Source organism: Tauraco erythrolophus, chromosome 6, assembly GCF_009769465.1.
Source record: "Tauraco erythrolophus isolate bTauEry1 chromosome 6, bTauEry1.pri, whole genome shotgun sequence".
Lineage (NCBI taxonomy): Eukaryota > Metazoa > Chordata > Aves > Musophagiformes > Musophagidae > Tauraco > Tauraco erythrolophus.
The window spans coordinates 39,804,321-39,948,499 of record NC_141470.1 but is presented as its reverse complement, the minus strand read 5'-3'; the positions used below and the strand labels follow the sequence as shown (position 1 = coordinate 39,948,499).

Sequence of the window (144,179 nt, the reverse complement as noted above, 5' to 3'; positions counted from 1 at the left end):
AGTGCTTAGTAAGCATGTTTCATCATCCCATAAAGTCTGTTCAGTGGAAGCCTAATTTTGGAAAAGAAGGAAAACTGGTGGCTGTTTCTGTCTGGAACTTGCTTGTTACAGGGCAGAAAGTTTGTAACTGAGGGAATGCACATAATTTGTATTTGAAGAAATTAATAACCATAATGAAAAATTGAATATTGGTTATAATCTTATGTTTTTAATTTGATTTCAACTGTCACTTGAGAGTGACCGGATTAATTTAATGCTTCACCTAACTTCTCTTTATGAATATGCTTTAATTATGTCTCTGGTCTCCCTCCTGTGGATGCTCGATGGTTCTCATTGTGGATTTTTTTAGTTAAGTGCAAATGAGAACTTCAGTATAAATGACAGTTTTCAAATCCACTTTCAAATAGACACCAAAGACTTTTGTTCGATTTCTTGTAGATTGTATTAATCCTCTTGTACTGGTTTTGACAGGTTTGTGGAATCTCTTTAGCAGCTGGAAAGGAGTCTGTCTGGTAACGCTTGTCAGCGTCACCGTTTGTAGTTGGTACGGCTTATCATCTACTGCTCGCTGCAAAAGCACTGAGCTGTTGTAGCGTGGATGCGTGTGACCTGTGAGTGTTGCATACCTTCATCCTGTGCATATGTGCTGCAATTACCTTACGTGTCACGAGTATGGGCAGGAACCTGGTGTCTAACACAGAATGCTGATGCAATACAGTGATGTTGGTAATTAAATGAAACGCAAACAGGACGTGTGTCTGTCAGACATGAGCTGCATGTTCTGTGATGAGTACAAGTAAATAGTCGTCTTTTGGAAGGAAGAACAGATGTCTAGCATTTTCATAGATTCATAGATTTCTAGGTTGGAAAAGACCTTAGAGATCATCGAGTCCAACCATCCCTAATCCCCATTAAACCATATCCTCAAGTAGATCATCCACCCTATTCTTAAACACATCCAGGGATGGGGACTCAACCACCTCCCTGGGCAGCCTAATCCAGTGGCTGACAACCCTTTCAGAGAAGAAATACTTCCTAACATCCAACCTGAATCTCCCCTGACTAAGCTTATGCCCATTTCCTCTTGTTCTATCACCTGTCACTAATGTAAGAGCCTTCCCCTACCTCCCCACCATCTTTTCTCAAGTATTTATAGGCCGTAATCAGGTCTCCCCCTCAGCCTCCTCTTTTCCAGGCTAAACAGCCCCAACTCCCTCAGCCGCTCCTCATAAGTTTTATTTTCCAGCCCCTTGACCAGTTTGGTCGCCCTTCTTTGGACTCGCTCCAGGAGCTCAATATCTCTCTTAAAGCGAGGGGCCCAAAACTGGACACAATATTCCAGGTGCGGCCTCACCAGTGCCGAGTACAGGGGCAGGATCACTTCCCTGCTCCTGCTGGTCACACTATTCTTGATACACGCCAGTATCCTATTGGCCTTTTTGGCCACCTGGGCACACTGCTGGCTCCTATCAAGCCGGTAGTCAACCAACACCCCCAGGTCCTTCTCCGCCAGGCAGCTCTCCAGCCACTCCTCCCCGAGCCTATAGCGATGCTTGGGGTTTTTATACCCCAAGTGAAGGACTCTGCACTTGGCCTTATTAAAGCTCATGCCATTGGCCTCAGCCCAACGATCCAGTCTGTTCAAATCCCTCTGAAGGGCCTCCCTACCCTCGAGCAGATCGACACAGCCTCCCAGCTTGGTGTCATCCGCAAATTTACTGAGGGTACATTCAATCCCCTCATCCAGGTCATTGATAAAGATGTTAAACAGAACTGGACCCAGCACTGAGCCCTGGGGAACCCCACTGGTGACCGGCCTCCAGCCGGATTTAGCCCCATTTACCACCACTCTTTGGGCCCGGCCATCCAGCCAGTTTTTAACCCAAAGGAGGGTGTGCCTATCCAGGCCAGCAGTTACCAGTTTCTCAACCAGAACACTACGAGAAACTGTATCAAAGGCTTTACTGAGGTCTAGGAAAACTACATCCACAGCCCTTCCCTCGTCAACCAGGCGGGTCACCCTGTCATAGAAGGTGATCAGGTTTGATTGGCAAGACCTGCCTTTCATAAACCCATGTGATCTGTCAGATGCTAGATGATGTGATTATCAAGTGCTAAATAGAAAGCTCGTAATTTTTTTTTAATGTTTTAAATGTGGGTTTAGAAGACTGAGATCTGTATTTCTTCTAATGCTGTGCAAACTAGTTTACATTAACACATGGACAATAGTTTCTGGTTTTAAAATGCCAGATTCTTAGTTTAATACTACATTTTAAGATAAGTATGTGCTTTGCATAGGCAGATGACTTTGTGGTTGTTGTGAGTTTAAACTATTATGTAGAAGCAACTGAGGCTTGAGTGTTACCAATGACATTAGTAGTAAGTAGGATAAAAGGATACTAAAACAAGCTAAGGAATAGTTTGTTCCCTTTTTTGGCTAATATGCACAAAGTGCTGGCTTCTCTTTGGTTTAGACAGGTTTAGGAATGACATTTCCTGGTTTCATCTGGGGAAAAAAAATACCTCTGGAAGGAGTTTACCTTAGGGTGGCATTAAAAACAACTTAGAGAAATACCAGTGTGCTGGAGCTATCCCCAGGAGGGACTTGGGCTCTTTTGAAATGCTTCCAGACCTATTTCCCGATTTTCAATTTGAATTGAACTTCTTTCAGAACACGAACATTTCCTCTCTGTAGTCCTGTCTCCAGAAATAAGTTGATCCATTGTTTTTGATGTTTTCCTACTATTGATAATTCTTACCTGGTAGTTTGCCTGGCAATAGTCCTAGTTTATTTATGTTTTGTTGCTGTTTTCTCTTTCAGATCTCAAATGCTACCTCTTTATGCGATAGAGAAGGCTGAGAAGAATCAGTTTGTTTTATCAGCAAGTGGATGTAACAGTGCTTGTTTACAAGTTATGCTTTTCGTTTCATGTATCCACTGACCAAAAGTGGAGAAAACCTGTGGGAAATAATGAATCCTTTGAAATTCACCAAGAGCTATTGTGAAATATAACCTCAAAATTTCTCGTAACTTTTCAGGGAGAAATTCCCGTCTCTTATATTATATGTAGCCAGAATTTTGAGAGATAGAATGAATTAAACTATTAAGGTCTGTAGCCGGTGTCTTATCAATAGTTACACTTACTAGTAATCTGTGGAACGGTTTTAACTCTTTCTGAACAGCTGCACAAATTGCTCAAAAATGTTATTTAAAAGATTAATTTCACTGTTTCACTTACAAAATAATAATGCTAGCTATTTGAATATTTTTTTCTTTCTGTTCAGACATGCTTATAGGTTCAAGGATTTATTCATTTTTTAACTTCAAGTTTATGAGCTAGAGTCTTCCTAATGCTCAGAAGACTGCTCATTGCTGAACATTATTGAAAGGGAACCATATTGAACTGCGGAGCAAGACTGTTTTGTGCATAATTCACCTTTCTGGCCAGCTCAGTTTATCTTCTCACTAGAATGGGATTATGCTCCCAGGATGTTGATAAATATTGATAAGGATCAGTTGCATTCTAAGCAGTTACTTCTATTATGCATGAACTATTGTGTTTGAATAAGAAGGAATTTTTATTGACACTGGTATGATCTGTTGGGCTCTGTAATTGTACAGTTGTTGGAACAGTTATCCGCCTCGTTGTCTTGACTTAAGAGTGGAAGAACTGACAAGGCTTGGCAAGTCCTTTGCCTCCTATCTAATTGGATTTCTTGCTAATGTCACTGAACCAATTCTTTAACGTTTTTATTAGACTAGAATTGTTCATGTCATTCTTCTTTCCCACTAAATCTCAGCTCAGAGTTTGTCAGCAGGACTAAGTATATTCTTGCGATGCTGGTGAGTGTTTCGAAGAACGTCATTAGTCACTTCAGCTCTGTGCAGTGAGGCTTGCCTACAGGAGGCATAGTGACTAAGGGAGATGGTGTAGCCTTTCTAGGTCAAAGTCAAAGCAGGCTGCTGCTGTCGTTCTGCAGAAGCTTCTCAGCCCTCCCTCTGAAGATCTCCATCTGCAGTTCTGAAGTCAAAGTTGCCCTTACTTAACCACAAATAAGCATGAAGCTTTTGATCCAGTGGTATAGCTTTCAGATGTGTGCTGTTTTCTTTCCTTCATGCTGCTGAGCTGCAGTTCTGGGCAGTCTCTTGCATAATTATCTTTTCTTTGAAAAATACCTCAGGCTGGCTACTGCTACGGGATCAGGGATATTAACTGTGTGCAAGCAGTGGTTCAGTGTTTCTGTTTCCTTCCTCGTGCTTCTCTGCTCTCGCGGGTTGGCTGTCTTTCACTGGTAGCTTCCACGGTAGTCTCTCTTCTGCGCTGCAGTCCATTACTTAAAGCCTTCTGAAAGCGAGTAAAAATCAATTTTGTTTGCTCGATTCCTTTGGTTTTGCCTTTCCCTGTCACAATGAGACTTGGAATAATTGTGGGATAACAAAAGGCTTGGATGAGTATAGGCTTTGGATCCGGCTTGCTGCTTAGTATGTTTCCCTAAGCTGCTGTTGATGTGCGTCGTCCTTGTGCAAATAGTTACTCCTTTGTTTCTCGTCTTGGTTAAACGTGGCTGGGTGCCCGTGGGCTGATGGCTTCCCGTGGCTGGGGCACCCGGAGTGGTGGGGCTCCCCGGGGCTTTTGGCCAGGGCCCGGGGACAGCCCCAGCCTGAGGCGTTGGGCACCTCCCTGGGATTGAGGAGAGCCCAGGCCAGGCCAGGACTGGTTGCCAGCCTGCCCACGTTGGGGGAAGGATCAGGCTGCTGAGGAGAACCACGGTTGGACCAGGCCTCTGGGATGGGCCCAGGCTGCACTGGGAGGTGGGCCGGGTGACTGGAGGGTGGAGGGCAGCCCAGGTGACTGGGCAGGGCCAGCACGGCCCGTCAGGGTCCTGAAAAAATCTGTACGAAATTTTAGCTGTAAAATAAAATAACTAATAGAACTGTCTAAAAGGGATGTCTAAATATGAGGGGGTTTACATGAGAAGAGTAAAAGACTACAGAAGCACTGGTGGCTGTCAGATGTGCAGAAGGCTGGACTGAGGATATTTTCTAGCGCAGAAAGATCAGGAGCATCTTGACAATCTTTTTCAACAACGCAAACAATAGCTTTTTAAAATTTTGACTAGCTATGTCTTTGACATGCTTATTGTAAATTTATTTTCTATAACAATAAGAGGTGCTGTACAATTTTGATATTTCTACTCATGTACCTCTGCTGATACTTTCGACATAGGATTTTCTTTTTTGATCAGATTGAATGTTATGGAAATAACAGCTTGTCATTGCTTGTTTGCACATGTCTTCATGCAGAATTATAGTCTATGTTTATACCTTGCCTGAGGAAAGAGGATTACTTCCAGTATTTCCTTCTCCCTCAATGTCTTTTCGTTCCCCTTTATGCTAAATAAAAATTAGTATGTGAAGAACTTTGTTCCTCTAATTGATTTGCCAAAGATCACGTGGTTTACAGCAACAACAAAAGGTCTGAGAGTTTTTCCACAGTGGTTTTTACTTTATGTAGCGTAAGGTGACTTGTTTTTTTGCTATTGGCTGTACGTAAATAATGAAGTTAGTAGTGCTATATGTTCACCTTATTACGAGTGCTATGTAAAGCAGATGGTTTTGTGAGAGTATTTTCTCTACTGTACCACAACTGCCTGTTCCATTTGGGAGAAATGGGCTTGCTCGTTTACTTTATTTAAGGTAGATGAAAAGTGGCATGATTCTAATACTGCTTTTCATAGCTCTGAGAATAGATTTAACTAGAAATTTATTGGGAAGAATGCAGTAGCAACACGCCAAAATCACTTCTCTAAATCCAGCAGTTCTCTGGCTATCAGGCAGTGACTAGGTGGATGGACGTGCTGCCATATTGAACTTGGTAGGATATAACTGATCTCTAGCTGTTACGTTCTGTACTTCTGTAGCTTTGTCAGATAGCTGACAATGCCGTTAATAGATTTGAATTTAACAGTTGTGTTTTGCTTGTTTTACGGCAAAAACAGAAAATCAAGGATGGTAGTGAGTCAGTGATTATAGTGGTTTTCCAGTTTTGTATGCTTCATGTCAAAATAAGCATACAATTTACTAAGGAACTGGTTACATGCATCATACAGTGGTACTAAACTCTTACATCTGTTTCTCAGAGTGATTAGTCTTAGTTTGGGCTACATCTGTAGCTCAGGCATACATTTGTTGGTTAATTGCCATAGGGTTTTTCCAGATTATTGACATTTCAGCTGCATAGATGCATGTCTCTTCTTGCGTTTGATATGAAAACTGAGATCTTTCATCTGCAGTATTGAGAAATATCTAGCTTGTTTAGTAAAGACCAGAGATTCCCTTAAATGCTGGTGAAATATAGCATATTTGAGCATAAATAAAATAATTTGAAGTGAGGAGTTTCTGATGGTGTATTTGGAGATAGTTTGCAGTCCCAAGGATTTTGCTAAGGTATGGGTACGTAGCTTCCATTAATGTTTTGAAGTGTCAAGTTTTCCTCACTGGAATGCAAATTAGATACACTTTAGCACAGTGTTACAAAAGAAACTGGATAGGAAGGAGGAAGTATTATGTTACAAAACAATGAGCCATGTGCAAAGGAGGATACCATGATATGACAGAGGTGGGGGAGGAGAACATAAGTGTGCATTATAAGTAAATTTATCTCTGACTGGTTGATACTGGGATTCTGTGCATTTTAGCAGTAGACAAAAATAAATATTTCATTTACAGGGGAAGAGGCAAACATCATATAGCAGTTACTTCTCTTAAGTTAACGTAACTCCATTGATGTAATTCAAGTGTGTAGTGAGAAGGACTTTAAATTAGTTAACTAGCAAAACTTTCTAAATAAAAACATTTTACTGTTTGGAGGTTTGACATCAAACTAACATCACTGAAAGTTGTTTCTTTCAATTTCATTATTTGTTAATAAACTGTACTTGGGTCTTAGTTTAATTTTATGTCACAAAACCCAAATAATACTGGTTTTTGCTGTGTAGGAACTATGGAAGTAAACTTTAAAGCCAAAAACCTGACTATTTAGAAGTTACACATTTTTACAGATCATAACTGGGAAATTAAACCTTTATTGGCAAGTGAGTGTTTTCTTTCCTGAGCAAGTTGTTCAAGCATCAGCAGCATCTACTGCCATTTCAGTTTTAACATAGTGGTATTTAGAAAAGAGTAAGGCAGGAGCATGACTGTCATGCTTTATCTTCCGCATACAAAGCGCAGCCTGATACTTTTATGAGCTAGACATACTGAAGGAATTAATTCATCATAAACAAAACATCTGTCTCCCCAGCAATTTTTTTTTGCCGGGATTGGAATGAGTCATGTGTTCTGGAACTGTGCTGGTCTCAGCACAGTGAGATCACCAGAAGACTTAATGATTTTCACTGCACTTTCCAAAAAGAAAAATTACATTGTGAAGTCATTAAAAGTTACCTTCTTCTTACGCTTGCACATGGCTGCTTTCTTTTGAGCCTTTACAATACTAGGAACTCTCTTCCAGGAGAGCAGTTTCCTTTTCTTCCCATTAAAAGCATCGAAGGGTCTGGGACAAAATTTTCTGTTCTAGTGAAAGTAAGAATCTGAATGCAATGAGAGGGAAAGAACAATATGGCAAGAGTGGTGAGGAACAGTGCATTGTTGCCAGTTAAGTTTTGACATAAATTTATATGTGGGTAAATACCATCATTGAGGGGGAAAAACTGGTAAAAAGTAGTACAGAAATGTTTCAGAGAAAATCAGATTTTAAACACAAGCCCACTTGAAAAGCAGCATTATGACACTGGTAGATGGAGAATGGTTGTTGAAAATAAAGCTGTTCTCTTATGCACTTGGTTTTCTGAGGTTTATTTGTGAAGTATTAGTTTATTTATCTAGTTGAGTTATGCTTTATTTACAAGAAGAAATTGACGTGACTTTCAGTCCATTTTTTCTAATTTTTGTAGACGATGTAGTAGGTTTCGGAATACTGGCTAGCAAGGATATTTTATAACTGTGTTCTCCAGATTTGGTGCTATAGCTCGTAAGGTGAGCACAGCAACTATTTTCTTGGCAGAAATGTACACAGTTGAGTTAGTATAATCACCTTGCACTTGAGCTTTCCTTTTAGATACTTTATTAAATCGCTAAATTTGATTTGTACGGAAACTGATCCAGTCCCAGTCCCTTAAAAGATTCTAATTTATTTTGTACCTCAGCTGCTGGATCTTGCATGCTTCCTGAGATCTTTTGTTACCACGATGGTCAGTGGCCCTGTCTCTAGGTCTCTTGCATATATTCCCACGTTCAGATTCTCTTATCTGGCAATCTCATTAAGCAGTGGGATCCTGTACTCCAGCTATTAGTCATAGGCCCACCCATGGTCTTACTTCCTCTTTAGGGTCTGATTTTTCTGTGGGAGTTTTTATTTTCAAATTTTCTTTTGTTTACATTAATATGTAATGGAGTGTCCTGGTTTTGGCTGGGATAGAGCTAATTTTCTTTTCAGAAGTTGTTACAGTGCTATGTTTTTGGATTTAGTAAGAGAACAATACTGATACAGCACTGATGTTTTTAGTTGTTGCTAAGGAGTCACAGACTGTGAGCTTCCCACGCACAAGAAGGTGGACAAGAAGGTGGATGAGGTGCACAAGAAGATGGGAGGAAACATAGCCAGGACAGCTGACCTAAGCTGGTCAATGAGATATTCCATACCATGTAACGTCATGCTCAGTATGTAAAATGGAAGAGTTGGTCAGGGGTGGCACAGTCACTGCTCAGGAACAGGCTGGGCCTTGGTCAGTGGGTAGGGAGAAACTGTTGTGCATCAATTATTTGTATATTCTTTATTATTGTTGTTTAGTTGTGTAGCTTTTTTTGGTCCTATTAAACTGTCTATCTCAACCTATGAGTTTTATTTTGATTCTCCTCCCATCCCATTGCTGGTGGGGAGTGAGCGAGCAGCTGCATGGTGCTTAGTTTCAGCTGGGGTTAAACCACAACATGGAGGAAGAAGGCTTATCATAAGACTCTTAAAACGTGAACGAATTACTTTTGTACTTGGCAAGACTATTAGGGCACAAAAGTCTATCACAGAACTGTTTCCCATGTCTTTCAGAGTCATCCCATTGTCTAGTCAGCCCCTGGCATAGCTGTAGTCCAGACTGGTAAAGCCCAAGCCTGGACTTTACTACACCCTAACTGTACTCATACAACCTTTGTGGAGCACCTTCAGTGCTTCTGTGTGGAGACTTGGCCTCCACTAGCACTCAGGCTTTCACAGTGAAAGAAACAAGTAATGCGTCTCCTGAAGCAATAGCTTGCTTTTGTTTAGATACTGCAGGGTTAAAAAATAAAATATTTTTTAGGCTCTGAAATTCAAAGTTTGGTATTTTTTCCAGATATCCTTTCAGATATCAAACCTAGTCAGGGATGGTGCCACCTTCTTCCACAACCCCATTTCATATCCATTGCCAGAGAAGAATGAAGTGTCTCTCCTTCCTGGTTGGGCTTGTGTCTTTTGCAACTGATGTGTTTTGCTCAAGTCCTTAGGAAAGCCTGAGCATGTATGACTGCACTTGCATGGGAGGACTACAGCTCTTCACATTGTCTCAGCATGGAGGTCAGCTAGAAGAAGACGAAAAAAATGACTTTCACATTCTTGTACTTGGATGGAAAGCAAACAAGTGGGCCCTGCCCAAAAGAAACATTTTTTGGGTAAAATCCATTTGAAGTCAGTAGCCTTGAAACAATGGGTTTACTTTTTCACTGGGAAGTCGTTGAGTGGGGATAACCCTCAGTGAATTTCTCCGCTTTGCAGCCACTGTTGCCTGGGAATGGCAAATTACTGTTCATGAAACAAAATATTGTCAGTAACTGTACACAGACATACTCCTTTAACTGTCACCAGCGTTAGCCATTTCACCTCTTGCTCACAGAGTAAACTCTGAGGATAAATACCAGTTCCAGGAATTGCAATATATTGTATCTATGTCTGACAGAAGTAGAGTTTCCTGAGTGTTTTGTAGAAAGTATTCTCATTGAGAAGCATAGGCCAAAGCGTATCATGCTTACCCCATGCATATCCTTGACCATATCTGCAGGGCTGCAGCAAGAAAATCTGTTTTTCCTCATCTCCATTGGATAAGTTTTAAAGATCCAGCTTTAACTGGTGTTTATACTGTCCTTTTTTCATTACTGGGGCTGAGTCTCTCTGCCAACGACATGTTCTTGGTACAACAGGCAAACGTTAGTGTCTAAAGAACCTGAGGGACCACCAAGGTGCTGATAACAGCTGAGAAATGGTGTGAAAGCAACAGAGTAAGTGATGTGAAAGACAGAATATGTACTCTATATTTCCCCCCACCCTCATTTTTGGTGTAAGAAGTCATAGCAGGCTCTTGCATTTTATCAGTGGAAGCTATTTCTAGGCGTGTGAAGGACAAGATGCTGAGTAGTAAGAGCCGAGATGGTAAATCATGCTTGACCGATCTGACTGCCTTCTGTGATGAAACAACTTCCTCAGTGTATGAGGGGGTTGTGGAGGCTGAACAAAATGGAGGATATGTACTCCCAGTGCAGTTTACTCCTGTTCTGATGTCATCATAGTGCTTCAAGAAGTGGGGGCTTCGAGCCCTCTTTTTTTCATAGTTAATACTCAGTTTGTTTCTTCTTCTGGCAGATTGTGGGTTCTCTTGCTCTCCTGTTAGGACGTGGCGATGTTATATGGATTGAAGAAATCAGTTTTACCTTTTCGTCTTGAACGTGGAGAACTTTTCTCTTAATCTCTTGTGGCAAAATATTTCATAACTGTGCCACCTGCCAAGAGCGTCTAAATCAAGAGCTTCTTACACTTGGTATTTCGATTAATGTTCTCTGTCTCCTTCTTCACTAGAAGATGGGATTGCTCTCTTCTGTAAGCTTCTTTGCTGTACCCATACTGTTTTGACAAACTGTTGTGGTTTAGCCCCAGGTGGCAACTAAGCACTGTGCAGTTGCTCACTCACTCCTCTGTGCCCTCAGTGGGATGGAGAGGAGAAAATATAACAAAATGCTCAAGGGTCAAGATAAGAACAGGGAGAGATCACCCACAACCATGGACCTGGGCAAAACAGAGTCGACGTGGGGACAAATGACAAATAAATTTAATTTGTTACCAGTCACATTCAGAGAGGATAATAAGGAACAAAGCCAGATCTTCAGAACACCTTTATTCCACACCTCCTTTCTTCCCAGCTCTACCTCCTCCCCACAGCAGTACAGAGGGATGGGGGTTGAGGTCAGTCTGTCATATGTTGTTTCTGCTACTCCTCTTCCTCTTCACTCATCAGTGTTCCAGCATGGGCTTTTCCCACGGAGCCACGGGTTCTTAAGTTGCAGCCACCTGCTGCAGTGTGGGGTCCTTCACAGGCTGCAGAAGCATCTCCGCTCCACCATCAACCTCCAGCAGCGTGGGCTGCTTTCTCATGAGAGATGGTCCCCTACAAACTCCTTCGGGTGCAGCTGCCTGCTTCAGTGGGGGGTCCTTTGTGGGCTGCGGATGGATCTCTGCTCCATGGAGGCCACTGCCGTCTCACCACAGGCTGCAGGCGAATCTCAGCTCTGGCACGTTTCCTCCCCCTCCTTCACTGGCCTTGCTGTCTGTGTTGCTGTTTCTCTCGGATCTCAGTCCTCTCTCTCTGCTGTAGCCATGCCGGGCCCAGCCGGCCCAATCAATCTTGATGGTCCTGGCAATGCAAACTCCTCCCAGCGAGCACCCTGGGAGCGAGGCACTTCAGAGCTCTTCCTGCCTTGGCTGCCACCAGTCAACCAGGCTCCCTGCTCTCTTCACTGCAGGTCCCACATGGCCCAGATTTCTTTATCCCTTCTTAAATATGGCATTTGCAGAGGCACTGATTGGCTCAGCCCTCAGCAGAGGTGAGTCTGACTTGGAGCTGGGGAAGCTTCCAGCAGCTTCTTAGAGGGACTATCTGTGCAGCTCCTCCCATGCTACCAAAACCCCACCACAGAAACCCAGCACACAAACATACATTTGTTTCACCTGTATCTTTCTTCCCTGTAACTGTGCAGAGGACGACTGCTGGTTACTCTCTAGATTACAGGTCTGTTAAGATGGAGGCAGTGGGCTTTTTCTTTATTATCCGCTTAATGTACCAGACTGCTGTTTTTCATGTAGATGAACCAGACACCGAAATAAGCTTTAATGTCATTTTCTCAAAGTTTTGAGTACATTGCTTGTCTTGGAAGAATTTATATAAAGGTTTGTTATATGTATTATAAGCTGTCTTAAACATGCAGGCACATAGAATCGTAGAACAGTTTGGGTTGGAAGTGACCTCAAAGATCATCTAGTTCCAACTCCCCTGCCATGGGCAGGGACACCCTCCACTACACCAGGTTGCTCAAAGCCTCATCCAACCTGGCCTTGAACACTTCCAGGGATCGGGCAGCCACAACTTCTCCGGGCAACCTGTTCCAGTGCCTCACCACCCTCAGAGTGAAGAATTTCTTCCTTATATCTAATCTAAATCTACTCTTTTTCATTTTAAAGCCATTTTCCCTTGTCCTGTCACTACACGCCCCTGTCAAAAGTCCCTCTCCGGCTTTTCTGTAGGCCCCCTTACCACTGCATCCTTAGGTGGTATAAGTTTTAAGTGTATGTTGTGTTTTTAAGCCACCTGTGTAAGTTCTCCAGCTTGTTTGCTGAATCTCCTTAGCCACTATGAAGTAAATGTGTTTGAAGTGAATTGTCATAGTGGTTTAGAGTAAGGAATGGACAAGTATCAGGGTCTGAAGCCCTGTTTATTTACATACTGACTATGTGAAATAGGAAGTAAAGTTAAAGGTAAAATGAAGTTTGATTTGAATCACTCATTAACTTTTTTCTTTTAATATAGTTGATTTTGTAGGTGGGTGGTTTTCAGGAGTTACAAGTGGAGACGACGCTAATGATAACCTTCATAAATTTTGTAGTTTGTATCGTTTTTCTCTGTCCACAGAATATATGAAAGGAAAAGCCTGTAGCAAAGAGATCTCTTGGTCTAATATAAGAGATACTTGTAAAGTTTTCTGGATGAGGGTGTGATAAGTGGTTAATTACTGACTGGATCTAATTGCTGTTAATTACTGTCGTGGGTTAGGCCGCTCCGGCAACCAAACCCTACACAGTTGCTCACTCACCCTCCTCCAGCCCCAGGGATGAGGGAGAGAATTAAAGGAGAAATGGGAAACCCGTGGGTTGAGATAAGAACAATTTAATACAGGTGATTTAATACACAGTGTAGATGCTCACCACCTCCTCTTATCCGCAGCCCATCTCGTCCTGAAGCTGGAATCCCAGACAAACGTGAGGCCCCGAAATAGAGAGGGGGAGAGAGGGAGATAGTACCCCGAGAGTGGGAGTACTGGAAGAGAGAGAAAAAAAAAAGGCAATAGAGCAAAAGCGCAGCAAGCGGCGAAAGAGCAAAGTGCAAAAAGCCCTTCTTTCTGGCTGCCTCTCACCTTTATGCTGGGCATGACACTGCATGATATGGAATACTAATTGGCCAGTTTGGCCCTCAATCTTGGGTTCCACCACAAATCACAAGAGGAATCGTGGCTCCCTTCTCCCAGCTATGCTCCCCGCTTATCCCGCCATGCTTCTGCACTCCGGCCAGAACACGGCACACTGAAAAGTCCTTGGAGTTTCACTTCCAACCACAAACATCAGCTTGCTATCAACATTCTTCTCAGAGCGAGCCTCTGAGTAAAACCAAACACGGAGCTCTTCTAGCTGCTAAAAAGAAGAGCTAACTCTGTCCCAGCTAAAACCAGGACAATTACTTATGATGAATGTTAGATTATTGAAAGGCAAAGTAGTTTAATAGTTTTGGATAAAGCATTGTAACACGCCACATCACATCGTTGTCTCCAAGACCTTGGTTTAGGATTCAAGAATAATCGTGTTCAAGAACGTCATTCTCAGGCTTGTTTCTACAGTCATCTGCAGCAGTGGGAGTAAGGATTCAAGGCTGAATTAACACAGTGAGCAGTAGATTGTTGCCAAAAGTAGTGCATGATCCCACCAGTTCCACTGTGTTGATACTAATGATGTGCAGCTGCAAATTTTAGTATAGGATTAGTGTTTTGATAAATCAGCAAAAAAGAAGGAAGATGAAGGATGTTAACCACTTTATTTGGCAGCATCTCACAGTTAAACTGACATAAACTGGTCCTGAAAAGCTTCATTTGACTGAGGACAGGACTAGATTGATTTCTTCGTGAAACAGTTTTCCTGCTTGTAACTGGATATTTCTGTCCTTGAGCAATTGTATGAGTCGCTGATATTGCGTAGTGATTGGTTTTGCACACATGGAGGGTTTTCATGAAGGCTGTTTATGCTGGAAGAAAAATCTTACATTTGAGATAAGCACATGTGTACCTACATGGATTCCTTTTCTAGGCTGCACACAAGGGGGGATGTGTGACTGGCAGTTGTTTTCTCTTACGTTGTATTGAGTTGTCCTAGTTAAAGATGGAATCTGTTTCTTCCTGTTGCTCTAACAGAAAGTATTTGTGGGATAAAAAGCATAAGATTATATGGGATATGTGGGTCTTCTTTCAGTTGGATGCAATTTATCTCAGGGTGTTGCCACACAAAATCCCTTTTTGTATTTTTTTAGATGATTTCTGACAGTAAACAGTTTGAAGGTTGGAGATGTCATTTGTTTGTAATATCAATGTTTACAGCTCAGCGCTAGATGTGGGATGTATTAAGTTGAATTTGACACAGAATCATTACAGAGGATTTGTTGCTGTGGACGTCAGTTATTATACTTCTGAATTAATAGGAGGGAGATTGAAATTCTTATTCCATTTGAAAATGTATATTTCTAAATTCGGTGTGCTTTTGGTGCTATGATTATCTTTGTGTAAACTTGTGAATATATATTGAGAGATGATGTTATTTTGGGGTCCATAGCTGTGCCCGCTGTTTAGAGACAATGTAAATTATTCATGGTAAAGTTGCAAGTGAGATTAAGATTGGAAGGATATCTGATACACTGATTTAGTTGGTATCTTCTGGGATCAGTCTAATGAAAAATGCGCATTGTATGTTTTGTTTGTTTTCTTTTTAAACAGCCCTCCTACTTTGACACATGAAATAGGTAAATGCCTAAGGGCTATAAAAGTAAACTGTGTCCAGAAAGCATAGAATCACTCTTAAAAACCCTGCAACATTCATTTAATGAATTTATGTTGGTCGTCCTGTCTTGTTCCCCACCCCACCCTTGGATAAGATGTTCTTATACAAGCTTAGACGCCACTGTTTTGTCCACCATCTCATGCCTCCAAGTTGTATTGCCTCAGTTCAGGCATGCAAAACATACATAATTACTTCAAGTGAAAACATGAAGAGAAAGGTATTCTATTCTCTCTCTCTCTCTTTTGGGAAAATGTAAAAACACATAACAAAGAACTAGAGAAGGATGTTTTTTGTTTGTTTTGGCTGTGTAGGTTCCACTCTTTCATCCCTCACTGTGCTGTTACACTGATGATCTCAGAATTTACTGTAGAACTGTGAATGTTACTATGTGTTTTACAGGTATCCCATTCATGGATTAATACCACACTGATCTGTAAGAGATTTAAATCTAAAATTTACTGGTTTGTCCAGATTCATAAACCTGATGAAAGCTTTCACATCCTCAAGAAGTCACTACTTGGTCCCTGAAAGGAGTACAGAGGGGGAGGCGGTGTCTTCTCTTCTTTAAGAGAAGAATATCTTGTTCCCAACAGGCTATCACTTGACAAGATGATTTCTCCTCACTGCCTCCATATTTAAGGGGAATTTCCTAGTTGTTAAATTACAATGCTTCTACCGCTGATCACTGATTGCAAATTACTATGAAAGTGTCAAAGGAGAGGAACAAGCCAGTAATTTCTCTTCTAGCTTTTCTCAGATTTCTGTGAGACTAAACAACAAGCCATTCATTTATTAAAAAAAAAAAAAGTCTTCCAACATGCAGTCTTTTTGCAGTGTTGTTTGGTGTGTTTTATTTGTTGTTTTGTTTTGTTTTTTTTCCCTTGAATTCTGGCATGAGTGCAGAGCTAAGCAATCGAACATAGTGAGGGGATAAAAGCCATGGATGGCATTTTTAATAATTCCTGAGATTATAACATCCTTTGAGCAAAACACTGGAGCAGACTAGTTTTTCATAATTTCTTCCATTTGAAGAACTTTTTGCAGTTTGCAAGCTTTATTGGGCTCACCTGTTTTGAAATGGGTGATGATGCTTAGTGTTGGAGAATTCCTGGGAAGAAGTATGCAGCACGTCAGAAATGTGTTCAGCTTGTGTTATTTGCCAGAAAGGAAACTGTATTTGGTTAACTGCTAGAAAATACCAGGACACTGTCAACAGATGGCTTATTACTTTTACACAGTTCTTGTTTTCTCCTCAAGTAAAATGTTGATGTAATACTTTGCAGAGGTCTCTGTGCTCTTTACAGAGATTCTGATATCCTCAGAACCTAATATATTCCATTTTTAAAAGCATTATGTGTTTTGCTAGGAAGTGGTTTTGCTCGGTGTTTGGAGTGATTGGGAAAAAAAAATGTTTATGCTTACCAGAGAAAGTTGATTCACCTTGGATGGATGAAGTAGAACGCTTTAATCCCTTGATGTTGTGTCTTATCTCATTGTATTACTCTGCTTTTGTACTCTTCCCCAGCATTAAAGTAATATAAAGGAGCATAAAGAGTTTACTTCCCTTTTTTTTTTTTCCCCAGATATGGGTGTTGCAGGTTGCATTTGAGAAAATTTGAAATCTTCAGCCAGAGACACTTGATTTTGTTCCTTGCTTCTCTTTTGGAATGTTCCATTTAATAGATGACTGAATTGTGCAGAGATTTGCAGTTTGCACCAATACCAATTATGTGAGGAGGAATGGAAATGGAACTGTGAGGAGTTGAAAAACGTGATTTAAGAATGTACTGAGGTACACTAGTTGGAGTGAGCCAGTGGCAAGAGTACTATGTGCTGTTAGCTTAAACAGGTTGTTTTTCTTTAAAACACCTTCAACTAATACTGTAGTAATATCCTATCTTTCAGCCAACCTATACACTGAGTTATGAATCCATTTAACATGGGATTTTTCAGTGTTCAGTACTTAGTACTTGCAGAGTTTGTCCTCCTTGAACAGCTGTGATTGTTCATGCTAGTAAGTCAAAATCAGTGTCCTGATGAGATGTCTTGCCAGACTTGTTGCTGTGATTTAGTGTGTTCTAGTTATGTAGGATGTACTGCAGTAATAGCATTGCATGATATTTTTGTATGTTCCTGTATGCAGCAGGATCTGATTTAGTGCAGAAATCATACTACATTCTTAAAAGAACTTAATTCCTGGCCTGCCTTTTTGCTATGCCTCTGTTTAACCCAACAAATAATGGAGTCAGTATACCAAGAAATTTGCTCCTCAGACATATTTGTCCTTATCAAGTAGAAGCCCCATTTGAACTCCTCTGTTTTACCACTACTTATTGTTTGTTTCTTTGTTGCAAGTTTTGATTTAGAAAAATTTTGTCTAGGTTGGCTCCGTGCCATGTCTTCAGTCAGACAATTTTACTATTTGATAAAAGCTCTTGACGTTTCAGGTTCTATCTTTAAACTGCAGTTTCAAACTAATACTGCTTGTGCATAAAGCAGCCCTAATCTTACCCCTGCTCGCTCTTCCCATTTGCTGACACACAGCGGTGTCGTGAACTAAGTCAGGGAGCTGATCTGAGTAAAACCAAAACTACTTTTCTTCTTTTTAAAAGGGTTAAACCTGGTTTAATTCTCTTGTCTGGTTCACTGCACTACCACATAAACACTTGTGCTGTCATAAGAAAGAAAACTGCACAGGGAACTCAGTCATTTCTGCCAGCACAAATGCACAAGGTGGGCATAAATGAAATGTGAAACAACACAATCTGCTGAAAGAAAATATGCATGCTCCAAACAGCAGTCCTTCAAACCAGTTCCCCTTTCCCTGTGGAATGTGGGCTGCTCCTGCTCACCAAGATTCTTTAATTTCATTTTTTTAATGATTTTTCTTTGCCAAAATATTAGACAAACAATGGAACAAACCCTATTTTTAAGGAACTAGAGGGTGACTGTAGAGAGAACTCAAAAAAAAAAAAAATTCAAACCATTTGACTTGTTTCTGTGATAAAGTATTAGGCCATGTGAATAAATTGGAACTGGCAAGTATATCTTAACTTCAGTGGTGCCTTTGCTACTGTCTCATGTGTTGTTAGTCATGAGTGAACTAAGGAAATTATGTGGAAGTAGCATAAGATGTAGGAAAACAAAAATGATTGCAGAAGTGTAGTATTCCAAGGAGTTGGTATCTTTCTAGTTCTAATTGAGGAGCGAAGGGAGACTGTGTTAGGTCACAAACAATTTTAACTGACTGTAGTGGTGGCACACAATGTACTTCATTACTTACGGTGGATTTCAATCTAGAGACCTGCAAGTGTTGAAAGACAGGATTGGAATTTAAAATGATCTTACAGTATTGGAGAAATAACTTGAAAGGAGCAAGTACAAAAATTTCCTGTTAAGTGGGAATAATTAGTTACTCAGATGTCAAATTTCTTTTTCTCAAAAAAAAACCAACCCTGAAGAACATGGTAGATGTTGAACTGAAACTCTTGTCTTTTGGTGACCAGTTGGAAAAAATCTGTGTATAGAAGTAGCTGTATGAACAGGAGTGTCTGCTGTAAGGTCTGTGAAGTGTCATAGAATATCTTGAGTTGGAAGGGACCTATGAGGATCACCAAGTCCAACTCCCTGCTCCTTGCAGGACTACCTAAAACTAAACCATATGACTAAGAGTGTTGTCCAGATGCTTCTTGAACTTTGACAGGCTTGGTGCTGTGACCCCTTCCCTGGGGAACCTCTTCCAGTGACCGACTAAGTAGTTCTTCCAGTTGGCTATGGTGTCATAAATGAAGCTATGAGTCCAGATTTGAGGACTGCATTTCAAGAAACATGCAGGCCGATGGGAAAGAGTTTAGAGAGGTCGGGTGTCTGGAACAAGAAATCTGTGAGGAAGGACAGAAGAAACTGTGATAGTTCAGCCTGCAAATAAGTCTAAGGGTGGATGTAATAACTAGTCTTAGCATCTAAAGGTCATAAGAATTAAGCTAACTTCTTAAGACTATGATTTCAATGTTGCTATGTAGAAGTAGTAGTTCTTATACTTCTGTTACTACGTCCCAGTGTCCTGAAATAGTAAATACAGCTTTCCGCAAATGCAGACTCTGAGGCTTTGTTATAGCATCTACTACTTCCTGAGTTTCTCTGTGAATCTCTGTGAGATTCAAAACATTGCTCTTTCAAAAAGATGACTCCAGTGGCAGTCTTCTCAAGCCGTTCTCCGTTGCTTTTCGGTAAACGGTTTTGTTGTTTGGATGGTGCCACTTAATGTGGCGTTGTCCGTCGTTATTTTCAAAGTCATACATTCTCAAACAATAGCAACTTTCAGATTTTGGGACTTTTCTAATGAGAACCTCTCTAAGTGGATCCTCAGCTGTTGCTCTTCACTCAGAGAGGCTCTGACAGGGCGATACCACCTTTTACTGAGGTGCCTTTCCCTCCCTGGAGCATCTCCCAGAAGCACCCCCAGCTGTCCATATGGGGTCTAGGGGAAAGTACGGTTAGGGTACACTGCTGCTCTTAACTGTTAAGAAAATGCTTGAAGAATGAACGTCCACAATGTCCACTGATTCTTGCATTATTATTTTATTAACTTCTTATGAGTATAGTCTTGATCCAAAATGCTATGGAAACATAAGCAACAATTAATTTTAAATTTTGCAGTTCTTGAATGTATGATTGTTTTCTTGCATGCCTCTTCAAAGCAACCTGCTCCTAGCTGTCTGCAGCCATTCACACACAGAATTCCAGTACAGAAGTGTTATGCGTCTTATATTTCAGTTGAATTTCTCTATTCACTTCAGAATTAACATCCTCTTGTGAGCAAAGTTTAGCTGAGACCCACCATATTGTTTACTAGGACATTAGCTGCTAGATCTGGAATTGCTGTGTTCTTGTCAGAACAGGAAAAAAATTTTAACCTGGAATATACAGTAACCCATTCATCAATACTCCTCTTTGGTGCCTTCTTGTACTGCCTCCTAGTTAATTTTCTGTACTGCTTGGGGGCACAGTGTCTCAGAAGAACCAACTGTTTTTGTGTCTTCTGCTTTGATTACCATCTGGCTTGGGGAAGCAAGGGTATTGGTTACCGTGATGCTGCATGGACGCCTCTCTGAGAGTCCAGGAATGAAAACAGCTGCTCTGTCTTCTACATGAAAGTTAGACTGGTTCCAGTTTACCCACTTCTGGGATTTCTGTGATGTCCCTGATAATCTCATTGTAAGTAGATGTTTGAGTGTTTTTTTGAGGTGATGGAGAGAGGTAAAAAAAGATTTCTAGATTGAATTTTATTAATTTTTCAAGAGGATTGTGTTATGGTCTGCCAGATTGAGGCACTGGATGATGTAAACTCCAAGGTATCCTTCTGTTCTGCATCTCTTTTTTTATCACTTCTTTATAAGTACATATTCCCTTCAGAGCTCTTGATGCATTTGATCTCTTTAGATCCATAGGTCCATACAACTTGCACAGAGCTCAAATCACCTTCCTTTGGATTGAAAGGTTGTAGGAATTGCTCAAAGCATCAGGCTGCCTCAGATGAAGAAACATGTTGAACATCAATATTTAGGCGCTTACTGCTTCTATTTAACTTGAATATATTACTACTGTGCACTTCACCCCTCTTTTTTTTTTTTTTCCTTGACTAAAACATCAGATGTTCTCAGGCTACAAATTATGATTTCTATTCCACTTATTCTGGGAGTCTTTTGAGAGATTCATAGATCATTCAAACCAGTTTACTTTAAGGGGTCAGTAAACAATGCTGGAACACTATTAAACCAAACCATAGCTTGGTTAAAAACAAAAGTAAGAGGGTTTGTATTTCCAACTTAGAGTACATTCTGCCAAACATTGGTCTTGGATCAGGTGTGCTAGAATATAAAGCCTCTGTAAGCTCCACTTAAAGAAAAAAGTCACTTCACTTCAAGAAAGACTCAAATTTTAGAATTTCAGATTTAGGAGCCACTGCTCTCTGAAGTTTGCTTATGTCCAGTTCAGCTTGATCAGGCAGGAAGTTTACTTTGTAGTTATATATGTAAGTAAAAACACATTTCTTGTTTCTGTTCTAAATTGCCACAAATGCAGTTTACAATTTTGTAACTTTCATATTTTAGATTAATATTTTGTTCAAATGAACTAGTCATCATTGAAAGCTTATTTGAACTGCAAGTGGGACTGCCTACAAATAACTCTGGAGAGTGTTGTTTTTTTTTTTTCCCAATAAATGCTTTTAAAAAGCCATTAATGCATGTTAGTAAGATGTAGAATTTTTCTGGCCTGTACAGTGGCTACCACTGCTGTCCTCATTTAAATAAAAATCTGTCAAGTAAAGTTAGATTTTGCAAATAGAAGGATGACAGAAGATATTCTGATTTTCTTGTTGTGTTCAACCTTTTAAAGACTTTTACCGTGACTGTTTTAGAGTAAGGTTGATCTACTGATTTAATCCTTGCTTGCAGAGCTAATTAATCTTCATGTTATTCTTTAGGATAGAATTAAGCTTAATAAATCTATTGCAAACCAACTTTAGAAATTGTATGTTCTAATATTTGCTTTTTAAGGATTTAGAAATTATTTGCCTTGGTTTAGGAATGATTTTGTACTTCTCCAGAGTTGTACTAGCTGTTTGTTTGAGATGACAACAAATACAGAATTTGATGAATTAATGGTGATTGATCAAATATGTAGTTTCAACACTTCCAACAAGAAAATGCCAGACAATTATCACAATAGTAGAAGCCAGACTTTTAATAATGGTGTCTTGCAATGATTTCCTAAAGTAGATGTCCTCTGCCAGGATTGTGGCTTTACTAAAAGTGGATTTGAGTGCTTGCTGGAACTACCAGTGCATCCCAGTGTAGTTGGTTGCTCAGATGATTTCCCGTTGCAGGCAGCATTTCAGTGGTTAGCCTGTCCTGTGAGCCCATCCCTGTTTGTGATTAAACTAAAGATCCTTGAAACAGCAAGACTTAACATACTGAACATTTTTTTCTTTTTTTTTGGAAAACATCACTTGCTCTTCCTTCTCTTGCTTCTTATTTCATTTCTCCTTGCCAATTTGCTACTATTTAAATTTACATGCTGAGAATTAGTTTCCCCAGTTCCTCTGTTCCTCTGTGTACCAATACCTCAACAAAGATACTGTAAATCTCCTTTTTTCCACTTACATTCATGGTCCTATAAAACATGTGGATTTAAAGATAAGTCAGCTGCTTGCTGGCTGGCTGCCTGAAAACAGTCTGAGACTCTGGCTGACCAGAAAACGGCCCCAAGTTGTTTTTTTTTTTTTTACTGAACGTGTGGGATCTGTGAAGGTATCAGCTTAAGTATCTTGGTTTTATTTAATGTCTTTTTTAGAAATTACCTTTAATCCTCGTCCCCTCACACATATAGAGAGGAACAGTCAGCTGTTCCTAGAAGGGGATTTTAGTGATAGAAATACCACGGAGAAGAATTGCAGCAGAGAAAGATCTAAGGAGATGCAAACAGGCAGTGTGTTACAGGCAGTAGTTCAAATCTGCACAGGAATCTTTCCTCTTGGGCGTTTCTGAGTGCTGGGGGCACAGTGTAAATGTTGGCATCCTCTCCCATAACATTGTGATGGCTGGAGTGAAAATCTGCAGGAGGAAAATGGAATTTTCTTTGTTCAGCCAAAAGCAGCATTATAGTAATTTGAGCAGAATTAAGTACATGGAGCAAAGAAAGCATGTGAGGCAGGAAATGCGCGCTCTTTTTAAAGAGTCTTACATTTACTGAAATGTTTAAATCCTCCTTGCCACAGACGGGCAAATGTTGTGAACAGTAATGCACTGTCTCAGAGTGCTCAGAGATCCTCCAGTAAAAGTTTCAACTTTTAAGGCATATTATATCTGAGCATGGGGGAAACTGCATTCCAAAGTGTATGAGTCCACATGGGCCATGAACGGAAACTATTGATGGTGTGGATTCATCCTGGAACGTGTGCCAAGAACAAACATTACTCTGTAAAGAAATCCGCATGTACTGCATGTATTTTGCCTGTACTGCCAGCATCTTTTTTTTTTTTTTTTTTCCATTGAAGAGAGATGTGTTTGTTGGAGAATGGGGAAAAATTCGGACTTATTCACGTTCCTTGAGCAAGTCTTGCATATTTTTAGTAAGACTAATAAAAAGATTCCATTAAGCCCACTTTTGAAAAAGAAGAGTGCTGGAATGTTTTACTTAAAACATGAATGTAATCTTTGCTTTTCACAGAATCATAGAATATCTCAGTTTGAAAGGGACCCATAAGGATCATCGAGTCCAACTCCCCTAGATCTACCAGTCAATATGGAGAAGGCAGCTTATTTAAACCCAGCTGCTGATTTTTTTGACCTATGAAAAACAACTTCATCCAAACTATAGTGACAGCTCAATCTCAGAAGTCTGTTTGCACACAGGCATAGTTAGTTGTTCTCCTTTTTAAATAAATAGGCTTTTGTGTTTTGTGCCAGTGTCGATTTCCACATTAGATTAAGCAACCATATCAAGTAACACTGCATTAGATTAGTTGGTTAATTCTGGCATCTGAGGCTATTGTAAACCAAATATTGAGAACAGAAGGATCAGAACCTCCTAGGCAGCGAGTACATGCTTTTTTTGGAGGTTCCAGTTGCCACATTTGTTGTCTGCAGCATCTGTTTGTGTACAACTTCTGGAGGATATCTATACAACCAACGTAATCACAAAGCAAATAACAGCATGCAGCAATAAATTGCAATATTTGATTGCTCTATCTCATGTCTTCTGTTTCTCTACTGAAACAGGAGACTTAATCTGTTTTGGGATAGTGTGTTGAGCTAGGCTTTATTTAAAGTTGGAATTGTGTGGTGTTTGTGCTAAAAGCACTTTCATTAAGAGACAAACGTGTATACAGAGAGAGATACGTTAATTAAATCTCCTAGGTTTTGCGTTTATTTTGAGTTGTTGTCTGTGTAGCAGGCATTCTAGTTTCGTGCTGTGAGCTGCAGTGCACGTATGAAACAAATTGATTTGGGAAATCTATGAAATAGGATTTGGATAATTTCTCTTGTCTGTTTGGCTTGCCTCCTGTTCAGCAGAGCCTTATCAAATGCAGTTATATACAGTGAGACCTATTGCTTGTGATAACCTTAAAGTAAATCTTTAAGTACTGTATGAAAGTTTTGAAGCTGTAAACCAATAACCATTTCTGCTATAACCAAATGCAGACAGGGAAAATTTATATCCTCTCTTAATCCAGGAAGCCTTTACATCACTGAGTATATCTTTGAAATCACACTTTATTTTGCAGTGTGTGAACCTTAAGAAAACATCTGAGAACATCTGTTCAACAACTCAGTTTCAGAATTAACAGCATCAGATCGTTGCAAGCTGGAGAAAACTTTTTCAGTTGGCTGTGACTCAAGTATATTTTTACTTGACAGCAGGTGTTTTCCTAATAAACTATTTATTGAAAGTTCTTTGAACATTTGAACGTCTGAGACTGAAGTTACTTTTGTAAAGATTGACAGTCTTTATCACAGTCAGAAGGAGGTCTGTGTGATTAAACCCATAGTCATTGACAGTAGCCTTGAATTTAAAAAAAAACCCAACCAACTACACAAAAAAAAAAAAAAAACAACCACAAAAAAACCCCAAAACACAAAAAACAGCTGAAACAAAACCTAGTAATAAGCTGCCAGCAGTTCACATGCTGGTATGGATATACTGCAAATACTTTCATAACACAGAAGAGGAGAAGATTGTGGTATGATGAACACGAATGTGAAAACAACCTTTTCTAAGTAACTAGCAGGTAAATTTATTCTTTTGGATTCTTTTTCCAAGTTGATACATTTATTGTTAAATGATAGGTAACTTACATGGCAGGACCTATGAAATAACATCTTTTCAGGAGCTGTGCATTCTTTCTTCCTTTGAAATTGATCTGGATTTTTCCTTTGATGGAGCCGTTTTTAAAATCCAATTGATTTTTGTGAAGGTGCAGGTGAAAACCTTAAGGCGAAAACTTTTCAGAATTTGCACACCTCTCGGTTGATTAACTGAGGTATGCTATTCCAGATTTGGCAAAGGATTCTATTTGCATCCCAAAATAAATAAATGGTGAATTTGATTTGGATTAATTTGTGTGGTGTGCTCTCATACCTCCATGAATACAGCTGCTTTTTTTTTTTTTTTTTAGATAAAGGAATATCATAAATAAGTGCCAGCAAAATGCTGAGACTGAAAGTGTTAAGACAATTACTTTGCTGATAGTGAGCACACTAAAATAATGGACTCATGACTCTTTTGGCTTCGTACTCTAATTTGACTGGAATTTATCTGTGTTTTCTAATAGTTAAATTGTGGCAAATATCAAATGATCCCACAGGCAGAATTTTTGGCTTCAGTAGTTGTGACCCGAAGATAATCTTACTCATACTATGAAAGCTAAGGATTTCAAAAAAGATCTGTGGGCTTGAAAGTCTTAATAACATGGAGATGTGGAGTTTAATGTGTATGTATTGGAGCGTCATTGTATTTGAACAATTAAACAGGCATTCAGCAGTCTCTGTCATTCGGACCTATATACTTACTAACAGATTTCAGTGCACAACTTATTGGAGTTATGATTGTGGTGCTGTCCAGATAAAGAGCCTGCTAATATCCCCTCTGTAACCGAATTCTCTCTCCTTTACTTGGGCTCCTCTGTAAGCTGTGGTCAGATCAACCTTTCTTTTGCTGGACACACCTGAACAAGCAGCTTCCTTCCTTCTCCCTCCCTGTTCTCTGTATTGGCGCTTTTTTTTTTTGGGTGGTTTGTTTTGTTTTTTTTTTGTTGTTGTTGTTTTGTTTTGTTTTGTTTTGTTTTTTTCCTCTCTCCAAATGTCTCTCCTGAGTTGCCTGTGCTGTTTTCTTATGAAACACGTTGAGGAACTGACCTGGGTCAAAGTTACTTAGCAGAAAAGAGGGGTCTCTGACACAATTTCTGTGCAGTTGCCCAGTTGGTAATTAAAGAGGAGTTGGGGGGGATGAGGTGCTAAAGCTGCCAGAGATGCAGGAGCTGCTTAATCAAGTACTGTCGCCAACAGCAGTGCTCATGAAGGAACAGTCTTAAGGAGCCTGAAGCTTACTCTATGTTCCGTGAATGTGACTTGTCTGCCAGCACAACGAAGCTCAGAGTGGATGCTGATGAACTCAACCGGAGCGTTCCTTCCCTGTGCCCATGCAAGTGCTGTCCTTGTGTATGTGGGACAGGGGAGCTTCCCTCAAGCTACCAGGGAGGGAATTAATGAAGCTTTTATGCAGCATGAAGTTACAGGGTGTCCCTCTGAAGGATTTTGCATCATACTGAAGTGCTAGTGAGGACAGCTTCTGCTCAAAATAAGCTAAGCTAGTTTAAAAGAATTTAAGAAGCGTGGAGAACAACTTAAGTGAAGACTCTTAAATACTTCAAAAATTTTGCCTCTAAGTGCTTGAAATTCTCTTCTGAATTCTTTGAATCATTACAAACTTTATTTGAAGGTCAGAGCTGCGAATACCTGTGTAAGTTAGCTGGACTTTCACATAACTTAGGAGTTTCTAATTTTTTTTATTTATTATTTCATTTTTAGAGAGCAGCAATCTGCTATATCTGTGATCTACAATGAATGCCAAATCTGCAATCAGCAAAGAAATTTTTGCCCCACATGATGAAAGGATGCTGGGAGCCGTCCAAGTGAAAAGAAGAACAAAAAAAAAGATTCCTTTCCTAGCTACTGGGGGTCAGGGTGAATATTTAACATACATCTGCCTGTCAGGTAAGATTAATGATTTTACATCCAGTTATCTGTTTTGATTTATCTTTGATTAGCTGATTAGATGTTTCCTGTAGCCATAAGGAGCTGGGTAACTCAAATTTTAATAATGTAACCAGAGAATTATGGAGCTTATATCATTAATCTTGAGAATCCATATGCTCAAGGCTATTAATATTTATACCATATAATAAATTGAACAGGCGGTTTCGTTGTTTAAAAAAAACTAGGTGTTCTCTCACAGTGTAGCTGCAGAGATGAACAAATAGAATATTTGGTAACAGTCTTTGCTTATTGAGGTTAAGATCTTTCTTGGAGGGATGAACTTTACAATGTATTTCCTTTTGGTGCCCTGAAATTTTTTGTTTAAAGCAAATATGCTTTCTTCTTCTTTTCATAGATTTAGATTTATAGATTCATAGATTTCTAGGTTGGAAAAGACCCTAGAGATCATCAAGTCCAACCATCCCTAATCCCCATTAAACCATATCCTCAAGTAGATCATCCACCCTATTCTTAAACACATCCAGGGATGGGGACTCAACCACCTCCCTGGGCAGCCTATTCCAGTGGCTGACAATCCTTTCAGAGAAGAAATACTTCCTAACATCCAACCTGAATCTCCCCTGACTAAGCTTATGCCCATTTCCTCTTGTTCTATCACCCATCACTAATGTAAAGAGTCCTTCCCCTACCTCCCCACCATCTTTTCTCAAGTATTTATAGGCCGTAATCAGGTCTCCCCTCAGCCTCCTCTTCTCCAGGCTAAACAGCCCCAACTCCCTCAGCCGCTCCTCATAAGTTTTATTTTCCAGCCCCTTGACCAGTTTAGTCGCCCTTCTTTGGACTCGCTCCAGGAGCTCAATATCTCTCTTAAAGCGAGGGGCCCAAAACTGGACACAATATTCCAGGTGCGGCCTCACCAGTGCCGAGTACAGGGGCAGGATCACTTCCCTGTTCCTGCTGGTTACACTATTCTTGATACACGCCAGTATCCCATTGGCCTTTTTGGCCACCTGGGCACACTGCTGGCTCCTATCAAGCCGGTAGTCAACCAACACCCCCAGGTCCTTCTCCGTCAGGCAGCTCTCCAGCCACTCTTCCCCGAGCCTATAGCGATGCTTGGGGTTTTATACCCCAAGTGAAGGACTCTGCACTTGGCCTTATTAAAGCTCATGCCATTGGCCTCAGCCCAACGATCCAGTCTGTTCAAATCCCTCTGAAGGGCCTCCCTACCCTCGAGCGGATCGACACAGCCTCCCAGCTTGTTGTGGTCCGCAAATTTACTGAGGGTACATTCAATCCCCTCATCCAGGTCATTGATAAAGATGTTAAACAGAACTGGACCCAGCACTGAGCCCTGGGGAACCCCACTGGTGACCGGCCTCCAGCCGGATTTAGCCCCATTTACCACCACTCTTGTTTGCCTCTGTGTGTTACCAGCTCATTGGGTACTTAGATATGCAACTTTCAGTCAGAATATTTTCAGTTCATTGAACAGAGCAGTGGTGCTGCATGTCACTTAACTTTGAAAGGGATGAAGATGGAAATACTTGGATTAAAGAAGAAAAGGATGTGTAAAGACATGCTTTGTGAGAGGTCCCAGGAAACATGGAGAAATGATCTATTTGTTACTAATGTGCTCAGATGAAATTAGTTTGAGTTTTTCCAAGGTCAAACCAGCCCTCATGAAAGTCTGGATTTCAATGACAATGTAGCAGTATGAAGTTTTGCTTTGTTTTTACCTTTTCTAATAAAAGTCAAGGCTATTTAATTAATTTTGTGTATAAGTATAAAAGAAACTCATTGATTGGGTACTTTGTGGTTAACTATGGTATCATAGTTTTTTCACTGGCTCTGTTTTAATGCTTTGAATACTTTCTGGTTATTGTATTGAAATGTATCTTAATTAAGATTACATCTCAAGGCAGCTGGAAAGCAGTTGTGAGACTGATTTGCTTGTAGTTTATACCTGTTTTCAAACTTGGAGTGAAATTCATTTGCCTGGAAGTAGGCATTCAGTGCACTTTTAGGTTTCTTGTTGTTCTTCTGGTAGCTCCCTAGAAAGGCAGAAATTGCTTGCAGTTTCCATGTCTGCCAACTGAATGTGTGTGAATGTCTTTGGTATCACCCTAGGGCTTAAGTTTTTAGGCATATCAGTTGCTCTCTTTGAGCGTGTGCATCTTACTGGACGTAAAAGTGGTCAGAGGAAGAATCATACGATAGTTTGGGTTGGAAGGAACCTTTAAACGAACCCCCCTGCAATGAGCAGAGACATCTGTCCCCCTACTCAGCTCTCATGAGACCCCACCTGGAATATTGCATTCAGCTCTGGAGTCCCCAACACAAGAAGGACATGGAGCTGCTGGAGCAAGTCCGGAGGAGGGCCACGAGGATGATCCAAGGGCTGGAGCGCCTCTCCTATGAAGACGGGCAGTTGGGGTTATTCAGTCTGGAGAAGAGAAGGCTCTTAAGCCTTCCAGTGCTTAAAGAGGGCCTACAGGAAAGGTGGAGAGGGATTTTTTACAAGGGTGTGTAGTGATAGGACAAGGGGCAATGGCTTTAAACTGAAAGAGGGCAGATTTAGATTGGATATAAGGAAGAAGTTCTTCACTCAGAAGGTGGTGAGGCACTGGAACAGGTTGCCCGGAGAAGTTGTGGCTGCCCCATCCCTGGAGGTGTTCAAGGCCGGGTTGGATAACGCTTTGAGCAACCTGGTGTAGTGGAGGGTTTCCCTGCCCATGGCAGGGGGGTTATATACTTGGTGACCTTGAATTTTTCTGTGATTTAGTACAATGAACGAAATGCAGTGGTGGCTACCTCTGGATTTTAGTTTCCATTTCAAGCGACGTGCTTTAACACTGAGTGTTGCAACATCTATCCTGGAAACACCTTGATCGGCCTTTGACTCTAGCCGTGTTTTTTCCCAGGTTTGCTATGTATTAGGTAAACATAGTGACTGAAATATCTTTGTGTTCTTAGTTTCCTTGGAGTAATTCAGTTTGGCCTTTGCTAAAAGGAATTTGATAATTTACTGTTTAGAACTGAATTTGTCAGTTTAAAGAATACACATAGAAACTTAGTTGTTAAGGGATTTATAAATATTTGGGAATATAAAGTATCCTGCCTAGTTGTAGATTCATTCAAGATAGGATACAGAAAATTAAACATTGGCCATTGTGGTAGCTACTTTTATTTACTGCTCAGTTTGTAACTGACAAATTGCATGAATTGTTATAATCGTAGTTAAATGTTTTCCTTTCTGTGTTAAATTGAAAATATATTATATCCTACTTGTTGTCTATCTGCGTTTTTGTAAGCATGGATAGAGATGCTGAGCAAGGAGAATGCCCTCAGACCTCAAAGAGATGGAATAGTGAAGCAGTAATAGAATCAAATATTGAACAGAGCAAGATGGGGAGACTAAGGAAGATTCTTCCTTAAAATTTGTATTTGAAGTATGTACTGATTTTTTTTTTCTTTTATTTGACAATGTACTGGACAATTTTATTTGACAACAAGGAGATACTCATTAATGCTCCAAAAAGGTGTACCTAAAGCCTGTCATCTGAAACTAGAAACAGGTTAAGATAAGAAAGCTGTAGCAAGACCGCTTGCTGGACCAGTGGAAACCAAGCAGCTGAGTTCCTTGCAACCTTCTAGCCTGCTCTAGTGATGGGGCTGGCCAACTAAGACTGGCAAGCACAGCCAAGAGAGATCTTTTGGAAGTTACTTAGTTGTAGAACAGCAAGAAAGGAGTAGACAGATGGGAAACACAGAGGTGGGGTGGCTGTAGGCAGAATAGAGAAGATGAAAACTGGGTGGTGGTTTGTTGGTGGTTGGGTTTTTTTTTTTTTAATGTTAGAAGAGGATTTGACACAGAGAAAAGAGAAGAAATTCAGAGCTAAAAGTGGGTACTTATCACCTCCTCCACACTAGCAGACCTAGTGACAGTTATTGGATAAGATCTAAGTTTTAATTTTGTCATCATTGTCTTACATAATTGAAATATAACTTTTAAAAATAGTTTTTAGCCTTATTTAGAATTCGGAATTAAGTATAAAATACTTAAAAGGTCACTTCAGACATGCAGGACACTGAGGATCTCTCCTACTTGCATGTGCGCAGTTCTGTGTGTGTTATTTCCTTTGACAACCTATCATTATGTTTTTAAAGGATCTTCTAATATTTAAAAAGGTTTTTATTTCTTATAGTGCATTGGAAGTGTTCCAGTTTGTACATATGGATGTGGCATTGACCTTTCAGGACTGAAAATCTATTGCAGTTGCAGTGAACTGAATGAACCAGATGGTTCCTTTTGAACCTGAATTCCTGTGTGTCATAACACTCTCGGCTTAGCTGCACTGCTTTTTCCAGTCCTTCTGCTGAGAAGCTTGGGATTTGACTGTAGAGCTAAAGTTGTTTATAATGGAGTGGAACTTTTTCCCCCTGTGGTTATGACTTTAATAGTGTTATTAACATAGCGTTAGTTCAGTTTGGTTTTTTTTTTGATGACTTTTGTGCAAAAGTACAATCTAGCAAGATAGGTGCTAGAAAAGCCAAAAGGAAATGCAAAGCAATTGTAAGAAATAATACACAAAAATAAGATGTAGATGCAAGGGGCGAGTGTGTTGAGTTTTTCTTCCTTCTTTAAGATTTAACCTTATTGACTATTTCACAGGCTTTTTCAAAAGACAGGCAATAAATTGCTTAGAAAGCTACTTGCAGTTACCCCAGAAGGTTTTGGGGTTTTCTTAGGGGAAGTGGGGTGGGTTTGCTTCTGTTTCTAAGTGTACAGAGAGACAGAGGCTGAGAGACACTCAGTTGCACTTACAACTTAAGCTTTCTATTCTGTTTTTTTGCTCCTAGAGCCAATGATTCTGTGAAGTTGTTTTTCCAAATATATATTTGTTGCTCCTCCCATACTGGCTGCTCCTGGAATAGAATATTATCTAGGAATGTCCTATATCTCTTGCTCCTTTGAAGGTCACTTGACATGGCTGCCAGAAATTGGCCATAATTTCATGGGGAGTTCAAGGGCAGGTTAGGTGCCATTGAGTTTTCAGCATAGCAGCTGAACTGACAATTGGAAAGTAGTGAGAAGGAGCTTCATATCAAAATAATTTGGTTTTCTCCTAATGTGTTCTCATTTTCCATTGATGTGATTCCATTTGAGTTTTACTACTGTACTGAAGTCACAATCTCCCAGTTTATTTTCTATATTTTCATGTTGAAGAAAACATTCAATTTTCAAGAGCTTTATAGTGCAGATGATTCTCATGGTTCCTTCTCAGGATACAAGAAGCCAAAGTAAACTTAATTTTACACTGACTTTCCAGGAGAATGCTGTAATCACCTCCCCATAGTGGTGTATTAAGGTATTACTGAGGGCATTTTCCCCCTGTTTAAATGTCGTATTAAGGAGTGAAAATGATACTTCAGTGTTCATGGTCAGACACAGGACATTCACTTTGAGTCTGACCCACTTAGATGTCAGACTCTCCATTCAATGTGTAGTTATTTATGCAAAATAGAATGTTTGACATCAGAGAGTCAGCCCAGAAGAACATGCATACCAAATGGTGGTCCAGTCTTCTACAAGCTCTGACCAGAACAGCTGTTCGATGACAACTGCAGACCAGTTGTGGTGCTTTCCTTAGCCCCATGGGCCCAGATTGACACAGCAGCTCGAACATCTGGGCATAGATTGGTAGGTTTAATCAGGGATCAGGGCAAATATTTCTGGTACCTGTACTTAACTCAAGGCCTACCTGTTGCAGATGGTGGCTTTAACATACTCATATTCTGTCCTTCAGAGAAGAGGGATGTTAAGTATTGCTATGTCTCAGGTAAGTCCCTTGAATGTACTAACTATTGATATAAAAACTGTGGCAGCCATCACCAGTTCTCTGCCTAACACTTTTGTGTTTTATCTGAAAATACCTGATAACTTTCTGATGGCAGAGAAACTCTTCCAGAATTTGATGGACAGGACTCTGCAATACAGAAAATAAATGTACTGTTCCTTCTTTGTCAGCTGTTTTAATGTCAAAGCATAGACACATTGAAGACTTTCTTCAGCTGGTTACTGATTCCTCTGAAACCTTCTCATTGTGCAGTCAGTGGCTGCTTTTGCTTCCAGTTACTCGGAGTTCTACCCTACACAGATTTTATGCAAATTTTGCATTCATGTTGACTAAGTTAAAGTGATACAAATTGCTGGTGTGGGTAGAGTTAAATTGATGTAACGTTCTGTGATTCCCATGCACGCATAGTTAGGTGTGAGTTTAATGGCAACTTCTTCGTGTTTGTTCCTGGACTTCTGTGGCCAGGTGCCTCTGTCTTTCTTGTGCCCACACTGATGTTCATGTGTCTATATAGTGATCTGACCATAGCAGCTCACTGGAGCTTTTTACCAGTGCTCATGCAGCTGAACTGGTACAGATGTGTAAGCAGGAATCTCTGACCGTGAGAAACATGAAAAACTTCAGTTGACTTTTGCTCATGTGAAACCATTAAGACTAATATTACAGTTGTAAAAAATAAAGTACATTGATGAAGATGCTATGAGGAAAACTCGTCTGTTGTTGTTTTGGGGTTATTTTTAACACTACGACTAGCAAGTCATTGGTATAGCTAGCTTTGAAAAGTTATGTGGTATGTCATTTGAGACCCTTGGGACGAAACTTTGAGAGTGTGTCAGGAGGGGCATAAAAGGTGACTAGTTTTGCCTTTAGGATAAGAAGATGCTCTGAGAGATCACTTTAGTTTACTTGTAGATCGATTTTTTTTTTTTAAATTATGATAATATTTCATTACATAGATTAATTTTTTCAGAGTAGCTTTGGCACAGAGAATAAAAATCAATAATATATACTATTTTCTGATGAATAAGCTACCAATTATTTTTTCCCCATTATACTGTTGGATACCTTTTGATATGCTTAGGTATAAGTGTGTTGGCATATACCTATGTAAAATGTAATCATACTAAATCCTTTTATTTTTATTTAGTCATCATACAGTGATTGTTTTACCACCAGAAAGTAAGTGAATACATAGAAGTGTTGTCAGCCTTTGTAAACCATTTCATATATGCTGTCTCTTGTTTCCTCATTTCCATTTTTTTGCTTGTATTTTCAGATTAGAAACTCTGGGAAACGATTTTCTCGGTGTGTACAGCATACCATCTGTATAATACTTAATTGATAATTGGAGCTTGTAGAAAACATTCAGATACTTAGTTTTAGTCCTTCTAGCCATGGTTCAATCTTGAAAAATCAGCCTTCCTCATCTGAGGAAATACTTCATTCACTGAAGAAGCTTTCCAGGAAACAAGCTGACATGTATGAGCTCTTGTGAAATTTAAGACCATGTGTGAGAATTCCTTAAAGTGAGTCAGGAGGCTGTGGCAAACATTAAAAAAGGTCAAGAAGTGTGTCCTTTTCAATATCTGTGTTTTTGCCTTGAAACTTTCAGTGTTTGGAGAGTGGAATTGGCTCATTCCACTTTCTTCTTTGCTTTGCTCCAGTAATTTAGAAAAAAAATATTTGATCATTCCAGTGCTTATCTGTTCTATTTCTAAACGAGGTAATGTCTTCTTGAGATTGTGTACATGGCAGATTACTCTGTTTTCTTTACCACTGAGTGTGTTTTAGTCTGGTGCTTATATTTGTTGCTTAGCAAAGTTATTTTCAGTGATGGCATCAAATTCAAAAATTTCATTAAATGCTATGCAAAAAAAATCCCCATACTTATAATGTAAAGATTACTACAAAGGCGGTTTCTGCATAATATAAATTCTCAATTGGAAAACGTTTACATCATCAAATACACAAGAATGATTATGGCCTTTCATGGATGGATGGATACATTTTTCCCCTTATTAATATTGCTTCAGAAGTCAGTCCGAGTGGAGTTAAACATCTTTCTAAAAGTGATAGGAATAAAGCAATTAGGTCTCTTCAACACCCCTGCATTGCCTTTACCAGGGTTTCTCTTAACTTTGATTAACCATCATAGTAGTTTGGAGTAATTCTCTAATGTTTACTCTGCCTTTACTTCAAAATAGCTACCTAAAAAAAAATCAAAAGCTTTTTGATTAAAACTTTTTAAGCTATTTAAATTTTATTAAATTGTTAAAAGAAAAAAAAATAGAAATTTACACATGCAGAGGCATGATATTGTCATTAGCCTTTTTGTGGAGTGAACTAAGGCCTGTTACAGCCTGGACGTTTTATGGTCTAAGAGAAATAAAAAATAAATAAAGTCGGAGAGATATTTCAGACTTCGTCTTCCCTACCATGAGCCTCTAAACCATGCATGTGTGTTGTTCTGGATTCAGGTGTTAGTTGGGTTTTTTTGTGTGTTTTATTTTAAACAGCAATAACAACTTACTGTGTTTCGTGGTGAAAATGCAAATCCTGTTTTTCCATAAGCCAGAACGGGAAAAAAAAAACAACAAACAAGCTTCTCTTCCTTCCACTTCTTCCATGGATAAAGTTCTTAACTGTCACTGTCTCATCTTGGTAACAGCTTCTTTAAGATGAAGGCTTAATCATTCAGGTACCTGTAGGGCAAATGAATGTCTAGCTCCTTGTTTTAGGTAGGTTTGGGCATTCGGCAAGAAGACATACGCACGCGGTAAAGTTCAACACCAACACTGTGTATTGATCATTGGAAAATCTCATTCACTTTCATTTTTCGATCGCTTCGTCTGTCTCTGGCTGTTTCCCTCGGGGGAGAGCAGAATCGCGCATCAGGACTCCACACTCGCTTCGTACTATAAGTGCGTTTCAGTCTCTCTCTCTTCCCCCCCCCTCCCCCTCTCTCCCGAGATTCCATAGGGCCCGTATGTGGCAGGAGGAGTGGCATTCTGCTCCACCTTGTTTAAGATTCCCGCTGTCGCGCCTGCGCGTGGCAGCTGGGGGGTCGCCCTGGTGGTCCACCTTCCTCGCTAGAGTCTTCCTCTTCTCATGTCTCACACATCCGCTTCTCGTTGTTTGCCAAAAGCCGGAGTCTCTGCTTACTCAGTTCGGAAAAGTCGTGAGTTTTCTTAATTGCTTCTGAAACATTGTGTCAAGCTGCCCACCAGGCGCCATTGTGTTCCCTCGCCAACAAGGTCTTCCTCTTCTCACATTCAGTGTTGCAACTGGTGAACCGCCAGTTGTGTACTTGCTGGAAGGTCCTGAGTTCCTCTCAGTCAGCTACCCGGGCTTCGCCCAACCAGCTAGACACACAGAACAACTGATTAAGCGAAACCCGAACAACCAATCAGTACAGCATTACTTAATCAATGAAAAATCCCATCATCAGTGGATCCAAATGACATTCATGCGTCAACTTCTCATGCTCCCCTACACTCCTCTTGCTGTGCTCTCAATGACCTATATTCTCTGCTCCTAATTGACCATTACGTTGGGTAAAGGAGAGCTCTGAGGTTTTTTTTAATTGTTGCTTAACATGGTTGCATTCATGTAGTGTACTGCGTGTGTGTAAATAAGCATATATTAAATGTGTACACATGTTTGAAGTTTCCATCTACTCTTAGCCACTAGCCTCAGACCTTGTAGAAACTGTGGAACCCAGTTGTTTCCAGTAGCACTGGTTGATTGTAACTGGCTATGCTCAGACATGTTGTGGCTTGGAAGACTGACAGCACAGACAAGGGTAGTGCTTGTTTTAAAAACAGCTTCCCTGTTGCATCACAGCTCAGTGAATTTGCCACAATGTTGGTATTTTGGGTGTAGTGTTCATATTAAACTGTCAAAATATCATTGCCTTCATCTACGTGTAATAAGTGATTGTGATACTGAATACAGTTCTTAACCAAGCCTCTTTTCGCTTGTTTATTAGAAAGTGTTTTGTCTTTCTTAGGTATTTCTGATATTTTAACTCTGTGGTTCTGAAAAAGAATTTCGGAAGTTCAAATAGCACTGGCTCTTAATGATAATAAATGCTAAATTACATTTTATAAAAGGAATTTAAAAATCTGAAGTCATGCAAGGGTCTTTGAAAAACTGCACTGGTGATCAAATAATATAAATGAAAAACTGGTGGCTTTTGGGTAGGTGCCAATTAGCCTTCTGTTCTTCATGATTGATCTTTTTGTATTTTTTTAAAATAGAAGAGGAGAAATGATGAACTACTTTAGCAGGGAGGCCACATTTATTGATTGTATTCAGACTAATACCCTTAATAAATGTTGATGCTCTGATCCCTCCTGACTCTGAGTTGTTGTACTCAATGTAATCAGTACTTTTTCACAAGAATTTTGTGTAGGAGGGAATCCTGTTATAGCAAAGCTACAGAATTACATATTCGAAAGCATCTAGTCTGAGATTAGCAGGTCTTTTTATTTTCTTCTTAAAGTGGAGAAAGGATGTGTGTGTGCTCCCATGCATCCCCCCAACACAATATTTGATCTAATTTGTGTGCAGGAAATATTTTCTAAATTGCAAGCCGAGGGTGTGCAGTTATGAGTCTGCTGTTTAGCTCTTCTTTTATTTTTTTTTTTTTTTCAGAATAGACTTGTACAAGATCGATAAACCTTAACAGTTAACTGTTGTGCATCACTTTTAGTTTTATAAAATGATGTGTCGATCCATGGAACTTGCATTACTAATACTGCCTTCAGTTTTATTCAGAATTGAGCTTTTGGAATTGCTTTTCCCTCCACCTCACGCATACACGGACTCCTTGGGAAGTTCTCCAAAGTCACAAATGAGATTTTCTTGGAAAAATAAGAAAGGAAAAAACATGAGCAAAACAAAACCATGAAAAACTTGATGGAAAAGTGAGGCATTAGATCTGTTTTAGTCATATATAGTTTCACAGTAATCAAAAGGGATAGGTTTAATATTCATAAATATGAAGTCTGGATTGATGCAGTAAGTACAAGCTGGTTGCAAAGCTGTATGTTGGAAGATGTACACTGGAAGCTCGATGTTGCCCCATTCATCATAAAGGAAGCTTGATGAGGTTATGCTTAGTTGGAATTTGTAGCTTTTTCCATGGATGCATCCAAAAATTACTGTGAAGACTTACAGAAAGTAGTTTGCAGACTTCCATTCCCCCTCCATGTTCAGAAGAGGATGGTGGCTCTGTACTGCTTTATCTATTTGAGAAATACAAACCTACCCAGCACAAGTAATTCCAACAAGAGCTAACAGTAGCTTCCTTAGTGGGTGCAGTGTATTTCACTGCAGCGTTTTGCCCAGCACATGGCAGATGCTTGCATCAAGTTTAATGCCAGGTTAAAATGTTTGAATGTCACACTGTCTTTGGAAGCACTTCGTTTGTTCTTTGTCCAAGCGAGGCTTTTGGCAGGGCTTGGTGCTATCTCGTATGTGATAAAAATGCAGAGCTAGAAGTAAGGATGTTCTAAACAATATTTCATGGTAACTATTCTGTCAAATCAAAGTATACCAACCATGCGCATAAGACCTGTGTGAGTATCCTCTAATAGCTAGCTTTGGTGGAAACCATTTTCATTGTACCAGGACAGTTAAAACTGGTGTGTTTTGCTTTGAGGTAGGATTCATTTTGAACAGTTTTCTTAGTTTTCGTGGTGCATGGTATTTATAATACCTTGACTCACTGGGTTACGGGTTGTTGAACTTGAATCATACTGGGCGGAAAACATCTGGATTGTTCCCTTGCAGTTGCACTTCAGAAAGCATTTCTGTCAATTGCTGTGTAGCTCTGCTCTTAGTAGTGGTATCAGCTTGTAGAGGAAACCACAAGTTCTCTTTCCATCTGACCAGTAGTTGGTGTATTATAGTAGATAAGCATCAGATGAAAATCTTATCCTTTTATAGTACTCCAAGCTATACGAGTAAATCCTGTAAGTTTTCATCATACTTTTGACCTTTGAAGACTGTACTATAAAATAATTTTCAGTGCAGAGCAGCACGTAAGAAGTACTTAACAGAGGAATTGCTAAGCCGATTAGAATATTACATCAAGCTTCTCTATCATTAGGTAGATTTTATTGTTGTCTTGACAAAGAAAAATATGATTAATGCAGTCCTGATCTCTAAATATTTTCTGCTTGTGATTTTAATCTATAAATTATCTTTTTAAAGTGAGTTAAATAGAAACAGAAAAGATCAGAAGTGATGCCTGATCTTCTTCTGTGATTTGCCTGTATCCCCCAGTTTATCTAAACTGCTGCCACAGGAGCTCAGATACTATTCAAGTAGCATGCCACCTATAAAATAGAGTAGGGAGGGAATTTTGAACTGATTCTGTCCAATTCTCCCTCACTGGTATAATATATGAAGGTTTCTAGCTGTAGCAATAAATCCAAGGTCATGATCTTGTGCATGCATGTATATACGCTACCACAAACAATTGTTCTGCATTTATGGCAGGCAGTGTTTTTCCTCCAGCCTGCTTACATTAAGATTTTTATGTAACTTGGGGTTTGTAGTCTGATTATGCATATCCTAACAAGAAGGAAAAAACAACATATGAAGGGTGGGGAGGCTGAGAGAATATAAACTATGCGAAGTTTTGTTGGCCTTGTATCAGGGAGGAGCCTACCCGTTTGTCCAAGTTAAAACAATCTCTAGTAACTGTTTAGCTGGAACAACTTCATAGAGAAAGTCTGGCACACCCTGTCAGCTGCCTTTTGTGCTGTGTGCCTTAGAGCTCGGCAGCATGCAGTAGCTTTTGGTAGCCTCAGGGAATCATGGAGTTAAAACCCTGCTGCAGCTCAGATTCTCTAATAGTGTTTTGAAAAAAACTTCATTTAGGTGAAACTTTTTAGGGGGTGGGTCTGAGATAGCTTTATAACTTAGTGGAACATATGCATTGGAAGGTGAAGTTTCTTAGGCAATTTTATTCCCTAGATCTGAATCGATATTGGAAAACTGCTTTAAGCATCTAGTTGCCCTTCTGTGTTGTCTCCTCAGACATGTCTTTGGAGGACAGGCTCAGCTGGAAGGGAAGCTGCATCATAAACTTCTTGCTGGATGAAATAACTAGTAAATGCTGTTCATGGATAATATGATATCGGCCCCTGCTGTTTTAGTTTTTTTTAATCTCTGCCTCTTGTCACTCTTTGTGGAACACAGTAGCACTGGCACAAGCAGTTTTCTGTGACTGGATCAATGACTTGGAAGAGAACAAAACTGTTAAAAGAACATTCTCTTGCTAGATACAAGAGAAACATTTATTTAAAGCATTTGCACAAACTATGCTTTTCCTAAGTGATGTAAAATTTGAAACCTTAAATAAACGAAAGCTTTCAACCTCCAGTCATTGTGTTTATTCACCTGCATTAATGACAGATTCCTAAAGCAATCTTGGCTATTCAAGTGTCTGGGAATATCTAAAGTTGTCTAAAACACTATGTGGTGAGATTTTTGGCAGCTGAAATTTATTAAATATGCTCACAAGGAAAACAAGAGCTAGATAGAAAACTTTTGTAAAAATTCTAGAATAGTTTGTATTGTTTTATTTTTGTATTCAGATAGCTATTCTTAAAAGAAACCATGATTTCTTAAGTTTAGCCCATATAAATTTAGCTTACAAATACACACAAACCATCCTTCAGCTGTACCATCTGCCTGAGGGAATGCTGGTTCTCTACCCAGTGTTTGTTCTTTAATGGAAGGTAGTTGGGAAGCAGAAGAACAAAAATTGGCCTCAACTATGGAGAATATAAATTTGGAAAAGACTTGGAGGGATACTTCGAAATTTGTCAGGAAAAAGAGATGGCCTATACTGTGGCATTTGACAGATTTTAAACTGATAGACCACTCTGTGTGTAGAGTGATAAAGCCATGAAGTATTCAAGTTTTATTCAGTTGGACTCCCACAACGATTCCAATTATTTTTTTTAAAATTTAAATTTTAAAAAAGTTTTCCTGTCGTGTCCTTTCTCCCCCTCCTCCCCCCTCAAAAAAGTAAGTAGGCTTGCCTTTGGATGTGTCAGCTTCTTGGAGTATTGATCTGTGTTTGTAGCCGATTGTATAAAGCAGTAAGTATGAGTTTTAACCAAAGGTAAGGTTTGTTTGTTTTCAAGCTAGAAAACAATGTAGCCTAATACAGCTTTTTTTGTGCTAATGTCAAATAGCTTTTTTTTCTTGGCCAGGGGAAGAGTCAGGAGGTGAAGAGCAGAATGGAAAGAATCAATGTGTGCAGCTACACAAGCTAGTAGAACTACAGACTTGTACTACAAACTTGAACAGAACTTGAACTACAGGCTTTACTCTACAGGTGTATTGCAGCATGATGTTGCTGTTCTGCAAGATGAGTCTTTCAGTCCATACTGAGGTACTGTGAGGACTAAAGCACTTTATCATTAACATCCAGTGGTAATGAGGTTTTTACAATCCAGGTGATGAGAAACAACATAGATTTTGTTAAAGCCTTTAATTGCCTTTTGAATATGACAAAAATGTCTTTTTGTTTGTTTAGTCTTATTTCAGTCCTTATGTTACAATAATCGTAGAATGGCAGAACAGCCCAGGTTGAAAGAGACCTTGAAAGATCATGTGGTTCAACTTTTACTCATTAAAGAGTGTATTCAAAAAAATTGTGTATAGTGAGACAGTGGTGTCATTCAGGCAAGCTGCTGGAAGTATTCAGAGCAGAAGTCTGAACAGTAGAATTATTGTCAAGAATTGTACTAACCATTCATTTAGATAGCACAGTCTCAAAGACTTGAGTAATCAGAGGTATACTATTGATTTGTATCACTGGACTCAAAATTTAATAAGTGGAGAAAATCTGTATTTGTGACTTTCTACAGCTCTGCTTTTGCTATTGTAAGCATTTACTTATAACCTGTGGTTTCAGACTGTTTCAGCTCAGTCTTGGTCCCTTTCTTAACGGATTTCATAAAGACTGTTCTCACCTCTCTGCTTACTGTGGACCCATTCAAACATTCCTTCTTCCTATGTGCTCTTTTCTTTTTTTTAAAAAGACCTACATGATTTAGGGGAATCAACTTGGTTTCATGATGTCCTTCCCCTCTTTTCATATATGAAATGCTTTGAAAGGCTGGAAAAATGTTTGAAATACCTTTATTCTGTAAGTAGCTCCTATTTTCAAACCAACGGCTTAGACAGCTTCTTTTAGTCTTATTTGTGGAAAACTTTATCAAGGTTTCTATTTATTACTTCTACTTTAAAAATACTCCTTTTTCTTTATGGTTGGTTAATGGGATTCTTTCTGTGGCCATTTATATTGTGTTTTTCTGTCTCTGCTGCTTTCTGTCAGCTGATTGTGAATCTCTTAGGCTGCAACACTTTCTTGGAGAAATTTCTGTCACTAAACATAGTTCCTTCACTTCGAGTTAATTCTGGTTTTAATTTTGCGTACTTCCTTCCTGAATGTGAATATTCACTAGTAACAAGCCATTGTCATCGTGCCGCTATTTCTGCTTAACTCAATTTCCAGCTGTCCAGCTCTGCACAATAATCCACCTTTTAAAAAACAAACAGAACAAAAAAAACCCCCATAACACTGTTCTTCTGTCTACTGTTACTTATGCCAACCTCTTTCATTCCTAACAGAGACTAGTAATGTTGCAGATTTGTCTTTTAACCTTGTGTGATCATCTCATCCCCTTTTACCTTCTTGCGCTTTTTAAGCAGTCTGCTCTTCCAAGTTTTCTGTCTTACAGTTAAGCTCTTTAATTTTCAGTACCTCTGCTCTGATGGACCATATTTTGGTTTGGTTTGCCTTGTTTTTCTCTTTCCTTTTGTTTCTAAAATCCTATTACATCTGTAAACCCAGGCTTTCACTGTACCATTTCCGTGAAGATTTGATATCCTATCTCTTGACTTTGTTCTGTGCTTGGGAGGAGTGCATAATTCCTATTGCTTGTTCTCCTTTCGCTCTTTGCCTTCAGATGAATGGGATGTTTTCTGTTTCTGTTGGGTTTTGTGAACTCTGTGCTCTATTAGTGAGTGTCTGTTGGGAGATCAAAAGGTATCATTCAGCTGATTTATGTAGTATTTGATTTAAGCAGTCCCTGTGCTTGCTTATCAGCTCTGTACAAGGGGTCACTTAGCAGAAGGGCAGAGAAATTTTCCTGAAGAATGGTTTGGGGTTTTTTCTGGCCACAGAGCCTGGTTTTAAAACCATTCAGAAAATTAAGAAGTGCACAGAATAGCAAAGAAACAATGAGTATTAGAGCAGCCTTGTAGATCTATATTCTTGGCTGTGAATGAGTGGTCATTAGGATGTGTTTTGGGGATGGATCATTGGATCAACAATGCAACAGCTGTGTTGCATTCTCTTAAGTGTTGGAGATTCAGCTGTAAACTTCTGCTCCTGCTTTAGATGCTCTGGCTTCCTTGTCACCTATTAAAGCATATTGTTCCTTCCCTCTAGGAGAGCTTTTTGGCTTCACCGTTGTTCATGCTTCATTCTCTTTTGGGTATTAATCTCAACAGAAGAAGCATTTACAGCTTCTTCCTCTCTTTTTGCCCAGTGTTCTCCATAAATACTGTCATACATGTATAAAAATAATAGTATGTTACGTTTTCCATGTGTTGAGGCTTCAGCAAGACAACACGGGAGAGAGGAATACAAATTGATCTCTGTTTCAACACATCTATCCTCATATGTTTTAAAATTAGTTTTGACCTAGTTCCTCTATTTATTATAAGTTGTCTCACAGCATTTCTTGCAAAAGAGTACAGATAAAAATTGAGTAGTATGCTGACTTGATTTTTTTTCTTTTTTCATAAAATGCTTTATCTCTGATAGTGTGACGTGTTAATAACACAGTTTGTCAAACATCTGTATGTATATAGAATATAGAATAAAAGAAATGCAAATTCTTTGGGCCTTGAAGTGCTGCCTAAGCAGACAACTTCTCTTAAATCGTAACAGGAATGCATCAGTTTGAGGGCTGATTTTAAAATTATTTTTCCTAACTGTAGAAATGGTTTAGAAAGGATGGATTTTGTTAAATTTTGAGCATAATGCAAGTATCTCAGGAATTGGATGGAACTGGTTCTCAATAAATTCTATAGACTTAATATATGCACATGCGACTTTGTCAAGCTATGTCTTGACTATGTGCTTTTATCTGTCAAAGCAGTCTGACTCAGAGTACACATAGAATTTCCTACAATAGGAATAACTTGACTGACATGTCCTTTATTTTAAGATATTATTTTTACTGAACCAGTAGTTTCATAATCTAATTATCAATATTCTTGAAACAAAGGCGGTTGCCACCAAGTCCCGAAGTGGCTATAAAGGGGTAGTACTGTAAGGAAAAGGAGTAGACTGATAACTTCTGACGTTTCCAGTATAAGACTAACAATTCTTGTCTAACTTCTCAGGTTTATTCTTTGACACTGATGTGGCTGCAGCTTGTATAGAAATTAGTTTTGTCTTACTGGACAGTGAGTACCAAAAGATGTGTTAGAAGAACCCTTGAGTCATAAGGTAGCTGTTTGCAGGATTACCTTTCCACAAGGAATGCTATTTCCTTGTTTCATTTTTGAAAGCAAACGGAAGCAGGATCTTTACGAGGTACAGAGGACAGGGAGTCTCGGGGACAGCTGATGCCGTGCTGTGGGCGCTGTGCGCTGCTCGATGTGCAGCCTCCATCCCGAGAAGGGCGCCACTTTGCAGCTGCTCTTTGCTCACATCCACTGTGTGGCCAGATCTTTAAGTGCAGTATCACCAGCCACAGGAGGGTGAGGCGCAGAACCCCGGGGGCACGTTTTCATCGATTTGGTATTTTAGTTTATGGTATTCATAGTTATTTTATTGAAGTTGAATCTGGATTAAAGGAGTAGCGGGAGTAAGTTAAAATGCACCACAAATAAGACCGTTCACTGGGAATGATGACGCCTGGGGATCTACCAAAATGCGGTTAAGCAAGGCATCAAGATACTATTTCCGGGTATTTGAAATACCATGAGGGTCTGCAGGATTTTCTTCACTGTTATAATATAATACAGTATGAAAAGAACAAACAATAGAAGTAATGAATTAGCTTGCCATCCTTTTGGTGTTGACCATAGTAAGTTGAACAAGCAGACTGAGGCAGGTAAAAGGAGATTGATTTACTGAACTGATGTATATCAATACATAACTCTGTGTTGGTAGGATCTAGAATCTGGAAGGGGTCATAACATTTGAGAAGTAAGAGGTGATTCTTATGGACATCTCTAAGTTGGGTGTGCTTTGAAAGCAAATGCAGTGTGACATAGTGTGTTATCTCTTTCTACCTGTGCACCTTTGGGATTGTTTTGTTGCACTGAAATGCAGAGAATGTTCTTAAATGACTTTTTGGTCTTCCCCCTATCTTTGGTGTTGTACCAGTGAGTGCTTGATATACATTTGATAACAGTATCAATAACTTCTAATATAATTTAATGTTGTTTCCTTCCAGGTTCAGTGTGTTACTTGTTTGAGATGCACTATCCAAGGAAGTTGGTGAGGTGTCAGGAAGCATAACCCAGGCAAGGGTGGGTGGAGATTGGGAAAAGAGCAATAGTTCTATCTGCAGCCAGTGCATCCTGCTCGTAGTACAGCTTATCTATAAACTTAGGTGTGTATTACCATATCCAGTTCAACCAAGCCTTATTTTATATCTGATATATGGTGTCTGCATTTGTTTAGAATGTCATTAAAGTTACTGCAGAGTTGGTTAGGTGTCTGTTGTGCCCAGCTTGCTGTTGAATTATGTTTGAACTTGGTTATTAGTGATCCACAGGAGAGCTATCAGGGATAATAAGACACTTGCTAGGTGGGGTCTCTTTTTTAGGTAAGACATTTGTATTTACTGTTCTAGGAAACTTTGCCCTCTTAATCATATAAATGTTTTGATGCACTCCAGGAGAACCGAATTTTACATTTTCCCAGCAGTAATTCCTATTCCCAAAAATACTGGACCACTACTGCACCCGAATACTTGGTTATTCAGTGTAATCTTGCATACTGTCTGGAAAATTTTCCTTTGAAGACTGAAAGGTGGTTATCTTGTAAGATCCTGCTATTCTGGTTCTTATTTGACTATAATTTCAGAACTGTTTACTTTCAGTCATAGATTATATATAAACACTAAAGAAAAACCTTAAGCCCTAAATCCTGTTATCTGAAACCTCTGTCTGTGATAATAAACAATACTATGTCTGTGGTCCCATAATGTTAAATCATTCGTCAGCAAGATCTCTTGTGTAATCGGTAATGCTAGTCTACAGATTAGCGTTTTTTGTCATAATGCAGTAATAAAATTTAAGAATTTCCTACGCATGCATTGCTGTATTTTGTAACTCTACAGGGTCATCCACATGATAATCACTCTTGGCTGTGTCTCATCTGTATTTTATATTCCACAGGATCTCTGCTGGTAGCATTTGTGTAAGCTTTCGAGATGCAGCTGCTTCTTATATTATTAAATCCCTTTCATTACATATTCTTTATAGAAGGATAAATACAAATAGATTAAATAACAATGGCAAGAGAACTTACTGCAGTATGGGGCTAAACAACTGCAATTTGTGTAGTATTGTGCAGTATGCTATGTTCAGTTTTGAAGTTCAACATCATTAGTATGCCACGATTCCACTGTGAATTTGCTGTATAATTTCTAAAATTAAACTTAAGGCTGAGCTTCATAGGGTGATAGAATGAATTAGTAGAAGACTGGGATTAGGGGAACAAGGAGGACCCGGGCAACTACAGGCCGGTCAGCCTCACCTCTGTGCCTGGCAAGGTCATGGAGCAGATTCTCCTGGGAACCATGCTAAGGCACATGGAGAGCAAGGAGGTGGTGGGTGACAGCCAACATGGCTTCACCAAAGGCAGATCGTGCCTGACCAACTTGGTGGCCTTTTATGATGGGGTGACAACATCGGTGGACAAGGGTCGACCAACGGATGTCATCTACCTGGACTTGTGCAAAGCTTTTGACACTGTCCCGCACGACATTCTTCTCTCTAAACTAGAGAGGCATGGGTTTGATGGATGGACCACTCGGTGGATAAGGAATTGGCTCAATGGCCGTACTCAGAGAGTAGTGGTCAACGGCTCAATGTCCATGTGGAGACCGGTCACGAGTGGCGTCCCTCAGGGGTCCGTGTTGGGCCCGGCCCTCTTCAACATCTTTGTCGGTGACGTGGACAGTGGCATGGAGTGCACCCTCAGCAAGTTCGCCGATGACACCAAGCTGTGTGGTGCCGTCGACACGCTGGAAGGGAGGGATGCCATCCAGAGGGACCTCGACAGGCTGGAGAGGTGGGCCCGTACCAACCTCATGAAGTTTAACCAGGCCAAGTGCAAGGTCCTACATCTGGGTCATGGCAATCCCAGGCACAAATACAGACTGGGCGGAGAATGGATCGTGAGCAGCCCTGAGGAGAAGGACTTGGGAGTACTGGTGGACGAGAAGCTCAATATGAGCCGGCAATGTGCTCTTGCGGCCCAGAAGGCCAACCGCGTCCTGGGCTGCATCAAGAGGAGTGTGGCCAGCAGGTCAAGGGAGGTGATTCTCCCCCTCTACTCTGCCCTCGTGAGACCTCACTTGGAGTATTGCGTCCAGTTCTGGAGTCCCCAACATAAGAAGGACATGGACCAGTTGGAGAGAGTCCACAGGAGGGCCACGAAGATGATAAGAGGGCTGGAGCACCTTTCCTATGAGGACAGGCTGAAAGAGTTGGGGCTGTTCAGCCTGGAGAAGAGGAGGCTCCGGGGTGACCTTATAGCGGTCTTCCAGTACCTCAAGGGGGCCTACAAGAAAGATGGGGAGAGGCTGTTCAGGAGGGCCAGTTGTGATAGGACAAGGGGTAATGGTTTTAAAATAGAGGGAGGTAGATTCAGGTTGGATATTAGGAAAAAATTTTTTACCATGAGAGTTGTAGAACACTGGAACAGGTTGCCCAGAGAGGTGGTGGATGCTCCATCCCTGGAGACGTTCAAGGCCCGGTTGGATGAGGCCCTGAGCAACCTGATCTAGTTGGAGATATCCCTCTTCCTTGCAGGGGGGTTGGACTAGATGACCTTTGAAGGTCCCTTCCAGCCCTAACGATTCTATGATTCTATGATTCTATGATTCCTATTAAAGCTAACTGATTAGTATACTATATTGGCAAAAGAAAGCCCTTAGAGTGGTATTAATCTGAGGACGATGGTGGTAGTTACAGTATGAAATTCTGATTTAAAAATCAACCATTAAAAAATCTAAATATCTTTAGTACTGGGCATTTATTATTTGTTCATGGAAAATCTTCTAAACAAAAGAGTCACTCCCCTGCAAAACCCCACCTATAATATTGTGTATTTTCTAATCTCTTGAGGTAAGACCCTTTCTGAGAGTTGTTCAGCAGAAAAATTGGTCTGCCTGGCATGTGTAGAAGACTACGGAATTACAAGAACTTTAAGTAGATAGTTGATTTTTCTCCAACAGCTATGAGCATGGGAGGATAAAGTAACTCTACCAAGAATCAGTTGGTTTCTACTCCAGATGCTTGAACTAGCTGATGTCATTCCAGGCCATGGGCTTTTGAATCCATGTTTATTTACAACTCCGATAGCTCTTTATCTTTCTCAGTGAAGAAGTACTTGAGTGAGATTTTTATGGTATTGAAGAGGACTCCAGGCAATCTTAAGCAGAATTCCTGTGTTTCTACGTGAGATTTCCAGAAAAATATTTATCAAAGCACACGCATTGCAAGTCCTGAAGTGTGTTAGATGACCTGCAAGTGCACAATCAGTGCACACACTGTACAGGTGTTTCTCAGGATATTGGTATGTTGTTTAGTCTTGTAGTCTCACCTGAGCAGCAAGTTTTATGGGTTAACCTCATGGAAGTACTCAAAGTTTTCAGTTTGTTTAAGGAACTTCTTCCAGACGGTGAGAGAGAGGAGGATGTATCTGAGGAAATCTGAACATAGGGCAGGTCTCTTTCTTAGGTTTGTTTTCTTTTCAACTTTCTGGAAATTGACTTGCTTTATAAACAAAATGTTGAATTAGTAACCTTGTTTGAGAATGTTAAAATAATTGTTGACAAACACTTATGTAGAATTTTTTAAAGCTTATTGTATTCATATATTATGTTTTAGGATTTGAGGACCAAGTGCGAATCAGGATTATTGTGTTTTAATTTGATTTTTTCCGTATTAGAACACTTCATCTTGTCTTACGACGATTTGTAATCAAACATGTCTAGTGGATCCTCTTTCCGCCTACACAGTATCTTAAGCAGCTTCATAAAACTGTGTTTTCCCATTCCTATCTGAACAGGAATAACAGTGGCCCAGAGAACTTGCTACAGCGTTGATATAGGTACCTATTGAACTGTTTATATTTTTTTTTAGCTGTAATGATTTGGGTGAATTTAGTAATATATCCAGTGGTGCTTATTGTTCTGATGGTTATAAGGCTTGAATTATCTATTTCATTGTGTAATTGTTTGTAAGAGTTATGGCAGTGCTGCCATGGGAAGGTGTACTTTAATGCTCTACTGTTGGTGCTTTTGTTAAGGAGAGTGGTTTGTGGCTAATCTAGCAGTAAAAGATAGATTAGATGTAACATCTGAATAAAAATCACATGCTGATTATTCTAATAATAGCACATTGTTGTTATATTGGTGTGTGAATTGGGAAGTAGATACGATTCTAAGGCAGTAAGGGTTAGTCAGCAATTGCATTTATAAAAATCAAGTAATAAAAGTTCTTCTAGGAAACGTGTTTGATTATAGCACCAAATTTGACTGTTTGCTGAATAGTCTCCTCTTTTAATCTCATATATTAAGATGTCATAATTTCAGATCAAGTCATTAGGTGAAATATTTAAATGAATTAAATGCTGTAAGATATAGTTCAAGTCATCTATACTAGCTTGAAAAGTATTATAGGAAACAAGAAATGGTTTTTAACTAGTCTGTTTTCTTCATGTAAGTGAATTACTGTGGTTTAATTGTTGACAACTTCATGACTTCTTTCTCAAGATGCAGAATTTTGGTTGTCTTTACTTTTCTTTCTTAAAATAATTTGACCCAAATATTAAATCAATAAGAATGCCAGAACTTAGAAAACAGGAGAAACCAAGTCTATCTAGTCTCATCTCTCCTGAAGCATAGGTCACAGAATAGCACTTGGCAAACTGAGGTTGAATTGGTATTTAGTCAGCTCTTATCCAGTGTAGTGGGAGACTGACACAGTCCAGATCATGGAAGACAAAGAATTAGCTCAATAAGACACTGAGGAATGTGTCAGAATGCTGGGGGAAAACAAACAAACAAACAAAAAAACCAAACCAAAACCTAAAACCAAAAAACCCAGCAAAACCTGACCATAAAACCAGAAAAACCCAAACAAAACTGCAACACAAACAAAACAAATAAAAATACTGTGTGTAAGTAATCAAAACAGAAACAAAGTGAAATTCACAAGGCTGAGGTATTATGGAAGGGTTTTCCTAAGCAGTAGCTGTTACTGTTACCTTAATACTTACTTGAAATATGATTTTTGTCCAAAAACTAGAACAGTAGTTTGCATAGCCTCCCCCCACCCCGAGTCATCTGTACTAGGATATGTGTTCAGAGGAAGCTAAGGGGCACAACAGCCCACTACATAAAGGAGACGTTAGCAAGCTCAGTGCTCTCAGGTAAGTGTTCCAGCTCGGACACCCAAGCCTTTCAAAGATGGCTATTTGTGTCCCTTTGTAAAGATGATATCTGTCTTATAGGCATTTATCTCCAACAGATTTCAGTGAAATGTATGATTTATTTCCTTGGTGTATTGTTCTTCATTTGCCACTGATTGAAGACTTAGTAAGTATCAATATTGTAGGTGGTCTCAAATCTTCATTTTTATATTTATTGCAATGAATTAACTAGCTTATATGTATTGCAAAAGTAGCTATATAGTATCTCATCTTTCTCAGGAGAAATAATGTTTTTGATTGGCAATATCAAGTGAGTTGAGGAGAACGTATGACATTATTATTATTATTATTATTTTTCCTATCACATTCTAATCCTTGTATCTCATGGTGGGATATAAGTAAAGAACTGCCTCCTTCTTAAGCAAAAGTATTGCACCAGATAGCATCCCTTTTCCTGGGTTTTTGTGCAAGTATGATGCTAATGTGTGTGTGCTCCATGGTAAGACTTTGGAATAAATTGCCCAGAGAAGTGGATACCCCCTCCCTGGAGGTGTTCAAGGCCAAGTTGGACAGAGCCTTGAGTAGCCTGATCTAGTTGAGAGGCATCCCTGCCCATGACAGGGAGGTTAGATTAGATGATCTCTAAGGTCCCTTCCAGCCTATGCCATTCTATGATTCTATGTAGCTTGAAAGTATTTTATCACTGCACGGATGACTTTTCTGCAAGGTCTGTTTAAAATGAAATTAATAGCTCTAATGTCTGGATAATTTGACAAACACAGAAGGGTGGAAAAACTTCTGCCCCTTTTGTAGATCACTCTTTAAATGCCTAATGTGTGTGGGTGATGTAGCTGTGAAACATCAGTTGGTTACTGATGTGTTTCAGCTCTTCTTAAGAGAAGCTGATGTGGTTCAATTACTTGCTTTAAAGTAATCTGATCCCAATTATTTTCCTACGACCGTGCTGGTTATATTCAATACCCGTTATTCTGGGAGTGGTCCAGCCTAACTCGGCACGTAAAATACAACTGACTCAGACATCCCTTTAAAATACAGTTAAAACCGAGAAACCTTTCTATTCCCATGGTATTGTCCAATAATCTTTTAGTGTTTGTAAACTTTTGGAAAGCTTCTTTAACCAATCTGTTCTTCAGTACTGCACTTGCTGTTATGCTTCACGCTGTTGAGTTTGACTAGGGAGAGCAAGATATTAAGATAAAACCCTTTGACTGGGATAGGGCTTCTCTGCTCCCTTCCCCTGTAATTTTAGTCCTTGCATCTTTTCAGTCTCAGTGCCTTTGCTTTCCTTCCCTGATGTTGTAGTTTCTATAGCTATTCTGTATCACATTAAGTTTTTTGTGTTGGCAGTCTTTGCAATTATACCACATTCAGTAAATCTCTGACAAGGCTAAATTGACATCTGAAGTGCCTTTTGAAGGCCTCATTACTGTCAGTTTCTGTCGGGACATGCTAACAGGGACACATCCTTCCACTTCTAGCAGTGCCAAAGAAGTGCTTGAATACCTGTCTCTATGCAGTATAAATTTTCTAGGATAGTGCTTGTTTCTTTTAGTTTCAAATAGCATATTCTTCACAGCTGTGATAGAGAAGGTCTGTGGAAACATGGAACTGGGATGCAGATGTGTTTACTTAAAAAACTGTTAAAGCAACTGATGCAGCAACTTACTGCTTGTACATAGTTGTCTCCAACTGGCAAAAATTGTTTTAGGTTTGTAGGTAATCTTGTCGATTTAAGATTCTAGTTCAAGTAAGAGCAAAGCATTTCAATATTCTCAGGCTTGCGAGAAGGACGGAAGGATTCAGTGGTTGTCTCACACCAGTGCCATGAGAGAGTTTGCCAGCAAATGTTATAAACAGCTGTTGTAGTAGTTAGGTCAGATGATAGGTACTAATTACCGTGTCTCAGTGATTTCCACATATTTTCATGTCCCGTTTATCGTTTCATCAACAGAGACCGAGTTCTGAAAGAAAAGTTGTTGCTTCTCGAAAAGCCAGTGGCAGAAACAGTGTCAGGCAGGGGAGCACTCTAACAGGAATGCTGCAGTGGTTTTTAATGCATAATTTTAATATCAACTCTTCTAATTTCTTGAATGATCATGTGAAAAGATGGAAGGGGAGAATTAAACCCCTTAAAGTGAGGGGTCCTATTTCTTGATCTTTTATTTACTTATTTCAGAGGGGAAGCAAAGTAACTTGGGTTTTAGTAAAGTATCTTACCTAGCACCAGAATACTGTTCTGAGCAAACATAAACTGAAATGATAGTGTTTGCAACAGGTCACTAACATTCTGGAATAATGACTAAATGGAAAAGATAATGGAAATGAACATCTGTGCAACAATGAAACATTTCTCATTAAGAGAATTGGCCTGTAGGATAGAGTGTTTCTCCCCCTTTTTTAATCCATTTTAAGGTGCTGTACCTGTTACTATTAATGTGTACTTGTGTAATTAAGCTAATGAATGCTGGTAAATATTGAAAACTTATGTTTCTTGAAGATTTCTGTGGAGAAGAGATTTTTTTTTTTTCTCTTAAATTTCACTCTGAAGCAGCTTAAATAATGTAATGGCTTTACAACTACTTTTATTTTTTTCTTCTCATTTTTTGCGAAGGCTTGGGACTCAGAAATTTCCAACAGATTTTCCAGCTTAGTTTCAGTGGGAGGCAGGGTCAGACCTGCAGAGATTACAGTAGCTGTTGACAATATGTTCTTAATGTAAATTCTTCAAAGTTGTGAAAGTCAATCTTTATGGTGTGAAGCAAACCCTGTGTGTTGTGTTTATTTTTTTAGTATGATATTGAAAACTGAACTGAACTGCTCAGAAAATTTCTTTAAGTACCCAGGGTTTTGCATTTTCATTTCAAGCACTTTTTACATTTCAGTTTTGTTTCCATTTTATAACATTATTCTGAAATTGAAATTTATGTACTCAACAAGATTCTATTATGTAAAATAAAGATTTGTTGAATAGGGTTTGTGTTTGCAGGGACTGATCTGTGAAATGTTTTTCTTTTTTTAGCTGATTCTGTGGGAAAATAGTGACTTTTTTCTTCTCCCCCTACCCTGCCCTGTAATGGAAATTCTTTAGCACAATTCTGTCTTAACTTTTTTCATTTCTAAGGAAATTAATAAATACTACATCTAACTTTTCTAGAAGGAGAAGGCATGGAAGCACACTGTGCCTCCTTCGTGGGTGGAGGAGGACAGAGATAGAAGCCAGCTATAGATGTACCATGTTTGACTTGCTTTGAATTACCTCTGTCTCCTCAAAATGTGTGCTTATCTGAAGGAAACAAAACATTTACGGGATTCATTAGTTAGAGCTTTTTGTTAAAAAAAAAAAAGGTTCCTAGCATTAGAGAACCAACTGCAAATTGTAAACCACAACAATAAAACGCGTCTTGATACAGTGTGGTGAGTTCTTCCAGTCTGAGCAAATCAAAGCAGTTATTTATTACTGAAGCAGGACACAGTTTGACAAAACATGGTAGAAATCTTCCTCAACTTATACAACCAACCAAAAAATACTAGCCTGAGGCTACATGTATAAGACAGTGGCTTGGAACTATTTTCCTCCTGAAACATCAGCCAAAGATGTGGATCTCTGATATAGTTATCTCTTGATGGCTGGGGGCAGCTGGCTGCAAAATGGCATGGAAGAGAACCATTAAGAGAAAATAGATTATGCCAAAGCTTCTTGTCATGTCCCCTTTTATCTTGACTTCAGAAGGTTGTCATGTCATTGTCGCAGGGCTCTGATAGGAAAGGGAAGTCTGAACACTGTGGACAGTAGTGGCATGTAATACAAATGTGAAGTTCAGCTAAGCATTGAGAAACGATGATATATGGGCTGCAATCCTGAATTTCCCAGCCCCGCTTCCTGAAACTGCATGTAACTGAGCCCAGTAAAGTAAATAACCTTTGATGTGAAAGGAGAGAGACTTTCGCTTACTTGTACCAGTATACTTTAGACTTTTACAGTATTCTTTTCACTGGTCAGCATCTTGCTTTAGCTATTTTGAGGTCTTTAAGGACTTCATAGAAGGCAGCTGAGAAATAATTCCTTCAACTTTTTTTTTCTTTTTTTTTTTGCCTCAAGGTCAACTAAGCATTTGATAACTTGTAAAGAAACATATGATTCAACAGGTTTGGATTTTATTTTCTAGTGACTTTTGATTGAATAGTTTAGTGCTTGTCTGTAGGGAAGAGTTAGTTTGTCTACAACTGGTTTGTCTGTAACAACAATACTGAGCAGGATCCATCTAGCCCCGTTTTCTTTGATACCGGCTGATTATGAGTACTCGGAGAGTGAAAATAAGGAAAGGGTGAACACATATCAATATACTCACTCCTTCCTAAATCTTAGACTTACTGAACCTGATACTGATCTTTATACTTAATTTTTTTGAGGATCCTTTTTGCAACCTTGTCTAACCAATGTTTAAACTCATCTAGGTTCTCTATTTTTTTATGACAATAGTTACATAGTTTAAGCTTGAATTACATGTGTTTCCTTTTTTGATTAACTTAATTTAGTGCCTTGTAATTACTGTGAGAAATTGTGAGGAAAAACTGAATAGTCACTCCCTATTCATCATCTTCATGCCATTCTTCCAGTTAGGACTTATACTTTTCCCCACCTTCACTCTTTCCAGTGTTTAGCACTCTTTTTCTAGATCAGAAAAATGATATCTTTTATTTTCTCATTGCAAAATTTCCTTGCACAATCTTTGATTATTCTTGTTGTGGTGTTCTGTATTGCTTCTAGGTTTACTTTCTCTTGTATGAGATGGAAGTATACCTACAGTAGTACTGAACACATACATGACTATCTTAATTATGTTGTAAATATCTTAAGTGAAATATATTTAAATCAAATTATTTAATATGGAATATAGAAACATGTACTGTGTTATAATAAAAGACACTGGTGGATGAGAAGCTCAACATGAGCATGTAATGTGCGCTGGCAGCCCCGAAAGCCAATCGTATCCTGGGCTGTATCCAAAGAAGTGCGGCCAGCAGGTTGAGGGAGGTGATTCTGCCCCTCTACTCTGCTCCTGTGAGACCCCACCTGGAATACTGCGTTCAACTCTGGAAATCTCAACACAAGAAGGACATGGAGCTGCTGGAGCGAGTCTGGAGGAGGGCCACAAAGATGATCTGGGGGCTGGAGCACCTCTCCTATGGAGACAGGCTGAGAGAGAGTTGGGACTGTTCAGCCTGGAGAAGAGAAGGCTCCGGGCACTAATCAGCACCTCTGTGAATAACATATTTTAGGTGAGACAAAGAAACCTGGGTCATGCAGGATCGGCAGTGGAGAGAGGAGGGAGGCTGGGAAACCTGGCCTCTGGCCTCCTACATGGGCAGCTGTCCATGCTGGGCTGCTGCCACTCAACTGATGGCGGCCACGGCGGCGCGGCTGGGAGAGCTCCAAAGTGCCTCTCTCCCAGGGTGCCCACTGGGCAGAGCTTGTCCCACCAAGGCTGCCAGGGTTCATCAGGCCAGTTAGGCACAGCGCAGCTGCAGTGGTGAAAGGAGGGACATGTGAGAGACACTCTGCAGACACCAAGGTCAGTGAAGAAGGAGGGGGAGGAGGTGTGCCAGAGCTGAAATTCCTCTGTGGTCCGTGGTGAGATGGCAGGCTGTCCCCCAGTAGCTCATGGTGGTTAACTGTGGAGCAGAGATTCACCCACAGAGAGAGAATCTCACACTGGAGTGAGTGCCTGCACCCGAAGAAGTCAGTGAAGAACTGTCTCCCATGAGAAAGGACCTCACGCTACTGGAGATTGACAGTGAAACAGAGATGTCTGTGCAGGACCCTGTGTCAGAGTGGGTGGCTGCACCAGAAGAAGGCTGTGACTCTGTGGGAAAACCTGCAATGGAGCAGTCTGATGGGTAAGGACTGCATTGCGTGGGAAGAACTCATGTTGGAGAAGTTAGTGGAGCATTGTCTCCCATGGGAAGGGGCCCTGCACTGGAGCAGGGCAACAGTGTGAGGAGTCCTTCCCCTGAAGAGGAAGGAGCAGCAGAAATGACGTGTGATGAACTGACTGCAACCCCCATTCCCCATCCCCTGGCGCTGCTGCCGGGGGAGGTAGAGCTGGGAAGAAGGGAGGGGTCGGGAAGATGACTTTAAGATCTGACTCTTTCTCATTATCCTCGCTGAGGTGATTGTTAATGAACTAAATTGGTTTGTGCCCAAGTCCAGTCTGTTTTGCCTGTGACCATGATTGGTGTGTGGTCCCTCCCTCTCCTTGTCTTGACGCTTGAGCTTTTTGGTACATTTTCTCCTCCCCATCCCACCAGGGGAGAGAATGAGTGAGTGAGTGACTGCGTGGTGCTTAGTTGCCACCTGGGGCTAAACCACAATGATGTCCTGTTACAGTGTTCTCCAGGACTTTTTTTTTTTTTTTTTAAAAAAAAAAAAAAGAGAATTCTTAATAAACATGAGAAACCACCAGCTGGAACCACTGGTGCTTCCCTACTTGTTTTGGCAGAACTTTATTGTTGCCTTCTCGCTTATTAAATCTGTAAAACATCTGATCTTAAGTCCTCAGTATGGACCATCATCAAAGGATTTGTATTGATTTGCGTCAGCCGATGAGTGGACTTAAAGGCCATGTATTTAAATTGAAGTTGGGCTGGGATTTATGCCCCCTTGACAGCCTATTGACCAACTGGACAGACTGCGTAATATATGACAGTCTGTGGAGAAGAGACTTCATGTCTTTGTCTTCAATAAGTGATAAATTTCTAAGTAAAATAGGGTGCCTTTTGATTAAGTCACTTTTGCTTTTAATAGACAGATAGTGATATACAAAAGCTTGTAATTTCACAGTATTTTAATTCTTTAAATCTGAGTTAAGACTGCCATCTTGTTTTTGTGGAATTAGAAAATCTTCACTAAAATGAATACTTTTGAGGAGTCATTTTGGTAACGTAAATCACTTCAAATCACTGGACAAAGCCGTTGAAACTTGAGTTTAGTGACAAAACCTGGTACTTCTCAGGAGGATTATTTTCTTTAGGAACTTTTGACCCTCCGTTTCTTGGTCAACTCATACAATTTCTGAATGTTGTATTAAAAATGTGCTATGCCTGTCATCGATCTGTAAGTGTACCATTTTCTTTCTTAATGCTTTTAAACTGATAAGTCAATACCTGTAAATGATGTTCTGAATTTTATAAGTACTTGGTTCATCTTGATATCACATGGCAAATGTAATTTCAAAGGATGTTGTGCAGTAACTTTTTTCTTACACAAACTTAAGATCTGTATTGTTAATTGATTTACCAGGAAATCTTTCCTAATCTGAAAGGAAAATATATAGTATTACTAACAGGAGCTGAAGGACGTAGCGATAGTTTACTTGTGATGCTGTCTATTGGAAAGGCTGTTTTTAGACTGTTGGAAGAGTCTAAAAAACTGGGAGAGAGAATAATTAACTTAATACAATTGTACACTTGGAAGTGTCTCAAATATAGAGATACGCAACAAAGAAGCATAGAATGTGGTAAAATGTCTAAGTATCTTCTAAAATATAATCTTAGTTTATGTAGCATAAGCAGAAATACTTCAGGGAATATTTTAGTGAGATACTTTGATGTAGCTTTTGATCAACGTTCAGAATTTACTTCCTGAATTGCTAAAGCTGAATACAAGTGCATATGGTGCGGTGTTACTGATTCAGTTTGTGAATGCATCACTCAGGACACAATCTCGCTTTTTTGCTTTGTCTGCAGCTGATAATAATTTAACAAATAAAACTGCATTTTTATTATAATTTTTTATAAAATAATTTTATATTTGACCTTTTTTATGTTTAAGACTTTCGGCAAACTTCGAAAGAATTATGTTTCACGTAGGGTAAAGACCTAAGGAAACCAAAAAGCTATAGAATTATTACTGCCGCTACTGTAGTTTAGGTTCAAGGCCATTCTGTTCACATCTTTAACAAATTTCAATGTGTTTTCAAGCCCTTGAGAAACACATTGATACACTTAAACTAAGCAATTTACAGTAAAGACAGCACATATATTTTCTTCTTTGCTGCACCATTTAACTGGTTTTATCAGCGATTATTTATGGATGACTCTAACAGGGTAATTACAGGATAGCCTTCACAGATGAGGCAGCAGATAAGCCAACACTCCTAGTGGGTTTTGGCTCTAAACTATGCAGTGGGAAGAAGCTATTAACAGCAAATTCACAAGCAATGAGGCTTAGAATAATAGAATATATTAATACTGTGTATCAGAGAACAGGAAAATCAAGCAAATGCTCTACTATAGATATGAGATTAGACATAGGAGCTTTCCTTTCAGGGTGGGATTTGTCTGGTTTAGGGGTATGTAAAGCAGTGAATAATAAAGAAACTCCAAAAAGTCATAGCCAAGCCAAAAAAAAAAAATGTTTTAAAAGGCAAATACAAATACAAAAATGCATGTAACTTTCACAGAAATAAATTTCATACAAGAATAATAGGAGTTGGTTAGTTACATGCTGAAATTCCAGTTGTTACTTCTAGTGTTTGGAGATTCTTCTATTTCTTGGTATGAATTTAAATTTGAATGGGGAGAAGTGGAAAAATGGGTAATTTGGTAGAAATATTGTGTTTTTTCTTTTACTTAATCCCCTCACTTTAGAGTGCTTGCAGTTTTTACAGAGTAGTCAGCACACTAAAAATGACTGTGACAAATGTTAGGAATATAGAATTTGATCAGAAGAAAATGCTGACACCAACTAAGAGGGCAGTTAAGTTGAATGATAACATTATTTCCGAGTAATATGTATAGAATTTCTATGTATTTTTAGAGTCCGTTCAAGCTCTGACTAGAAGCTTATGTAGACATTACTTAAATTGAAATTTGCAAATCAAATTTCATTAGCAAAACTGCTTGGTGCTAAGCCCTTAGACGCTATGTTTGGTGTTAGATAATTGGTCTGATTTTAAGTGTTAGGCCCTGAGCCTTCGATAATTAAGTAATGCTAAAGTAGAATATTTATTGGTGAGGGTAAAAATTATATCTTACATAAAACTGACATCAAAAGACAGAAGAGCTCTAGCTCTCTGTTTTGCATTACAACAGTAAATTGATGTATTGATGCTTTTAATGGAATTTATAAATTCTCAAGTAAATTTAATATCGCTCAGTTAATCATATGGGAATGTAGCCATGTAGAAGTATAGCACAGTTTTCAGGGCTCTGCCTTTCCATCCTTGCAGGCAGATAGGGTAATTTGGAATGGAGTGGTTGACTGTGAGATGAGGGGATGAGCTGGGAGGACCACCACACTCGAAGATGTCATTCTGTGTCTCCTCAGGGGTTTGAAGTCTTAACTGGCCAGCTGCTGGTGGCACAGTGCAGAGGCTGATATTGGAGCTGATCCTAGTTCATGTCCTTGCCTATGCCCAGGGCAACGGGATGTGCTGTGTTTCCATCAGGTTTCCAGGTGATACCAAATTGAAGGGGAGAAGAGAGGGAGATAGGACTTTTAGTAAGCTGACTCTAGATGGGGGAATAGTGTGACAGGAACTTAACGATGTTCAACCAAGACAAATGTGAAGTCCTTCACCTGGACTTGAATAATTCACTGCTTTGGCTGGGGGCTGGCTGGTTGAGTCGGGAGCAGCCTTGTGGGAAAGACAGGCAGGACAGGGGTCAGCGGACCACGCTTGCGGCAGCGAAGCCAAACTTCATGTTGAGCTACATTAGCAGGAGTGTAGCTTGCAGATCAGCAGGAGTGATTATTCTCCTGTGCTGGGCATATGGGACCGCATCTGGAAACCTGTTTTCAGCCTCCTAGTGTAAGGTGCGTGCTGTTTAACTTCAGAGTCTTGCACAAGTCAACTAAGGTAAGTCAGCTAAGGAAGCTGTAGCATATGACAGGAGGAGAGATGGAGGAAACTGATTTTTGTTTAGAAAAGATCGAAAGACAAGGCAGAGAGGGGATCTAGTTGCAGCCTTCCACTCCTTAAATATTTAATGGTTGTAGAGAAGGTAGAACTATATTCTTCTTAGATGTGTGTAGTAGAAAACTAGGAGGCAAAGGTGACAAGTCACAATCGGAGAAATCCCAATTGTTTAAAAGGGAAAAGAAAAAAAAAAATCACTATGGGAAAGTGAAGTTATACATGTATTTTACTATGTTTTGCCATTAAGCAACCTCACTGAATGTTTGTGCTGCTTTGAGCAGGGATTTGACTATATGACCTTGAGAGGTCTGTTCAGTTCTGTGACTGAATTGTATAAATGAGCAGGCGGCAGTGGAGGAACTCCAGCATGTTTAGACAAAGTAATTCCAATCTGTCATGAAATCACAGATGTTTTGGGAATCTGAGTGCTGCATACAACAGGAGCTTCTTTAAAGCTTTATAATGGAATTGGAACAAGCGAAAAAATAAACATTTCCGGAGGAAGAGGAAACTATTAAAGCTAGGTTAAATCTCTTTATGAACATGCTGGGTGCTTCCCAAGGCTGTCATTGATATCAGTGGACTTCTTTTTTCCTGAGATTGGGTTTGGAGATACATCTTAGTCTCGAGTTAACTTTGCTTTTAATGACAAGTACATTACAAAGAGCTAGGATGCTGGTAAATGCGAGGCATTTAATGAGAGACGGAAGCTTCTATCAAGATAAAACTAAACTGATTTTATCCTTGCTCCTGATAAGTATTGCCAAAAGTATTGCCGCTCAGTCATAAGTTTGTTGATTATCTTTTCCAAAATTTAGCAGTGAAGTGTGGCAAAATTGTAACAGTATCATGCCGTGAGGCAAATTGGGTTTGATTTTAACCTTCCCATATTAAACTCCCTCATGAGGATTTATTAGAGTTGATATTTGAAGCTTACTTTACTTTTCAGTGACAGTCGTTATGTGTTAGTTCTGTAACTATTGGTTGGACATGGGTTTATTTAGCATGTTTCTGTACCTTAGCATGGAATAGGTGGACCTAATGGATTTTGCTTTGTTAAATGGTGCAACAAATGTATGAAAGTGAACACAAATTACCCATTTTCTCGTGACTTCTGCAGCAAGCATGCTGAGCCTTCTTGCTAGGTTACTGTAGACACAAAAAGTAAGTAGTCTCATTTAGGGACTCACATTTTAAAGAAGTCAGAATAATTATTTTCATCTGGTCTTATTTAATTCTTCTAGTGTCTGACTGGAAGAAACCAAATGTGTTTGCCATATAGAGCATGTTTCCAGAGAGTATCTTGTGAAATATGCAGTGTGGTATAGGTTATCCACCCTCTTACCTCCAATGCACTGCTAAGGATTGAAAAAATCGGTCATGAGACAATAAAAGTCATGAGGCGAGAAAGCTGTACTGTCAGATTTCAGTTTGCAGGTTTTGCATCTCTTTAGAAGTGGTTGAGTTTAGAGATCATAACGGCTTTAAACTGAAAGAGGGCAGATTTAGATTAGATATAAAGAAGAAATTCTTTACTCAGAGGGCAGTGAGGCACTGGAACAGGTTGCCCAGAGAAGTTGTAGGTGCCCCATCCCTGGAACTGTTCAAGGCCAAGTTGGATGAGGCTTTTGGCAACCTGGTGTAGTGGAGGGTTTCTCTGCCCATGGCAGGGGGGTTGGAACTAGATGATCTTTGAGGTCCCTTCCAACCCTAACCATTCTATGATCATAACTTCAAATATATGCTTTTGGAAAACCTGCTAGAATTTGTTGTCATTTTTCATATCTTTAGCAGTCTTCCCACATCCCAAATTTGCCTGATCGTATGCTGGTCTTTACCTCATTTCTTACCACAGAGAAGCTATAAATCAGTCAGAAGAATTAAGTACAGGGAGAAGTAATGAGCAGTTCATCCATTGTAAAATAAATCCCTCCCGTTGCGTTGTGCAGTGAATACATAGTGACAACAGTAGGAACAAATCTGCAAGGTGTTACATGGTGCTTGTAGTATCAGTTCTCTTTATGTTCAGACACTGGTTTTGTGGAACGAGACATTCAGTGAAATGCAGATTGTTGAGGTTTTCTGCAGCGTGCCTTCATACCCAGAGTTTTCTTAGCTGATTTTTTTTTTTTTTCTTTCAGTTTGAAGTGATATTGCTGTGTTTCTCCTAGTTTGGGGAATTATTTGTCCTCCAGATACTACCATGAATTAGGGCTTTTTTGCACTATTGTAACATTGTATTTTTTCTCTCCTAATACGTGACAGTTTGTGGAAATAACTCTTTTTTTAATGTGATTGCAGTAGTACAAATGTCCTCTGTATGACCACCCACCAAGACAGCAGGTAGCTCCGCTCAATTATAGTTCTTACTCCACCAGTCACAGCATGACTGCAAGATATGGGGGCTCACCTGCTGGCACAAGTTCCAACTATTGAGTGTCCTAGTTGTATAACTTTTGCTAGATAGTGAAACTTATTTTAAATATTTAAGATTCTTGGGTTCTGTGATCTTTACTTTCTTCATGTTTCATGCCTGTTCTTTCTCTTAGGGTTGTGGGGTTTTTTTTTTTTTCTTCCTTTCAAGATCTTTCAAACTGTTGCATTTATCTGCTTCAAAATATCTTTCATTTTAACCTTTGAATGTAGAGGAAATCGGGATCTGAGCAGCAATTCAATTTTCTTTTTTTTTTCTCCCTTACACCTGGTTTTGACTATAAATATAAATGTGTTACTCATACACACAATTTGCAAAAGGAAAACAAATGATTTTCCCCTCTCAAAGACTGGTATTAGTGTACTGTTTCTGGAAACACTATGGATATTACTTTAAAGAAAATACTCTTTACTCTCTATGTGAGTTTCCTTTATCTTATCCTTTGTGTACTGTCAATTCATTTATACTTTCACTCACTGTTTTCTGGTAGGAAGTTGATCCAATCAGTCATGAAAAACACATGCTTCCAGCCAAATAATTCATAGTTATCTATTTGGACAGATAAAATCCTATTGTTCAGATGGTTTTAAAAAAAAAAAAAAAAGTAAGCAGTGGTGCTTTTAACAGACATGGTTTTATTTCTGTTTTGGTGGTTTTTTTGTTGTTATGTTTTGCAAAGCAGATGCGTGGGCTAGATGTGTAACAGTTTTGGTGGGTTTTAATACTTTTCTGAGGAAGAGGTTTAGTCTTTTTCTGGTTTTCCATGAAGTGTGCCACATCAAACCAAGCTTAGATGAGATAGTATTCAAATGCTAATCTGCTTCAAACCAGACATTAGTATGCCTTCCGTGTCCATAGAGCTTAACTGAGAGGACCTGAGTCATTAGCTCAATGGCCCTGTGCAGGGATGATTAATAACCCTTCAAAAGACCAGCTCAGTTCATAAAATACAGATGTTGATGTCGTCTTTTGCGGTGTCTTGAGGTGTACACTTCACTAATTATCTCCCGATTCCATCATTCAACCTCTTAAAAAAACAAGGTCTTGTATTTCAGTCTATATATTGGAAGTGTTGAAAATAGTGGTTAATTTCTTGCCCTGTGAAGGAGAAGAAGGACTTTTGTGGTTGCATCTTACTGGAGGAGGGAGAGAGTCACAGTTTTTAATCTTTCAGAAAAAATTACATATCAGTAAAATCTGCAAGACAATGTCAAAATTGTCTTTGGCAGTTGAAAGAAGTGTATGATGTGGCACTTGGGTGCTATACTACTGGATGCCTTCTATTTGTCTTAAATTGAATGGTGTCCACTAATGTATATCCCTAAAAATAACTTTTAGAAAGTTCTGACTTCATTTTTGATCAGTTCTTTGAATTTCTGTTTATTTACAGTGTCTATGATATTTTTACTTTTGAGGGTCCATATATTTTAATGATTTTTTTTGTCTCTTTGTTTGTTGGGGGCTTTATGACTTGATGATAATTGGTACTTGGTAGAGGGAGACTGAAATGCACATCTGTAATAGCTTTTATTGTTGGCGTTTACAGATAATGGACAAAATTAGTGCAATCTATACAGACTTGTTAGATTGTACTTCAGTATTGACCTGGTACCGAAAATGAAATTTTAAAATGCTTCCAAAGTGAAATCTCTTTTCTCTTTTGGCTTCACTTCACAGTTCAGCTATGACTTCAGGTCTGGCCTCTTACTGTATCACTTAATGTGTCAAAAATTATTTCATGACCTTTGGGTCTGTTAATTTTCCCTCTCTGTTTTGTATCCATTTTGGTAGGATTACAGTGCTTAGAAGGCTTTAGTGAGTGTCTGTTAACCTGAAAAGTACTTTCATTACAAGACAAGCTAAAGAGGATGTGAGAAACGAGCCCACGTAAATAGTTTTCACGTAGTTTATTCGGGGACAAAGTCAGTGGAGCAAAGATCACAGCGCTGGGCGCATGACCGCAGCCAGAGGCGCGCCGACACGGTCGTCAGTGGGTGATTTATACTGTAATCCGTTACGTGCTCGTAAATGTTTTTACATATTCATTATTATCTCGGGGGACAGGGAGGAGATATTACAATTAGTGTTTACATAAGTCCGCCTTACTCCCCGCTCCCACCAGTCATGCGCAGTTTGTCCCATTGGTCATCCTGGGGGTTGGTGTGGATGAAGTCAGGAGTCTTCATCAGCGTGAACTTTTCACCATGGATGAAGCCAGGAGTCTTCATCAGCACGAACTCCCCCCCCCCGCCCGGTTCCAGCTGGCTTCAGTCCCTCACTTTCTTATCTCGAGCAGGGAGTTTACCACGCAGTCCCTCAGTTTCTTACCTCTGGTAGGGAGTTTACCACGCTCAAAGATTTACAATGTACTTTCCACTGCTCTGGGGGATTATGTCTATTTTTATTTTTTTATTTTAACTGTAAGTGTCCTTTTTATGCAGTCTTAATTAACTCTAGGCGAAAGCAAAATTTTTTAACCGCTTCCTTACTTCTGACAGAGGAGAAAGTAATTATGGGTGGTTGTTTAGTTAGAATTTTTTTGTGTTTTGGGGGATTTTTTACTTTTTTTTGCTCAAAGTACAAAGGGGAGCAATACGTACGTATTTTACGTACAGTAGTACATAAAATAGCAAAAGTATAAGACACTCTTTTATCTGTTTAGGTGGTTTTAGTACTTTTGCCAGTGGGCTATTTCCTTTGTTCTGTTTTTCTTCAGAAATAATTGTCTCCTCTGGCAGATCAAACATAGAGACGTCCCAACTGAACTATTGGCAAACTGTTAATTCATTGAGGCGCAAACAGTGAATCCTGTCGGATATAGAATGTGAAAATATTACTGTGAAACAAGCTTACATTACATGTTTTTTAACAATCCTGTTTGATAAATATGTAAAGGAAATTACAATCTTAATGTTTAGTAAAGACATTGCTAGTAATAATTGCAATTACTGGAAACCATTTTTTTTGATTATAACTAGTAACATGTCTCTAAGGTGATAATTAATTTCTTTTGGGGGGTGGTGATGGTGGTGTGGAATAGTAACAGTTGGTTTTGTTTGGTTTTATGAGATGTAATGAAAAGGATGTTTTCCCTCATAATGGCACAGTACAATGTGTACAGTACGGTAGAAGAGTAAGGTTGCTGAACAGCCAGTCAGCTGCAAAGACCTCTTGCTATCAGAATCTATAATGTACAAAGAAAAAAGGCTGAGTTGCTCATTTTTTGTGCTCTGAAATAAATTAATGAAAAAAATTCCTTTTGTAATACTGGCAGTATAGATCATTTTTCAGAGGAAAAATTTCACAAAGGAAAAGCTACTATAAGCAGTAAAATGCTACTGCGAATTAAAAATTAATGCTACGTTAGCATAGTAAATCATTAAAAGGTTTTTAAAATACTATTTTCTATTTAAAATGTGTAAAAGTTATTTCTCAATTTTTTTTTTGAGATATTTCTGTGTCTGTAGGGTATCTATTTTTCTCATTAAGCATGAGTCATTAATTGTATTTTAAACCTGTTTCCAAGTTTTTCCTTGTTTTGAAATTTCATGTGTCAAGTAATAGCCAGGGGCACATTCAGGTCAGGTTTTCGTAGCTTCACAGCTGAGAGATTAAATCTGAAGCCAAATTTAATTTAATTGAGTTATGAATAAAGAGAAGAACATAGTCTTCCACATTACTGGGAAGAAAATTTGGGACCTATAAGGACTGGCTGGAGTATATTCCTGTAAGAAGTATTCCTGTGAAACAGCAGTAATTAATCCTGTAACAGAAGGAGCTATGTATTTTAAGATACACAAATCAATAGGCCTCCTTCAAATGGAGAAGAATGCAAACTGTAAAAGGAGCTGGCGAGACAAAAAGCTGGTGGCATGCACTTGAGATGTTTAGTCTTCCCTTTGTAAGTGTTCTCACATGCCAACGTAATGAGGAAGGTTGTTCAATTTCGTTGTACTCAAGTGTTGCATGGTAGATAATAAAGTAAACTTTAACATCTTTTTAGTTGTGTTTTTCTGCCTGGAAATTACCTGTTTCAGTGAACCCTTTAGGAAATGGAAATAGCAAATTCGCTGAATACCAGTTTTATCACCTGCTATTCATTATACTTCACCATGTTAAGTAGCATAGATTACATCTACTACATTAAACTGTATTAAATTTACGCCTAATCATATTAAATCTAGTAGGTTTAATGAACCTGCTGAAAATCTTTGAGGTCAGTAAAATCCTTGATGTAAAGAGCTGCAAACAGTTTCTCTGAGGTTTCTTGTAACTAGTTATGGGGAAGCACAAATACGGAGACTTTAAAAATACGTGTTGTAACTGACTTGTTGATAGTTCATGGAAGAAAGACACAGAAAGACATGCATCTGCCATGGCAGCTTTTGGCTTTTCTGGCAACATACTGAATATTTCCATATAATTCATTTTACTGTGATGTCTTGCGTCTATGATTTTAGATACTCAGCTTTTGTTCAGTTGAGCAGTGTGAGAATGAACCTTTTCAAAATACATCTTCAAAATAGTTGTTTAAGTACATCATCATAAATCACTTCTCCACGGGACTTTGGGAAGTTAGCTTTTCATGTACAGTTTTGAAGATGCGGCTGAGGTAAACTTCCACTGTACAGAGGAGATCTTCACCTTAAGCGTGTGTTAGTTACATAGTCTATGTTCTGAGATACGGAAGCTGTTAGAGAAGTCCTTCAGCTGTTCCCTATTTGCATATCAAAGTGAGACCTACCTGTGCACAATTCTCTTCTGCCACAAAATTCTCCCTGATGGACCTTTCTTTGATGGAGTACCTTTAATGTTAACTCTTCAAGGAGATGTATGTCATTCCTTGAGTGCTGTTGCTTCATTTATGGAGAGTGATTAAGTTGGTGAAATAAAAACTGTTAAAATGTTAAAAAACAGTTAAACTGTTATTTGCTAACAGTGTGCATGCTTTCCTTTCTCTTCTACTGTTGATCATCTGCTATTTTACTCTGTATAACAAATAGTTACCAGTTTCTAGGTGTGTTTTTTCTTCTTTAATAGCTAAGAAAACTCCATGGTTGGAAATGGTACACTTATCCTTGGTAAAGAGAGACAACTGATGCTTTGGAGAGTTTTCCCAAAAATAGTAAATACAAGAAAACTATCAATAAGTCAAATTTTCAGTCCTACCATTGCAAGATTGTGCAATTGTAGATGAGAGTAGATTTATTTTACTAAAACTATTAGCATTAAAAGAAGCATGTTTTACAGGGGTGCTCTGAGATTCAGTGCTTTGCAGAAGACTTGCTAATAGTAATAGTATTACAATTCAGATGCCAAGTATTTACTTTTTTAGTTTCTGCTCTGGTCCCTTACAGTGAAATCTCTCATGTTAATAAAAGAAATTGCATGCAGTATTTTGTATGTCAGGTAACTTAAGATACTACATACAGTAAATGACTGCTGTCTGCACATAGCACCTTTAAATAAAATCTAGTCCACCGCAGGTGTGACATTTGTAATGTAGAATATAGAAGGAAAACTTTTCGCGCAGTGCAAATGTGTTGCTGCAGATTCTAATAAGGGACATATTCCTACTGCATATGTTTGATCTGTGAATGTACCTAGGATCCAAGTATTAAGAAAAAATGAGTAGCTGTTTATAACATAGGTAAAATCTGTGAAGCTAAAATACTCAAATTCAAGTGACTGTTCAAAGCTTGAGAAACTATGTAATTTTACACAATTGAAGTACATTGCCAAAGGTCTTTCTGCATTGGTTTTGCTTTTCTGAGCATACTGACCCAATTAATCAGCAATTGATTCTTGCTGTGTTTAAAAAAAAAAAAAAGAGTCAGGCAAATGGTCCTATTGAAATACATTCAGGTGCAATGGTGGTGTGCTGTTATCTGGAGTTCTGAAAATTATTGTAACATGAAGTACATATTTGATTTGTTATTAACTTCAGTAAATGTTATGAAGTAACCATTTCAAATTACTGTTGAATATATGTTTAATATAAATTGTATATTAACAAATAACAAATACACAAAGTTCCAGATTTTGTTGTGAGGGCTATTTTTGTTTCCGTACCAGTAGTAAAAAGCTGCCTTTCCCCAGTTCATAACATAAATACTTTTATTTCACTCTTTCTTTACAACCCTAGTGTAACAACAGAAGACATGTTAATTACCTGATTCACTGACCTACTCTTGTAGATTTCGAGCAGTAATGATTTCTTTGCCACGAAAATCTACATTGCCTTAATGCGTGTGCCATCAGTGAGATAAGGATCCTGTTGTTTTGGAGTGTGCAGCCAGGGAGACAGGGAGAGAGGAACTGAATTAGACTTTTTTTCCCTTGTTTTTGCTGTCTAAAAAGAAAAGGAACCAAAGTATAACTATTTATTGCTTTAAATGGTCTACCATGTTTTTTCTTCACGTTTGTTTTCCCATACTTATAGATTCGTAACCAATTGTTCAGTGTTTGTCACTCTCATTCTTCTGGTGTTGCCTGCAACTGTTTGTTTGCTCTCTGTTTATTGTGGTAGGACCTTTCAATGTCAGTCTGTAAGTAAGCATTGGTATGGTAAAAGTACCAAAGTACACATATACTTTAGTTTATAGACACTTTAATTACCTGCATCTTGTTCATGAAGTGAAAGAAACTCCGTGGGTAGCTGCAATGAATCAATAGTTAAAAGAAAAAAAAGCAGTTTGAGAAATGCTGTCATTGTACAAATTTAAAATGGAGCAGGAAAATACTGGTGTGGAAAAGGATGGACGGTAAATACACAACCTAGGTGTTAGGTCTCAGTTGAGCAAAACACTTATTTCTGTAAAGTGGATTTTGTTAGCACTTTAAATTAGCCTCGTTAGGGTCTCAATTTCACTTGGTTTTCAAATTGCAATTCACATGCTTAAAGATTTCAAAATTTTAAATGTTACTCGCATACTACCTTCCATCTCATGGTCTCAAAGTGCTTTGCAAATCAAATAGGCATAAAAATAAGTGGAGGTGACTTCTGACCCTGAAATACTGTTGTTGAACAGCACATGGAAATAGTAGTGAACATCTTGGCAAGAGACCATACTGTGTCTCTTGAGATAGTTGAAGCTGTAGGGAATATTTGTGAAGGTTTAAGAAAGTCTATTAAGTTTATTTTGTGGGTTATATCAAGAATACTTGTTGGTTGATGCCGAAGATAAAGAGGACTTGGTCAGTGAACTCAATGTGCAAGAGCAAGCATTGAAAACCCTTGGCTGCAGACGGGCAGAGAACTAATTTCCAGAAGCACGACGGGTATTGGAAGGGTAGCAAGAATGCTGTCTGTTCAACTGTCCATAAAACACTACAGGGGATTCTGTCTCATGGAGGTTTTTCATCTTACCTCTGAACTGCCTTGATAGGTGTTTAATATGTAAATTTGTGAAGATTGGTGTCTATAGTTAATTTGCTGCATTCACACTTTTTAAAGCAGTTAAAAAAATTGGAGTGTAGGATCACATTTCAAAAGTCTGTTCATTCATACATATATATGAAATAAAAAATTACTTTCTGGACTACTACTGGATACATAGGATAGAGATGAAACCTGTTGATATGGAAAATATCCTTTGGATTTGTGTAAGACACACATAACATGAGCGTTCTCTCAAGTCTAATAATAGTAGTACTGACAGTCTTATTTTTATGAACTTGAAAATACCCAGAATATACATAAGATTTCGCCCCCTTGCCTACTTTTACATCTCTGGCTAAGTGGTACCTGAAATGTATATGTTGCTAGCAGTATTTCATTTTAATTGTCTGCAGAAAATAATTCAGACAGGAAAAAAAAAAAAAGTCAGCATGTGAAAACATCTCTTCATAATTATTGTGCTTCCAGTGATAAGATGCGGGAAAGGCTGGATATCTGGTTTCTGCTGAGTAAATGTGTTGTGGGTTATATACTGTGGGTAAAGTACTTTGTAGGTTGAGATACTGGTTTTGTTATTGTCGAATGGGAAGGATTTAAGTAACTGGCTTCAGTTAAAATACTGTGTGATGATAACTTGGGATTGCAGCCATTGGCCCACTTACTTGTTTTTCTTCCTATTTGGCCTCTCCTTTGGTCACCCTCTGTACTTACCCTCAGATGTGTTTCTGGGGGTTTTGTTGTTTTGGTTTGTTTTGCTGTGTGTGTGTGTTTGTTTAATTTTCTCATCATCTGAAGTGGTCAAATTCTACCAGCCTTTTTTAGTTGCTTATATGGAGACTTGGATGTCATCACGCCACGTATGAATGTGAAGGTTTTGTACAATTGTGTCCATCAGAAAGTTTGAGTCATGAGAATATGGAATAATTTGCCCACTGCTGTTCTGACTTAGGCCATTGTATAGTAAAAGCTAGGGATTTTGTATTGAACAGATGTAACAGAGTCCTTGCTTGCATCTGCTATCTACAAAGTATTTTATTTTGTGGTAGTCTCGTCTGCTATATTTTAGGCTGTTGATTCTGCACAAAATCAAGAAAACAGCAGTTTTGTAAGTCAGTTCTTTAAAAGCTCCAGTAAATGCCCTACCTTGTTACAACAGTAGACTGTAGGATCTTAAAAGTCCTTGGCCAGTTCGTTCCAGAACCTGAAGCCTGTCAAATTACCTAAGCAAACTTACAAATGGAAAACTATTTCTTAGTGCCGTACTTCTTGTGTGAGTTACTGAGTAACGAATTCAAACTTTAATTTTCCAGAGCCTCTTCCTGCCCCTCAGGACACTTGCTGTGAAGTTCAAACATTGTTTTCGGGCTGGTGAGGTAATTCCTAGTGTACTCTCTGCATGCGGATGCACATCTGTTAACTTGTATGGGAATTAAGCCAAATTCCATTTATTAAGAGTGGAAGTACTTTTGTGGTATTAACTTTAACAGGTTCTCCACAGTTGCGGGTGCTGAATTGACCAGAATGTGATTAAAGGAGTATCTCTGGCCACCCACACAGATACTCACTGTGGTCTGTATCTTGAGCCTTGATTTCTAAACTAGATTAAAGTAGGATTTTCTGAAGTGTGCGTAAATGCTTACAAGGCTATTTGAAGTATCCTGTTCAGCAAAGTCTGTGTAGGATGCTGCCTTCCTCTTAAGGAAAGAGAGCTAAGAAGGTTGAAGCTGTAGATGATCCAGACTAATAACAGAAGGGTACATGCCATGGTGGGCTGAAATTCTCCATCACCAAACACCTTCCAGTTAAGAGGTGAGGCTCTACCGTCCCAGGACAAGGTGAAATACTAATGTGAAATGCTTTAGGCCAGGATCAGCAGGAGCTCTGCACTGCTTGAGAGGTTTCTGATGAAGACTTTGGTCCCCGGGTTGTGAGGAAGTCATCCTTCTTCCTTGAGACCTGGCTGCAATACCTATTATCTTGCTCTGCAGCAACAGGACCTTGGTAGATCTGTCAGAGCACTATCCTATCCTCTCAGCTCGATTTTAACTAAAAACATATACGCAACTCAAATTTCCTATGTTTGACTAGAGATCTCTCAAGCCTCTTCAAATGCAGCAGTTTGTCCCTATGCAGGAAAAAGGAGGTGGGAAAAGTTCGAAAGTTGGCTGCTTTACAATATGGAATAGTAAAAGGCAATTCCAACAAAACCTGGAAATTCAGTCATCCTTCTGGAAGTGAATATGTGTTTAATAAGATTCCTTTCCAAATATTTGCAGTTAAGCAGAAGCTTTCTCTCTGGCTCTAAAATGAAGTCTGCCATTCTTTCCACTGTTAACTGCATCTGTCTGTGTAACTGTGCCAAGATGAAAAGCAGTTGCTTTGATATCAATACCTTAAACTATATTGCTGTAGTATATGAAGAATGATTTAAGCAAGCTATTAATTTATAACTGCCATACTTTTATCTTTCTAGCTTTAAAAATTTGGTAGGAATGAAAAATGAGTCTGTCAAGAAACTGTGAGGACTGTAATGCATATGGTATGATGGGGGCTTAAAGTGTTTGAATAGGCATAAAAACTATTTTTAAGGACAAGTATTTACACGGTTCTGTGAAAAGTAAATATTAATAGGGAACTAGGTGCAAAACTGGAAGGCAAGGCACTCTACCTATAAGCAGCAGTTTGTTATTAGTGCACTCAGTGGTATGTTTGGAAAACATGCAGACTGTCATATCAGGCTTGTAGCACTTTATGGTGTCTTAAACATGAAAAAAAAAAAAGTTATAACATTGCAACTCAAAGCAATTATTTTTTTATTTGAAGACACCAGAAAACTGTTTTGTCTTGTCTTTCATTTTGGGAAGATGCCACTTAACTTAATTGATATTTGTTTTACTATTCAGCAGATAAAGATAACTTGTATGTAGAAAGAAAAAATACTACTTAAACAAAATTATATTTTGAACAATGTGTGAATAAACTTTAATTAAGAGATACATATTTCATACATTTTTATCTGTAAGGCAGTGAGAGTGGGACTGGCAACTTGTTATGGACAGTGATGCAGTAGATGCTGGTTTAAGCAGACAGATGATGCAGATTGTTATTTGAACTTTTGGGAAGGGCTCTGGGAAAAACTGTGGTTTTAGGCTTACAACTAGTTTTCCTCTGTCGTATCTGAAAGTTTCTCTTTTCTTCGTGCTTTCCAATTTCATGTCAAAACATTATACTGTGCCTAAAGAAACAGAAGGAGTTAATTTTGTGTTATACTGCTGGGTATTTAGGGCCGCTGACATCCCCTTGTCCTGTTTGGCAAGTGGAGAAGGTGGCAACTGTGCAGCTTTTCCCTGCTTTCAGCTCCTTAGATCACAGATGGTGAGAAAGCAGTATCATCAAAGGAAGGAAAGAGGAAAATATGGGCAAAAGTAAGAAATGCAATTCTGAGAAGTCAAGCCTCAGCTTATCAGCCATTTTGACACCTGCCAAGCCTTGGCCAGCAAGTGGGAATTTAAACCTGCCCCAGTTTTAGCTGCTTGTTTATTTTCAGTGAGACTAGCTGTCTTCCACTGCAACCATATGCTTTTTTTTCTATACCCCAAATTAATCCTGGAGATGACAATGTAATTCTGGATTCTTATTAACACTGTCCTCTCAGAATATCTCTTTGTATTACAGATAGCTAAGGTTGAAGAACCATGGCAGGTATGAAGGTGCAGGAGGTAGCAGTTGGACAACTACAGTGGGAAGGCTCAAAGTTCTAGAATTAATTTAGACTCCACATTAATGTTTAGTTGAAACTGCTGTGAGAAAACATGAAATACTACAAGTTTTGGTGTTCAAACTCAAAGTTTGGAGTTGATAGGCAGCAAAGCTCATGACCGTCATGTGAAGCAGACTGGAAATAGTTTTCCTGAAATCCACATGGTGTACTAAGACAGATTTGTGTATCTGGTCCTTATCCTTTAGTACCTAAATAGGTCAGAATGTACCCACTTGCTCCATCTTACTTAATCCTCAGCTTCAGTTGTCTGATTGTTGGAAAGCTGCTTTGGGAAATTGTGGAAGTTGCTTACCAGGACCATACTTTGCTTATAGGTCCATGTGGCCTGAACAGTAGTAGCTCAAACTACCTTGAGCATTGTAGAACAGCAGTAATACAAGCTTCTGTTATCCAAGGGTGGAGGGATGTCTTATTTAGTGTCCTTTCCCCTGTTGAGTCCCTATTTCGTCGCTCTAGGAAGAAAACTGGGACAGTAAGATTTTGAAATGTGGGCGAAAACAGTTGTAAGGTTGTTCTTGTGACAGAAGGAAGAGTTCTTCATGTTAGAGGAATAGAGATAAATCTTCTTTTCTTGACTTTTGCTTTGGAATGATACAGGCAAGAATAGCAAATGAGGCCTTGTAGATAACATGTTTATGTTGTCTTTTCTTTGAGCCTTTGTACTTTATGACACTTGCAAGAAAGAAATCTGTCTTGAGTTACCTCAAACTTCTGAGGCGTTTCCACAAGTTATTCATGCTTTGTCCTTCAAACAGAAAAACTCAAACATGTTGTGGAATTGATTAGCTATTGGACAAAGAAGCAAGAAAGTCACAGTTTTTTCAATGGTCATGAGCCTAACTGGTAGCCATAGCTTAGCTTACTAGGTTTATGTATGTGAATGTCAGAATTTTAGACAATGAGCTTTTACAAGTTTATGAAAGAGTTGTTTCAGTGGTGGCTGGGAGTGAAGGGACTTGTGGAATGAGAATTAGATTAATTGCACAAAGGGAGATCTGGAGGGAAAGGAAACAATATGTAACTCTGGAGAACTGAAAAGTTTATAGGAGTAGTTATCTCTGTCACAGTCTGTTCATAACCTACTTTTGCTTGAGAACTGGCTCGAAAAAAATGCATTCCTACAACAAATACTAATACATGATTTTATCTATTTTATAATAAAATCTATATAGGATATTAAAGAATATTTTCAATTAAAATGTGCTGCTGCTGCTTTTAAATTTGCTCTTCTTACTCTGACTCAATCAAAAACTGTTTAGGAAACTCCTGGCTGTTTTTAGACTTAGCTTCACTGTGAAAAGAGCAGCTTTGGTTTAGGGCAACGTTTCTGGAGAAGGTAGGAGTGATTAAATGCTAGATACAGTGACTATGAAATCACAGCGCACTGCCATGATACTGAGTTAAACTTTTCCTTCATCAGAGGTCTTTTTATAAAAGGTTTTAGATTGCCTTGAGTGCATTCCATAGATTTTTTTCATCTTTAATTATTAACAGCCAATTTGACAAACTTTGCATCATTGGTTATTTGTGGGTTGAGGGATGAGCATCTACCATACAGGATTTGACTTCAAGGACCAAGATGCTTTTTAAATATGCTTTTCAAATCTGATAAAAATAAATGAAGTTCATAATGTGGTGGCTTAGTGCTTTCAGAATGTTTCTCAAGGCCAGGTGTTTTGGGGCTGTATCAAAAGAAGCGTGGCCAGCAGGCCAAGGGCAGTGATTCATCCCCTCTACTCTGCTTTCATGAGACCCCACCTGCAGTACTGCATTCGGCTCTGGAGTCCCCAACACAAGAAGGACATGGAGCTGCTGGAGCGGGTCCAGAGGAGGGTCACAAAGATGATCTGAGGGCTGGAGCGCCTCTCCTCTGAAGACAGGCTGAGAGAGTTAGGGCTGTTCAACCTGGAGAAGAGAAGGCTCTGGGGTGATCTTATAGCAGCCTTCCAGTGCTTAAAGGGGGCCTACAGGAAAGCTGGAGAGGGACTTTTTACAAGGGCGTGTAGTGACAGGACAAGGGGCAGTGGCTTTACACTGAAAGAGGATAGATTTAGATTAGATATAAGGAAGAAATTCTTCACTCAGAGGGTGATGAGGCAGTGGAACATGTTGCCCAGAGAAGTTGTAGGTGCCCCATCCCTGGAAGAGTTTAAGGCCAGGTTGGATGAGGCTTTGAGCAACCAGTGGAAGGTGTCCCTGCGCATGGCAGGCGGGTTGGAACTAGATGATCTTTGAGGTCCCTTCCAACCCTAACCATTCTATGATTTAGAGAATTAACCATTTTTTGCTATTCTTTTCTGTTCAAGTAAAGATACTTTAGAAGGCTGAAAAAATAAAGAAAATATATTTGGGACTGCAGATCTAGTCTCCCTTAGCCTTCCGTGTGAAGAGCTGTATTGATTTGCTGCTTAAGATGCTAGACTTGCATGTGGTACTGGATTCTAGCTGAGGTCTGGAATTCAAATGTATTTGAATCTGTGTGTTCCAAATGATGAGAACAGTGACTTTCCTGACTCTATCACAGCATTCTCCAAAAATAATTCTGATCTAAGTATTTCTGCCTTGTATTCTCCGATCTGCTTTTGAAACAGAGTATTTAACTTAAATGCATGACTGTCAAAATTTATCAACCTCTTTGAAACATAATGCTGTAACTTATTTTCATTTACAATGTGAAATGGTTAATGATGCCTTCAATCTCAGAAGAAGTAGTGCTGTTTCTGAGTTGGTGAGTTTTGGTTGTATGTTAATATAGTGTAAAAGAAAAAAAAGCTCTCAATGTTTTCCATCACAAATTTCCGTAGCTGAATCCTCACACATGCTTTCTTACTTTACCAATAACTGTATGTTCCTTTAGATAAATAAATAAATATTAAAAAAGCTATTTTATTAGCATCTGATGACACACAGAAATACAATATGGCCCTATGATGGGTTCTAAATACTACTACACTACTACAGCTTCATTTTTTGAAGGCATGGTGTTAAGTTCCGTTACAAAAAAATCCAAGCAAAGCAAACAAAAAACCCCACCTAAAATTGAAGCATAACTTAAATATTGTCTTCTGTTGTTTTAAGGTAGATAATGGTTGTGCAAGATTTTAGAAAACACATCTTACTTGTCAGATAGGGAATGTGGCTAGGAGCATGTAATTGCTTCCAATTTTTTCAGATTTCAGAAAAGACTTTTTACATGTTTGCAAGGTAGCACCCACTCAGTGGCTTGTGTGGAAGTGCTCTAGTTTGCAGAGCAACATAATGAGCAACTAGTGAGGATGATTTCCCCAGCTGCCAAGGGGTTTCACAGAGTTGTAATGCGTGCCATACTACTGTCAAGCTGTCATGGCCTAAGAGAAGGTTTTAAAGCACGTTTGGTGGGTTCGTGGGTAGCTGTTTTTTTGAATGTTCTAGAAATGCTAGCTTTTCTTAAAATACCAAGACACAAAAAGTGAAATGCAACTAGATCTGTTTGGCTGTGCGCAATAGTTACGAGTGTGAGATGTAAAGGGAGAACTGCTGTTTTTCCAAGAGGACCACGTCAGCTAGCTTGAGACTGAATTTCTACCTAAGATGATTGAGATACTCAAGACCCTTATAAGCCCTTCTGTAGAAGAAGGGCTCTCAGCCTCTCCCAGACTTGCTGTGTGGTGAATGACATAGAAACAGTCATCTAATCAAGATATTATAGTTGGTTACTAATAGGTGTTTTCAAGAGTTTATGAAGTTTAGACACTTAATGTGATCTTCTTTTGCTGAAGTACAGAGCACTAACAGCTCCCGCTGAAGACAAAGCTGCTGTTTATTACTGTACAGAGAAGTATGGAGAATTAGATTTTGGATATGTCAAATCATCCAGACAATTTATGGAGATGTTGAGATCAGACATTTAGTGTTTAACTATCATATGCCCTAGAATGTATGTCAGTAGAACCCTTCAGAGCACTGAGAAGCTTACTGTATTAAAGTTTTAAGGCTGTGTATCTCATAATTGATAATCCATGAGATTTTGAGGGGGAAAAGTAGCATTTGATCACATACTTGTTCTGTCTGGTGCTGCTTGGTTTTGAACGCTTTGTTTTGCAATGCTACTAGTGTTAATTCTATATGTGGCTTACATATAGTACACACAATTTTTTCTTTTTAATACATGCTCATTCAGCAGTAGATTATTGTGTGTTTTGCATGGAAAGGGAATAATCCACAGGCCATAAAACTTGAGCCCCTCTTAGCCTTCTATTAGTACTGCTTTGTAGAAATATGTGAACATTGGTCCAGTGGAGTGCTACAGAGTCTGCCAAAGTGATCGCTGCGGTTGGGAAAAAAGACATAACTACTAGAAAGGGTGATTTCTCGGTAGGTAGGGACATAAGTTTGTGGTCTACTCATGTAACTTTCGAATTTATTTCCCACTCAGTGATGTGTAAACTTGCAATAAAAACAGCATCTGTATATACTACGTAAGAATAGATAGGATGCCTGTCACCTCTGCTTTATTGATATTGTTAGGCTTGGGTGCATAGGCCATTGAGCAATCAATTAATCTTTAATATTAATCTTGTGTCTTAGTAATACCTAGTCCCTGCATTTCAGTAGTTATTCTTATCTAATTTTGCTGCTGTCTTTCTGGTATTACATTGATTTTCTCCGTTCTGTACCATTTGACATGCAATTCTGAAATACATACTGCGCCAATTTGGTTCTCAGTGCTTCAATTGCTGATTAAGAGACTTCTGGCAATCTGTGTATTGCCTTCTTGTCAATAGGCTGGTCAATATATTGAGTCCAACTATGGTTTCTTTTCCGAAGTAACTTCTTAAAAACAATTATCTGCCATGTGGAATTGTTAGTATCTGATTTTTTAAAATATATTTTTTATACCTACTAAAATTTTATTGGAAATGGATTTTCTGTTTATCAAATTAAATTCTCATTGGACTTTCACATGCACAGGCACACACTGAACTGAAAATGTGTAAATCTGAGATACTGAAAAGAACTTCCCATATTAATCTGAATCTGCCAATCTATTCCAAAGTTCATTTAACATCAAGACTGTGTGTTGGTAAATTTTCATCCTAAGAAATAATATTAACTCTTTGGAATGATGAGGTATTACATCAGCTTTCCTGATTGTTTGAGTGAAGCAGGTGCACAAAAATAAGCAATCTTACTATTCAAGTCTTGATTATTTTAAAAGCTTTCTTTAACAGCCAGCATCCAAAAGTAGAGAAAAGTGACTTTTCTAATAATACTTTCTTTGGTGGACCATATGGATAAAAGGACTTTTGCAAATAAGTTTTAAGGAGAAAAATTTTAAATGACACGCCGGCTTTAGTAGATTGTGCAGTATCACAGAATCACAGAATGTTAGGGATTGGAAGGGACCTCAAAGGATCATCTAGTCCAATCCCCCTGCCGGAGCAGGACCACCTAGATCAGAATGCGTCCAGGTGGGTTTTGAACATCTCCAGAGAAGGAGACTCCATAACCTCTCTGGGCAGCCTGTTCCAGTGTTCTGTTACCCTTACTGGGAAGAAGTTCTTCCTCACGTTTAAGCGGAACCTCCTATGTTCCAGCTTATATCCATTTCCCCTTGTCCTATCATTGGATGCCACTGAGAAGAGCCTGGCTCCATCCTCATGACAGTCAGCCTTTTTATATTTATAAACATTAATGAGGTCCCCCCTCAGTCTCCTCTTCTCCAAGCTAAAGAGACCCAGCTCCCTCAGCCTTTCCTCATACGGGAGATGCTCCACTCCCTTAATCATCTCTGTGGCCCTGCGCTGGACTCTCTCAAGCAGTTCCTTGTCCTTCTTGAACTGAGGGGCCCAGAACTGGACACAATATTCCAGATGCGGCCTCACCAGGGCAGAGTAGAGGGGGAGGAGAACCTCTCTCGACCTACTAACCGCACCCCTTCTAATACACCCCAGGATGCCATTGGCCTTCTTGGCCACAAGGGCACATTGCTGGCTCATGGTCATCCTGCTGTCCACCAGGACCCCCAGGTCCCTTTCCCCTGTGCTGCTCCCTGACAGTTCAATCCCCAACTTGTACTGGTACATGGGGTTGTTCTTACCCAAATGCAAGACTCTACCCTTGCCCTTGTTGTATTTCATTAAATTTCTCCCCGCCCAACTCTCCAGCCTGTCCAGGTCTCTCTGAATGGCAGCACAGCCTTCAGGTGTGTCAGCCACTCAATGTACATGGTTCTACAAATGTTTTCCTCACAGAAAGTGAAAATGTGTTTGGAAGTGACTTAACATACAGCAACGGATAAATAACATATAAATAAAATACAGAGTATGACTATAGAAAGTGCCTAAAACTGCTTATAAAACTTTAATAGAGGTTAAAAGTTATACTGATGAAAAGAAATTTTTTTTAGGAAAAAAGTCTTAATATAGGAAGCCAATTTTCCTGCTGTTGAAAAGTTAGCTTTAATGTACTTTTTGAAACTCTGATGCTGAGTTATCGTGCACTAATTGGAGCCTTTTATATTGCATTTTTTTCAAAAGCAGAGCTGTCTTTCATGACTGACTTTGTTTGTGGTTTTTAACATATATTTTGTTTATAACATGTAAGATCGTTCTTATTTATGGTCTTTGTTTGTGTACCTAATGTTTTTTGGAGAGTCAAGCAATCTTTAGTTCCTTAATTCTTGTATTTTCCACAGGATATTGTCTGATTTGGTGGGTTTACTTTCTCAATGCAGTAAGTGCATATACTTATGTCTGTTGACTGGAAACTAAGAATTGAATGTCATAGATGTTTGTGGTGTCACATGTTACGCAAGTGTGACCTACATGTTGTGAAAAGACTGGAGAAACCTATGTTTTTTTCAATCAATCAACCAACATGAAAGTCATTTTAATGTAACCATTTTTTTTAAAAGGTATATAAATGGACTTACGTTTACATGGACGTGTCCCTTTTTTTTTTTCCTTTTTCTTTCTTTGTGTTCTGTTGTCTAAAAGGACACAAAGAGAAAGAAATTAATAAGAGGCTGGATATGAGAAACTTCTGGGTTTTACAAGATGTTGGCAACTTAAGCTCATAATGGCTAAAATATATCAAATTTTGAGTAGTATACTGCTTGTTTAGCATCGTAACATCATTCTGACAATAAGGAATGTGCTTTTCAGTATGTTGTCCAGGAAAGGGAATGTGTTCTACTGTCAGAATCAATGACATATATTTACTTTGTGGGACATTATAGAAAATATACCAACAAACCAGCTACTGATACAGTAAACTAAAAGGCACGTTTCTGAAACATTAAGCCCATTTCAGTTGTGTTTTTTTTTCTTCTGTCTGTTCAGTGACAAACAAGAAACCAGCTCAGGCATCTATTACGAAGGTGAAGCAGTTTGAAGGCTCTACGTCTTTTGTCAGGAGAACGCAGTGGATGCTCGAGCAGCTTCGCCAGGTCAATGGTATAGACCCTAATCGGGTGAGTTTGAACAGTTCTAGAAAATGAAAACTGAGCTTTTTTGTAACTGATTTGTGAATCAGGCATTCTTTCACTATTCAAAGGGCGTCTGGAAAGATAAGATACAGGTTTAAGTGGAAATCTCAAAAAAGAACTAACTCAACAGAATATATGAAATAGATTTTTATGGGAAAGATGAGAGGAAGCCAAAGCTCATAATCATGCGAGGTTTTTTCTTCCTGTCTTTCCCTACTTTTCTTCCTACTTTCTTTGTAAAGAGAAAAATAAGAGCCTTGTTTGCCTGATCTTCAGCTATAAGCCTCTTGGGGTCCATTTTGGCATACAGCTGTGTTGATAGAGCAGTAAGTCGAAGTAAGGACAGGAGAGGTTACTGAGGTTCAAGTTTGTGAAATATTATGAACTTTGTGGTTTTTCTTAGATCCTTCTGCGTTTCTTGCCTTTTTTTGTACAAAGGATGGTGGCGTGGTTTCGTTGCCAGTGGTACATAAACACTGATTTAAACAAACAAAACACAACAAAACCAAACAAACCCTCCATGAAATAGTTCTGGAATTCCTTTTCTGTGGAATATATAGCCCACCTTGAGCTGCCTCATGACAAAGTCATACTAACATGTAATATGCTTATGAATGCAAATCTTTAGTAGTAAATTAGCAGAATTAGAAATTAGGAATGTGGCTCATACTATGTGATCACAGAGTGACTTACTGCATTCATTATACAGCCAGATACGTTTGTCACTAACCCCCTTGATTTGTTCAAAGCTGTACTCTGATCAGCCGCCTAAGCATCTCAGCAATGGTCCCCCAAATTCTGTAACTGCCCAGTACAGTCTTTTGTACAAAAAAAGAAACTCTTTGGCCACTGCCCTATGAAATGCAAGGAGTGGAATTCTGTTTTCTCTGGATAAAGACAATTAAAATGACAACGATGACAAATAGATAAGGGATGTGAGTTTTAGGCCCTTTCCCAACATCTGCTATGCAGCAGATACTCGGGATACTCTCAGATTGAAAGTCCTGTCAAGTTCTTAAGCTTAAACATGTTCTTTTCAAACTTGTCTTCCTGTGGTTCCTAGTGTCATTGATTCCAAATAGTATTTACTAGATTAGATTACAAAATAATATTTAGCAAATACTGCTAAACATATAGCAATACTTCTTGCATAAAATCCATTAATTTTGGCAGTTGATAGACGGTATAAAGATGGGCTTTGCTTTTTTTCTGAGAATGCTTTTCTGTTCATGTTATCCTGAGCCATAAGCAACGTTTTATGATAATACATTAAATACAATAACGAGGACTTGCTATTTGTTTTCTGTCTTTAGTTGAGCATCAAGAGCAGAACCACATCATCTATAATATAGTGTGAAAGTAGATTTTGTACAGAGGCACAAATCCTTGCATTATATAGAAGATATAAGCAACTATATATGTGTAGATAACAAGGATTTCTTGATTTCAACTTTTAATTTTTTTGGTCTGAAGTGTTTTTGTTTTCAGGTATTACTGTCATAGCTGAATATTCCTCATTTGAAAATACTTGCAAGAAAAAAAACTTCCTGCCTGTTTTGGTGGGTTTTTTTTGTTTGCATCCAAAAATTTGCAAAGGAAAAATGATTCCAGGATGGTCTTGATTTACATGACCCTTTTGCTTTTTCCAACATAATACCTTTTAAAAAATAATAGCTCTATATCTTTTTCCAAATAATTTATAAAACTGTAATAATAGTAGTGTGTGGTTTGTTTTTTTTTTTCTTCTAGGATTCCCCAGAATTTGATTTACTATTTGAAAATGCTTTTGACCAATGGGTAGCAAACACCGCTTCAGAAAAATGCACATTCTTTCAGGTTCTACATCACACTTGTCAACGATACCTTACAGACAAGAAGCCAGAATTTATCAACTGCCAATCCAAAATTATGGGAGGTAAGTCAATCACAGCTGGAGTACCTTGTGCGGTTGGACATGAAATGATTTGCACGTGAGTTATTCTGTTCAAATGAGCTTGCAGCCTAATTACATTTTGAAATCATGGAGCTGAATATTGTAACTTCATAGTAATAAACTTCTAGGCTTCAGCATTTCTCCATCAAGCATCACTTCACATTATTCTCTTATCTTTGCTTTCCTAGTCTTCAGTTCTAGGGACAACATCCCTTACCTCGTGAAGAGGTGTTCTCCTCCCTCTTATTAGCAACTTTGATTTCAATTTGTCTCTCTACTTTTGCTCATCCAGAAACTTTTCTGGGTGACCTGAAACATTTCCCAGTAAAAGCCTGTTCTACATTGCCATTTCCTCTCACAAGTCTGTCAAAAATTGGTTATTACTAAACTTCTCATGTTTTTTTTTGCATTTACTTTGATCTTGACAGAAATGAGTTAGTTTAGAGTTTTGTTGCCTTTCATAAATTACATATCTTAAGGTGAATTTCCAGGAATAGGCTAAAAAACATCTGGTTAGGTAAAAAAAAGCCTGTTCAATATGTGAAATTGGTATTTACAATCCACGTCTCAAGCAAGAAAAACTAGTTTTGGAGTAGGATTTTCACATATTTCACAAAGTGTTCTTTAGGAAAATAAACGAGTTTAATTGTTCCCTTAGACTAGATTTTCTGCAAATAGTCTCCTTTTTTCCTGCTCTAAACCAGAACACTTTTAAAAGCTCTTACACCTCCCAAGCTCTTACACCACCGAACTGGAGATTATTTCCATTTTAGCTGCTAACACTGAGGTTACCGCTAACTTTGCTGTCATAAGTCAGAACTATTCTGTCAATCATCCTTTTCTTTTAGTGTCTTCTCAAACTAAGAAAAAAGGCACAAAACTTTCTTGTAAACTTCCTCTCTCTTTTTTTCCCCTTCCATGTTAATACAATTTCCTTTGTTTTCTTTTTGATGTGTTGAGGAGGAGGGAGGAGCAGTTTTTGCACTGATGGGAGAAGATATTCTCTACAATTTTTTCCATTTCATATGGAAGAAACCTCATATCAAGCCTTTGTCATCTGTTTGCTAATGATGCTCACTTCCGTCCTTCCTGCTAATAAATCTGTGTTAATAATCCAGCATGTTACAGCCTCTGAAATTATTTTATTCTTTTAAGCTTGACCTGTCCAAAATTGAGTCAAATATTAACCTTTACCTCAAACAAGCGTCATCACAGTGAAGAAAAAAATTGCCACTGGGATTGATAAACTTCTGCTTGACTTTTACTTTTTTAACACATACTAGACCCCACTGTGTCCCATGAAGCATGCCTGCATTCTCTATATTACAACTTCAGAGCTAAAATGGGCTTATTCAGCTGTCCTCCCATATCAGATGATGAGTGTTTCCATGTTCCTTCCCTGTCGTTCTGAATGTGCACAGACACAGTTTGTGTGCGTACAGACTGTGGATGCAGTACAGGGCCAGGGACTAATACATCTCCACATAGGTACTGTGCTTCTGCTGTTCTTCATATTGTCAGCTTTTTCTCACTCTGGCTTACGAACTCCCTGTGTATAAGTTTTAAATTTGACAGAACATATGATAACTGTAAACCAAGTAATAGCTGATCCTAAATTCCAGTGACCTTCCATGTTTCCGCCTCATTGAGCAACAGGATGTCTACCAAAAATTGAGGGGCAGGGGCAAGAGGGGAAGTCCTCATTAGCAAATAAGCTGTATCAACTATTTTAAAAGGCAATGCAATCATATAATTAGAAATTGCCTTGTAATATGTAAGATGAAATAGCCTGTTTAAACGTCTGTTGTTCCTTTAAATGTTCAGATTGATATTCTTAATGCAATGCTAGGTTTTCTACAGTATTACTCTATCTGTACTACAATTATAAACTTTATTGGTGTGTTCATGCATACGGATAAATTCTTACTCAGTTCCAAAAGTATCATTCTAGCACCCATGTTGATATTTCTTGAAAATAATAATGAGTTATGAAAAAATAAGGTGAATTTTTTTTTTGAGTTGTGGAAACATTGTTGGTTTTGCTCTGTTGCTCAGCATCTTTCCTAATATTCTAACATACATGGGGAATATATTTCATTAATCTTCTTTTCATCATCTTCAAAAGCTTTTACTTGATTTTATATGTAAATGTATTACAATGCACTTATCTAGTTGAGACAAACTTCCTTCATTGATTAAAAATAAACGAACAATTATCATAGCAACTTTGATATATCTCCCATTTAAAGGCGGGCCTCCTTAGCAATATGTAATACTGGGAAGTTAGTTCAGTCCCTGGATTATGTTAGTTGATCTGTTACTTTGAGGCAAATGCAGTAGTTGTTAAGCGACCAGAAGCAGCACCATTCATTGGCTTTAGAAGCTGTTCTGTGAGTTGGTAGTTGACTGGCTTAGACTCTGGGGAGACACCTGCAGTCCTCGTTTGAAGCCCAAAGATGAGCCAACTATATATTAAAGCTCACTTAGTCTGAAACCTGCAGTATCAGAGGTTTTTATGGAAAATACAGTGAAAAGTGATGTCGATCTCAAATACATCCTGACTGGAAAGTGAGGTCCGAATGTAGCCAAGCAAACCAAAGAGCATATACCTGAGGATATATCTTGACATTAATTAAATTCAGTTTAGAATTTGCAGCTTGCAATTTTTTTTATTGTGGTTTTGTATTTTTTCTGCAAATTAGCCAAAGAAGTATATTCAAATAATTCTTAAACCTTAGTGCAATCAGATTATGGATAAAGCATGTCACTTCATCCTCTCTACCAAGGTAGCCTTTGTGGTTTAGCCTTTTGAACTTTCTGGGAAATGTGCGATGTAATGTTCTTTTTGGATGGTTAGTCAGTTTAAGTCCTAGTACTCTACAATGTTATTCTAATACCCTAATACATTATTACAATATATACACACATGCATGTACATGCTTATTTAATAATACAGATGTGCACATCATATACGTAATGTCTATCTTGTAACTAATGCATGTTTTCAAAAACAATGAAAACCACACCACCAAAGAACACTTCCTCTCAAGTGGAACTGAAGATGAAAGAACTTGAAGGGCTTGTTTACAAGCTTACTTATCTTATTGAGCCTTATTCCTTCCTCAAGGACAGGAGTGAAGAAAGTGAAATTCATGCTGTTTCTGTTTCTGCAGGAAGGGAAGCGCTTAAGAGCTTAGCTGTAAGTAAATACGGGTGTCCCTGTGGAACTGCAGACCCTCTTCATTGCCTTCCTCCTTTTACCCCCCACCCCCCCCACATCCCCCGACTCGCACACTCTTCCCCCTATGGGCCAGAGCCCTGCCCCTGATTTTTTTTCTCTAGAACCATTTTTACTTTATTTTTGTTTGAGTATCATGTAAGGATATAGTCTGTGGAGTTAAATAGGCTAGACTGTTTTCTGTAACTTGATTAATAACATTAGTAATTACAGCAGTCATGAGAACTGATCAAAGATGTGGGTGCTAATTCTGAGAACAAAGAACAAATTCAAATTTGGGAAGACTGTAACAAGATTCCTCCCACTAATATCTTGTACTAAATACTTCAAGTTAGTCTTTTGTTTAGTAGAGCTCTCTCCATAGCTTATATGCATATTGGATATTATTTTGGAAAGGTAAGGAAAGGCAGACTTTCGGGGGTAGAGGATTTTTTGACTGAAGAAGGAAATACTTTCAACTTTTGTGTCTTTCTAACATAAGGGTTCTGATACTGGAATATGTCTAATTTGTGTTATGTTAATTGTTATTTGGTGGTCAAGTGAATCACAGTGTATTGTTTTTTACGTTGATGATGTAAAAGCAAAATTGGAGATGCATGGTGTGCAGAAATTTTGTCATCTACAGATTGCGTTTGTTAGAAAAACTTAATTCTTGACATAACGTTATGCTGACACTGAGGATAAATTTGACTCTCATTTCTGGATAGAACCCTGTGATAAAGCATTTGAAGGTCTTCAAAGATTAATTCTGGGCCTATAAGAATAAACAGTTGCTGCCACCTTTAGATGTCTGTTAGAAATGCATAATCCTTGGAAAGGAGTAAGACCGCAGATTGAACGATGATGGTGATCTTGCGTTTGGTCTTTGTTTTGTTTTAAGCTTTGTCCTCCCTGTATGCTTTGGTTTTAACAGTCATTCTGTTGAGTTAGTTAAACTATTCTTAGAAGCCCAGAGTAATGACATCTTTGCCTCTGTAACCTTTTGTCTATAACAACTGGCTGGAGTTATTAATGGATCATTCTTTTTCTCCTCCAAAAATATATTGCCAATGTGAGAGTGGTAATGAGTACTTCTGTTTTCATAAGCTATTGACTCATCTTAGTTTAACGCGTGTGAGACCTGGTAAGCCTGTAGTGGTGTTTACCGTATTGTGCAAGATTAATGACTGACTAAAGGAGGTGAGCGAAAACTTACCGTTGGGAGTTAGGATGGGGAAAAAAAAAGATTGCTCCTCTCCCTCCTGTCAAATACTTGGTACTTGTTGGTTTCAACTCTTACCTGATAGCCGATGAAAAAAGTGTGTAATTGAACATAATTATTCTAACAGAATTATTCTATTATAATAGAATAATTGTTCTGCTCTTCACTTGTAAACTAATGCTGCTGCAAATTAGACTCGAAAGAAGGGAAAGAAAAGGATGAAGTATCTACAACATTATTTTGGCAGTGTTTTGCCATTTTGAAATTACCAATCAGATGAGTCTTAGCAATGATTCCCTACAAGAATAACAAATATTTTTGCATTCGATTAAGATATTTCTTGCCAAAGTATACCAAATACTCAGTTGCTTGCTTTAGTGAAAATCAAGGCCACTATCAGTCTAGAGACTGAAGTATTAGAAATAAATTTTTTGCTGCCAAATTCAGGTTGTTTTGCTTTAACCTAGCTGTCAACTAAATGCCACACAGCTGCTCGCTCACCCTCCCCAACCCCTGGGGAAGTGGGTAAGAGAATTACAGGGCAAAAGGGAAGACTTGTGGATTGAGATAAGTACAAGTTAATAACAACAGTAATACAAAATTTAAAGTAATAATGATAAAATAATAATATTTTATATATATATATATATATAATGCAACCACGTGGTTCACAGTATCATTGCTCACCACCCGGTGATCAAATCCTTGCTTGTCCCAGCAAACAATCCCAAAATGGATAAGTCCTGATACTGCAATTCTGGACGAGTGAGAGAACTAAAAAGAAGGAGATGGAGAACTCCAAGAGTCCAAGAGAGACCTCTCAGAAGAAGAGTCCCCAGACTTCCCGATCAACCCTCATATATATACTGGATATGACATTGCATGATATGGAATACTCCATTGGCCAATTTGGCCCTCAATCCTAAATCTAAATTCAAATCATAAGTTAGAAGTTGTGGGCCCTTTGTCCCAGCTGTGCTCTCCCTCAGCCTGTTGTGCTCCTGCACACTGGCAAAAACATGAGAAGATGAAAAGTCCTTGATATTTCAGTACCAATTATAAACACCAGTGTGCTATCAATATTCTTCTCATAACAAATCCCATACTAAATCCAAAACACAGAGCTCTTCTACCTGCTAAAAAGAAAAAACTAACTCTGTCTCAGTCAAAACAAGGACACAGGTGCTTGCTTTTATGCCCTGCATATTCATGTCAAGCTTAATTCTGCTTTATCATTTTTTTTATTTAACTGGATGGATTTTAGTTATCTTAAGCCTAGAAGCCATGTGTTGAGATCAGAATGGATAAGAATAGTTGAGTGCTAGTTCCATAGAAATATTGCATATAATCAGAGCTCTAAATTAACTTTCTAAAATGGGAAATCTTGAGCAAAAAAGTACATTACATTCTTGTAAAATCTGTAGTGGTATATAAAATGAGAAGGAACACTTATCATTAGAAAGGTTGATTTCTTTTTGATCTGTGTAACTCTGAGATGAGATAATATAGAAAGCATTAAGCAATATATTTTCTTGCCTTTTCTGAAGAATGAAGGTCTAAGTCAGGTATTATCTTCATGACGCAGAATATTACTGTTTGTCATAGAAATGAGAAACTTTTTTTGTGTCAGATTATCAGCTTTTGGTGTTTACAGAGCCAGAATGGAGTTCTGTCCTTTTGTAGTAGTTACTGATTCTAGGTGGTTAGACTTCCATTACGTACAAATATTAGTCAGTACTGAAAATATTACTAAGTTAGATTACTATGGATTGATATAAATGTATTAGGTTAGAGTTTAAAGTTTTCAAGTGTAGATAAATTTCTCAGTTTGGAAGAGGGTAAAGGTTGTGGTAATATAAAATTGATCCTCATTAGATATTTACTTAATTTTTAGCTTATCCACAATATACGGTAATATCCTGTCCTGGCATCAATGCCGGTATTAAAAAACATCAACAGGAGAAGTACGTTTGAAACAGAGAAGATAAGTTTTTTCTGAAAGACATTTGGGACCTGTCAGTTTGACTCTTAATCTTTGTGCTATATATTCTTCAGACTTTGATTTCTAATTTCTGTAATTTTGACTAAACTTTAAACTTCAGTATAGTATTTTGGAGGCAGGAAAGCAGAGACATCAAAACTATATGGTGATGCTGAGCCCTAGAAGAAACCAAAGCGTGCGAATGTAATTGGCTTGAAAAATTGTAGATAATATCTTACCCTTCTTTTTAATGGAACATTTATTAGCACTAAAAGATAAAAACATTAAAGGCAGAAAGGAAATAAAAAACCACTTAGCTTATGAAAATCCTTGCTTTAATGTGCTGCCTATGTAAAAACATTTAAAATATTAGCTATGTAAATATATGAATATAATCGTAATTTTTTTGATAAGCAAGGATTGGATGTAAGCTATTATGCTCTTGTTTTTCTGATCATCAAGCAAACTAGTAATTATTGAGGCTTAGGGAGTGACTTCATTGTGTAGTTGCTCCAGTTTGCCTGTTGCAGTATTACATCCTTTTGAGAAGGTGGTAATGCATACGGCTAGACAGACCACTAGACTGAACCTCTGTGGCAGTTCTATTTACTTCTGTATAAATAAAATGCAGTTGGTTTATAATGCAGTTCTGAACTGCTGTCATATCTGTAGAGCGTTCCAGCACCTTTGAGCCATACGCTTGTGTGTGTTTTGTTTCACTGTGTGTCTGTGCCTTGGTAAATATTTTCCTATGAAATTGCATTAAAACTGAATGTATTGTTTATTGTGGTTTGCAACTTACTGTACTGTTGGTTTTGGTGCATTAGAGTTCTGCTTGAGAAGTGCTTTTGTGGAAGAAAGTGAACAGCCTGTAAAAGCAAACTTAATAGAGAAGTCAGTTTCTGCATACATCAGTCATGCCATGAATCCAATTCCAGGAGAAAGCACAGTGTTACAGTGCTACCTACGATGAGAGAAAGCGTACGTAGGTCCCATGTTGCATTACAGTGCATTACAGTTAGGATTCCTTTTCATGGATTAGCAGTATTGGCTTAACATAAACATTAAGAAATAGAACACCATGTAGTCTTGATGATGGCTTAGACCGAAGTGTTGGGTTTTTTGCTGTTCATAATTACCTCTCTTACAAAAGGATTGTTTCAGAATGCCCGCTGTGGCGTGATAGTCATTTTGTAGGGATATAATTTGTAGATTTTCTGTCTTTCTATCTCTTCATCGAGATGCATCCCGATGAAGAACAAGTTGGGCAAAAAGACCAGGAAGCCCGCGTGGATGAGCAAGGAGCTCCTGGACCAACTGAAAATGAAGAGGATAGCCTATAGAGGGTGGAAGCGGAGACAGATAGCCTGGGAGGAATACAGAGAAGCTGTACGAGTGACCAGGGATCAGGTGAGGAAGGCTAAAGCCCTGAAGGAATTAAATTTGGCAAGGGATATAAAAAGCAATAAGAAAAGCTTCTATAGGTATGTAGGGGACAAAAGGAAGTCCAAGGAGAACGTAGGCCCCCTCCGGAAGGATACTGGTGCTCTGGTTACCCGGGACATAGAGAAGGCTGAGGTACTCAATGACTTTTTCGCCTCAGTTTTCACTGATAAAGCCTCTTGTCTTACTGCCCAAGCTGTGGAAAGAACTAGCAGGGACTGTGAGGATGAACCGCCGCCCACTGTACTTGAAGAGCAGGTTCGGGAACATCTGAGGAACTTGAAGGTGCACAAGTCCATGGGACCTGATGAGATCCATCCGCGGGTCCTGAAGGAACTGGCGGATGAAGTTGCCAAGCCACTGGCCATTGTATTTGAGAAGTCGTGGCGGTCTGGCGAGGTCCCCGATGACTGGAAGAGAGGGAACATAACCCCCATTTTTAAAAAGGGGAACAAGGAGGACCCGGGCAACTACAGGCCGGTCAGCCTCACCTCTGTGCCTGGCAAGGTCATGGAGCAGATTCTCCTGGGAACCATGCTAAGGCACATGGAGAGCAAGGAGGTGGTGGGTGACAGCCAACATGGCTTCACCAAAGGCAGATCGTGCCTGACCAATTTGGTGGCCTTTTACGATGGGGTGACAGCATCGGTGGACAAGGGTCGACCAACGGATGTCATCTACCTGGACTTGTGCAAAGCTTTTGACACTGTCCCACACGACATTCTTCTCTCTAAGCTAGAGAGGCATGGGTTTGATGGATGGACCACTCGGTGGATAAGGAATTGGCTCAATGGCCGCACTCAGAGAGTAGTGGTCAACGGCTCGATGTCCAAGTGGAGACCGGTCACGAGTGGCGTCCCTCAGGGGTCCGTGTTGGGCCCGGCCCTCTTCAACATCTTTGTTGGTGACGTGGACAGTGGCATGGAGTGCACCCTCAGCAAGTTCGCCGATGACACCAAGCTGTGTGGTGCTGTTGACACGCTGGAAGGGAGGGATGCCATCCAGAGGGACCTCGACAGGCTGGAGAGGTGGGCCCGTACCAACCTCATGAAGTTCAACCAGGCCAAATGCAAGGTCCTACATCTGGGTCGTGGCAATCCCAGGCACAAATACAGACTGGGCGGAGAATGGATCGAGAGCAGCCGTGAGGAGAAGGACTTGGGAGTACTGATGGACGAGAAGCTCAATATGAGCCGGCAATGTGCTCTTGCGGCCCAGAAGGCCAACCGCGTCCTGGGCTGCATCAAGAGGAGCGTGGCCAGCAGGTCGAGAGAGGTGATTCTTCCCCTCTACTCTGCCCTCGTGAGACCTCACCTGGAGTACTGCGTCCAGTTCTGGAGCCTCCAACATAAGAAGGACATGGACCAGTTGGAGAGGGTCCAGAGGAGGGCCATGAAGATGATAAGAGGGCTGGAGCACCTTTTCTATGAGGACAGGCTGAAAGAGTTGGGGCTGTTCAGCCTGGAGAAGAGGAGGCTCCGGGGTGACCTTATAGTGGTCTTCCAGTACCTCAAGGGGGCCTACAGGAAAGATGGGGAGAGGCTGTTCAGGAGGGCCAGTTGTGATAAGACAAGGGGTAATGGTTTTAAAATAGAGGGAGGTAGATTCGGATTGGATATTAGGAAAAAATTTTTTACCATGAGAGTTGTAGAACACTGGAACAGGTTGCCCAGAGAGGTGGTGGATGCTCCATCCCTGGAGACGTTCAAGGCCAGGTTGGACGAGGCCCTGAGCAACCTGATCTAGTTGGAGATATCCCTGTTCCTTGCAGGGGGGTTGGACTAGATGACCTTTGAAGGTCCCTTCCAGCCCTAACCATTCTATGATTCTATGATTCTATGATTCACAGTATTTAAACTCGCTTATAAAATGCAAAAGAGATTAGATTTACATCACCTTCCCTCACCGCAGACTTTAATGCATTGTATTACATCTGTGTAGCTGTAGAACATCTTGAGAGGACAAGAGGCTTGGTATTGATACCACTGCTTTGATTCCCAGAAGTGGAATCAAATCTGAAATGACTTAACTTTCCCATTATTGAAGGTTAGAAGCTGGTCCAAGGTACTGAAAGACCAATTATACTGGCTAATCATGATAGATCCTGTGCTGCTATCAGGCCACAAACAAATTGTGTAAAGACATTTGTCTCATCTCTACATTCTGTTAGAAATTTTTCTTCATTAAAATAATACCTAATTGATGGATCTATGTACTATTTTCTATTCTCTTTTCACTGCTGGACTACAAACAAGATGTAACATCAAATGATTTCTTTCCCTCTTTGCTTTTATCTGTATTTTTAATACCTTGACTGGTTGCTGTTTCTGTTTAACCAGTACATACCCTCAGTATGCACACCTATCTAAACAACATTCTTTTTTCTATTTCCTTCTCCTCTCCTTCTCTCCTCTAAAGGACTAGTGCTGAAATTATGTTTTAAAGCCAGTTATGGATTTGGACAGGAAAGTACAAAAGGTAAAGTTCTCTCAAGTGTTGACTTAAGCTTGCAGTCAGGAAAGTCATTGCTATTCTGACCTGGATGGATTTTTAGTAGCATGTCCTTCTGCTGAATTAAGGTCAGTAGTATCTTTCAGACTTCTCTTACCCCACTTCAGGAACCATAGCAGACTGCTCTTCAGTCACTGTGAACTTCAGCTCTAAGTTATTTAGAATCGTAGAATGGTTTAGGTTGGAAGGGACCTTAAAGATCATCTAGTTCCAGCCCCTCTGCCAGGGGCAGGAACGGGCAGGGACACCTTCCACTAGATCGGATTGATGTTGAGCACCTGAATACTGTGATTGTTCTGCATGGTTCATGCTTGATGGTGGTGCAAAAGTGAAGAAACTGTTCCTTCAGTGTCTCATTTAGAACATTTCTGCAAAGCTGTGATTAAAAAAGCTCATGCAGACAAGTTGAGCATAACTTTACTAGTAAGCAGAATACTGTCAGTACTCTAGTTATAGCAGTGTTGAACTCAGAGCGTTTACTCACGTCCTCAAGGTGGACCTTGCAGCCTGTTCTGAGCTTTGTGCAGCTGTGACGATGTTACTTGCAAGACCCGGGTTAGCTAGCAGTCCAGATGTGATACGGCTACATGGGCTGCAGTCAGTGCAGGAATCTGGAATATGGAAACATTCTTCAGTTAGTCAATCCAGAAAAAGTATATAGCTTTCTTCTTTAGCTTTCTTTCCAGTAAATAGTTTAAACCCAGGGCTAAAACAAAAAGTGGGATGTTTCCCACTAGACTGATTATTCTATTATAATAGATAATATAATAATACTATTATTTTATCTTAATTTGGGTGGAACTTAAAGATACCTTGCAAATCTAAAGAGCTGACATGGCTAATGAGAGCAGAGGAAGAAACTAATCTCAGTTGTCAATTAAGCTCATCTTGTTTTGTTGTTCGCTGATAGAGGTTTTGCAGCTGAACAGTTAGGATTATCGTTTTGCCTCCTACATTCTTTATAATCAGTAAGACCTTTTTAAAAGTATAATGTTATTATTCGCAAGGTATTTTTTGTTATTGTTAGAAATAACTTGGAAGCATCTTTTTAACTCCCAGGATGTAGATATTACTTAACTAGCAGCAGGAATAAAATATACTGTTTTCTCTTGAGAGAGCTGAGATATGTTAAACGTGACTCTTTTTTTGCCTTAACAGTAGAAGATTACAGATATATAAAAAGAAATTATATGAAGGTGTAAATAACAGATTCGAAAGTGATGAAGTGACAAACTATGGCTATATTAGAACGTGTTGTTACACTATAAAATATTCTAAATTACTAGAATTAATGTTATAGGTTTCATTTCAGATGTTGCAAATCAGGAAGACTGAAAAGTACGGAATCATCTTTTAAGAGATTTATAGAGGTTTAAAGAGTGCTTATAATCCACTGTTTATTTTTTCTTTTTTCGTTCTGTTTTATGTGCTTTGGACAAAATACTAAACTCCATAGCTTTTTAATCTAAAAGTGTTTCCACTTCGAAATAATGTGCAATATTTGCCTGCATGTAGAAAAATTCACGGCTCTTCTTGGCCACTATTGGCGTTAATGAGTATTAAAACATTCATTTGTGTCAGAAGAAATTGCTTCCTCCACATCAAAACAGGGGAAACAGTCTTAATTGACATCACTTCTTCCTCTGAAACCTGTGTTACTCTCCTGAGCAGAATCGGGTTTTTACAAAGGTGGAACATTCATCAGTGGCTTGAAAGTACAGTGTCTCTTAGTGTTGCAAGATCAGTACAGGCTAAACTAAGTGCAGAATATGTACCACATATCTCGACAGTTACCAGACTTTGGTAACGAATACTTCTTCTGAAGGTCTTAAACTTTCCAGATTAAGGTGCAAAGACTTAGAGAAGTGTTTTGTTTAAATTTGAAGAAGGTGGAAGTCTGTGGAAATCCTCCTGTTCAGGCTGTTAGGTGACTTCTAGATTTTAAGGCTCAAATTTAAGTTAGGAAGGACATTATCCTTGAAAGATAAATTGAGAAATTGATGTTCAGATTTAAATCTGCAGCTTCAAGTATTTCAAAGTTATAATTAAATTAATAAATCCAGAAAAGATACTACTTTCTATGAATGTTTGGTCTTTTAGATCACTTAGTCATCGTTCCTGGCTGATAATTAAAATATTGAAATTATCTAGAAAACGCTCTATTGATGTGATATGGGAATTCATTAAGTTGTAAGAGGGAATTATAGGATTAGAATCACAGAAGTACTATTTATGTAATCTGCTTAATAACTCGAGCTGTTTAATAAAGCTTTTAGGTGGCTATTTAAGAGGGTTCAGATACCTCATCTATTTGGTTCTTTTTAGCAGCATTTTCCTCTTTTATTCAAAAAAGCTCCTAAATGAGGCTGTCAGCACCAATACATGTGAATGTCACTTGACAGGGATGTGAAAGGGATGAAAAAGGAGGGGAAGTATGTGTTCATTCTGTCGACCTTTATGATCAGCTGTTCTGTTAGAGTAGTGATGGAAAGCCTTGGTCTAATGGTAGTCTAGAAACTGTAACTCTGGTAATTATGATTTTAACAAAATGAGTATGCTCAGTAAGGAGAGGCAGACTATAGAAGTGTGAAGTTTCACCATCAGTTGGAACTTCATCAGCCTTAAATATTTTGATTTTGAAATACCCGAGCTTCCTGAGTTAGAAGCCTAGAGTTCATTTAGTCCTTTATGACTGTTGTGTTTGTGGTGGGTCATTCCAGAACGCAGCTGTTCCTTGTTGGGAACAGTTTCTGTGACAGTTTTAGTGGAGGAAGAGATTTGCATTCATGTCTTCAGTGCTGTGTTGTGGGAATGAACAACTGCTATTTTTTTTTTTTAATGGCATAATTCTTTCTCCTAACAAAATTTATTGGTTTGATTGCTGAATCTGACTAATATGTGGGACTTTTAGACTCAAGAAACTTGTAACTTCCTCTTTCCCCTTTTCCTTGAAAAAAAAATCCCTTTCTAGGTGGTCGAATTCCCATCTGAATAAATGCCATGTAAAGAACTTGAGCTTCCTGTGATTGCTTTCTTCTTTCTGAAGTGTTGTTTTCAGTGTTTAAGTACAGTTTGGAGGGTGGAGGAGGAGGTGGCTTTTGTGAAGTGCTCTCTAAAGGAGTGACTAATCAGATGCAAGCTACGTTCAGGTTGGCAGTAGCTGATCAAAACAGATTGGAGAAAAATGCACAATTACCAGAGAAAACATTCAGACATAAACATAGTCATACCAGACCTGGGTGACTGAGATGTTGCTAAAAGATTGCCCTTACATGTATAACTCCTGGGTTACCAGATCACATTCTCCCTGAGGGCAGCTGCTCTTGCACAGCCAGTCAGTGTTAGGCCAGGCACTGCATTTTTCGTTTGATGTGTTCAAACCATTGCTCTTGACTGACTCCATCCTGACCTTGACCAGTTCTCACTCAATCTTCTTCATTCTTACTCATGAGCTACAACTATATTTCAGCTTATGTGATAACAGAAGTTGATGATTTTGAATATGCTACTTAAAACAGTCTTTTTGTAAATATAGAGATTGAGTTGGTAGCAAACATGGAATTTTCAAAGCCACCTACCTGATTTAAAAATACGAATCTGTTGACGAATACACTGTGTTCCACACCTCCATTGTAGCACTTCAGTGTATTATATTTCTCAGTAATAATTAACACCACTTAATCAGAAGATCAATCAATAGTATTGACACTGTGACTGTAAGCAGTACTTTTGTTTAGGAAAGTCCTGTGTTTTATCTTCAGAGCATGTTGCTACCTGATTCTCCCACCCACTCTAAAAGAAATGTCAATACTTTGGTGAATTGAATTTGAAGCAAAACAAAACAACGACAAAGAAAATACATCTGGAGATGTGCAAACCCTTTGGATTGTCTTGACAGGGAAAAGATAAATTAGGCTTTGTATTCGTTTTGGCTGGGATGGAGCACGTTGTCTTTATAGCAGCCACTATAGTGCTGTGTTTTAGATTTGTGACCAAACTGTTGTTAACACACCAGTGTTTTAGGTGAGAAGTGCTTACACAGTGTCAAGGCCTTCTCAGTTTCTCATTCTGCCTGCCCCCAGCGTGTAGACTGAGAGGGAACACAACTGACAAAGCTGGCCCAAATTGACCAAGGAGGTGCTCTATGCCATGTAACAGCATGCTCAGCAATAAGAACTGCGGGGGTGTTTTCCCAAGGTGGCCGTTGCTCAGGGACTGACTGGGCATTGGGCTGCTGGTTGCGAGTGATTTTTTTTTTTTTTTTTTTGTATCACTTGTTTTTTGTTGGGTTGGGGTTTTTTCCCCCCTTTTCCCTTACATCTCAACTTTTGACTTTTCTCACTTCTGCCCCTCTGATTCTCTTCTCCCATCGAACTGGGTAGGAGTAAGCAAGCAGCTGGATGGGAGCTTACCTGCCAACCAGGGTCAACCCACCACAGGCTTTCATTCAAAATAGATTTTTTTTTTTTTTCCATATTACATATAACTTTTTATACTAGTTACTGTCTTTTTGTCTTATATGAAATCTGTTTCCTCTTTCTGAATGTTCCTTACGGAAACATATTCTGATTTTGAATAGAATTTGATTGGATATTTCAGCTTATGGTCATGTAGAAATGTAGGAGACACAGGATTTCGCCTGTGGGCTGAAAGGTTTCAATGAAAAAAACACATACTTTTTCTTTATAGAATGACATCAATGTCAGTAAAAATCCACATGGAAGTTATCCCATTTCCAGTGATTTTTACCAGTCAGCTGATCAAAAGCAGCAAAGTTCACAAGCTTTTTCAGTATTCACAACTTTCATAGCTCTTCACTTGTGGCCCCAGTGGAACTGCATTTAAGATAAATGTCTAAATTTGGCATCTCATTCTCAAGCAGAAGCTTGCCATGGTGCGTAGCTGCTGTTCCTTGTTTTAATTGCACATTCTGCTCCTTGACAGATCAGCTGTAATAATGGCATTGCTCGAGATCGTGTAAAATTCCAGAACTTTTCCAGAGGAAGCCTCTTTAACTCGTAGTTGTCGTAATGGGCAAATATCAATTGCTCAGTAAGATTTTTAGACTTTATTGGTTTTATAATCTCCAAGAAAGTTACCCTTATTAGAGAACAAATTAGACTGTCTTCCTGCAAGGTTTTTGAATTTGGTACATACAAAGTCTTCTCCTGCTTGAATCTTTAGATATGAGGCTTTTCCCAAAAGTGCGAATTTCTGTTTGTGGCCTGTATTTGATATACTGGGTTAATAATCTTAACTGTAACTATTTATCATTAATATGAGCAGTAATACTGTCACAATTAAATGTACTTTAGTACTGATTTTGTCAGGATTTATCTTTAAGAAGGTATTTGCTTAAAATGTAGGAAAAGTAGTAGCATGCACCACTCCCCCAAAAATTAACATTTCGAGCAAAGTAAAGACACAAAGTCCTACAATGAATTGAAGCAAAGATATCTTAAATAAATTTTTCTCATTCTACTGTTTGAAGTTTGAATCAGTAATTTGATCATATCAGTCTCTTCATGCCTAGTGCAGGCAGTCTTAAGAAACAGTTCTCATACGCAGGGTTTTTCTTCCTTTTCTTGGTCTTTGTCAGATTTTCTGTGGAAAAAAAATCTTTTTTGACCTTTTTTTCTCCACCTTTGAATCTGGTCTTAGGTGACCCAAGAGAGTAATACTTGTAAAGCTTTAGATAACATGTTATTTCATATATCATCTGTGCGACATAGCTTGCTTTTAGTATAGGTAAAGACACTTCTCTTTTCAGACAACACAAATAATCTGTGCTTATAAAAGCATCTGTATTAGTTTAACTGTTCAAATGTATGAATAATTTACTTGAAACCATTGCTATGGAGTACTGAATAAAACAGAAGAGAGTCTCAGTAGTTCAGGAGGTATTCTCATTACCAAGAGATCTCATCAATGAAAAATTTTTTTCCTTTTTTTAATGTAATGGCCCTTGTGTTGTTTAATGTCACTATTGAAAATAAAAGGATGCTAGCATCAGAGATAATGCGTTTTCTTCTGATTATGGCAAGAAAGCTTATTGTACTCAACTGTCCGTGGAAGGAATTTTTATCGTCCCTTGCAGAAACATAAAAAAGGTTGGTTTTTTCCAATGCAGCTCTTTCTAAATCTAAGCTTTTGCAAGCTGCATTGAGAAATTTGGCTACACCTTGCTTGTTAGAAATAAAAATACTGAACTGTTGAACCTTTAAGGTGATTTTTTTTAAGACCTCTGTTCTTCACTTGTTTAAATTTTATTCCCTATGCTGTGCAGTAGCATTCTGTTCATGTGCTGCTTTCAGGTTTTGGTCAGCTAATTATCCACTGTGTTTCATGCTACCTTATTTTCTTTAATTTGTGTGGTTCTTGTTAGGATATGTTGAAATAGGGGAGTTAAACAGCAGAAATCATCCAAATGCATGTATTTGGTATGTTTGGAGAATAATATTATTTGGCCAGCTAAAAACGGGGTTGGTTCTTTTCTTAGAGAAGTTTATGAAAATAATTCAATCAAAATGATATGAGCAAAGATATTTTTTGTCTTATGAAATCTCTAAAGCCACAAATAGTTGAAGACTTGGAAAATATACTAGATAAGTATCACTGTATGCTTGCCTTGCTCTAAAACTGTTTTGAAAGAATCTGCTGATTCTTCTTAAATGTCCATCAGTTTTTGTTAAACAACATCTTTGGGAGTTTTCTTGGAACATCATGAAAATTCAAACCAGATCAGACTAAAATTTATTTAGCCTAGTGTTTTTACTTTGATAGCAGCGATCTCCTTAATTCATTATTGCTTTGAGCAACCTGGTGTAGTGGAGGGTGTCCCTGCCCACAGCAGGGGAGTTGGAGCTAGATGATCTTTGAGGTCCCTTCCAACCCTAACCATTCTATGATTCTGTGATTCCATGATTATTTGCCAAACAAAATTACCAATTTCCCGTGTTTTTAGGGAGAGGGAGGAATACACACCCTAAAGGAAAGGTTTAAAGAATTTAGACAGGTTAAAGCATGGTTGTCTGAAGGAGATCAAACAGCTGACTTCAATACAGTTTCTACCTGTAGCTAGATTGATTAAAGTGAAAGAAAAATTAAATAATAATCCTGATGTAAGACCTGTTACTATTAGCAAATATTACTAACTGTAACTCAGGACTGAGACTTTCTGTGACTTGTTCTAGCAGTTGTTAGTCCAAAGTAATGTTGTAGGAATCATCCAGTTTCTGCTATGTTCAGAAACACTTAGTTCTGGGCAAATCCCAGCTATTATCCTTGAACATGGAGAGAAGTTTTGCAGTGGAGCTGCTTGTACTCTAGTAGATTTAGAGGAGGTTTAGGGAAACCTGTGTCGAGGGTGTTCATGGGCTGCAGACTGCAGAGCCTGGTGACTCACAAGCTCTTGATCAGCACTGCTGGTGGAGATATTTAGCTGGAACAAGTACAAATTCCCACACAGCAGCCCACACTAGAAGAGTTCTTCCCCCTCAATTTCCTGCTGCTTGAGCCACATTACCTTCAGGTTTAGCATAACAAACATTATCTCTGCCAGAGAGAGAACCTGCCAGAAACAGAATGGTAAAATAGCAGCTTTTCACCTACAAAAAGACACACAAGGACATTAGGAAAAAAAAAGTCTCATTGTGACTGGTACGAGCTGCCATACTGATACATTTGATAATTTTTTTTTCTTCAGCCTATTAAAACTTTAAATAAGTAGTTAATGAGTTTAGTATCAAGGAAATACTGTGGATCTTTGCTGTGCAGTAATTATAGGTGGGTGTTTTTCAAAACTTTTTATGAAAACCAAGATGGCGGTGGATAAAAAAGATTTGACAATTCAAAAAGGAAAATGAACAAACAAAAAAATACCCCAAACCACTTCTACTTTGAAACACACTAATGACTGTAGTAATTTTTGCCAAACCTGGAATTTGAAAATTAATGCTTGACATTGACAACTAAGACAACATCCAACATGAATAGCCATATTATGGCTACATATTATGTAGGACTGAAGATTAAATGAGGTTTTCCTGAGTTTGAATTCTATTTGCATGCATAGAGAAGCTTTGTTATGCAGCGATTATTTGAACCAGGTAATATTTCTGTGCTGAAAACTTCAATTGCTAGTTAACTTGAAATACATTTTTTTTACCTTAGTAAGGCTATTGAGCAAATCCTTCTGAAAAACTTTTCAAGACACACAGCGGGCAAGGAGTGCAGTCACCAGAGATTTGTTAAAAGCAAATTGTTCTCGACCAGCTTGTCTTCTGTGATGAAGTGACTGGCTTGATGGATGAAAGGAGAGGAGCAGATGTCTTTCTCCTTGACTGCAGCAAGGCATTCAACACTGTCTCCTCTAGCATCGTCATAGCAAAGCTGGGGAAATACGATCTGGACAGGTGGACAGCAAGGCGGGTGGACATCAAGGGCAATGGTCAGCAGTTAAAAGTCCAAATAGCAGCCAGTTACTATTGACATCCCTTTTAAGTCAGCACCAAGACCTACACTATTTAACATTAACAGCCTGGATGACAGGGCGAAATGCAAAGAGAGACTTAAGAAATTAACTGTGGTTCTTCAAGGGAAAAATTTAACTTTATTGTATTTCTGAAGTTCATTTACAAATAGATGTGTTATAGTCAAAAATCACGTAACTACTTGACCTGAAATTTTTCCCATGCTTAGGTAACTTGCCAGTAAGAGATTTGGTATGTATGAACACAAGATCAAAATATTAGCAAGCTGTTTTTTTTTCTTTGTTATTTTATATATGTATATGGAGTCTAATAATAATCATTGGTACGAAGGGTTAGAAAACTGCTCTAACTAAGGAAAGAATATAAAGCTGACCTTTTATATAAGACAAAAGGATCATCATTAATTTTAGATGGAAATTAAAAAAAAATAATAAAAAAATCAAAATTCCCTTTTGAATCCATATTTTGTCTTTGTCACTTCTGTTTTTAAGGAGTGATGAGATAAACTGGAAAACAGCTTTAATTCCTAGCTATATTTAGAAATGTAGTCTTAAGGCTTCTTCCACTATTCTTTGTTAGGAAACCCAGAATTTATATTAATCTCTTCCCCTCAGTGTTTTTTATATTTGGCTTTTGTCAATTTAAACTATTAATTCAGTAAGTGTTCTTCCCTTCTTCACACCACTTTCCAACTTACAAGAAGCGTCTCTATGATGCTCCCTTCTTTCACAAGGATATATTCATTTTTAATTGTTCAGCACCTTTCTCTTTTCCTTGGAGTCCTTCAGTTTTCTAATTGTTCTGCGGTTTTGGTTCTTAAATGATAAATGCACAGGAAGTTAACGAAACACAAAATAGTGAAGGAGAAAAAAAGCCATTCTTTGTATTTACAATCAATGTTTCCAAAATTCTGTTGAACTTTTAGTGGCACTAGCGTATCTGAGTGTAAATAGTATGTGGAGGCATATAGAATAATTATGTTGTGACAGAGGTGGTCTCGTTAATGAACTTGAACTGATTGTCATTATGCTTTTAAACTTTATTCAGTGACACAGGCCCAGTTTTATGCAGTTTAATGGGAACTATAATTATCTAGGAAGGAGAAGCTGACTGTCACCTTTCTTTGGATTTTTCTTCAGTGACTCAGAGCAGGTGGCTGGCATAAGTTTACCCCTAAGTAGGTACAGTTCAGGCAGTTTTATTGTTCAGTCATGGAACAAACTTGTCTGGAGATCTCAAATCATAGTAGTTATCTCCTGAAGAACACCTTAAAAATTTGCAGGTCATAGGTGATTTGTTTATAGGAATGATTCTCCAATACATCCAGAACAAGTGTGGCTGTTCTTGCAATGTTACTAATATAAGGACGAGGCATAGTCAGTCATACCAGAAACCACCTACATATGTTCTAGAAATACACTGATGAAATTCAGTAGACTACTGAGACATGGGTTTGTGTTGCTTATAGATTAGAGTGGATTATTATTTTTTTTTCCTGTTTTACTGACATCCCATTGGAAAAGATAATCCAAAAGTAGTTTTCCAGAACAGTATCAGAATAGCAGCTTCTGCAAGTCACTGCCTATAGAGAAATATGGCAGATCTCACCTGGAGAGAACACAATATTATGTTAGCTAGAAAGAAAAACAATTACTATCATTGTGCCTAACTTCCAGGTTCATTCTTCTCTGCTGAAAACAATGTGGAGAAATTGATATCAATATTTGGCCACAAATTCTGATATTTTCAGGAATATAGAAGATATGGAATATTTTCATTGTGCAATTTCCGATTGACATTGACAGAAGGTCAGCAATCTGTGTTGACTTCTATTCCCTAGCACATTTTAAGGCTTCACAAGATGCTTAGTTTTATAAAGCTCTCCATGTACCCTTCTTCCCTTGAATTCAGCAGAGCTTTGTGATCTTGTAAAGCAATGACAGAGTTAATCCAGCATTGGGAGCTTTTAAAACTCTTGGCCTAGAACACTGGCACTGATTTATACAAAAGGTCAAAGCCTTTAGATCACACCACCATAAAAGGGAAACTATTTCCAGTGCGGTGTTGCCCAGTTCATCTGTTTATTGGAAAAGCCACCTGAACAGAAGCCAAAATAATCTCCTAAGGACTAGCTTTAAATGAGCAAATTATGAACAAAATAACAATCGACTGAAAAATCTTGGAGTAAGAAAGTGTACAATATTTAAAGTTGTTTGATTTTATTATCAGACTCCTCAGTGTCTGAAGAGAGACCACTTGAAAAGATAGTTTCATTTTTGTCTCTGTAAATTCCAACTCACAGTATTCTCAGATATTCATCTCTTCAACATTAATGCCAATTGTTAAATTCCTTTTCTAAATGCAGCCTCTTTGTGCCATGAAACAATAGAAAAAAAACAAACCTGTAGCTCTTCCACGTCCTATACATCCATTAATTTTAATTACTGATGTGAAAAATGTAATGATATTGGTATACAGAAGGCCAGGGTGCTCTTTGCTTGGTATTTCTCATATTGACTCATCGTATGTGAGTCATTGTGTGTAGGTTCTTGGGTCCCTCCCCCACCTCCATAGTTTGATACTAGTTGAGGTTTAGTTTAATAAAATTTTAAGGCAGTTTTTATCTCAAGAGTTCCTGCATGTGCAGGTCGTACTGTTGTTCCACGGGCTGCTTGGGGCAACCTTGTTTCACTCTTCATTGTTTGTTTGCTGTTTCTAAGGAAAGGAGTATTACCCGTAAAATGAGTCTAAATGGGTCTTTTGTTTTTCCTTATGAAACTAATAACAAAATAACCTTTCAAATTAATGTTTGGGGTTTATTTTTTAACCTGGCAATATTTTTGAACTAGACACACTTTTCGGATTAACGATAAAAGCAGTGGGTTTGTGCTTATTTTCGCTTGTCTTTGTACGTCTGTAAGAGCAGCCGACTTTGTTACAGCAGCAGATTCACTGTAGTGCTCGGTTCAGCTTTGTGTGTTGAACTAGTTTTGTACCTTTCATTTAAGTGTTACATATTTGGTTTTAATGTTGTGAAAAAAAGCTCCGTGCGATTATAATATTTGGGGCAGTTTAAGAAAACTGGCAGTGACAGTGTGCCTAGTGGTTAACATTTTTATCTGTATTGGCATTCTGGCTCTCACAGTGCCTTTCTATATGCCTTGACAATGAATTCCTAGACAACAAATTCCCTGTAAGGTAGATTAAGTTTTAAAGCGTGTGGAAGACACCAAGGGACTACTGTGTTGCAAAAAGCTGAATTTTTACTAGTCCTTTTACTGAAAAGGTTAAAGAATAGGAGAAAATACTTTTTATTTGTTCTGCACGTGTTTTAACCTTCTCTGAAGAGGTTTCAGTTTGTACCGTGGTTCGTGTTGTAAACATTCATCTACAGCTCATTCCAGAAAGAGGTTAATCCCTTCTGTTGAGAAGTAGTATAGAAAGGAGTACTGAAAAGAGTGGATGTTTAAAAGGGGATACATGTAGAACAGAAATGCAGTTCTCTTGAAAATTTAAAGAAACTACTACGTTGTGTGCCAGAGAAGAAACAGAGAAACTGATTAGTTGATTTGGATGGTAAAGCTAAAGGCTTAGAAGATGTTCAGCCTCACTGGGACGTTTGATACTAAGGTTTAAATAAAGCATGTTGTCACATGAATCGTGGCTGGTGCTCCATGTGGAAAAAGGTCAAAGGTTGATAGAACAGAGCAGCATAAAATAACCCGAGTAATAGTAATAATAATTATTATATGGAAAAAAATGAATTCATACAGGTGTATCCTGCACTGTCAATCATTTATTCTCTAGGGAAATAGTGTAACTTCCAAAGAAAGTTAACCAGTATTAACATGAGAGTGTTATGAAGAAGCTGTGTGCACTTGTGAACAGTTTCATTGATGAATGGCTTCCTGAAATCATGTATGAGCATAAGGCTTAAAAAGTAATACATAGCTAAGTTATGTACACTGTTTCCTTATATTCCCCAAGTATTATGTTGCCATATGGTACATGTTTATAATTTGCTAATAATATGGTTTGAGTGAAAAAACAGTAGCTTATCCCATTATCCAAAATGCAACTAAATGGTAAACTAGCAGATAACATATCAGCTCTAGAACATTATAAATTAAAATAATTGTATTTAGTTCAAAGCATATATATATTTGACTGTTCTAATAGTTTCTTTTGATATTACAGGAAACAGCATACTCCATTCAGCAGCAGACAGTGTGACAAGTGCAGTACAGAAGGCAAGTCAGGCTTTGAATGAGCGTGGTGAAAGACTAGGTCGAGCAGAAGAAAAGACAGAGGAGCTGAAAAACAGTGCTCAGCAGTTTGCAGAAACTGCACACAAGGTAAGATTTTGGTGGGATAAGGCTCTCAGTAGGCTAAAGTCACATGTTCCTTTATTTTGGGAGGAGGAAGCTCTAGAAAGAATTGCAGTGAGACACTTTACAAACAGCTTGCTGATTTCCTTGATACTGTTCCTCACTTGGCAGATTTCTGGTTTATAACTTCTTTTGTGCATAAATCTGAAGGTTGCTACATTTTCACTTGAATTGAAACTACCTGTCTTCACCTTCATGAAGCCTATTTCAAATCCGTCTTCCCGCTACTGTTTGGTACTATTCCTCATGCTTTGTGCAGCAGTATAGTAAAATCGTTGTTAATCCCCTCTGATAAACTGTCATAGGTCTGTGACTCTCTGTTTCTAAAGACATATCTTTTTATGTCTGGAAATGTTACTTTCGGGGATTTTAAGGAATTGTTCCATCTTGAGAATGTGTAGACATTCCCTGTTCTTGGTGGAAGGTATTGATAGTACTATGCCTGTTGCTTCTGCCTGTGCATAATGGTGCTGAGCTTCCATCTCTTTGACAGAAATTCTAAGCATCTACAGCATTCCATTTGGTTGCTGTGTAACACATCCACAGCAGACAGAATGCTTTTCAAAACAAAAGGTAGTTTTCTGAATGTGAGCAACCATTTTGGCATGCAAGTTTGATAGCTTTGCTGCTTAGCACATGCATTAGGATGTTAGGATTTATCATGCTTATGCCAAACAATGCCTGGCTACTGCATTAACATTAGAACTCCTGGATTGATATCTTACGGTTCTATACAAGGCTCTGTTTTATGTGGTCATTAAAATGTCACAAAACAGCTTCTTTTAGTATTTACTGAGGTTATCCTCTAGTTGGTGGTCCATTTAAATTAGTGTGGTTCAGCTGAGTGGCCTGAGAACGATACGAGCCTGCTCTTGGACTCTTCCATCTAACATCTCTGCTTCCCCTTCCCTGCCCCCCCGGTGATGATAACTGGGCCAAATTAGAAACCCAGCCTTAAACAGCAGCTGCCACTCCTTCTAGGATAGGGGGCAAAATGTTTGCTGCTTTAGAGTAAAGCATAGAGTGATGCTTGGTAGGAAGTTCAAAAATGAAAAATGCCTTTGACAGCTGGACTGCCATGAATCTTGATTAAGATTTGAATAGGTTTCATTAGTGTGTGCTGCCCTTTCATCTTTCACATGTGCAGAACAGCAGTTCCACAGATGAAGACATGCTGTGAACAGAAACAAATCTTTTCAACAGGTTCTATTAGGAAAATCTGACTTTAAAAATCTCAGGATTAAAGGATGCAGTATTGTAATAAAAATACCATCTCTGACAGCCTATGCTTTCCATATTTAGAAATAAAAGTTTACAAACCCCTGATACAATAATTCAAAACAAAAATTGGATGGAAACGTTGCAGGAATGGTAGAGAAGCCAAAAACATCCACAATACAAGTATTTTATTTTTTTTTACTCAAATAAAAATATAGGGAAATTCTCAATAAGGATTTTGTACATGATCATTTCAGTTTACATGTAGTAAGTGAGAACAATTTCAGCAGGAAATGTCTAAGTGATGCAGAAAAGAAAAGGATAATCTGGGTTTGGACTGTGTGCTAGGATGAGATTTATGAAACCTTTCTGCCAGTCCAGTTCCACAAATTACCAGTCTTCCTCAGATGAGTGTGAGGCCATGTGCTGTTGAAGCTATCCCAATTACCAGCAGCCTGAAACAGGACTGTGATAGTCCTTCAGTGGATGATAGTTAACTATTTGCAATAAATGCTTGAGTTTTCTCTTTTTTAACAAGAAAATAACATCTTTGTGTTTTAAGACAACAAAATATAGTTTAGGTCTTAGAGGACTGCAGAGGAATACCTGTCATAATGATCATAAGGATAACTTAGTAAAATGGGGTTTATGTTTTTTCTCACAAATTTCTCTGGATTGGTGCTTGAAGTCTTGAATTGTGTCTTAGAGATGCAGGAGTCCTGCAGTTCCTCCACTGTTACCTGACAGAAATGCATAGGGCAGCCACTCAGGAATGTATTACATTAGAGACACTGGTGTTTTATGGTGTTGTGCTTTGGTTTGCAAGAGAGTTTTGTTGGGGGTTTTGGTGCAGCATTTAGGAATAAGTACAGTATTGGTTATTTTTAATGTTCCTCTGGTTAAGTCTTTGAGGGCAGATGCTACTCAGACCTTAGATGTTGTTTGTACAGAAAAGAAAAAATACTACTCCAGTGAAACCAGGAAAGGGAGGTCCAGCTGAGTCCTGCTTAGATGGCAAATTGTAACTTTCTGGCAAAACAGTGACAGTGAAGAGAAAGGCACCAGTTTTAACTTAGTATTTGTGAACACTTTGTGCAGCAGAGCAGAGTTCCCATTTTCATTGCTTTGTAGTTACCTTCAGTAAAACACTAAAAGTACTTTGAATTATTGTCAGCCCATAATTAATTTCACCACTATAGCATCATGACTGAATACATATTTCTCTTACAGCTTAATTTGTATGTCTGGACATTACTTGGGTAACAAACAGGAGGAGCTGGAAGCTGTTATGCAGATGGAAAACTATGATATAGTTGCCATCACAGAAACATGGTGGGATGACTCGCACAACTGAAGTGCTGCGATGGATGGCTATAAACTCTTCAGAAGGGACAGGCAAGACAGGAGAGGCAGTGGGGTAGCCCTGTATGTTAGGGAGAGTTTTGATTATCTAGAGCTTAATGGTGGTGACAATAGGCTTGAGTGCTTATGAGTAAGAACTGGGGAGAAGGCCAATAAGGCAGATATCATGGTGGGAATCTGTTATAGACCACCCAATTAGGATGAAGAGGCAGACAAAATACTCTATAAGCAGCTGGACTAGAACTTAATTTCTCTACTGCTGAAAAGACAATAAAAATGTTTCTATAAATTCATTAGCCACAAAAGGAGGGCTAAGGAGAACCTCCATCCTTTATTGGATGCGGGGGGAAACATAGTCACAAAGGCTGACGTACTTAGTGCCTTCTTTGCCTCAGTCTTTAATAGTAAGACCAGTTGTCCTCGGGATACCCAGCCCCCTGAGCTGGAAGACAGGGACGTGGAGCAGAATGAAGCCCCCATGATCCAAGGGGAAATGGTTAGTGACCTGCTACACCACTTAGACACACACAAGCCTATGGGGCCAGATGGGATCCACCCAAGGGTACTGAGGGAGCTGGTGGCAGTGCTCACCAAGCCACTTCCCATCATTTATCAGCAGTCCTGACTAACCGGGGAGGTCCCAGTTGACTGGAGCTTAGCAAATGTGACACCCATCTACAAGAAGGGCTGGAAGGAGAAACCACGGAACTATGGGCCTGTCACTCTGAGTTCAGTGCAGGAGAAGGTTATGGAGCAGATCATCTTGAGTACCATCATGTGGCATGTACAGGACAACCAGGCAATTGTGCCCAGTCAGCATGAGTTCATGAAAGGCAGGTCCTGCTTGTCTAACCTGATCACCTTCTATGACAGGGTGACTTGCTTAGTGGATGAGGGGAAGGCTGTGGATGTTTACCTAGACACGGTTTCCCACGGCATTCTCCTGGAGAAACTGGCTGCTCATGGCTTTGACGGGCGTACTCTTGACTGAGTAAAAATCTGGCTGGATGACCAGGCCCAAAAAGTTTTGTTGAATGGAGTTAAATCCACTTGGTGGCCAGTCACAAGTGGTGTGTGTATTGGGGCAAGTTCTGTTTAATGTCTTTATCAACGATCTGGGTGAGGCGATCGAGTGCACCCGCAGTAAGCTTGCAGGACACCAAGTTGGGCAGGATTGTGAATCTGCTCGAGGGTAGGCAGGCTCTACAGAGGAATCTGGACAGGCTGGATCAGTGGGCCAAGGCCAATGGTATAAAGTTCAGCAAGGCTAAGTGCTGGGTCCTGCACTTGGGTCACGACAATCCCATGCAATGCTACAGGCTTGGAGAAGGATGACTGAGCTTGCAGCCCCGAAAGCCAAACTATTCTGGGCTGCATCAAAAGAAGAGTGGCCAGCAGGTCAAGGGAGGTGATTCTGCCCCTCTACTCTGCTCTCGTGAGACCCCACCTGGAATACTGCATTCAGCTCTGGGATCCCCAACACAAGAAGGACATGGAGCTGCTGGAGTGGTCCAGAGGAGGGCCACAAAGATGATCTGAGGGCTGGGACACCTCTTCTATGAAGACAGGCTGAGAGAGTTGGAATTGTTCAGCCTGGAGAAGAGAAGGCTCCGGGGTGATCTTATAGCAGTCTTCCAGTACCCAAAGAGGGCCTACAGAAAAACTGGAGAGGGACTTTTTACAAGGACGTGTAGTGATAGAACAAGGGACAATGGCTTTAAACTGAGAGAGGGTACTTTTCAGTTAGATATAAGGAAGAAATTTTTTACATTGAGGGTGGTGAAACACTGGAACAGGTTGTCCAGAGAAGTTGTGAATGCCTCACCCTGGAAGTGTTCAATGCCAGATTGGATGGGACTTTGGGCAGCGTGGTCTAGCAGAGGGTGTCCCTGCCCATGGCAGGGGGACTGGAACTAGATGATCTTTGAGCTCCCTTCCAATCCAAGTCATTCTATGGTTCTGTGACTGGAAACTTGCCAGACATAAAACGACCTGGGAGTATTGGTTGGCAGCCAGCTGAATATGAGCCAGCAATTTGCCCAGGTGGTCAAGAAAGCCCATAGCATCCTGGCTTGTATGAGAAACTGTTTGGCCAGCAGGACTAGAGGAGTGATCGTCTCCCTTTACACCTCAAATATGATGTTCAGTTTTGAGCCCCTCACTGCAAGAAAGACATTGAGGTGCTGGAGTGTGTCTAAAGAAGAGCAGTGAAGCTGGTGAAGGATCTGGAGAACAAGTCTTATGAAGAGTGGCTGAGAGAATTGAGGTTGTTTAGTCTGGAGAAAAAGGGGCTCAGAGTAGACCTTATCTCTCTCTACAAGTACCTGAATGGAGGTTGTAGCCAGGTGGATGTCAGTCTTTTCTCTCAAATAACAAGTGACAGGACAAGAGGAAACAGCCTCAGGTTGCACTAGATTGGGTAGTAGGAAAAATTTCTTCACTAGGTTATCAAGCATTGGAACAAACTGCCCAGGGAAGTGATTGAGTCACCATCCCTGGAGATATTTAAAAGACATATAAGTGTGGTGCTTAAGGACATGGTTTAGTGGTGGATTGGGCAGCGTTAGGTTTACAGTTGGACTTGATGATCTTGGAGGTCTTTTCCAATCTAAATGATTCATGATTCTACTTCAGCTATGTATCAGGTTATTTTAAGATACAGAACACATAATGAGACAGTGGAAGATGCATGGCATAGGAATACTCTTTCTAGCATCTTTAAAAAACACCTTAATCACCTGTTTAACAACAAAACAAAAACTACAAAAAACAACCCTCACTTAGTTTGCACCAGAAACAATAGCACTCACAAGTGCTTCTGGTTTGGCCATCAGTTTGTTGAATGAAAGTGTATTTATTTGTGTAAAGGCTTGAACTTAGCTCAGGGTATCTATCAAATCCTCCTGATGACACCTTTGTTTGCCTCTAAAAAATTCCTTCCCCTTGTTAGTGACTGAAGAGATGCTCAAAGTTACGGATTCTGTGTAATAAAAACTTGTCGGAGTTGCCTGCTAAAGACATTTTTCTGGGAAAAAAAAAATAATCTTGTTTGAGGGGAGAAAAACTAGTGTTGGTTGGAGTTCTTTCATGCTGAAATGCCTTTCCAGTATATCTCTACAAATAATAATTTTTTAAAATGGCGTATTTATGAATAGGTCCTTGAGTATCAAAGGCTCACGTCAATTAAATCTGAGGTCTGGTATCCGGGTAACTTCCTAGAGGGTTCGCTCATCTCAGCTTTGTTAGCATGCTGTTATCTACAGATAGCAATTTTTTATTGTACAGAGCCTAAAACTAAATTCTCTGCTTGGTTTGCCAAAGTCAGTTTGTCTACACTTTTTAGACAGGATTTAACTCATTTCAGCTCTTTCTTTGCCCTCTCATTCCCAATTTTAAGTCCATTTTTTAGTTACTTGAAATGGAAATAAGCAGTAATCACAGAGGCAGAAAGCAGTCAGTCCTTAATTTTTCATTTTACGTAGTGACAGAGCTGCTGAACAGGTGTTTTAAATATCTAGAATTTCTGATTGTGTTGAACAATCCAAATCATGAAGTCTAAATAACCATGTCTTTATTTCTAGCGTCTTGCTCTAGCCCTCCTCACAGAGAGCAAAAATAATGGAACATTGGGAAACCCAGCTGTGAAAGCAAATAAATCCAGCCTCCTCAGCATGGCAAGGACCTTTCTGTCTCATTAAAGAGAACGACTGCATGTCTTCATGCAAAGAAGTTACGGATTTCAGGCATCTTTTGGCAAATTCAGTTTACAAACTCTTCTGACCTAGACTGGTCGCATTAGCTTGATATAGTTATCATTACATGTGATTTCTCTTTAATTCATTTTTTTCTTTCTTTTTCAGCTTGCCATGAAGCACAAATGCTGAGATACTGGCCAAAGTAGAAATCTTCCCGAGAGAAACTGAAAAGGCTACATGCAGCAACTTTTACAGGAGATCCAGACTTCTGTGTGCTTTTTTCTTCCAGTTCAGTGAAGATGCATTCTTTCAGTTTCTGTGCAGGAAAAAGTGTCGCATTTCTACCTTTTTGACTTACTTTTGTTCCTCTTTTGTAATATTGCTACACAGTCCTGCAGTACTTTCTACCTGTATTTCAGTTGTTACAGGAGTGAAAGCAAACAGGGGAACTGGACCAAATGACAAGATGATCAGGATTAAAATAGTAGTATTCTTCCCCAGTTGTACAGAAAATTATTTAACTGGTTGTGGGCACATATGTGGAAATAAAATCCAAAGAAAGGGTATACTTTTCTTCATTTTATGTAGCATCAGCAGAATGTGAATGTTGAAATTAAAACACCTGGGGTTGTAACTCTAGCAGAGAGTGGACTGCTTTGTCCTGGGAAACAGAAAAACTTGTATCTTCTACCCAATGTGGGAAGTTTTGCATGTGCCATCACCAGCATTCAGAAGTGCATATCTGAATTTCATAGGGGAATCTGTTACCAGTGCGGCATTTTGAGTATTCCTATTTTCCCTTCTGGATTGATTATTTGAAATGAAACCTTCAGAATGTATGCTTGAGGTTTCAAAATTGAGGAAGAAAGTAATTTTTACATCTATACACACATAGCTGTGCCTCAAACACAATCTAGAATTGAGCAATCTGCTATAAAATAACATTTCATTTTCTTTTTACCTGTGATTCTGAGGCTGAAGGCCTATGTAAATGAGAATGCAAAGGCCTGGGAAATGAGAATGCACTATTTTCCAAGGCATCTGTTTTCCATAAGTTCTACAGTAAGAATTTTTGGAAACACTTCAGAAATTTGTCTGATTAGAATGACTTTTGTGTTGGCTAGTCATCTGATTTTTAAAATAGAGGCTTTCAAAAAGCATGTCTTGGTACATTAGAATCAGAGCTTCTAGTTTGGGTCTCAGTTTTCAATGTATGTTAGTGCTGGAAGGGTGACTCCCTACTTCATTCTATATTCACTATATGTAATATGTGCACTATATTCTCTTACAAAAATAAGTAGTTTACTCTTTCTTTCACAGCTGTTTTCAAAACATTTTTAAGATGTTCTAATAGGCTTCTAGAATGAAGAAAAAAATAGAAAATGAAATGCTGCACTTTTTTGTGTGTTTTTTTTTTTTTTTTTAAACTAGTAAGCTAGAAACAGAAATCCTAGCAGGAGTTTCAGCCTTCATCTTCTGAAGATGTCTGCTCTTCATTTTTGTCCTCATCTTTCCGGAGAGCCAGAAAGCTGGCATTATATCAATGTACTGTAGCTTTCATTTTCAATGTAGAATGAGATTTTTGCATTATTAATGACACTTTAAACAGTCCAAAATGCTCAGAGCAGTGCTTGTAAGAGAGATGAAAGCTTCTGTGGTAATTGAGAATGTTTTAGTTACTGCAAGCTGAAGTAACTGAAAGTCTCTTGGAAATACCCATTTTGTAGAAAGATGCTTGGCTTTAGGAAAACATTCTCATTTGAGCTAAGGACACTGTTTAGTTAATTGATTGCATTCAAACTTTACGTCTGGTTGTTTGTTTGTTTGTTGTTTTTTTTCTGTAGTTTAAAATGTGTTTTCTGAAACTTTATTTAATTTTACATTGGGAATTGAGAGGAGGAGTAGATTTGTCAGCTGTGTAGTACCATTGATCATTTCAATCTGTTTAGCATCAGCTCTAACAGTTACTACATCCAGCACCGTCAACTGAAAAGGAATTTGGCCACATCTGTTACAAGTCAGAACAGACTCAACTAACAACATGAGTTCTGAACACTCCGTTGAGCTACATACAATTAATACTTGCCCTGGAAATGTCAGTGGCTTTCTGAGAGCTATTATAATGACTGGATATTTCTGCAAATCAGCCAGTCCCTCTTTAGATATTAAACTTCTGCTAGAGACAAAATGTTAGGCTATTTTTTTTAAAACAACTGCATTAGAAATCAGTCAGGGAGTACATTTTTGACCACTTGGCTATCTTCATTCATCTTTTCCACTCTTACTTTTTAAACTACGTTCTGCTGCTAACCTCACAAGTCTTTCTCTTGAGAGAAAGAAGGAATAGGTTTTGAACTGCTGCCATCTAGCTGGTCTTCTAAGCTTCTCAGTAATTTAGAAGAAATGTCTAAACCCTGATCACATAAACCTGAAAAGAATTAGTTGTCTAAATTCAGATAAAAAGGCATAGATTTTCAGGTGTTTACATGAATATCAGCTGGACAGGACAAGGTCACAGTTGCACTGCTAAGTTCCAGACCTTTTGTGAGTTGAACTGTTTCAAAACATTACTTTAGTCCCACTGACAGTTTTTCAGCGTTTTTTTTTTTTCATATCCTCCTGTTAAGTGTATTGTGTTTATGTATCATAACTCAGGACTTTTATCCAACCATCAAAAGCCATTTACTATGGGAATTCTAAGTATAACCTAGTGTTATTGAATGAAGGAAAAGCAGTTTGTGTGTTTACTTTGTTCTTGCTGTTCATTAAAATACAAGATCTGGTAGTTTTTAGAAAAAAAAAATCAGAGGTGTAATAAATGTCTATCCAAAGGTAAATCTTATCACATTGCAATTTCCTTCTGGAACTTAGCTTGTAGTGTATACAACCTAGTATTATTAGATAGTCATGTACATAACATATTATAATTCAGGTTAATGTTTCATATGAAAGAATGTATTTGTAAATTGTAACAACATCAATAGTTTCTTTATCTTTTTAAAGTTCTGCAAAGAATAAAAATAATGTATTGTTAGACTTGACTACTGTACTGCAAACTCTGTCTTAAAAGGCTACTTTTGTGTCTAGCAAAAGTTGTGCATTATGTGAAATATTAACAAAAGTGTGCTCTCTAAAAAGTGGTCTTAAAGGTAGGTAGGTTTTGCTATTATATGCCAGAATTGTAACACTTGCTGGTATCTATTGTAACTAATTCCTTGAAAGCTTGCAAAGATGTAGAAATTATTTTGTGCCATTCTGGGGGAAAAAAAAAGTGGAACCTGCTCTCTTGAGTCATTACTGGAAATCCTGATTTTGTCATTAAATACTTTAACTGTGATGAAAAGAAAACTGTCCTTGTATTATTTGAGTTGTCTATTCAAAATAAAAATTATTTGCAAATGACACTTCTATATTTCAGGCTAGCAGAATTACATTTCACTCTAGCAAAACTGCATAAAAATTAGTTTCCACCGTAATGATGTAAACTTTCTCTAGAAAGAATACTGTAATTAAAAAAAGAAGTAATGGGAACTAGGTTGAAGGATTTCATGTTGAAGCAAATTCCAGACAATGGTTAACACCGGTTTACGTTAGCATCCTCCCTAAAGGCTGTACAGGTTAAAAAGAACTTCTGTGTTAATTTGCCTTCGATTTGCTATAACATGTTTCTTCTCAAATTGTTAGCAAAAGCAGTTTTAATTACCTTATGGGAATAAAACTATAAAAGTAGAGTTCTTCTTTGCACAAAGAGGCAATTTCATATATTCAAATGAGGGCTACTTGCCGAAGAATGGTATTGAATATTGACTGAGTAAACTGGGTGTAAAGATACTGTTACATGGAGGCTTCATAGCATGGCAGATCTTCAGTGTTAAGGTCAAGTATTCAGGTTATTAAAGGATATAAAAGTAAGCTTGTTATCTAGGGAGGCCAGATGGGTTTAGAAGTGTACAGAATAGGCATGTGACAAAATTCTAATTGATATTTTAAACAATTTCACAGGTCACTGGTAGCTAAAATGGTGACCAACTTTTGCAGAGGAACTAAATCGAAGCCTGTATTGTGTTGAAATTCTGTTACTGCTAAAGATGGGAGGACAAAGAGTTTTCTTCTGTCTTAAGTGCACTCTTCTGGATAGAACTGAAAAGAAAGATGAGAATAATGAACCAGAAAATTTTGGTAGTGTTTCTTACTATATCAGAAAGGAAATATTCAACATATACAACTAACATTGATCAACATACTGGTTTGCAGCCAAATCAGTGAGTCAGGGTTTTTCCAATTTCAGGAAGAAGAGATACAGTAAAGCTTTCTTTGGATTCGCATGATCAGAAAACAAGGATTCCTACCAAAAAATGCATTTGCTTGTGGGATTATTAAGCTTTAATGTAATGAGAATCCTTCTTTCCAAAACCTTTACTAGTTTTATTAAGCACAGCATCTGGAAACATTTATGACAACTGTGAGATCCTTAGTGTTGCAGGTATGGTTGGCACTATGATAAAAGGCATTTAGCTTTAGTAATAGATTGCTGCGTGAGGCTTGTAAGAGAGTTTAGCTCAGAAGAATCTCAATGTTCCTCTTCGGGGATAAGGAATTGTAACCACTGTTCATGCAGCAAATCAACAACAGCTAAATTCTGAGGTGAGGGTGGGCAAAGTGAGGGAAGGGTTGGAGACTTAGGGGTCACTATATGAGCAAGTCAGAAGGATTGATGAAATCACTGCCAAGTGAGCCCGGTGATGATGCAGCTTGCAGGGAAGAGAACAGCAGAGGTGGAGGGCTTGCCGTTAGTGTCTTCACACAAGTGGGTAGAGAACCAGCAGCAAGTTCTAGTAAAATTTCTTCTGAACAGTCCTGAGGAGTTTTAAACCTGCATACAGAGAAGCATGAGTACCTTTGGGTTTTATCTTACCTGTTCTTTTCTGTTGTTTCCCTGCGTGCAGTTGTTCAGCATTTCAGAGAAGCTGAAAACTGGTCCGTTAAAAGTCGGAGCACTCAAGCTGCATGACAGATACTGTTCTTCACTTGAGGCCATGAACAATTGCAGAGCTGCCAGTGTCTGACTGAAATAATAGCTGTACGTATAGGATCATTTGTAAGACAGATGGGTGAGAAAGGTACCATTTATCTGCCAGGCAAGGTTTCATAACTCTTAGGATCCGTTCATGAGGAAAGCATCATTAACTGTTAGCTGTTGCTAATTACCTCAATTTAGTAGGTGTTAAATTAAAATCCTTTTTTTTTGCAATCTCTAATCTATATGGCAATCTCTGCAATGGCACTGAAAGAGGAAAAGTAGGTGGGAAGGAAAAGGTTATGTGTTGATGTTCATTGATCGGGTATGCCTCATAGAATCCATTCCTCTGTCTTTGTCTGGCATGGTAAATGTGTGTGGTTATTTATGTCTTCCCTTACTACCCCGACACTCTTCCCTAGTTACCACTTTTGTAGTATTTCCATGTTCAGTTATCATGTTTTTCTCTTATTACTCACAAGTCCCTCATCCTAAGAGGTGGCTCCACAGCTAAACTCTCAGGGTTTTTAAGGCCAGCATGAAGTACAATCTTTAGCCCTTGCCCTTTGGGGTTTGAACAGCTCCTGTTGCGTTATTTATTGACTGCAGTTTGTTACAGTTTGTAGCTGAAGATGTGGACGTGCACTGCATGTAAAGGGATGATAGTTCACATCACAAGGGCAAAGCTGTAGCGAAGGTGTTTCAGCATGTCTGAAAGGATTTAGGACAAGATTTAATAGCCAGAAATTCACAGTGCTAGATCACCAACCTAGCTGTTTCTTTTGTAATCTTGCTAAAGGGTTTTCTCCAAAGTCTGTGCTGAAGCTGTAATAATATAAGGTATTTATCTTGAATGTAGTGGTTTTCACCCTTCTGTAACAAGAATTCAAAGAGAAATATCAAATTTCTTTCATACAGGTATAAACTAAGGCATGGAAGTAATTTACAGTAAATTAATGGTCAGGAATAGAATAGTGATCTGAGAATATAAAATCCAGATCTCTTTATTCCTAGAAGAAAATGTCAGGATTATCATGGAAACATTTTTAATTTTTGTTTTGTTAAAATCATCAGAAACAAAAGTAAGCTTCTGACAAAGAGCTTTTTTTTTCCGTTCCTCTTCGAGCAATATAATATCTTTCACGTGTGCAGTGTACACTGCCTGCAAAGCTGAGTCTGTTGTTGCAAAATGTTTCTCGAGAAAGAGAGACACCAGAGGAAAGCTGGGCAAAGGAGGCAGTAAAATCTTATTGCTTCTCTACTTGGATTTTATAAGCACTGCAAGAAGCTGTCAGCTTTCAGGCTGAATGCATTTCTATTAATGCAATGAAAGAACCCAGTTTAAGGTATCTGAGGGAATGCTGTGTGTATGTGCCTTTTGTCACAGGCTTCAGCAACTGTAAGGGAAAAAATGTCTGTTGCCTTGTGCTCAAACAGTTCTCTGACATCCTATGGTTTGGTGTAAAGAACAAAGGCATCTCTGTGTCAGAGCCACATAGAGTGCCTTGTCACTGTCGGCTTTCATTAAACTGCCCTTTTGAAACACATGAAACCCCCCCTCCTAAAAGCATGAAAGAAGTAATTCAAGAAAAAGATAAATCCTAATAAAGCATCAGAAATACTCATATTCTGCAATGGTATTTGCTATAGGAAATTCATTCTGCAAGCAATATTTCAGGCAGCCTAATTCTTAACTGAATGAAATTAAAAAACTCTTCAAAGTCTTCCTTGTCCCTGATTTTGGAATTTAGAAATCGATCATTGGGATTATCAGTTGAAGTGAAAGAGTGTATTACAAAAGAACAACGTGGAATAGGATGAGAAGTACTTTTAGAAACAAGGCTTACCACTCCCCATGGATGACGTCCAGTAGGAGAGTCACGGAGTGAACACAGGAGGCACAAAAAGGCCAAAAACTCACAATAAGGAAATGACTGGACCACCTTGACCCTCAAAGGGCAACAGAGCTCAGCATTTCAGGGGCAAAGTGATAGTCTTTAAAAAGGGTGTGATTCATGTTTGTCATGCAAGATATAAGCAAGGCAGTCATGTAGAGTTAAATTTCATAAGATCATGCAGGCAATTTACAAACAGAAAAGCAGGCAGGCTTTGTTTTTTAATATTGAATAGTTCAGCTGTCTTTAATGAACAGCGTAGGTTTTCATTTTAAGGTATGCTCACAATTGCTTTAACTCAACCATTTTCAAGTTTCATGCCCTAAGCTGTAAGCAACTTTTCCATTCCTAATCAAATGCTAATGTAATGCTAGAGGGCTTAGTTTAACCCAAATGAAAGGTAGACAGATGTCCTAATTTTCATTCTAACTGGTCAAAAAATACAACAAACTCTTCTTTGGCCGTCTCTTCCATACAAAAAAAAATCTCTGCAGTGTTGGTAGTTTAGTATTTCACTAGCTCTGCTAAGTTTTCTTGGCCTGTAGTGGGCTTAAGTGAAAACTTCCAGTATCTGCGGTCTTCAGATCTCGAACTTTTCAGTTCTGAGATTTGCAAAAATGTTACTACTGAAATGACACAAAGCCTTTACCTTAATTTTGTTATTTTGCAGCATATTTTCTATCTGAAACGCATCATAGTGGGATTAGTGGCTGTGACAGCTCATGCTATGAACTGCAATGACTTATCAAACCAGTGTACCATTACCCAGTTCCAATCAGACTCTTTAGATTGGTAAATATTCCGTTCTTATTAGAAATTGTATTAAAACCTGTCATACTTTTGACATTCCAAGGATTGTAAAGCAACAGAGTAGCATTTTGCCAGACAGGCAGTGATTCCCCAAGTCAGACTGCAAGTGCAGCTACTTGTGTCGAGGGAATCTAGAAATCTCTCCAAATAAAATAGTTTCAGGATTTTTCTTGCGAAGAAAGTTGATGTAAAACAATGATGGAAAGCCTTTGGGAATGGTAGTAATAAGGTATTTTATTTTTTCAAATTGAAGGAAACAAAGAGAAGGACTGGCTGGAATGCCTAGAGAGCACAGAGCAGAGGCTTTCTAGGAGGTGATAATAGTTCAGCATTGTTTTGTGTAAGTCAAGATGTAGGTCTGTTTGCAGAGTCATAGACTCTCTAGATAATTGTGCCCCAGCTTCAGGTCTGAGATTTTTATGAGTCTCAGCACAGTGCATTAAGGCGCTTCTGAATGGGATGTATAGAAGCCAGGACGCTGACCAGGAAAACCTTCAAAGATTTCCTATGATACATCTGAACCAAAGAAAACATGCAAGTACACTGTGTCTTTTCTTGAAGACTGGAATATATGTCGAGTCAGGTATTAAAAACACATTTAATGGAGCAAGTTAGCGAAATCACATTGGTATATGAAAATAATTATTTGCCAGACATACCCAGCGAATAACTACTCATAAAAATGTAATCATGTGTTCAAATGAAACAGAAGAACATGTTCCAGTAGGAAGATGCAAATCCAATAGCTTTCATCCTATCAGCTGTAGCTGATCCCTAGAAAAATCTTACAGGCACATAATCAGAAAGAATTACGATACCAGGGTTTAGCGAGTTCCTCAGTTACATTCTGCCAACTAACTTGGGTTCAGGCTTAGCCAACAAAGCAAACTTGCTTGATCTACTTTTGTGGATACCTTGCCTTTGCGTTTTCAGCAAGCATGGTTTATTTCACAAATGGGAATTCTAAAAGAATCTACATGGCCAGTTTTTATAGCTTGACTGGCAAGTTAATTTATTGCTTGACACAATATGGCAGAAGACACATAGCCATTACTTAACGCTTGTCATTTTAGCTATTGCAATTAAAGTAGTTTGCATTATCATTCTTTTTCTCCCTTTTCTGAGTTTTCCCTCAATGCAGGATTTCTGTTCTCTGTAAGTGCAGATGACAGATTTCTGGAGTTGTTACTTATATTCTTTCTTGAGATTAATACCACAAACGTAATCAAAATAAATGCTTAGTTAGCTGGTTTTGCTGAAGTAAACTCCATTTGTCCATGTAAGGCCAGTATTGGTGTGGATTTTTCAAGACTATCTCAAAAAGATTTTGAAGAATGATATGAATAATGCTCTGTGCAAGACTGAAAAAAAAAAAACATGATGAGAAACCATTTCTACTGTCAAAAGGCACTTACTGAGTGTGGTGGTACAAGCTCCGCTCCCCGGCCACATTGCGATGCCAGCACCAGCCAATGTTGTTCTTGTTTCAGTTGGAAGTGCAGTGAGTGGATTGGGACCATCTAGCACTTTCTGATCTCACCTGCTGGAGCAGTGAGTTGAAACAGTCCAGTACCTTTCTGTCCTAGGTACTAGTACAATGAGTTGGGATGGTTAGGCACTCCCTAACTGCACCTGGAACACCTGAGGCCTGGGAAACATACTTGAAACCCCTCCTGCTTGGACTGCAACCCACTCTGAAAGTTGCCAAAGATTACCTAACATGAATTGTGACCAAAATGGAAAAATACCTGACAAAAGTCAATTATCTCAGACCTTAAAAATAGTGATTCTAAGCGAGACCCTTTGAGCTCTCCTCTATTGCAGCAGACAGTGACCAACATCTCCTCTGAGTTGGGACTCCTCTTAGATACCACCTCTGTAGACCATCCACCAACAAAGCTGATGAAAGGCCGAGGCGAGTTATCTTCAAGTCTCAATTATCGCCCATTGAGGAATGTCGATGCACCTCGTGAGTGAGGAATGCCGATGCACCTCGTGAGTATTCACTCTAAACTCGAGAGGCAAATTTTACCTGTAGTCTCTTCTATCCTCCTCTCTTCTTAACTGTGTGTTTGAATATACACATTTGCTTTCATGAGTGTGGATGTCTATTTCACTAGATCCAAATATTTTATGTGTCTGCATCCTTTATGCTTTACACATACGTACATACGTATTGATTTTGGATGCCTTGCAGTAAGTTAGTGTGCATCTTGTCATTTTTGCATCTCTAATTAAGTAGCTGTTTTGACTATAACATATCCTACCGAATCATCTTGTTAATCTTTAAATTGGTTAATCATGGAGTGCTGCTAAAATTCAACCTTTAATCTACCTCATACCTTTAACAAATCTTAAATTGCTGTTAAATCATAACTGTGTTATAATATTCCATCCACAACAACTGAGTTAATTAGCCTATTTACAAAAGCTAAAAGGAAAATACAATTTCTTACAACTCTTGTTAATTCTGTCATGCTGATTAATATAAGCATAATGATGAGGTGCTTTGTTTTTTGTCTATTGTGTAGGCAATGGGATCCTAGAGGAGATTCAGAAAAGAATTTAAATCTCTTGACTTGAAAACGTAGAGCATGTTACCACAGTGACTTTTTATGTCCTACTTGAACAGTACAGTAAAGTTAATCTATCAGTTACTTTTCAGTTTCTTTTCAGTTAAAGTGTACAGTAAAAGTTAATCTTTCAGTTACAGGTATTGAAAGGATGTGCAACTATGCTTTAACTTCTGAGAGCGTAGGAGGGATGTTTTAGAAGTTTACAATTTACAGAGGTTAGAAGTTATTTGAGCCAGCTGCATGCTCGAATACAATTCTTTCATGTGAGAGGAATTGCTAAAGAAACTGATTATTTCCTTTATGAAATATCAGCGAAAGGGAAAAAGTTTGCAGTACTAAGAAATTGTGTGTTTTCTTTACTACTTTTTTTACTTGTATTAAGGTAATAGTCTCACTCTTTTTCATGGTACTAATTTATCATCCCAATATTTGTCATTATGTAACCATATATAACATCAAACATATGTGTGACAGAATTAGTACTAGTTTTCCTCCTCTTCAACAAACATTTACACATTTTCAAACTCTCTTTGAAAGGAGTGTCCTAATCTCACTGCAACTTCTGCTGTAGGCATTCATGTTAAGTAGTCACATTTGTTTTAAGAGCAATTCTCTGAAATATTTTCATTTATTGTAGTACGTGTTGACTGGGGTTTTTTTTGCTGCTGTTCTGTGTGTATTAAGCATGTTTTGTCAATCTTCTGTGTATGTCTCAATAATTAAGGCATAAATAAGTGGTGAATTTCACACTAGGTCTGCCTCGAAGGACTATTTTGCTAACGCACATGGAATTTTGTGATGGTCCTTTATGTAAAGTTGTAAGCTACATTCAGTGATATAGAAACTAACTTTTGATTTATTAATTTGACCTCTTAAGTGTTGTAAATTACAAATACAGTACAGATTCCCTGATCAGATTTACTATAGTTGTAGATGTTCTTAGCCTTAGTTAAAATTGACTTATGGTCAAGGATACTCTAGATCTGAGATTTCGGTTTCTGGCATGGAACATTAGCTTGGATAAATGCTTCGTGTTCAATGACAAGCTTCCCTTCTCTTTTGCTTTCCCTTTGTTTCTCTCCAAAAGAGTGAAACCTGGCCATGTAAAATGGAACTAAGCCACACTATTTGAAGACATTTGGAGATAACTGAGGAAAAGAGAAGGTGGGATGTGTGGCACAGCACATTTTCCTTCAGTCTTGTCAGACCAAAGAGGTTAAGACACCCCTGTCCAACATGACAAATCGAGTAATTCAGAGCTCCTTTGAAAAGGTTGAAAAATTGTAAATTCTTCATGTCTCAAAGTGTGAATGACAGGAAGCAGGACCTGAGAAATAGGTTACTTCTGTGAGTATCATAGAATGTCTTACCAACTGAGGGCAAAGAATGGAAGAAGTAATAAAAGAATAGGTCTTTCTGGTCTAGGATCAAGATTTGAAAGATGGGGGATTACCACAGTGTATTTGTTGTAAAATTAAAAAGGGACTTTCCGGGCTTTCAGAAGCATCTGAAAATCAGAGGAATTAAAAATTTAATTTGTTGATCAATGTAACTTTGGGTGACAGTGGAGTTAGACATGGCAATGCATGCACTGGGTCAATTTGTCATGGTCATTAATCCCTGCAGTCACTGGAGTCAGTTTCAATTTACAATAAATTACATCTTTATTGATTTGCAAATGAAAAAATGCTGCAATGATTCTGGCATGAGGGAGCCTCTGTTGTGACGTTTAGTTTTGTTTTGGTTTAGACAGATTTTTATCCCCATCTCCTGGGTTGAGTATTCACAGTTTTCTATGAAAACAACAACTGGTTTTTATGTAAACATTTATCTCTCAAGCACTGTCCCTGGAGTTCAGAATTGACTGTGAATTTGTACAAGTCTTCTTCACACTCAGCTAGTACTTGTTCATGACATTGTATGGAAAGGAAAACAATTCACAGATGCACACATACACATGCAACATTCTCAAAACATATCCCCAATACATCATATTTCTAATTTGTATTATGACTCTACAATATGACTCATTTTTCACATTAAAATCCTTCGTTTTCTGAGGAGTTTTTTATCCCATATCCCAGTTTTTTGTTTAAATAAGATGAAAGATGAAGTTGCCTGAACTAGAAAACTGGTAAAAAAGAAAATAATTTCTTAGAAAATTATTTCTAAAACAGTAGGATATTTGTCTACTTGACAATAAATCTGTAACTCTCAGGAGCTGAACCGTTAGTTCAGATTCCACTATTTCCTGAAGTAAGACATAAAGAGCGTGCTGCCACAACTGGTGTTAGAAAATGTACTTTTCCCCTACTTAGAACTGAGTGATGAGATCAGATAGAATGGGTGCATTTTTTCCAACCATTTTTTCCTAGCTTTTTTTTTCTTTCATTTCATCAAGGGAAAGAGATTTGTAGCACTAACTTTTAGTTGTAAATATCAGTAATTAAGTAGTTGACAATTAGACTGAGAAATGGTGACTAGAAGAAGAGCAAAGAGTTCTTTGTTGATTAATTCTTGTCCCTGCACAGTACCAATTATATCTGGAGCTGCAGAGATCATGATAGTATAGTCTTTGAAATATGTTATTAGTTATATCATAGTTATACTGAATTTATAGAAAAGAAAAAAACAATTCATGACATTTTCTTCTTTTTCTGTCATGAATTCAATCATGACTTTGCTCTGAAGGAGAGAAGTGTCCTCATCAATCATTCAAGTGAAAAAGCAAAAGTGATATTGCTGTAGTATCCTTTTTTAATTCTCCTAAATCGGTGTATAAGTGAGTTTATACATATAGTTTTTAAAGCATTAGTCGTTTCTTGAAGCAATTAAAACTGATAAATAGGTACACCATGCTATCAGTGATAATTATCTTGGCCTTTTAAAAATCACCGAAACTATGTTAAACAGTTAGACGTTTCTGAAAAAGCAGTTTCTCTCTTGAGTCCCATATTTAACATGCAAACTATTAAGAAAGTCATTAGTAGCAAAAAAGGAGGAAAAATTAAGCAGGTTCCAATTTTAATGACTCTACCAGCTAACTTTACCATTTTAGCTATCACCTCTTATTTGATGGTTGTTCCGCTTCAGATACAATTCTTTATATTATCCCTTCTGTTTTAGCTTATGCTCTGCCATCTTCTCCATGTGACAGAAACTGCATTCTACAGTTCTGACAATGTTCTTCAAATTATACTAGGACTGTTTTTTCTTTTTTCTCTGTTACAATGGTTTCGTGTAAAATAGGAGCAGATACTCTTTTGTCAAGAAACACAAGGAATCTGGAACTTTTCTTGCTAGTTAATTCTAACTCTCCAACAGTGGGTTGTGCTATTAATGTACTCATTTATTAAATAATTTTTACTTTCCTTTTAAAGTGATATAAAGTTTAATTAAAAAGATCTAAAATCCTTACATGCTTTCAAATAAATTGTTCTATTCTTTATACGAAATACGAGAATACAGTTAATGCATTACTAATTACAAAAAAAAATAGAAAAAATAGAGCAATTTCTCCACCAGAGTTTGATTTCCTCTTTCAGATATATTTCCGAACTACAATGTTGTATTAATTGTCCTTTAAACTGAGGTAACTGATCAGGCTAATTATTTTTCCCTAAACATCCCTCACAAATCATGTCTTCTCACCTTGCTACAGTACATAACTACTATTGATTACCTACTGTCTGTTAAATTCACTGAAGGATGCATATAGCAGTTCTGACAGATTGATCAGGATGTGCAGAATGCAGTTTAAAGAGATGATAGCTCTGACCTTCAACTGAGAAGCCAATCCAAGCTGCTTTGTGAAGTGTGTTCTTTAAATACCCAAGTCATTGCATTAACATTTTGTCTAGCTTTAGAAATATATATATATATGGTGTTTAGGTAAGTTTCTATAGATACATGCTAAGTGAAGTTACACAAAGGATTGTTAGTTATGCCTGCCATTAAAATAAAAACTAAACAAAAAAAAAAAACAACAAAAAAACAACCCCAACTGAATTTTGAAACTTGGAATTTTAGCTTCTTTTGAAAAATACAACTGCTAGAAATAACATAAGAATGCAATGAAAAGGATCAGAAAAGTTGATTTGCTTGATTTGACAGCATTGCACTTCTGGCAAACAAAGCACCTGACTCATACAGAGTGGTAAAGAGAATAGAATTGGTATTGTCTCTTGGAAGAAATTTCAGTATAACAAATCTCAAAATAACCTTAGGTTCAAAACCGTAGATATTAAGATTGTATTTGGGAGTGAAACAGGTTAAAAAAATGCCAACCACAAGACCAACAGCAAAAGATGTTAATGACACATTCCAAGTAAGAGAAATAAAGGGCAGAACTTGAATAATGTAACAGAAAAAAAAATTCATGGCAAGTGTAGTATTTATTGAGCTCAATGATATTTGAATATCTCACAAAACAAAATGAGAATGTGCATTGAGATATTTGACTTGACAGTTGCCAGTCAGCCCTTACGTGCCATGAAAATGTGGTCCCTGAAAAAGAGCAATAATAATTGACTTGGAGTGGTTTAGTTACCTGCATCCTGAAAATATCTTGGAAGTGTCTACAGTCTGTATGTCAGACTGAGGAAGAAAACCTTGAAGAGGATTGTCTGTACCGTCCTTTAGAAAGCACCTTGGTATCAATACTGTGTTATATGCCTCATAAGACAGCAGAGAATTATAATGGTTGGACACTTGAGGTTCCTGTATGTGGAAAAAAAAAAAAGAAAATAGGAGGACTCTCTTGGATACAGTGAAATGTTCTTATCTGGGTCTGGAGGATAACAGGTGATTATAGCACCTCACCAAGAATGGAGATATGAGAAAGGAAAAGTAAAAAGGAAGAAGAAAAAAAAAAAAGACAAAAAACTCTGCCCTGGTTGAAAGTAGACCAAAACAAATTTAGCACCATTTCTATCCATTTATTGTGTGTTTTGCTAGACTTGCTATTATTGAAATAATGCAAGATCCATAGAGAAGGACAAAAAACCCCAATTTAACCAGAAGCCCTTGAGCTATTTTCCTGCTTACAATATGATGTGATTGTATCCTAGAACACTAAAGATTTCATAGTGTTAGGGCTGATGTGCTCAGAATTTCTGTTTTGGCATTGGAAGTTCAGAGAGGTTTAGAGATTTTTTTTTATCGTATTGAAGAGAGAAGCATGATAATAGTGTTTAACTTGCAACAAATGCTAGCATAGGGAACAATAGGAAAAAAGACTCAGACGCCAGTTCTGTGGTTACTGAGACGTAGTTGTGAGCAAAAGACAGAGTATTGGCAAGCAAAACCTGGATATTGCATTACTGAGGTTATACGTACTGAGGTTATGCTGGCTCTTCTTGTTACATATAAACCCAAGCATGCTGGTCACTTAAATCTATTTAAGTGGCAATACTTGATGCTGTAGTTTTGGCATCAATGCCAATTATTGTTGCTTTCGGTGTTGTGGACTACAGAATAAATGGTATTATGATGATAATAGTAATACCTACTGTAACTGTTCCCCCTGTTCTTTGCAAGGGAGCAGTGTCTAACATTCAGTAGAATGTCATGACTCTGAACTGAAACTGATTCCAGCTTAGGTCTCATTCTCAGCTATAGCTGCCCAACTTGTTTAAGGAAAGAAAGAGGTTGTCTGGTTTTATTTTTTTCCTGTTCTGTGCTGTCCATATACAGTTGTAAGAAAATTCAGATAATTTTTCTACAATAGATCACTACACTAGTCACAAGAGAAAGAAAGATCTGCAGATGAGAAAGTTATCTTTCCTCTATTCTGGTTCTTCTCCTCTTTGAGGACATCTGAGGTAATTTTAAACCTGGAAGAATTCATCAGAGAACTCTTGATGATGCCAGGAAAGAACCACTCATGTCCATATTGGTCTTTTTACTGCATATGACTAGTAAATACTGAATAGCTTTGGCATTGGTGTCTACGAGAGGGATGTAGATATCCTCACATGGGTATCTACATCAGATCATCTCTAAAGAGAAGCTCGGAGGATAGTGTTACAGGTGGGAAGTGACAACTGGAAAAAAGTACAAATAACAATGTGGGAAATTAAGAGTGGAGACCGTTTCCCTGCTGATAAAAAAAAAAAAAAATTTCCTTACTTTGATGTCTTGAAGTATATGCTGCACTAGCTGATACATTTAGAGATCTTTGAATTTCATCTCTGATTCCAAGAAATATATGTACTGGAACTTAAGTTAGAATCATAGAATCACAGAATGGTTAGTGTCAGAAGGGACCTCAAGGATCATCTAGTTCCAACCCCCCTGCCATGGGCAGGGAAACCCTCCACTACACCAGGTTTTTCTTAAGAACTTAAAGAACTTAAGTTCTTTACATATAAACCTTTAAGCTGTTTCACCGGCTTTTTAGAAACAAGTCTAAGTTCTTGTATGCTGCAGAAAACACATCTAAGTAAAGTAACCAAGTTACAAACTGAAAAATGCTGCATGGGCTTGATGCAGGGATATTTATCCTTTGGCATCATCGTCATACTGTGATTGAAGAAACCTCGACACTGTATTAGAGCGTAGACAATCATACCCTTAGGGACTGCATGATTTTTTCTAACTCTTACCCCTTTTACAGTTTTTATCAGGTGGCCGACTTTGTGCTGTCACCTGTTAAAGCAAGGCTAAGCAGCATGAAACCTCTGTGGTTTGTTCTATTATTAGAAGCCAATTACCGTCTGTTGTTGTACTGTTGGGAAAGGTTTTTCTTCTGTGTCAGCAAATACAAAGTGTCGCATCTTGGTGAATGTACAGAGGAGGCAAAAATATTGCTGCAATAAATGTTGTCTTGATCCAAGAAGCCTTTGTATGCATGCAGGTTGTCTGGTAAGCCAAAAGAAGCGAGTGGCTAGTGAAGTTGTTCATATTTTGCATTTTTGATAGTAGCCATATGAAAGGACCTGGGACACTGAACAGGGAATTTTGTCCAAAATATTGGAAGCACCTCAACTCTTCAAAATAACACCTTTCTAATACTCTTCCAAACAGCCACCTTGTCTTCATCAAATGTTTTTTTCTTGAGTTTGCCGTGAAAGTTTGTTTTTAATGAAGCAAAGCTGAGCTTCATGTTTTAAAAAACTGCCTCAGGTATTTGACCAGCAGAAGAAAACATGGCTAAGAATTACCATAGCAACAGATCAGAACTAAGACCACTTGGGATATTTCTTACATTTGAACAAAAATAGACTTTTTCTGCACGAAGCAACAAATTTGTTCAGATAGATTCCATTTTGTCTCAAATTAGTTCTGTTGGTTAATTTTTGACGTACTTCACTTTTTAACCAGCTTCCTCTCTCTGCCTACAAGTCAGTTTTTCTGGGGCAGTTTCTTACACCCAAATGTATGTAATATTCAAACCATCAATGCCAGAGTGTGCTGCTACCTTATACTTGTTCCTAGTTCTTTTGATTAATACAATTTTGGCATCCTTCTTTCCTCAGCACTCTCCTCTTCATTGTTTCTCTTTTGCTACAAATCAAACTGCTTTTTTTCTATTCTTTAACTTTCCAGAGGAAAAAAAAATATTTTTCACAATGTCCCAAAATCTTTTTACTCCTTCTGTTATGGACAAGTAACAAATTCCAATATTGCTTGCATTCTTGTTGAATCTTCCAAAGAGAGAGATCTGACATGAGTGGAGAGTAGCCGGGAACTGAAGGGCAACAAAAATGGTCTGCAAAGTGTAAGCAATGAGGAAGTCTGAACACGTTCAAGAAGTTTAGTGTAGCAAAGAAAAACAGAGACTACATGATGATGACTTTCAAATATATAAAAAGATAATATGAAGCACAAAGGATTAAAGAGGATTAAAGTGTTTTGTAATACAGAGCTTAAGAAGCAATGATATTACAATTTCAGGAAAGCAGATGTAAGTTAGGCAATAGAAAATACTTCTTAATGGTGTAAATATTGTTGAATAGGTATCACTAAGAGTTCTGAAGACCTGAGATGATGGAGCTAGGATTTATTTTCTCTTGGGGCAGGTAACCTCAATATCCTTTTCATCCGTATCATTAATGGTTCTGTGACTTCTGATCTTTTTTCTATTAGCTGTTCACTTAAATAGACTCGATCAAACTGGATTTCACATCATCATTATCCTTGTACTGGCTCCCTAAATGTACTCATTACATCATGAATTAAATTAGATTGTAAGTGACCTTTCGTTGAGGACTGCTTCAAAGTGTCAGTTCAGTACATGGCACAGTAGAAAAATCTATTGAAGTTACTCTGAAATATGTCTCTCTCTGCAGAGAAATTCTAAGGCTCCTTGGAAATTAGGAGGAATGAAAAGTATGAAGATCAAAGATGAGGAAAAAAAAAGTAAAATTGACTGACTTGTCACACTTCTGAATAATCCTGGACTATGTCACTGAACATTGTAAGCAGGGTCTGAAGTTCACAGATGCCTTTAATCAAAACTGACTTAAGATCTTTAGGAGTGTAACTCAACAGCTACATTGCAAAAATACAAGACCAATAACATTGCATGGCTACACAGAAATCAAAAATTCCACGGATATGACTTTGTGCCTAGAAGCATTAATATGTTATTTATCTCTGGTTTCCTTTCTTATTTTGTTCACACTTTAAGCAAGTATGAATGTAAAAACTTCTAATAAAAAAATTCCCAGAAACAAATTGTTAGACTCCTTTTTTCTACACTACCTGTAGAAGATTTTGACAAAGTAGTATTTTAGTATTTAGTATTTTATATCTCCAAACATCAAGAGCAAAAGACAGAGATAAGAGTGAAGCAATTAAATAGCTTCAACTATATGCAGTGGAATACATTCCATGGCTCTAGGACTCTGGTTTGAATTAGACATTTCACAGGTAATTTGCGTGACTCAGTGTCTGATGTTGCCTGGTGGGTTGAAAGTAGTGAGCTAGACGTTTTGGTCCACAAGCTTTTCTGATGCCAAGTTTTTCAGAAGCCAGTGATGGTAAGGAATATCTCAGCACCTGTTCTAGGGGTTGTCCCGCTCGCAGCCACGTTTTATCCTGTCAATGTGAGACCATATTATCTCAACTAGCTTAGGTAAGGTGAAGATCTTGGTAACATTGACAGGCCTTCAGGAGCTGAGGCATAGGACAGATTAGAAAATCTTCCATTGCCATTGCTTATCATGTGTTTCTGCTCCTTAGCATAAGAAACTAACTTCTTTCTGAACATCTGATACCCTATGATCAACCCTAGTCACTTTTTAAAGCGGATATACGAAAGAAATCGCAAGTTTTACAGAGGATAGTTTCTGAGAAGTGTATGCAAAAATAATTTAAAATTACTTGTTTACATTCTAATCAATACTAAGATTATTTCTTTATTTTTTTAATACGGTTAAGACCTTTTAAATCGCATGTATAAGTTTTACTGAGTAATTGTTTGTTGATTATTTTAATTCAGTCCTACAGCCATTGATCTATGTCTTGTACATTTATTTCCTACAGCATTTTCTGTCAAGCTTTAGATCTAGTGGACGATCCAATATTTATCTCCAGTTATATTTCTGTTTAAAACAGATTAACCCTGCAATGAAACATGTGACTCTAACCACTGATCAGATACACCTTATCTTTAACTCCCATGAATGGAAGTAAGGGCAGTTGTTAGTGTATGTCAAAAGATTAAATTCAAGACATTTATCTAGTTACTGTTAGCTTTATTTTACAAAAGAAAAACAACCAAAAGTGTTCAGAAATGAGTGATTTAGTGATTGTGATTTTTTTTCACTTTGAGTGAAACACAATTAATCACCTGATAAAATATTGTGTTAAACTGTTATTCTTAAGTTTAAATATTTGAACTCTGTGCTTTTATTTTCTGCATTTTACTTAGCTATATTTTATCATAGGAATTACTTCATTATATTTTGTAGTTTTAAATAGAAGGTCATGTGTGGTAAAGGTCTAGTTTAAATCATGTCCATTAAAATAACTCCTACTGTTTTACAAGTGATTGGAACAGTGGGAACATTTGCTGAAATCTATTTTTCATTTTTCTGTTAGAACGTATCAAAGAGAAACAGGAGTAAAAAAAAGAAGTGTCCTTTCTGCCAATGAATTTCAAATTTAACAGGATAACACTTTAAAGCTATTTTTGGAAATATGCTAAAAGGGTTACATTTCTACCTGATACAGCTCTGTAGCTGATGGTGAGTGATTTTTGTCAAATAATACTTATTGAGTTCATGGATTCCGGGTTTTCACTTGCCAGTGGTAACCTGCTGTTTTCAGAAAGCAGATCCTGCTTTTTAGAGAAGGTGGTAATTCAAATCTGAAGGCGTAAATCACCTCCATATTTATAGGACTAAGCCCACACTTTTTAATTAACTATCTTCATCATTAAAGCCACTTCCATATCATCTTCAGTGATGGAGTGACTGTGTTTGCACTAATGTAAATGGGGGGAGAATTTGACTTAAGATATCTCGATTAACTGAACTTCATCCTCCTAGTTGGGTTCTGAGTGTGCAGAAAGAGAAGAAGACTCTGCAGCTGTATACTATATAAAATTGCAATTTATATGTTATAGACTAAGAAGCAAATTCTGACAGAAATGAAAGAGTACATCCCCTTAAGATATAGTTCAAATTTTAAGCGTAAACAATATGACAATTTACTTTGCTTGCTCTCAGTTTCTTTCAGGATTTTCCCATTCAGTTAATTAAATAACTTCACTGTAGTCCTAGATAGTAACGGTGAGATAGGTAGCATTTAAGCAGGAGGTTCCAGCTGGATTCTGACCACTTTTGTTCATTTGGGATCCCAGTGTGCGTTTTGTAAAAGCAAGAATGTCATCTTCAACAGTCTTGATCATAATCCACAGTCATATTATCTCTGATCAAATTCTCTTTGCAATTTTAATTGGACATGATATTCTTCATCACCAATCTTAAACTATATAAAAGATGATTACATCAGTAAACAAATGGTAATTATGTTAAAATCTTTGAGCCTATATTTTTAAGTTTGAGATAAATACATAGATAATGTGTACATACGTGTATCTATATACATACACATACACTAAATTTGTAAGATCAGGTACTTAAGAGTTAGGAAGGACTTGTCTGTTTATGCACTATCAACTTGAAACTGACTCTCTTAGGTTTATGATTCAGTACTTTGCAGTCATGTCACCAATTTTTTTTCCTCCACAGATCTCTGGCTTAATTCCAGGCATGATAGTATTGCAGAGGTAACAACTCTGTAGAACTTGCTTTCATCTTTTTTTGCCCTTTTAGATGTAGTGGCTGGAGAATGAGCAGGCTGTAGGGCTCAGGCATGTTTCCTTGGGGAGTGGGATTCTGTCCCTATTTCATCTAATGAGAGTGGAATTCTGTCCCTATTTTATCTGACGTGTTCCTTTCTGTTAAGCTGAATTGCACTTTTCCAAGTACATACAGATACAGCTGTTCTTCCACAACAGTAGGTGTTACAAAATGTTTGGTTTCTCAAAAATTCAGTGTTCCAATTCATGAACCTAAAACTAATACTGGGGTTTTTTAGTCTACCTCCAAAGTGGGAAATAATGTTTCATACCATAGTAAATATTGTGAAAATCAATACTATTTGTGAAGGACTTAGACTTCATAGAGCGATAAACACCACAGAGAACTTGTAGCCAAACTCATCACTCACTGTTCAGAATAGTATTTGGATGATGGATCACATACAATGTATGGACCAACAGCCTAAACACTAAGTTGAAATCCAAAATAAAATGGCTGCTTTATTGCTTCCTTACATGCAACTAAATGCCAAATAGGAAATGCACACTATTAAAAGCATAGAATACCAAAGATCTGCAAAGAAATATTTCTTGAAGGAATGTGTGGTTTCTCCAAAGTTTCATAGCAAAAAGTAGTTTGGCTGTTTTTTTTTTTTTCCAGTTTCCACTGATGGAATTAAATCATTTTTTTTTAAATTCATTTATAATCCTTTTGTTCCTCATCCCAATGAATGATAACAAGTTAATTCTTCTCAGGAGATGTAGTCTCCTTTTCTTCTTCTTTTTTTTTTCTCTTATTTTTTCTTTCATTTTATTGTCTAGATTTCCAGAAGATACTGAATATCCCATGTTGCAGGACAGAATAGATTACTGAGCTGCTGAAGACCGATAGTGTGAATCCAGTACCAGCCTGTAAGTCAGGTAACTAAAATACCACTCCATTTAACAAAGTAACAGAGTATTGTGGAAAAAAGGAGTTAAAATATCCTCTCTATTTTTTAAATTGTACCATTAGTAAGTTAAGATTAGGGCTTTCAGTTGCCACACTGCTTAATGATGCCAAGTGTTTGAAATACAGGACAAAAACTTGAGAGTTCAAAAAAAATTAGAATTGTCAAAATGCTAAAACCAATATATTTGACTATTTTTTTTTCAGACTGATATTGAGCAGTCAGCATGCAATCAAGTCATATATACAAACTTTTCTTCAACCATGAGTGTTAAGAAAAGCATGTTTCTTTAGGAAATCTGAAAGCCTTCCATAATCACAGATCTCCAGCATCTGGAATTTTAAGACATGTATCAAATATCTTGAAACTTGTAACATTATTAGAAAAAGTAAAGACTTTTTTTTTTTTTTTAAATAATAGATTTCTATTACATGTTGTATGGGAAATTGGTGTCATCAGAACTGGACATCACAGCTGGATTGTGAAGAACACCTGTATGCATCTGCAATTCTCATGGCTTTCATGTGGATCAGCTTGCAGGACGTACAATACATTTCTGTATGCATGCTAACATCTATATTGTTATTGTGTTATTAGTTAGCAGACAAACAGACAAGTCTGTGACAGTAAGTATTAACACTATAACACTATATATTGTGTTAATTTTGCTTTTACAAGTAATTCCAGAAATTCTCACAGCAGCCAAAATTAAATAAAAGAATATTCAGAATAATTCTTTTTTTTTTTAATTTACGTTTATATGTAAGTACATACATATACATTCTGAAAACTTTGAATAGCTTGGTTTGCAGTCTGAATAACCTATTTTATAGGTTATATTCCTTTACAAGAAAAAAAAATATTTTTTAGAAGAAATCAGATCTCAGAAATAAAAAAGAAAAAGTGGTGACCTTAGAAGTCCAATATTATAATAGGAAAGGCAGAGTTTGCCTCTCACTGAAGATAGTTGGAGAGACATCTAAGATTTTTCTGTTCTGCTTTGGAGCTATAGTTCAGAAACTCTTGAGATACTGCTCTATATTTTAATACTTAATCCAAATATAATGAGTAAAGCAAAAGGCTAGCTGAAAAGGCTATTAATCTTTTTCTGTATGAAGAAAGTGTCAACTTCTAACTGTACTTTCTATTATAAAATACTGTCTTAAATCCTGAAGATTCGGAAATAAAGTCTACTTTGACATCCTGCTAATAGCTGTTCAAATTGAGAATTTTCTTGTGCCAGCACACTGCAGCCCAGCTGGTGCAAACGATAGATGCTTCTGATTTTCTTAAATTGGTTTCCAGCCTCTGGATTTTTTGCTATGCAAAAGCTGCCATCCTAGAACGGTTCATGGAATCCTTTTAGAGACTAGATGTCATTGCATTAATTTCCTCCATGCCTTTTTTTGTGAATTAAGCCTGACACAATTGCGACTGTTCCCTTTTGGTCAAACATCCCAGGCAAGGACCACAGTTCATTTACTACCTCTCAAGTAACCATGTCCAAATGCATTATAGCGCATGATGTCTGAGGAGGTGTTGCTACTATCTGCACTAAGCAGGCACATTTGCAAATTCATGAGCTCTTTTTGAAATTCATGAGCCATCCTCTGCCCAGTTTTTCCATTTTGTTTTCTACAATAGAATATTCAGAAGATCTAATTGTTTTTTTCTTCTTCTGAAAGCACTTTACCACATCTTTTAAAGTATAAAACCAACAATAAAAATAAGATATGTATTTAAATACAAGGTAAACCAAGAATATGTGAATTATGGTCTTCCTCCTCAGCCACAAGTCTTTCTTCATTCCATGCATTTCCAGCTGAAATAATGAGGCATATGCAGTTTCCGTTCATTTCATCAGCTTTCAGTTACCCAATTTTTTATTGATTTTTTTTTAATAGCAAATTATCCTGCTCTGTGCTATGTTCCAGTGACAAAGTATTTGTCTGTACTCATACACTAGACACAGGAATTGTACCTGATTATGAATATATGATGATGAATAAAGGTGTGCCTTTTTGTTCAGTTCCACTCTAGTGTCTGAGCATCTCTTCTGATAAATCCCATCTGGTTTTCACACTGGGCAGTTTTCCTGGACTCAGGAGGAGGATGTATGGACAGCAATAATCACTAAGATAATTTATTGAACCCTTCTAACTATATGGCTGAGTTTTACATGGACATTTTATGGACACCACTAAAATGTTTTTTATCCTATACTGTGGATACAAAAAGGCTAGAAGCAGAAATTTTCCAGCTACTGCTGTGAAAGTTCTTTTTCCCATGCAGGCTAGCTGAGAAACAGTTTGAGGTTTTTGTAAACTAAGACTTTATCTTGCACCTGTAGCTTGTTATGCAGTCTTGTTTATGGCACACTGGGAAAGTTGTTTTGAAATGGGTGTTGTAGCATTTAGCCAATCACTCTGGGAGGTGGATGGTCAAGCGACCAATTGCCTTGGCCATCCTTGTGAACCATATTATATATATATACGGATTTGTAATTGATAAACGGTTGATGCTGCTGCTGCCGCTGCTGATACTGCTGCTCCTGCTGTTGGCGTTGGTATTTTCTCCTGCACCTGAATTCTGTGTCGTTCTTCTCTCCGTCCCTGGCATGGAAGCGACACTATACTGCTCACATCATTAGGAGACAAAGAAAAGCAATTATACCTCTCACCTATGCAGGGCAATGTCCTTCTTGGTAACTTGGTGATTTTCGTAAAAGACAGAGATGCATATTGATGGAAATGAGTATTAATGTTAATAAACTGCACTAATCTTTAATATATTGGCTACAATGGGCATTTGTATCAGGGCACATAGAGAACAAAAGCCAGAATGGTTTAAATAGTTGATACGATAAAAAGTAACACCATGAGCTTCAGTACAACGTGTCCCGATTTTTTTTCATTGTTGCAATTGACTGTCTTTAGTCTCACACTAGATTTTTCAGTTTCACTTCCAGTGAGATGTGAACCTGAATAAGTACAAGAGATGACAAAGTTGTGGGAGAAACTATAGGAATTGCTGAGTTCTCTATAAGCCAGCATTAAATAAGTACAGACACAAAATATCAAAGAAAAAGAAAATGAGAAATGGGGAAGGGTTTTGAAATGTCATTGACAAGCACCTTAAAGATAGAAATCTCTAACAAAAAGAACATCCAAAAAGATATCTCTACCAACTCCACCAGTTCCAAAGGAAGAGTCGCTTTTCTAACAGTGCAAATTTTGCATCAATAAGACAACAGCATATCAGAAGAATTTGTAAAATCTGAAACACCTTGTATCTGAATGTTAATTGAATTGTTTTCTTAATAAGTCTTAGAGATATTTGGGGGATTTATAGTAACAACTATCCTATTTGAAAAAATAAGACTGGAAAAAGTTGGAAAATATATGTTTTTTTCTGTTGGAAAAAAATTTGATGTAAAGAACAAACAATTGGTGTAAATTTATTTTCAAACAATTTTTTTCATGCTTTTCAGTCTTTTCCACAGGAAAAAGTGATTGAAGCTTTTTTTTTTTTTTTATCAGCTTTTCCACTATCATATTTTATTTTCTGTTTCAATGTATATGGCAGTACTATGGTAAAGGCCTAGTCTTGTAGATAAGGTACAGACTGAAGCAAAAAGTAAAGTGCAGAATCTTCTAACGTTAAGATAAGAAGAAGAATCAAAAGTGACCACAGCCGTGACTTATATTTGTAGCAGAAGTTACTCTCTCACTCAGTCAATTTCCACACTTCTCTTAATGTTGGCCTATGCTAAACCCCTCCTTTTGAGGAGGAAAAAAAACCCAGTCTTTTACAGTCTTCCATATCCAAATAGCTTTGAAGAGTGATGTCCAGAGCAGAGAGATTTCCATTGCTCTGTGGAAACCTTAATGAAAAATTCATGGGCTTCACAGTTTTAATGGACTGCTGGTTATCAAGGAAATGCTTGTTGAGGTGATTGCACAGGCTAAGCAGGCTTTCTGCCACACTCTGTGTTAGTGAACTGCCTGGACCGTGTCACTGAGGCATTTTCTGTTTGTTAATTCTGAATACACAGACCCTGGTAACAATATAATGCTAACAGCCAACAACATTGTATTGCTTTGCAAATAGACAAAGGCTGGATGAAATGAACTTTACAGAACTTTCCTACTAGTCCTGCCCCAACGCAAACTTTAGTGAAGTTCACCAGAGGAATGAAACAGGAGAATGAACTTCATTTGGGGAATGAAACAGGCAGTATTCTACATCTCTTTAGCTGTTGCTTTCCCATTGTTCACAGCACAAGACAATCCATGAAGAAGCACTGAAATACCACTTTTGAACATATCAATATTAACCAGTGCCATTCTGCTTTTTGTGGAAGACATTGTAAATACAAGTTTGGAATAATGTTACTGTTTTCTTGGCTAACTTCTTGCAGCAAAGAGATTATTGACTACTTTTGAAAAGAAACTAATGGAGGGGAGGAGGGAATTGGTTAAGTTGAAAATGTATGGAGTATGCTATAAATTGAATAAAATCATAAACTAAAGAAAATAAGTAATAGACAAGCAGGAAAAGATCAAGTTATATGTAAAAAGATGAGATTTTGGAAAAGGAAATAATGAGATTTTTGTGTGTGTGTATCCATGCAATGTATACGCACTAAAATATTTTCAAGATGCTCTGTCAAATCTTTGGACTGAGCCCAACACCAAATCAAAGGATGATTCAGAAAACTCAGACCATAGCAGCCCTAGCGACATGACTGACAAACTCCAAAGAAATGAGGGCTGAGTCTGAATATCTCAGTTTTCTTCCAAGAGCCAGGCCAGGTGATGAAGAATCAAGGGGTAATGGCTTTAAACTGAAAGAGGGTAGATTTAGATTAGATCTAAGGAAGAAATTCTTCACTCTGAGGGCGGTGAAACTCTAGAACAGGTTGCCCAGAGATGCTCTGGATGCCCCATCCCTGGAAGTGTTCAAGGCCAGGTTGGATGAGGCTTTGAGCAATCTGATCTAGTGGAAGGTGTCCCTGCCCATGGCAGGGGGGTTGGAACTAGATGATCTTTAAGGTCCCTTCTAACCCAAACTATTCTATGATTCTGTGACTGTAAAGCCAGATCCAAGACTCAAGAGCTGCTTTGGCTGCCCAGGGAGACTGCTTGTTACAACTGGTGTGAGTGCACTGCCCGAGATACAACTACTTCAGAAACTGTCTCCTTAACCAAAGGCATGGGTTAGGTAATGGTAACTGAAAGTTTCAGTGGAACTCCATCACAAACCTCCACAAAACAGAACCAGTCTACAGAGCTATGCTGACTTCATCTGACACCAAGTCAAACTTCTTACAGATGGGCTGCTGGAATGAGCCCAACAAATGTCTGGGCCCTGAGACTTCTCAGAGATCTTGTCATCCCCACACTTTTCAAGATTTTGCCATTGCCATTGGCCTAATGCCTTGGGGTTATCAATAGAGATAATTGTGAGGAAGAGGACTGTAAGTGGAACCTAGGAGCTGGGCAGTACGATTATGTCAATATTTCTGACATATTTAATGTCAGAGGATTTTTAGTCCTGCAATAAAAAATCACATTGAAAAACATGTATATTCTAATATTACTTACCCAATTAAAATAATAGATGTTTCAAAGTGGTTTTTAAAAGATTTTAAGAGTTCACTAAAAATGAGATATCTTATTTATCTTACAATAGGTGCTTTATAATGTATGTGTGCAAAAAGAAGAAATTCCACTGGCAGCGGAATTTGTGCTCAAGCTTTTATTTGATCGCAGTGTGATAATATTTTCATGCCATCTAGCTGACTGACATTTACATTACAGTTATAACAAGTATGTGCTACTAATGTGTAAAAGATTAAATTTTCTATTAAGTGTTTCTGCACAGTGAACACATGATAGGATATCATAGTTTTGCTCCATTACAAATTATGGTAGGTGGAGCTAAGATAAGTGCTGTTAAATTTGCGCCCATATTTGAGCACAGATTAATGAAATGGAAGGAAAGCTTTGATATGGGTTTTGATTAGGCTTTCTCTCAGCTTGAAAATAGATCTTGAAAACTTAGAAGTGATCTTGTTTTCAGATTTGTCAGAAACATTTATGATCTCACACACCAGAAATGAACCTAAGACAGGATTCAAAGCAGTTCTCTGAAAACAAAGAAATAAAATGAAAAAAAACCTGCAATTCAAACTACCCAGAGTACCGCAAGTGGAGACTGCCCAGAGGAAACTACGCTGAAAGTATGATATGAAGAAGTTGACAATCTATGTATTGTATGGTAGATAATGTGACTAGAGTAAGAGTTCTAATTGCCTCTTTGAAAAAGGAATATCCTAGAAAAAAATAACTCGCGGAATCAATTTTGAAAATGTTTACAAATCCACAGCATGCAATTAATTAATTAGAAGCATATAGAAATTAAAATATTGAGTTTAATTTAAAATGCCTTAGTATTACTTGGCTTGTATTTCACCTGGTGGTTGAGTTATGTTTCTAGGCATTCAGAGACTGATTCCATTTATACTGCTTAAATGGTTTTCAGCCCAGGTTAGAAATTTCCCAGCCCCTGGGAATGAAGTAGGAAATTTAAGAGACTAGCTTTTCAGCTTCACCGTACCTAAGAATGCAAGTGAATTCTCATTGTAAGCATATCTATTTGCCAGATGGTTTATTCTTTCTGTTTTGCAAGATGCTATGATATGAAATGAACAATATTCATTTGAGTGACTACATCTGACAAAATTATTTACCAGTGTGGAGGATTTATCCTCTGAAAAGGATTACGTCAAAAGCAAGATTGTAATGCCAATGATTGGTCTTGCTGAAGAACGTATTTGCAAATGTGGTTTTAAACATATTTTCAAATTGTGTTCCACAAGATACCCTTACTGAGGTTACTGAGGATGTCTTGTGGCTGTACTGCCTCTGGTCTGGTTTTGAAAGTGGGATTACAGACTCAAACAGCTGAGACACAGCAGAATGAGTTTGGACTTTGCTTTTCCTTCCCCTTCCTCTTTGCCTTTCTCTGCTGAAAGTCTGGGGACAATATTGTTTTGCCAAGGGAAAATTTAAATTGAAGAATAGAAAAAAATGAATGGCTTGTACAAGAGTAAAAACATTTTTCTCAGGATTTCACATGCAATGAAGGGAAAAGCCTGGGGAAGAAGGTACTTTAAAAGTAAATTAGTGACATTTCATAGGATCTTTTTCAATCTTTTTTTTTTTTCCCCAGAGTTTCAATGCTCTGCACTTCTGTAATATTGGTTCCTTTAAAGGTTTTCTAATATAAAGCACTGGCTTCTTGTTCACTTTGCACCTGTATTCCTTTATTTTTAAGTCAGATATAAGTTTAGTGTACATTGAATAACAATATTGGTGTGAGCCAGACATTTCAGGAAGATACTCTACAGGCTTTCTCTCACTGCTGTTTTAATGCACCTGTAACATCCCAGTCCCTGGCCTCAGTAGAAGAGACTTCCAGTCATGACGAGGAACGTTGATGTATTTTATGCTGTGACAAAAGAGTTTACAAGGGGCTTTAAAATAATGAACTGTGACAGCATTTGGATATCGCTCTCCAGACTCGCAGTACAAACACGTTCATTGTGAGTCCCAGATCTTTTATACCATAAAAGTAGATATATTAAGAATGTCATTACCATACCACAGAGGTGTTCACAGTATGTAAAACAGAACACTGCGTAGACTACATGGTGATAATTGCATGGCTTCGTGTCTTAGGAGGCTTAAAAATGCGGTAAGGCCTAAATTAATTTGTCACATTGAATCCCAGGCACAATGCAAATCTATTTCATGGTCAGGTAAGTTAAAATACTCTCTCTGAATATTCATCACGTATCTTTCTTATGTCTCCTGAAATCATGCAGGAGGAAGAACTCAATTCCAGGTTCCTTAGGGTGGTGAAACATCAGTTTTTGGAAGTTCATCCGCTGCTACTGAAAGGTGACCTTGAAGTACCAGAGCCAGCACTTACTGTCGAGTCAATTGTTGCCATTATCATGCTTTGGCTGCAGCTTGCAGCAAAATTGTTATGTTGTCACTTTTGGCGGAATTCCCTACATGCATTAGTATGAAATAGTATATACAAAGCCTGTATAGTCAATAAAGATGTAAAGGCTGGAAAAATGTAGGAAAACATGTTTAATTTGCTCAGTTCCCTGGGCTCATTAAATTGACTCAATGACTGGATTTAAAATAACTGAGCTGCTGTCTCAGGCCCAAATCATTTCTAAGCCAGAAGCAGCAGCAGTGCACGTTATAACGCCAATGCTATATTTTCCTGTGACATACTGCCCTCTTGTGCATCAGTAGCTTTGTTGGAGAGAGAATCTGAGAGTAAGAAGCCTCAGACTGTCTTGATCTCCTCTGACACTTTCGATTTTTACCCAGGATGAATGAAACTTCTTCTTAGATAAATAAATAAATAAATGTTATCTCCTTTGCAGGTAATACCAAACCAACGGACAACTGTGATAAGCTGATGGGTAGGGCCCATTCAGAGGACTGTCAAGAGACTCAAGAAATGGTCTGAAAGAAACCTCATGACGATCAGCAGAGACAAGCGCAAAATACTGTGAGGAGAGAATAAGCATTTAAGCAGCCACATCAGATAC

The 144,179-nt window shown here is 38.3% G+C and overlaps 1 protein-coding gene across 3 annotated transcripts; it reads left to right on the top strand.

Annotated features, from left to right (window-relative positions):
* Positions 1-26,796: 26,796 nt before the first annotated feature.
* On the top strand, positions 26,797-113,210 carry STXBP6 (syntaxin binding protein 6). 3 transcript variants are annotated; one of them, XM_086613784.1, is made up of 5 exons: positions 26,797-26,950; positions 81,414-81,544; positions 83,309-83,474; positions 106,577-106,713; positions 113,187-113,210. In XM_086613784.1, exons 1-5 carry the CDS (start codon positions 26,797-26,799, stop codon positions 113,208-113,210), a joined length of 612 nt encoding a protein of 203 aa, XP_086469910.1. The 3 variants fall into 3 exon arrangements, with proteins under 3 accessions (XP_086469910.1, XP_086469909.1, XP_086469911.1); XM_086613783.1 differs by having other exon boundaries at positions 106,556-106,713; XM_086613785.1 differs by lacking the exons at positions 81,414-81,544; positions 83,309-83,474 and having other exon boundaries at positions 106,556-106,713.
* Positions 113,211-144,179: the final 30,969 nt, after the last annotated feature.

Coding starts and splice junctions, on each gene's coding strand:
- STXBP6 (XM_086613783.1), top strand. CDS start 26,797: ATGAATGCCAAATCTGCAATCAGCAAAGAAATTTTTGCCCCACATGAT. Junction 26,951..81,413: donor AACATACATCTGCCTGTCAG/GTAAGATTAATG, acceptor CTGTCTGTTCAG/TGACAAACAAGAAACCAGCT. Junction 81,545..83,308: donor ATGGTATAGACCCTAATCGG/GTGAGTTTGAAC, acceptor TTTTTCTTCTAG/GATTCCCCAGAATTTGATTT.